The sequence below is a fragment of the Mytilus galloprovincialis genome, chromosome 7 (assembly GCF_965363235.1).
Source record: "Mytilus galloprovincialis chromosome 7, xbMytGall1.hap1.1, whole genome shotgun sequence".
Taxonomy (NCBI): Eukaryota; Metazoa; Mollusca; class Bivalvia; order Mytilida; family Mytilidae; genus Mytilus; species Mytilus galloprovincialis.
In genome coordinates, this window is record NC_134844.1 from 2,931,392 (window position 1) to 3,075,570 (window position 144,179).

Below are 144,179 nucleotides of genomic sequence, written 5' to 3' on the forward strand. Positions count from 1 at the left end.
TGCTTACCCTTCCGGAGCACCTGAGATCACCCCTAGTTTTTGTTAGGGTTCTTGTTGCTTATTCTTTAGTTTTCTATTTTGTGTCATGTATATTATTGTTTGTCTGTTTGTCCTTTTCATTTTTAGCCATGACGTTGTCAGTTTATTTTCGATTTATGCGTTTGACTGTCCCTCTGGTATGTTTCGTCCCTCGTTTGTAACAAAATGAATATTATTTCATTCTTTGGTCTATAATCGTAGCTTTTTAAACAAAGTTCATAATCATTTCCTGTAAAAATATGTTTGATCAAGATAGTTACCTAATACAATGTATGTCTGACACCTTACAAATGACTTGAAACGGCTAACACTCGTTACTGTAATTCAAACAGCAATATTCGAACTGAATAGAGAACCTCATAATTGTATCAATTACCAAAATCTTAAAATATAGTAATGTGTGTATTAAGTTCACGGTACATGTTTCTTCTCTCTCTTCTTTGTACCTTATGTTGTGTGTATTACGTCATCGGTACATGTTTCTTCTCTCTCTATAGTATTTTGTCTATTAAGTCCTCGGTACATGTGTATTACGTCATCGGTAAATGTTTTTTTTTCTTTCTTCTTTGTACCTTATGTTTTAAACGTATTTCATTGTAGTATTATATAGATACTCATTTTAAAATCTCTTTTTTGTTGAAGTTTTCTTTTTTCAATTGTGATTTACCAAAAGTGTTTATTGATATATTATACACTTTGACCAATGTGGAAAGTAAAAATTGAAAATATATCAATGTTTTAAGATGAAAAAATTCCACGTTAAGCAAAGGAACAATATTTTATTGAACTGTACAAGCCGACTTTAGATAGGAAGTGAAATTTGGTCCGTGAATATGATTCCATAATATATTCAAATTACCACTTTACGTTACTATTAGTTAACGTCATAAGTCGTTACTATTCACGATAAAAATTATGTCTGATGAACAGGAGAGGATGCGGTAAAAGCGGTAACAGAAACTATCTTCGAAAAAGAATGTTTTTTTTTGTGTTTATTTTATTTTTAAACAATATTTTCTGTACCAAAGAATTTTTATTCATCATAAAATATATACATATAAACATGCCTTTTTTTAAGAATAAAAAACGACTTCTTTTTTTGAAGACAAACCAGCTTTATGTCTCTGTAAAGAGAAAACAACGTTATTGTGATTCGACAGAAAGCAGTAGAGAAGAACCGTCATTTCACTTATTCACAGATTCAAATATAATGAATGCACAAAACAAATGTCCAAATACGTGGGTTTGTGCGCCGCGAATAAACAACAGTGAACATATAAAATACTGTATTACATTTAACCTTGACTTAACACAATGAACACGTACACAAGTTTAAATAGTTTATGTGTGTACATTTTAATTTGTCTAACGATTATAGTTTGAACTGTTGTGATTTTTATAAATGTGCTATTTAGATCAATATTATACGCCTTCAAAAATAATCTTGGTAATTTCGATTTAATGGCTTCATATACAATGGAGGTCAATTATGATCTTACCTGTCCATTTCAAAACCCTTTTTTTTTTTTATTTAAATGCATTTATTTTATTTAAAAGTTGCCTTTGTCGGCGGCTTTATTACAATATCCACTTGTTCCTTTAACTTTTTAAAAGCGGAAATTATTTGTAATTGTAATGCAAGATTATATATCAGACCTGACACAGTTAATGATTGACTGCAAGTGCCAAAAAGCCAACTATGTGGTTGGGCGTTTGCTCATTGTTGAGGGCTGTATGAAGACCATAGTTGTTAACATACAGATCATTTGGTTTCTAATGGAGAGGGTGTTTTTTTATAAATAGTGTACAAATTTGTGAAAGTCACGAAGCTATGGTGCTCTAGAAACAAAATGAGTCGGTGACTCTCAATCTTGTGTTAATTATTTTAATATGTGCATACAATTATGAAATCAATTATACAAATTTTGGTGAGAATAAAATAACCTGTTTGCACTGAATAAGCCATTTGGTCTTCACATATCGTTTCTTTTTGACAAATACCACGTTTTATTGTATTGAATGCAGTAGTGTATGCTTCATTTGTTCTATTCAAACTTCCAATGAAATTACGTTTGCATAAGAATGATTTTTGTTGTAGATTGAATCAGTCAACAAAATGATTGATTCTTTTTTTCACTTTTGATATTGACCTTCTTTTCCTATTATTAGCCGAAGATGTGAAGCCAATCTCCAGCTAAGGTGTAAGATAGAAGACCACACAAATATGGGTTGCATTATTGACCTGCAATTAATAAAAGAGAAACGATCGATACCAGACGGCACAGTCAAACTTATAAATCTTCGGCAAAACAGACTTCTTTTTACAGAAGACTATTTTGAAATACCGCCTTAACTAACACATGTAAAACAAAAATTCCCCTTTTCATTCTTTGGTCTATAATCGTAGCTTTCAGTCATACACATGAACGTCATAATCATGCACCATTCAATTTCTAAAAAGCAAGATATTAACTAAATTAAATATCTGACACTTTATAATTAACTTTAGGCAACCAAAATGAGATACTGCAACTATAACGAAAAGTTATAATTCGACTGAGTACTTCACCATTGCATTATTTACCAAAATCTTAAAATAAAGTAAATCGTATATATATCTCGGTACATGTCCGTTCCTAGTTTTCCTTGTACCTAATATTTTAAATAGATCAACCATCCTAGTTCCTTTAGTATCGAAATACCGAATAACATAATTCGTGAGGTGCAACACGTAAATAACAAATCATCGAAGCGAACAGCTACATAAAGATTAAGAGGATTGTAGTTCCCTCAAACTTCCCTGTTAATTGATATTGTCATACCAAATCACACAGGTAATACGTTTTGATTTATATAAGAATGATATAGCTATGTATTATTATTGATTGCAGTAAATATATTTTCTTCATTTTTACGTTATTCACTGTAAATGATGAAAGACATATTGTTGCATTTTATTTAATTACTTTAAACGTACATTTCTTTTTTTATCATTTGTAATATAACAAGTGTGCCTGTTTGTGTATATGCCAATGCTTCTTCAAAATACACATAGACGCATCATGTTTCAAAGACCAAACAGCCTAATGTCTTGGTGAATAATATAACGGTAATTGTTAGTGATTCGGCAGATTAGAACGTTCGAGTTGGATTATCTGCGAATTAAAATATGATGTACGCATAATCAGTATTGCTAAGAAAAACTGGGATTGATACATAGTTATTTTCTGCTAGTACTGAATAGGCTTGTTCGCTTGTTCTCGTAACAAACAATTTCCTATAGATTAATGGCACGTTTTTTTTTTCTCTTAAATAAATGTTTTTACTTCATTTTTAAATTTAAACCTCATAGAACTATTCATACTGTTTTTGTAATGTTATTCATTTATATGCCATGCATTATATTTATCAAAAACATTATTAATACTATGGTTATAATTTGATTGCATGCGTTTTGATATTATTCTTTGTTATATGTATTTAATTTCAAGAATGGTTTCTTTTTACAGAGTAAAAAAAGCGAACATGCACAAACTTTTTGATACAACTCTTATTATTTGTATTGTGTTGATGACAATTATTATGCAAGGTAAGATATGTTTTTTTGTTTTCATTATGCCTGAGTTGCCATTTTTATATGCTAAAGTTTGATATAGCAAAATACAACTGTTCATTTAATATTTTACAAGTGAATGTGTAATATGAGCACAATCGCGTGTTTGTTCTGACCAACAAGCAGAGTGTAAGCATGATTTCCAATTTGTAATTCATATATCAATATAATGGAAGAAGACATGTCGTCTTTACAGTACATCTTACTCTCACTCCAAGCTAACCGCCGTAAAGAAGTAGGTTCAGTAAGAACCCTGTTTTGACCCAAAATATAGCAGTTTTAGAAAAATGTGAAAATGAAATCTTTAAGCTATATTTTGGAAAGTCTTCTGCTACAAAAATATGAGCTGTTTTTGACAATACAATGCACAAATATTGCGTTCTAGCAACATTAAGTCATGCTAAATTATTGAAATCTTTACTGTCAAAATTTTAGCATTTGGGGTATTTTTAGACGGTTTCCGTCTAAAATGAAAGTGGCCGCATTCGTGTTCATTCATAATATTGAAATGTTAGTTGTAATTGATGATAATACAAAACATATACAAAGGTTGAGGATGAACATGGATGCGGCCACTTTCATTTTTGACAAAAACCATCTGAAAAGTGACGTTTTTTTGCATATTTGATATATTTTTCATATTTAAGCTTTATCAGAGCGTTATAATGATTAAATCAGTTAGAATCTTTCACATTAACTAATCGAATCAATTGAAATAGACACTTAAGTGTATAAAAAATTTCAAAAAACTTTCGTTAAATAAATCTGAAATGTGAGGCCAAAATCGGCCCTTACCGGACCTACTCCAAATTTTAGGAGCATGATTAGCAGAGCTGCAACAACTACTAATTTATCTTCTTTGTTCAACTCAACCTAGTGATAAACCCATACTCGAGGTGAACATACTCTCACGTAACTATCGATGTCGACATTACGGAATTATTATTGTATAGTTTCTAATCTGCGTTTGCATTATTCTTTTTCACCGGCAATGGCTTATCATTAGTTTAAACATATTTATTTATAGTGGATTTTGAAACAAGTGTTGCAACTTATATTAATCCCCTTCCTCTTTTCGGGTGCGAGTGCTGCCTTGTAGCGGCATTAGCCTGCTCTATTTCAAAATCTACAAGGGTGTATTTAACGTGCAAGAAATATGGCTCTCTCTTAACACGGGTCTACTAATCATTAATAAGACAGAACAAGGAGTTGTGTGGTTTTCTTTGTCTCCTTATAATATATTGATTTCTTTTATTGAACATTTTTACGTTAAGACATACTCAAAGTATATCAAAGAATGCGTATTTAAAAAAATCACAATAAGTGAAATGTATGTATGCAATTCGTGTATGATTAATTTTTTTTGGCTTTATAAATATGTTAATTTGAGCGTCACTGATGAGTCTTGTTTAGAAGAAACGCGCGTCTGACGTTCTTAATTATAATCCCGGCACCTTCGTTAACTAATAATGCATTATATGCGATATTCAGAATTGTAACAACTTCAGTTTATCAGTTTAAATCTGATCAATTGAAGGAAAATGAGCATTAGTTACAAAAGAATCAAGAGCGGGTGCATTCGCTTCGTCTTATTCTATACATATATATTATCCAATAAATCTATGAACTATGAGGTCCTTTTTCGAGATGAATATTCAGTGTGTTTTACGTGTATTTAGGTATAAATATTCAGAGTATACTGGGTTCACTGTTGTTTTGTGTTGTTGGTTTCCTGAATAAACATTTTATTCGACCACTTCTTTATTCAGCTGGTGGACGTTTCGTCCCCGAGGGTATCACCAGCCCAGTATTCATTTCGGTGTTGACATGAATATCAATAATGTGATCATTTTTACAAATTTCCTGTTAACGAAACTTTAAATTTATCGAAAATTTAGGGATATTCTTATCCCAGGCGTAGAGTACCTAACCCGTATTTGGCACAATTATTTCGGAATTTTGGATCCTCAATGCTCTTCAACTTTTTATTTGTTTGGCTTGAAATATGTATTTTTTTTATCTTTATATTTATTAAACCTCTATTCTATTATTTACAACAAATTTTACATATTATCACAGAAAACATTGAGTCCCTATACTACCATTCTATAGCATTCTTTCTTCTCACAACCAATAACAGTCACACAAATCCTAAACTTACTTCATTATATTAATAACACCGTATATAGATACCTTGTATTCAACAATTATTTTTAACTGTCTATTCAAAAATTCAACAATGTTCATTTGAAGCGTTTGTAGATGGATTCCATTCCTGAAAACGCATTCAACGAGGTCAAAGTTTTTCATAAAAAAGACAAAAAAATAGCTTGCAACTAAGTATATACCGCAAAATAATATAACTGAATTGAATCACTCACAGAATTATACATAACTTCACTTAAACCTGTCACACAAAAGACTTATATATATGACTACATTATAATGTCGACAATTTATTACATTTCACATAGTTAATCATCAATTGAATTGCTTCTCTCGCTTTTTCCGAATAAAATATCATCAAACTGCTTAAAAAGTAATCGCAAATAAGGTTAATATCTTGCATCCCGGTTTTCAACCGCTTCAACAGATTTTCTATTTACATTACATGTAACTATAAGGTTCTTACTAGGCATGTTACGAAAAGGTATATTCTCGATGCTGAGGTTGACAAATTACACTTTAAATTTGGGGACGGTGTCAAAACATTGACTATAGAAAAGAATTAGATGATGTGCGTCTTAAAGAATTCAAATCACAGTTATATAGAACATCATTATGTAACATCCTAATATTATGACAATTGCTTCTGTGATATTGATGCTATCATACGACATAAAAGGTGTCCGCGTGCAAGAGTGGGTGGGCTAGAAAAAGGGGGGCTGAGAGTTATACAGAGTTCATTCGATTCTAGATTGATAATATATGTACATAGTAAGCCAGCTAAATAATAGTTTTATTGTTGTATGAAAGTTCCTGAAGTTTAATGTGTCGCTCCAAAAATCCCGCACAAAGCTCTACAGTCTGATTGATTTATTCTCTCGGGTGTCTCCATCAGCTTCCAATGACTCTGAAAGTTTTGAAGCACCTTATAACGTGTTCGACATATACACGCCACTCTGATATACGCTAATTTACTTTTTTACATTTTCTTCCTTCTGCTAGTGGTTTAACTCTTAGTTGATGCCTTTTTAAAATCTAACCCTAGCCCCCTCCCTCTCCCTGAAAGGAAAATCTGGTAGGTCCAAAGAGTAATAATAGGTACACGTCTTTAAAACGCCATTATATTTTTTTTAGGAAACCCCTAGCATCGTTAGCTTAAATAGAAGAAAGACCCATCGGTCATCGGTATTAATTTGTTTTATTGTCATTTTCTTCTGAAACGGTTGCCGAATTTCAACAAAACTTTCCCAGAATTTATAAAATACAAAATATCTGCATAAGGTGGTGTTAAGGTGTAAATGCAAAGTCAATATATAAAGCTTTGGAAACTCTGCAGGAATGTTCAACTGATGAGTAGTGAGGTCATATTTTACATAAACCTCTTATCGTTCTGAACAGGCATTAAATATTTGCCACTGAACTTGATGCAACCAATAGTCAATCAGTCACAAACACTTTATTAAGAAAATACAAAATGAGCTGAAACTGTTTAAATTAGGACAAAGTTGGTTGGAAAGAAATAAAGAAAGAAAATACATGCCCTCGAAGCTATGTAACCGGGAGTTATAATTTTCTAAACTAGAATGCAACATGTTTCAAGTTAAAATTGTAAAAAAAAATTTTGTTCATGTGTTTTAAAACAAACTCCGTTAGATAAAAATTTAGGTGGCAAATAACTGGATCAAAATACATACACTTCTTTGTGTGTTTTTCAAAACTATATGAAAATGACCGGTACATATATATTTACGAGTAGGTATAAAGCAGATTATAATACTTAAGATTATGTGCAAGGTCTATCATATTTGCAAGGGCTCGCCGAAATACATAGGTAATCTCTTTTCTGTTTTGACAAAGTCCCCACATTTAAAGTGTAATTTGTCAACCTCAGCGTCGTGAATATACCTTTTCGTAACATGTCTACTAATGATATTTCCGATCAAAACACCACTTGTAAGACTTCTTTTACAAACAATTTTACCGAATTCTTCATGTTCGATTCTATAATATCTTTATTACAAACATCACTACTTTGTTCTTTCATTTCAATTTCTTTACTATGTTTACGTTTCACTATTTGTTTACGTTTTTCTTTACATTCTATTGTCTCTCCTACAGGTAAACTCCTTTCACTATTAATAACCTGTTTTACGGGTATATCAACATTATTAAATGTACATCGTTCTATATGTTTATCCACGTGTTGAATTGGAATACTATGTGTGAATGAAGAGGCTCCCATAAGGAGAATGTCTGTAATCATTGTACTTTCCTCGCATTCAACCACGGTACAAGCTTTAATGTTGATATTATCATTTACAATGCTTTAATCATCATCAACGTTCTCAACGTCTGTGTTACTTTGAATGAAATTAAATTCTTTCAAACGTTTATTGTCTCTCTTTCTTGCTGATTCTGATTTACGTTTTACCTGCATATTTTTTTGTATCAGTATTCGAGAACATAATCGAAATTCTTGTTTTGTCATTATCACCATGGAAACTATATTTTGTTTTTCCATAATTTTTTACATGCACATTCTATTGCCTTAATAAGAAACTTAGGTAATTTATTCATAACGCACAGTCAATGTTTTCATATATGAAACAAAATAAACCAACGGAGCCCTCTGTTCGATAAACAGTTTAGTCGCCAAAATAGATATTTTAAAATAGTTATTCTCTTTAAAATAGAAGAATTGACGATACACATTTCACTGCTTGGAGTTCCGAGCATAACCTTGGTAACATAATCAAATGTATCCTACTTTCAAAAGACGTGTATACACTTCAGAACACTAACGGGAACTGATTGATATATATTTTAGTCAGAGCGGCACTGATGAGTCTTATGTAGACAAAACGCGCGTCTGGCGTACTAAATTATAATCCTGGTACTTTTGATAACTGTTATTCTTATTCTACAGTATATAAAACCATTGTCAAATTAATGATGTTTATAAAAAAAAACGTTGTTTTTTTTAACAAATAGCGAAATCGCGAAACCGAATACTGTAAACCAACTTATTTTCGCGAGCGATTTATTTTTGCGAATTTCGCGAGTAGAAAAATAACGCGAAGATAAATCGTCGCGAATATGTAAACCTTGGATCTTTCCTTATTAAACTTCATCAAGTTAATTAGAAAATCGCGATATTAAATAGCCGCGAAGTGGTCAAGAAGTGATAAAACGCGAAATAAAGTATCCGCGAAAATAAGTTGGTTTACAGTATTAAGTACATAAAAACGATTCAAAAACCAACGTATAATTCCTGACTTGCTATTTTTTTCACATTAACATTCACGTAAGATTATGAGTAATGATTTTTCTTTTTTGATAGTACAAATGTAACTTTAGCACACGATACAATTTAATCCGCAGGATGCAATCATTACATCTCCACGAGTCCTGTTGCATGACTTGCGCACGACCTCAGTATTTGTTTTCTCTCTGTTATATGATGATATTTCCTCAAACTATTACCAATTATTTGAAATGGATAATACATTATTCAGAAACTGAATCACAGAATTGTTCTAATCAACATATAGAGTCATGTACCACAGCCTACTACAGTACATTAAGAGACTCAGCGGGCGACATAGGGGCAGTATGCAGGTTAGATTGTGCTTTATATATTTGATTCGTTGTAGTGATATCATATACTTTTGATTCAAGTCATACACAAATGTACACCACGTTTTCCTTATTAAATTTACTACATACTAGGTAAAGATCGTTGATGTATTTTCGAATAAGAGAACAGTCATAAGATGGTCAATTTTGTACGATCTCAGTCAGTTAAAACGATAAGAGATCACGAAACGGCTAATTTTAAATACTTCAACAGGTGTTTAATCATTTTTACACAGAAGTATGGTTTTACCATTAATATCATGTTATAAAAGAAATTTGATTTTCTTAAGCGTATCAATGTTTCGTTTTTGTACTGGTATGAAGCAGAATTCATTCAGAACCGTCTAAAAGACACAAAGAAAAAGCACATAGCGAAATTCTTTTAATTTTACTTTCCGATATATTGATGATATCCTACCATTGAATAATCCAAATGGCATCCAACACCTACACCTCATGTATTCTTTAGTATTTGTTTTTTTATTTTGAAGTGTGATGAATACCTATTCGGAATGTTTGCAAACATTGTCTGACTGCAATTCTACTGCAGTTCATGAGGCCATTGCTGATGCTAACACGACCCTATACCAGTCTGGTTGTGGTAAGTTCATTTAGTTTAATCACCCGTTGCTATATATTTACAACCATTTAAGTTTTCTATAGAACCAGGTTATTTAGAAGCCAGCTGATGGCCAAATCCAGGTGCGTGATTGTCTCTCTGCGTTGAAGACCTAATGTGGCCTTTATCTGTTGTCTGCTATTTGGTCGGGTTGTTTTCTTTTTGACTTATTCCTCATTTCTTTTTTCATCTTTATTAATCCATCATTTTCTACAAAAACTAATGCAGATGCCAAAAGTCTGCTGCTATGGGTACATCATCCTTGATAAAAGTTAAATTTTGCCTAATGCCCGAGAACATGCAACAGTAGATGTGGTATGATTGCCAATGAACAACTCTCCACAAAAGTCCAAATGACACAGAAAATAATAACTATTGGTTCCTTCAACAATGAGCAAAGCCAATTTATCATAGTAAGGTCTTTTCCTCAATCAATTATTTACTGTATTTTAGGATAAAACTGTTCAAATTATTTAACATTTTCAGTTTGCCTATTAACTGACTTATTTTCTTTTCTTTACACCCGTCGACTTGGTTGTATTCACAATCGATATTAAACATCACAAAGTCACTGAAGGTTTCTGATCAAGTCCAATAGGTCTCAACCATGTTCGACATAAGATAATGTCTGTACACGGTCAAGAATATGATAGTTGTTGTCCAATCGTTTGCAATGTTTGATGTGTTACAGATTTTAATTTCGCAATTCGATTAAGAGCTTTCTGTTTTGAACTTTTTTCGGAGTTCAAAATTGTTGTGATTATACTTTTTTCAGTTAAAACTTTTCAGTCATCTAACAAATTCGGTTCGTCTATATATTAACTAATTTAAACATATGTGTAACAGCCGTTTACTAGGCTGTATTCATAAGCGATCCTAAACATTAAGCAGTTACTAAAGGTTTCTCAAAACCAACAAATTTTCTTAATATGATTTATAAGAAATCTTCGTTTTGAATTTACTTCATTGTTATTATTCAGTAGGTTTTCAATCTGAATCAATTTTCAATTTTAACGTTATGTGGTTGAAAACCAACCAGTTTGTTTCATTTTGGAATCTTTATATAGAATAATGCTTTTTCTGTTTATCGGCAATTTGTCAAAACTGTATTTGTTTTGGTAAAGGACGTAGTAAGTAGACTATGTTTCCCCTTAAAAAACGTCCAGTATGTTTTATTGATATATTGATGTAAGCACGCCACGTTTCGTCACTGACGAGTGTTGTAATTGCCTAATCAATCGAGCAAGAATCCCTGTCCATGATATAAAAAAAATATTAGTCGGTAAGATTAAAGACAAATGTACACATATTTGTACTTATTTGCCCTTCATGTAAATAAAAAAAAACATGTTGTGGTGATTCTCACTTAGTTGATCATTTACATAATTATCATATTTTTCCTTTTAAAAAAGCAAATTTGTGACTTAAACTGGTCGTTTGTAACTATTCAATGTTAGTAAGGTATACATATGTTTTTTTATACAATTATTTGTTAACCAAAAAGATTGAAAAACACGTTTGTTTTTCATCCCGTTATATGATTATATTACCTATTATCATTCCTAATTATTTGGAATGTATAATGCTTAATTCAGAAATTGAAGCGCAGAATTGTTCTACTAAGCAAATCCTGTCCTGTACCACATCATACTACAATGCATTAAGAGAGGCATCACGTGCACGAAACAAGGAGGACATTTGCAGGTCAGATTGTACTTTTAAACTTTTTGTTTTATAGTTGTCCTCATCTATATATATTTGATTGAAGCCATGCAAAAAAAACAACACCCGTTTTTTTCTGATCATATTGACAAAACATTTTGTTAAAATTCGTTGATCTATCTAAACAAAATAATAAATAGCCGTAATAGTTGATACAATGTTAACATTCATAAATTGTGTCCCGATTTTGATAGCTTAAATACACCAACATGTCTAATCTGTGTACTGAGGCTGGTGTAATATAATTGTGTTCTTTGAGAATGATTTGATGAACTCAAATTTACTATTGACGTTACTATAAGATCAAAAATGTGTATAAGCTAATCGTATGTATGCATTAAGAAAGGAATGTTACAGTTAATGCAAAATGATGTAAAAATGGCAAAAATCTATGAAAAAAACATGGCAAAAAAGAAAGACGATAAAAAGACAAAAAGCATAATACTAAACATTATAGATAACCAATTAATGGGATATTACGTTCACCATAATCATCCAACTTTGAAATATCTATATCGGACACTGATGTAAAACTATGACATACACGATTTCCCTTTCTATCCAAAAAGCTTCTGTATAAATTTGCCGCACATAAAAAAGAACTAACAAGTCGACAAGAGGAAGAACATAGTTAATTCCCATTGACAGTATTATATAACATTTAGTTTATTATTCTTTAATATTTTTTTTTTGTATTTTGAAGTGTGATAAATACCTATATGGAATGTTTGCTAACATATTCGTCTCACTGCAATTCAAATGCAGTTCATTGGGCCATTGCTGATGCAAACACGAGTAAATACCAGTCTGGTTGTGGTGAGTACATTTAATGTAACCATACTTTCCTTAAGAAATAATTCATGGAAGCCATAGATTTGTTGGAAATTTACACATGGCCTGGGCCATGATATTGGAATTTCATCCTGAGCGTTAGCTTCCATGAGTTATTTCGATTCAAATAGGACAAATAAGTTCATTCAAATACTGAAGCGAGCGTGGGTATGCCATGTAATTAGCTGTTATATTTTACTCCTAGTTAGATAAAGCTCAAATATTCTCATAAATATTTAGCTTTCATTGATTATTTCGTTTATAACCGCTAGAAAAAATACGTTTAATTCTCAAACCCAATATTGTAGATTTTTGATTTACAGGTTTTCTCATTGTTTTTATACTGCAAGTTAAATTGAAAGCTTTTAAAATCTTAACATAAATATCAAGCTTATGTTCATCCGTTAATGAACCCCTGATTGAAGAGAAAGTGTTCCATGAGGAAATTGACATTGCACACAATATAGCTGTGTTACTATATTTAGGAAATAAACAAAACTAGTTGCAATATATCATGTATATTAATTCTTTTTAATATGCATCCGTCCTTATTCCTTCAATAAAAACTACGAAATCAAATAAAAATGCAATAATGAGAATTACATACATCCTCTGCTAAAAAAGACGCTCTTTGAAAAGTAAAACAACAACCTATTATGTCAGTTTGTTTTCTTCACACATCATTGTAAATATCATACACTTTATCCGACTTTCATACCAGTGAGAGGGTTAAGTTTGTTATAGAACCAGGTTATTTATTAGCAAGCTAAAAACCACCTCTGTTAGCGGGATGATTTTCTCTCTGTGTTGAAGACCTATTGTGGCCTTCAGCTGTTGCCTACTGTTTGGTAAGGTTGCTTTCTCTGTGACATATTCCTCATTTCTTTTCTCAGTTTTATTAATCAAACATTTTCTTCTACACATATGTATAACCAATACAGAAGCCATATTGTTATATCATCCTCGAGAACTTGAAAATCTCAATTAAAATATAATTATTGAGTGCATTATGAGGTAAAACAATTTAACATGTTCTAAGTATCTAACAGTTTAGGTTTTGACTGTTTATTTGTGTATGCTTCTATATTGAATTTTCTTGCAATTATTTGTACTGTAGTCCTGTCATGTAATGTTGTCCTTTTCGTGTTATAATTAACATTGCCACAAAAGCGTGCGGTTTGGCTAGCCACAAAAACCAGCTTCAATCCACCAGTTTTCCTAAAGTATCTGTACCAAATCAGGTAAATGGCAGATTTTATCTGATAGTTCGTTTCTGTAGGTCTTGTATTGTCTTTTGTGTTTAGTTGCACGTCAGTTTTTGCTGTTTCTTTGTTTTCTCCATACAGTTGATATATTTCCCTATGTTTAAGTTTGTAACCTGGATTGTTTTTCTCTCAATCAATTTATGACTTTCCAACAGTGGTATACCTTTTTTCGCCCATGTATTGACTAAGTTAGATTTGTTCCCAATTTCCTGAGACTATGCAACAGTAGTTGTGGTTTGATTGCCAATGGAAAACTCTAAAAAAAAAAAAAGAGACCAAATGACAAAGAAAATGACAAATATTGGTGACTTTACGCCTTCAACAACGAGCATAGCCCATATCACATAGTAAGATTTTTTCCTTAAACAATTATATAGTGTATTTTAGGATAAATTATTTGTCATTCGATTAAGGACTTTCAGTTTTGGTCTGTTTTCGGAGTAAAGAATTGTTGTGATTTTTATATGTTTTTTAGAGCATCTTTGGACTAAACTGTCAAAAAGTTTCGGTTCGCCTATGTATTGAATAATCGAAATGTGTATGCAACGTTCGTAGACCTGGCTGTATTTCCAACCAAACTTTAAACTTATGGAGTCACTAAAGGTTGTATCAAAGCCAGTATGCGACAAATTTTCTTAATATGTGCAAATTGTATTGCCCCATAATGTTTATATTCCCTTATTTACCAATAAACACTACTGATCAATTTATGTTCAATGTTTAATGTCATAGCAATTTTGTTAAATTGAAAAATCATTCTTTTGAAGAATGTATTCAATTTTTCCATATCAAATAAATTGTTTGCAAATTATTTACATGATGTATATAAAACAAGATAACCCTAACCCTATTTAATGAACTTATAGATCTTATAACAAAATAGAAATAAACAATCACAGAGCACACACATACACGTTAAAACATTATAATTAGTAATTTGCCATCCCATATTTTTTTATGGAAACAACTTTTAATTTGAAAACATACATATGTTTCCATGAACAATTAAACGTTGACAAAGGGCGTTTACTGAACTAAAACAAATGATTATTTGAGGTCTATAATAGAAAATGTCAATGCTGTTGCTATAGAAACAGGTACAATGTATCCTCGTAATTTCAGCATACTATAGAATCTACCTATTAATTATGTAAAAATTATACATTTGTAACCATGGTAACTAGGTTGAAATTGAACCAAAAAAAATGAAAAAAAGAAAAGAGAACCAAATTTAAAAGTTTTCAATCTGAAATAATTTTTCGCTTTTACGTTATGTGTCCGTAATGTGGACGTAGTTGTAAACTAACCAGCACAGTTTGTTTAATTTTGGAATTTCTCCTTTTAAAAAACGAATTTGTGACTTAAACTGATTGTGTTTAACTCTTTAAAAGTGATTGCTTGGTATGCATAGATTTTTGTTTACATACAATTAGTTGTTAACTCAAAAGATTGAAGCAATCATTTGTTTTTCACTCGGTTATATGATTATATTACCTTTTATAATTCCTTATTATTTGAAATGTATAATGCATAATTCAGATAATGAAGGGCAGAATTGCTCTACTAAACAAATCGAGTCCTGTACCAATGCCTACGTCAATGCATTAAGAGATTCACCACGAAACAAGGAGACTATGTGCAGGTCAGATTGTACTTTTAGACTTATTGGTTTATATGTGTCCTCATCAATTCGTGAGCATAGCAATGCAAAAAGATACACATTTTTTCTGATTATATTGACAGAACATTTTGTAAAATACCGTTATTTTTTTGGAAAAAAAAACAAAAAAAAACGTAATATTTTGTTCAATGTTAACATTCATAAATTCTGTCCCTATTTTGTAAGCGCAAAAAGGTATGACAACAACATGTTTAATCTGCGCACTGTGACAGCTGTTATATTATTGTGTTCATTGAAAATGATTTAACGAACCCAAATTAACTATTGACGTTACTACTATAACATGTATAAGATTAACAATTTGTATACGCTACACGTATGTAGGCTTTAAGAAAGGAATACTACAGTTTAACTTTGGTTAATGCAAAATGATTTAAAAATGGCAAAATCTGTGAAAAAGCCATGGCAAAAAATAACGACGACAAAAAGACAAACAGCATAATTAATACTAAACATTATAGACAACCAATTATAGAAATAATAAGTTCAACATAGAAATTAAACTTTGAAGTAGCTAATGAGAGAACATGTTTTGTATATCGGACACTGAGTAAAATCATGCTATTATCGTCTTTACTTTATTTGATACATCTAAAATGCTTTGATGAACCCAAATAAACTATTGACGTTACTTTAAGTTAACAAAATTGTATTATCTGAACGTATGCATGATTTGAGAAAGGAAGACTACAGTTAATTCAAATGATTTAAAAATGGCAAAAATCTGTGACAAAATCATGGCAAAAATGTACAACTACAAACAGACAGCAGAATAATAAAAATCATAGATAACCAATTAATGGGATATTATGTTCAATATAGTCATCAAATTGTGATATATTTAATGAGTGGACATCTTCTGTATATCGGACGCTGAAGTAAAACTATGACATAAACGTCTTTGCTTTCTATCCAAAAAGCTTCTGTATGAATTTGCCGCACATAAAAAACTAACAAGTTGACAAGAGGAAGAACATAGTGAACTTCCATTGAAATCCTTAAACAATATTTAGATTAATATTCTTTAATATTTGATTTTGTATTTTGAAGTGTGACAAATACCTATATGGAATGTTTGCAAACATATTCGTCACACTGCAATTCAAATACAGTTCATGAGGCCATTGCTTATGCAAACATGACTCTATACCAGTCTGGTTGTGGTAAGTTAATTTAATTTACTGATCGTTTGCTATATATTAACAACTAGTGTACTATTATTTTTAGTGAACGTATTGGATGAGTCCCACGTTGATATAAGGTACAAGCAGTCGCCTCCCCGTCTTTAACCTTCAATAAAAACTACAAATCAAATTAAAGAAGCAATAATAATAATAACAACATAGAAAGTAAGTCAAAAGTCTCCTGCTATAGATATTTTTTCCCTTTGATTTTCACCATATAAACAGGTGTTATGTTAGCTGGATTTCTTCACACATCATTGTAAATATCATGGACATTTATACGGCTGTCATATCAATGAGAGATTAAGCTTGCTATAGAACCAGGTTATTCAGGGGCCAACTGTCAACCTCCTCCTGGTGCGGGATTTTCTTTCTGCGTTAAAAAGAGCTAATATGGCCTTCAACTGTTGTCTGCTATTTGTTCGGGTTGTTTTCTGTTGTTTTTTGTTTTCCTCTTATAGTTGATATGTTTACCTATGTTTAAGTTTGTAATCTGGTATTTTTTTCCCTCAATCAGTTTATGAGTTTCTAACAGTGGTATACCTTTATTTGCCCATTGATTGACTACGTTAAATTTGTTCGTATGCCTGATATAAGATACAGTAGATGTGGTATGGTTGCCAATGGACAAATCTCCACAAGAGACCAAATGATACAGAAAAAAAATCATGTATTATTCACTTTACGCCTTCAAAGCCCATATTACATAGTACAAACAATGAGCAAAGCCCATATCACATAGTAACAACAATGAGCAAAGTATTATCACATAGTTACAGCAATGAGCAAAGCCCATATCACATAGTAACAACAATGAGCAAAGCCCTTATCACATAGTTACAGCAATGAGCAAAGCCCATATCACATAGTAACAACAATGAGCAAAGCCCTTATCACATAGTTACAGCAATGAGCAAAGCCCATATCACATAGTAACAACAATAAGCAAAGCCCTTATCACATAGTTACAGCAATGAGCAAAGCCCATATCACATAGTAACAACAATGAGCAAAATCCATATCACATAGTAAGGTTTTTTCCTTAAACAATCATTTAGTGTACTTAAAGCTAAAACTATTTGCCATTTGCCCTTCCCTTTCATGAATTTGACCTACCGAATTAGACTATTTACCGGATTTGTAATCACATAAGCAACACGACGGGTGCCGCATGTGGAGCAGGATCTGCTTACCCTTCCGGAGCACCTGAGATCACCCCTAGTTTTTGGTTGGGTTCGTGTTGTTTATTCTTCAGTTTTCTATGTTGTGTCATGTTTACTATTGTTTTTTGTTTGTCTTTTTCATTTTAAGCCATGGCGTTGTCAGTTTGTTTTAGATTTACGAGTTTGACTGTCCCTTTGGTATCTTTCGTCCATCCTTGATTAAAGCCTTTCCGTTTTGAACTGTTTTCGGAATTACAGATTGTTGTGATTTTTACTCTTTTTAGAGAATTTTCTGATAAAACTATCAAACAGCTTCGGTTCGACTAGCATTGACTCATCGAAATGTGTGTGTATCGTCCTTAGACCTGGCTGTATTCACAACCGCACTTACAAATTATGGAGTCTCTTAAGGTTTCCCAAAGCCAATATGCGACAACTTTTCTTAATATGCTCAAAAGAAATCTTGGAATTGTCTTGTCCCATAATATTAATATTCGCTAAGTTATCAATTAGCACTACTGAGCAATTTTGGTACAATGTTTTAATGTCAGAGCAATTTTGTTAAATTTAAAAATCACCCATTGGAAGAATGTATTTCACTTTTCCATGTCAAATAAATTGTGCAAAAAAATAAATGTGATATTATCAAAAAACGCGTTTATTTTAAATAAAAAAATCTTGTTTTTTAACAAGCATTTCAATAGAACAAAGCTTCAATTGAGTATTTACATGATGCATAAAACAAGATAACCCTAACCCTATTTAAGGAACTTATAGGTCTTATAACAAAATTAGAGAGCACAAACACATTAAGCCAAAAGAAAGAAAATCTTTCAATTAAAATATTAAAGTTAGTAATTTGCTATCCCATATTTTTGTAATGGAAACAAATTTTGATTTAAAAACATAAATATATTTCCATGAACAAGTAACCGTTGACCAATGGCATTTACTAAAACAAATGATTACTTGAGATCTATTAAAGCTAATGTTTTGCTGTTGCTACAGAAAAATGTACAATGTATTTTCATAATTTCAGCATACTATAAAATCTACCTATTAATCATATATAGATTTGTAACTAGGTTGAATTTGAACAAAAAGAAGAAAAAAAAAGTAAAGAGAACAAACTTTAAAAGTTTTCAATCTGAATTATTTTTTTCACTTTTACGTTATGTGTCTGTAATGTGGACGTGGTTGTAAACCAACCAGCACAGTTTGTTTAATTTTGAATCTCTCATTTGTGACTTAAAAGAGGGACGAAAGATACCAAAGGGACAGTCAAACTCATAAATCTAAAACAAACTGACAACGCCATGGCTAAAAATAAAAAAGACAAACAGAAAAACAATAGTACACACGACACAACATAGAAAACAAAGAATAAACAACACGAACCCCACCAAAAACTAGGGGTGATCTCAGGTGCTCCGGAAGGGTAAGCAGATCCTGCTCCACATGTGGCACCCGTCGTGTTGCTTAAGTGATTACAAATCCGGTAAATAGTCTAATTCGGTAGGTCATATTCATGAAAGGGAAGGGGATTGTAGTTACGACGTAAGGAACATATCCGATATCATTTGTGAAACGGTTATTCCATAACGGTCAACCAACTCGTGATGGCGTCCGTAAAATTTACGAAGGGATGATTTCAACTTCACCATTTGGAACTCTTGGTTTAATAGCTTCCTTGTGAGCAGCAAACCTCTATCAAGAAAATCATGATAGGAAATGCAAGCACGGGAATATCGTATCAATTGGGAGATATATACCCCGTATGCAGGTGCTGCTGGAATGTTGCTACTTAGAAATGGAAAGTTCACAATTGGAAAGCTGAAATCATCTCTTTTGTCGTAAAGTTTTGTTTTCAACCGACCCTCATTGTCAATTTCTAGATGTAAGTCAAGATATGAAGCCGACTTAACTATATCTGTAGTATCCTTTATCTCTAGTTCGATTGGATAGATGCGTTCCACATAGTCACCAAATTTTGAATTGTTTAGTGAAAGAACATCATCTATATAGCGGAAAGTAGAGTTAAAGGATATTGCTAACTTCTTATCTTTCTTCCTAAGAAGTTCCTGCATGAAGTCAGCCTCATAATAATAAAGAAACAAGTCGGCGAGTAGAGGGGCACAGTTTGTTCCCATTGGAATGCCGACAGTCTGTTGAAAAACACGTCCTCCGAACGTAACAAATATGTTGTCAATCAAGAAATCAAGCATCTTGATAATATCAGTTTCAGAGAATTTTTTGTTTGAATCAGAGTGATTCTTTACAAAGTAGGATTTATCCCTCCCTAAGACAAGATACTTGTATCTACGTTGGCCATTCTTTTTTATGAAGCAAAGTAATATCAACTCTTTCAATTTGTCTTTTAGTTTGGAATGTGGAATACTTGTGTGCAGGGTAGCAAAAGTCAAATGTTTTAATACTGTTACAAGATGAAAGAGAGTTAGATTGTATGTACTCTAAAAGATCTTTTGAATTTTTAAGTATCCACATCTGATTCACGCCACCTCTAGAATAGGCAGTTTCACAATAACTTTGAAGCCCGTCTTTGATTGCTGATAAAATAGATGTTAATAATTTAGAAAGAGGTTTCGTGGAGCACTTGGAAGACCCAGCAATATACCGTTGTTTGTAAGGACACTTATGTAGTTTAGGTATCCAATACAGTGATGGAAGATCCAGTTCTTCATCTTTGGTTGAAATTCCAAAGGAACATAGAACAGACCTATGATTATCCAGGATTTCCTCTTTGGTAAGTGTCGTGAGGGTATATGTTGAGTTACCAAGTGAATTGTCAATACCTAATTCGTTTATCAAGCAGTTGATGTAGTGACTTTTACACACAAAAACGATGTTATTTGGGGCTTTATCTGCAGGGACAACAACATATTTGTCATGGAGGTCGGATAGGTCTTTTGCAACATTTGGGTCTTTAAAGATTGACGTAGCATGGGCATTGATGGACCCATTCAGTTTCTTAATTCTGATTTGTATCAACGACCTCACTGCCTTAATCCATTCGGAAAGAGTGTCTACGTCTTCCTTCTCGCGCTTAGCCCATTGCCTGGCATAATCCTCGACTGAATCCATCAAAATTTTAAAGTTGTATTTCCAATTGATGGATTTAGGCTCACGATATTTGGGACCTTTCGATGACACATTTCGTAGAGAAGTGTTATTAACAATGTTAAGGTCACCGGTAATAACGTGGCCAGCAGGATTATATGTGAATTTGGAACTAGCACAAGTGCAATCAGGAGGTTTAGACTTGAAGTCGTCAATATCGAGATCCTGCAAAACGCGTTTGTAATTGAAAATTTTAGTTGCAATAGGTTTGGTATAGGTATAAGAAATTATTGGTACAGACTGGTCTTTGAAATAAGGAGGTATTTTCGATTGCACTAATTTATGATGAAGGATATTGCCTAGGTTGACGCCATCGAGACCTTTGTTGGCAAAGGAAAGATTAAGAAAAGATCTTTTCTCTTTTTCATCTTTTCCAATGCGAACTGGCTTGAAAAGTCTGTGACTTGCAATATCCGAAATTATAGCTTCAAGTTTGTATTGGTTTGAATGAGGGTTTGTAACAGTGGATTCCAAACATAAATTGAACAGAGAATGAAGTTTCGAAAGGGGTAATGAATAAAGTTTCGTGCGAATGTGATGAATACCTAACGGCTTTTGAATGAATGGCAGCAAGTCATTAATAGAGACATCATGCAGAGAAGGTGATGTATAATGACGATGACCATGACTGCGTCTACGTCGAGGAGTCGAGTTGAAAATATTCATCACATTCACCGAGTTACACGAAGGATTAGATAGAATACCTATACCATCAATTTTGTCATTGCAGCCATAAGGTGTTGCAGTTCCCAATTGTCTAATCCAGTAGTCTTCTTTTTGTCTACGGAGAGTCGTTGAAAGATTAGGATTGTTAGAGCTATGGTATATCTTTTCGATAATGCGAACTGTCATAGAAACGATGGAATGATCGGGCTGATTGAAATGCTGGTATAGAATGTCGTTAGCATTAAGGTTAATGTCTGATCTATGACCGCACATACGTTTGTTAAGCCTTCCTTTCGTTTCACCGACGTATACCAATCCGCAAAGGTTGCACTCTAATCCGTAGACGACATTTGTCGATTTACAATTCAGATCATCGTAACTTCTGGTAAAATATGACTTCTTGGTCAAATTGCTAGTGAATTCAGCATCTGTAATTAAAATAGCACAAGTTTTGCAGCCTTTGGTCTCACATTTTGAAATGCGACAGTGTTGTACTGTGTCATCAAACACCAAAATGTCTTTAAGGAGAACTGAACATGGCTGTATATGTGTAATATTGCTATTGTCACTAGGACGATGATCTGAATGAGTCGTGTTTGGGATATTTGTCATGTCTGGTGATGAGGGGACACCTGCCGTATCAGACGACACCGTGTCCATGGTGACGTCTGTTTCGGACCTTTTTATACTGGGCGACGTCCGAGCCAGTTTCCTGTTTAATCTTCGTAAGTTCATGCAATTGTAGTTTTGCTACTGGGCGGATGATGTCCTCGGGGACAAAATGTCCACCAGCAGAGACATCGACCCAGTGGTAATAAAAGAGGGACGAAAGATACCAAAGGGACAGTCAAACTCATAAATCTAAAACAAACTGACAACGCCATGGCTAAAAATAAAAAAGACAAACAGAAAAACAATAGTACACACGACACAACATAGAAAACAAAGAATAAACAACACGAACCCCACCAAAAACTAGGGGTGATCTCAGGTGCTCCGGAAGGGTAAGCAGATCCTGCTCCACATGTGGCACCCGTCGTGTTGCTTAAGTGATTACAAATCCGGTAAATAGTCTAATTCGGTAGGTCATATTCATGAAAGGGAAGGGGATTGTAGTTACGACGTAAGGAACATATCCGATATCATTTGTGAAACGGTTATTCCATAACGGTCAACCAACTCGTGATGGCGTCCGTAAAATTTACGAAGGGATGATTTCAACTTCACCATTTGGAACTCTTGGTTTAATAGCTTCCTTGTGAGCAGCAAACCTCTATCAAGAAAATCATGATAGGAAATGCAAGCACGGGAATATCGTATCAATTGGGAGATATATACCCCGTATGCAGGTGCTGCTGGAATGTTGCTACTTAGAAATGGAAAGTTCACAATTGGAAAGCTGAAATCATCTCTTTTGTCGTAAAGTTTTGTTTTCAACCGACCCTCATTGTCAATTTCTAGATGTAAGTCAAGATATGAAGCCGACTTAACTGTATCTGTAGTATCCTTTATCTCTAGTTCGATTGGATAGATGCGTTCCACATAGTCACCAAATTTTGAATTGTTTAGTGAAAGAACATCATCTATATAGCGGAAAGTAGAGTTAAAGGATATTGCTAACTTCTTATCTTCTTAAGGTAGAGTTAAAGGATATTGCTAACTTCTTATCTTCTTAAACTGATCGTATTTAACTCCAAAGGGATCGTTAGTTATGCATAGATTTGTTTTACATACAATTAGTTGTTAACTCAAAAGATTGAAGCAAACATTTGTTTTTCACTCGGTTATATGAATATATTATCTATGATCATACCTTATTATTTGAAATGCATAATTCAGATAATGAAACGCAGATTTGTTCTACTAAACAAATCAACTGTACCACAGCCTTCCGCAATGCAGTAAGAGAGTTACCACAAAACAAGAAGACTATGTGCAGGTCAGATTGTACTTTTAGACTTGTTGTTTTATAAGTGTCATTATCTTTTTTCATTACAGCCATTCAAAAAGATACAACATTTTTTTCTAATCATATTGACGGAACTATTTGTAAATATAATTGATATATTCAAATAAATGAATTTTTCGTAATATTTGATACAATGTAAACAATCATGACCTCTGTCCCGATTTCTAACATGTCTAATCTTTGTATTGGGCCAGATGTAATACTTTTTTGTTACATGGAAAATGATTTCATGGACTCAAATAAACTACTGACGTTACTATAAGTTCAAAAAGATGTAATAAATGTACGTATGTATGCTTAAGAAAGGAATACTACAGGTAAATTTTGATTAATGCAAAACTGATGTAAAAATGGCAAAATCTATAACAAAACCACGGCAAAAATGTTCGACGGTATAAAAGACAGCAGAGTTCTAAAAATCATAGATACCGACTAATGGGATAATACGTTCAACATAGTCATCCAACTTTGACATAATTATTGAGAGGACATCTTCTGTATATCAAACACTGAAGTAAAAATATATTGGAAGATGTGGTATGAGTGTCAAAGAGACAACTCTCCATCCAAATAAAACATTATAAAGGTAAATTATTATTGGTCAAGGTACGGCCTTCAAAACGGAACTCTGGCTATTACCGAACAGCAAAGTATAACGGGCCTAAAAAATAGCAATGTAAAACCATTCCAACGGGAAAACCATTCGTCTAATCTATACAAAAACGAAAAACGAGAAACTCGTATAAAAATCAAACGACAACTACATGTACTGTACCTCATATTATTGACTTATGACAGGTGCAATCATTTGCAGCGGGATTAGAAGTTTTAATGATACCAAACCTTCTCTCTTTTTCTAAATCAATTGTATAACATCACAACATAGAAAAACACACTTTAAATATTAATTGGGAGGCTTAATTAAAAAAAAAAGGAAATTAACACACAATGAACAAATTAATTAATAGATTTGATTTGCAATGCCCGAATGTAAATTCATAGTCAATAACATTTATAAGGGATAAATAATTAAGGTCAAACGTAAATAAACAGTAAAAGTAAACTGAAGTAAAAGCATGATATTAACGTCTTTCCTTTCTATCTACGAAGCTCTTGTATGAATTTGCCGCACATAAAAAAAGAACAAGTCGACAAGAGGAAGATCACAGCTTATTCCCATACAAATTATTATAAAACATTTAGTTCTTATTCTTTAACATCTGTTTTTTTGTATTTTGAAGTTTGATAAGAACCTATATCGAATGTTTGCAAACATATTCGTCTGACTGCAATTCCAATGCAGCTCAATGGACCATTGCTAATGCAAACACGACCTTTTACCAGTCTGGTTGTGGTAAGTACATTTAATTTACTCATCGTTTGCTACAAAATAGCAACCAGTGTACCTTTACTATTAGTGCACGTATTGGATACGTCCAAGGTTGACATAAGGTATAAGCAGTCGCCTTTCCGTCTTTAATCCTTCAATAAAAACTACAAATAAAAAAAAATAGCAATAATAAGAATGACTTACAAAGTCGGCTAAACGTCTCGTGCAATAGTATTTTTTTGTTTGATTTTCACAAACACAGACGCTCTTTGAAAAGTAAAACAACAACCTATTATGTCATTTTGTTTTCTTCACAAATCGTTGTAAATATCAAACTTTTATCCGAGTTTCATACTAATGAGAGGGTTAAGTTTGTTATAGAGCCAGGTTACTTAGGAGCAAGCTAAGAACCACCTCTGTTAGCGGGATTTTCTCTCTGTGTTGAAGACCTATTGTGGCCATCAGCTGTTGTCTACTGTTTTGTAAAGTTGCTTTCTCTTTGACATATTTTTCATTTCCATTCTCAGTTTTATAAATCCATCATTTTCTTCTACAAATTTTTTCTTACCAATGCAGAAGCCAAACTTTTGCTATGGTAAAATCATCCGGGAGACATTGAAAATCACATTAAAAATACCATTATTGAGTGCAATATGAGATAAAACAATTGACCATATTCGAAGTAACTAACCGTTTATGTCTGAACTGTTTAAAGAGTATGTTTCTGTCCTGAATGTTCTTGCATTTTTTTGTACTGTAATCCTGTTATGTAATGTTGTCCTTTATTGTTATATTTAACATTGTCATTACAGCGCGGTTTCACTTCAAACTTGCTTCAATCGACCTGTTTATATCATATTGTCTGTACCAAGTCAGGAAAATGGCAGTTGTTATAGTTCGTTTTGGTGTTTTGCATTGTCTTTTGATTTTCGTTGCACGTCAGTGTTTCGGCTGTTTCGTCGTTTTCCTCCTATTGTTGATGTGTTTCCCAATGTTTAAGTTTCTAACCTGGATTTGTTTTCTCTCAATCAATTTATGAATTTCAAACAGTGTTGTACCTTTTTTTTGCCTTTTCATAAACGTCATAAAGTTTTATTTGTCACTTATGCCTACGACTATGCAAAAGTAGATGTGGTCTGCTTGCCAATGGACATATCTCCTCAAGAGACAAAATGGTAAAGAAAATAACAAGGTTTCTAAAAGCCAATATATGACAACCTTATTTTAATATGCTTTGTAAGAAATCTTCGTTTTGTATTGCCCCCTCATGTTATTATTCAATAAGTTATCAATTTGAATTAGTTTTCAACTTTTACGTTATGTAGCTTTAAATCAACAAGCACAGTTTGTTTAATTTTTGACATTTTTCTGACAAACAGACAAACAATAGTACACATGACACAACATAGAAAACTAAAGGATAAACAACACGAACCCCACCAAAAACTAGTGGTGACCTCAGGTGCTCCGGATGGATAAGCAGATCCTGCTCCACATGTGGCACCCGTCGTGTTGTTTATGTAATAACAAATCCATTGAATAGTCTTATTCGGTAGGTCAAATTCATGATAGGGAAGGGGATTGTAGTTACGACGTAAGGAACATATCCGATATCATTGTGATGGCGTTTGTAAAATTTACGAAGGGATGATTTCAAATTCATATGAGCTATTGGTTCCTTGTGTTTAACTTATTCATCATTCTGGTTAAATATTACATTTACACATGTCGCTTTATTACAGACTCTTACAGGTGTCATAGCTATAATTAAAAATTCCTACCGAATAGAATTTTTTTTACAGATCCCCTAAAGCAAGACAGAAATTTGATAGTAAATGGGAATTAACTAAAACTTAGTTCACATGCGAGGAGAGATTATTCTATTTTTTACTCACTTAAGGCTTTATAATATTTTATGTAGAATTAATAATATGTTGATGCACATCAAAATTGGACAGTGATTTTTGTGCATCTCAAAAGTACTTTCTATTATCATTGATATTGGTATATATATATTGTTTTTGTTTGATTGTATTTGGATTATCTCCCCTTAACTAAGGTTGACATTTATTATGTAATCTGTCCAACATATTACATGTATCTGTTAATGATATCTGGTGTCCTCTCCTGGTACATCTCATGTTCAACATCATTGTATAGGCAGGGATGCATGTTACTAGAAGAAGAGGCTGGTGCCATCATTAACCTTATTTACATATTCAGGTATTATAATCCAGAGTGATAAAGGATGTGTATGATCGAGTAGAAATTTAGAACAATTAGGATAACTAACTTTTTTAATTTTAGACTGTTATTGAAAAATTTAACACCAATACATGTATTATGAATTAACAATATAATTATGTATTACAATACTTAGTGAATTTTCAGATGAAATTAATATAAAGTACAAAAAAAACCAAACAAAGTCTAGTGCATTTTATTGATAAATTGACGTCAGCATGCGACGTTTCGTCACTGAAAAAATGACGTCATTGCCTTATATATTCGAGCAAGAATCCTTGTCAATTATCTAAGTTATATTCTTATAAATTGGTTCTTTTAAATGAAAATTCACATTAAATATCTGCATTCCTGCATCAAATTTTGCTAACTTGATAGAAAATATGGACCTTAGATTCTCTGTTTTTTACAATCCAAGATGGCGAAAGACACCCATACCACATTAAGATCAAAGAAAAATGTACCTTTTCTTGTACTTTTTTGCCCTTCATGTTAAAATAAAAGCATGTTGTGATGATACTCACCAAGTTGTCCCTATAACCTAATTCTCCACATTTTTGCCATTTTAAAAACGAATTTGTGACTTAAAGGTGAGTTAGGTATGTATAGAATTGTTTTATATATAAAATAAGTTGTTAACCAAAAGATTGGAACACACATTTATTATTTGTTTCACTAAGTTATATGATTATATTACCTATTATCATTCTTTATAATATGAAATGTTGAATGCATAATTCAGAAAATGAAGCGCTCAATTGTTCTACTAGTCAAATCGGGTCCTGTGCCACTGTCTTCAGAAATGCATTAAGAGATTCACCACGAACCAAGGAGGCCCTTTGCAGGTCAGATTGTACTTTTAGACTTGTCGTTTTATATTTGTCGTCAACTTTATGTGATCGAAACCATGCAACAAGATTCACAATTTTTTTCTGATCATATTCACGGATAATGTCTATGATGTTGTTAAAAATCAATGATATATTTTAAAAAAAAATCCTTAATATTTGGTATAATGTAAACATTCATAAAATGATTAATTTCTTCCCGATTTTGTACGTTAAAACAGATAAACCGCCAACATGACTGATTTGTGTACTGAGGCAAGTGAAAACTATTTGATACATGGAAAATTATCTATTGAAGTTACTATAATAGTTATCAAAAGTACCAGGATAATAATGTAACACGCCAGACGTGCGTTCAGTCTATATAAGACTCATCAATGACGCTCTGATCAAAATAGCTGTTAAGCCTAACAAGTACATAGTTGAAGAGCATTGAGGACCTAAAATTCTAAAAAAGTATAAATTCAACAATTTGTATCATCTGTACGTTTGTATGCTTTTAAAAAAGATTACTACGGTTAAAACTATGGTTAATTCAAAATGAAGTAAAACAAATTAATAACTTCGATACTCGATGAATATCATTTAAAAGGGTAAGGTAACAAACAGTAAGGGTTATGTTTCCTTGTTGATACCCATTACAAGAATACGTTGTTTGATGTCATTACTTATCACATTGTTTTATCACCACGAAAAACTATGTTTAGAGGTAATTAAACCTTCATTAAACATTGTGACCATGACGGTCATGAATCTCGTGTCATCAACGAGATTTAAAAATGTTTAAACGAAAAACGATAGTTATTCAGACCTTTCGTTTTTTTTTAGTTACATTGTATACGATGGTGTGGTATTAGCGCCAATGAGAAAACTCTCAATTTAAGTCACAATCGGTAACAATGAAAACAATTATAGATCATAGTACGCTCTTCAACACGAAGCCTTGTATGTACACATTGCACTTCCATATGACATGACAATGCATTGCATTAGTTGCGATTTAATGAAAAATCATTATTATAGAAGAGGGACGAAAGATACCAAAGGAACAGTCAAATTCATAAATCGTCAAAAAACTAACAACGCCATGGCTAAAAATGAAAAAGACCAACAGACAAACAATAGTACACATGACACAACATAGAAAACTAAAGAATAAGCAACTCGAACCCCACCAAAAACTTGGGGTGATCTCAGGTGCCCCGGAAGGCTAAGCAGATCCTGGCACCCGTCGTGTTGCTTATGCGATAACAATTCCGGTAAATAGTCTAAATCGGTAGGTCACATTCATGATAGAGAAGGGATTGTAGTTACGACGTCAGGATCATATCCGATATCATTTGTGAAACGGTTATTACATAACGGTCAATCAACTCGTGATGGCGTCCGTAAATTTTCAATGATTTCAACTTCACCATTTGGAACTCTTGCCACAATAAAGACAACATTCTATCATCTAACACCATAAAGCCAACAGTAGCCAAAGATAGGTTTCAACATTTGTGTTCAGTACCAAATAATCAATATTTTTTTAAATAAGAGATCGTGTGAAATGGTTTTGAATTTTGGAAGAAAAATGCTAGAAATTGCGCCTTGTCCTATTGAAAACAATTGAAAATATTTAGAACGAAGCCATCCTCTGTATACTGGAACGTGTAACAAAATGATAATACTATCGGTTTTCGTTTTACAGTACATTTTCTATAATATATGCCTGGATTAAAAAAAAAAGTATAAGGCGGCAAGAAGAGGAACACAGTTTATTGCCATGTTAACTTTTGTTTTAAAAATCAATTTTCTATTCTATATCGATTGATGAATTTTGAACAGCGATATACTACTGTTGCTTTTCTTTATCTATCTCATTTTCTTAAATTTAAAAACAAACAGTGTATTGACTTTACATCTGGAGTGTTTGGAAACACATTTTTCTGACTGCAATTTGGAAGCAGGTCAAGTGGCCATTGACGATGCCAGAATGTCTCTAACCTTACTCGAGTGTGGTACGTATATTACATCTTAACTAATGTTTGCCTTACATTGAATCTATCGTATGTTCGTTGTAAGTTAGAGCATTGATTCCAAAACATGATTTCCAATAAAACGTTAAGATTTTAAAACCTGTGTTCCTTTTACAATGTCCAGTAGTGGGCGCATTTGGTGGGCACACCATTGGAATAATAGTATTTATAAAATGTATTCACCTTTCAAATATTTCAGGCTTAAATTCGATTAGTTATAATTTCAGGTAGTTAATGTTAGTTAGACAAACATATACCATATACTACTTAAAATTATACTTATGATATAACTGTATTGACATACATACATTGGAATTGTAATGAGTTACCGTTTTGGTTATGTCAATTTAATAATTTTTCACTTCTAATTGGTAATAACGTTTTCTGTCTTTTGTTTAACCAATTCCATGTTTAAGCGGCAGCGGACAGATGTATGGTTTTAAGGTGACTTAGCTGTGTTCTTTCCATTTGGGGGACTTAGCTGTGTTATTTCCATTGCGGATGTGATACACTTTTTCCAGTATTTACTTACAACCTCCGACTGACTCTTTGTGTGATCACTTCCTGTAACTCCCAAGGATTTCAAGCTCAAACTATATTCCAAGTTGCTAGCAACAGCTCTGTGAATATTTAAAATCTTCATTACTTTGAATGATTTTGCACTACTTCGTCCGCTCTTAGTCATATGGGGTCCGGACAAGAGATAACAAATAATCGATTTTACTTCGGTAGGTACATCTGCTCTGATTGTTTCGTTTTCAACTATTGACCAGTATCAATCTGCGCTAATCATAAAGGATATGTTGAATTTGTCCTCTGCAAATATCGGATGTGCGAGTCATCATCCATGCAAGTATTGCACTGCTTTCTATGCATTTCTCATCATCTTTTATGTTTTCACGAGTATTCGGATAATGAGGTTCTTTACAAAATAAGCATTTCTTAAGTGTCACTATTGACTGTTTTTCGTTTCTGACGTTCGTTGTTTCGGCAATACACATAGTGGTCGTTAAAATTTCCAACTCTTTATTATTTGGACATAAAGACTGTCCTGCGACCTGTAAGCATACGTCCCTTTTAATTGCTTTTCTCAATGATTCGATGTCCCAGTCGTCGTTTCCCCGGACTCAGGTTATGTTTTTTCGTACATTGGACGGCCACTGACTGTATATTATAGGCGTGAGAATGGCTCCAAATGTACTCTCGTTTGTTCCTTACGATTCTTATCACGCATGCTACACCCAATTCTGTCGGAAAAACTTTTCCAGCTGTCAGCGTTCGACCTCGGTGCAGCTAAATCAATTAATTGTTGAATATATGCGTTCATGATGTTGTGGTTCTGACCAAACCTCTCTCTCAGTATGGCTACGACTTGATAGTCATTTGCACTTGTAAGTGGTAATAATCTGGCGATACCTTGAGCGGCTATTCCCCGAATTTGATTTTGCAAATAAGTACATTTCTGCACGTCTGTTAATGTTTGGTTTTCATGTATTGTTGGTTGATACGCATTCCAGAAAGGTTGCCAGTTTAACAAATTGACATTAAAATATGGCAGATTCAATTTTGGTAGCTTGTGGTAGATGCTTGAATTTGTTGCGCTCATTGACGATCTGTATTGCATATCATTAATCTGTTTTTGATTTGGAGTATCACATGTAGATGTGCCGTCGATAAAAAAAAATCTGCTGCATTTAAATTTAAGGTCTGATTAGATTTAGGAAGATGTGGTGTGATTTAGCCCATTTAAAAAAATGAAATTGCTCTATTCAGGAAATGAAACGCAGAATTGTTCTGCTCAACATATAGAGTCATGTGCCGCTGCATACTACAGCAAATTAACAGATTCTGCTGGAGACAAGGATGCAATATGCAGGTCAGATAGTGGTTTATAGACTTATTGTGTTATAGTGTTATGATATACTTTTGATCTATGTCATGAAAAAGGTACACATCTTTAATTGATCAAACCAAAATTGCAGGAAATGTTATGTAAATGTTGTTCATATTTTTAAAATCAATTTTATCAGTAGAATTTTGTAAATTCTTTAATTGGTAAATTTTGTTTTGTGAGTAAAAATGGAAATAGATCGGATTTTGTGTATCTTGGCAATGGTAAATTTATTTGATAAAATAAAATAAAGATATTATTTTAGAAAAACAAATCATTTGACTCATAGAAGTTTGCTATGAAATCGTGACCAAAAATGAAAATAAAAATTTTACAAAACTTTAAAGAGAAAATGAGTGTTTTTATCATCTCTACGTCTACATAAAAACGGAGTACACCAGTTAAACGATTAATGATTTTGAATATCACTCTGGTATCGTTTACTCCTCTTTAAAACGCTAGAAAATAAGAAATTCAATTCTATATGTATTTCCTTGAAATTACAAGCTTTATTTCAAGACTTTCTAGGCCATGTGAATTCACAATGAAATAAAACATTGTGTGATGCCACTACAGAGTGTACTTATCACATTACGGTAGTACCAAACAAATGGGGTTTTCCGAGTATGCAAATATTAGCATTGGTGACATAATTTGACTGTGACGACATACATGTCAATTCATAAACGAAATTGTTAAGTTTGAGGCGAATATAAGTTAATTGTAATTACATGGTTTTTTCTTAATTAACATAGACTACCAGTTTATTTGGTACTGAACACTAGAACCCAACTATTAAAATATATCTTTCGCGACTGTTGTCTTTTTGATGGTGTCAAATAATAATGATTGTGCATAAAATCGTTACTAAGTAGATGTAATGTCATTTCTCTGAACTCTTCTTATATTTATATACAATCAATATTTAATACATTTGAAAAAAATCAGAGATCGTGTAAAATGTATTTGATCTTTTGAAAGATTTTGCCAAAAATTGAACATGTTTGACATATTAAAAGGTAAGACAGATACCAAAACTATATTCACACTTATAAATCTATGACAAAACCATGGCAAAAAATATAAGACGAGGAAAGACAAACATCAGATTACAATACACCACAGAGAACAAATACATGAGATAGATTCGTTTAACATATAGTCATCAAACTTAGTGTGAACACATATCCTGTATATTGGAACATGAAGTAAAATAAGAATATTGGCGTTTTTTCGCTCTATAACGAGTTTCTCTTATATTTGTCTCATTTGAAAAAAAAGTCAGCAGAAGAGGAACACAATTAATTGCCATGTTAAAGTTTGTATTTGACATTTTGTTTCTATTCTATTTCATTTTCTTTAATTTAAAACACAGAGCATTGACTTTTCATCTGGACTGTTTGCAAACACATTTTTCTGATTGCAATTTGGAAGCAGGCCAAGAGGCCATTGTTAATGCCAGAATGTCTCTGATCTACCAAGATTGTGGTACGTATATTAAATCTTAACTAATTTTTGCTATAAATCTAAAATCTATCGTATGTTCGTTATAATTTAAATCAGAAACTTGATTTAAAATCATGATTGCCAATAAAACGTTACCACTTTACAACCTGTGTACCTTTACAGTGTCCTGCAGTGTGCATATTTTATGAGCCCCACGTTGGAATAATATTATTTATAAAATGTATTCACCTTTCAAATATTTCAGGCTTTTTTACATCTAGTTATAATATTAGTTAGTTAATGTTAGTTATACAAACATATAAAGTATAATTTTAAAAATTGAACTGATTATGATGATATAATTGTATTGACATACAAGCACACATATAGACATTGTAAAGCACATCTCTGATTCCTTGGTCTGATTTGACTATACTTTTTGATATTATAATTGTTTATGACAATAGTTAACGTGCTGTAATATATTACTGTTTGTAAAAGTGGTTTTGTTCATTTCATTATATTTCTTGAATCTGTTATCTCCAACGCGTTCTCCAAAACATAATTTGATTATATTATTTCTGAATTGTTTTCCCTTTTTTTCGAAAACTTACTTGTCTTCCCACTCTCCAGTACTGGTAATTTTTTTCGCATCTCTTTTAATTATCCCCTTGACCTGTTCACCGCATGTCAACTTCAAATGAAAAGATTGTGAGTATGTGTATAATGCATAAGAGGTATCTCTTGGACTGGATCCATTTGATGTCTTAAATCGACAGAAAAATTCCTATTGAATCCATATGACCTTGCAAATTACAGGAAAAAGTTGTAAGAATAAAAGCATGAAGAAATGTATAAGACATGCAACATTTTACATGTACTGAGATTATTCCCAATGTATTGCCCGTTGAAATACTCAGTCTTTCTATTTAATATGAAAAAAAAGTTGTGGTATGATTGTCAATAAGACAACTGTCCACAAGAGACCAAAATGACACAGACATTACCAACTATAGGTCACCGTACGGTGTTCAACAATGAGCAATGCCCATACCACATATTCAGCTATAAAAGGCCCCGATAAGACAATGTCAAACAATTCAAACGAAAAAACTAACGGCCTTATTTATATAAAAGAAATGAACGAGAAACAAATATGTAACACATATATAAACAGTCGCTTCTCCGCCTTCAATCCTTCTTTAATAGCTATCAGTCGTGTGGACGATAAAATTGATATACTAGTATCATGCGAACTGCTACCATATACAATAAATTCAATGTATCGTTATATTTATTCAGTTGCATTTACATATTGTAACTTAAAATGGCATCTATTTTGGTTGATATAATCATTAACTGCTTCATATCATGTCGTTGCAACTAAAATTGACAATAGAAAATCTGAATCTTTTTGTAAAAGTTCTAGCAGAACTACGCAATTCGACAGTGCGTAGATTCAGGTCATTGATATTGGAATTAAAGTTAAATCAATACTGAAATAAAAATTAGTCATTTTGGTAATTTTTGTCAAAAAATCACTGATTTGATCTGGTTGCAATTGGTTTTCGAGCGTCATCGATGCGTCATTTATGAGGTACATGTAAAGCGTGTTTGATGTACGACATTTATAAACCTTGAGTATATTGTTGAGCCTTTAGTTGCAGATGACGGTTCAAAACGTTAAAGTAAAATGCAGAATATATACAAATTATCTCCTTTTTAGATATAAGTGATAGGCCAAGTTCAACATCCTCTGATCATTTGACAACTTCATTGTCAGCTGAAGGTAAAGCAATATTTTACTTGAATAGTCAATACTATACAATAAAGAATTCAGAAGTTAATCAACTTTAAACCGGCACGACCGAATTAATCTTATCAGCTCTTTAAATACCGAACCCAAAACATTCATAACGGAAATTCCCTTAGACAACATCTAAAGCTGAAACACATTAAACGACTGTAAATATCTGTCCTATTCATGACTTGGTACAGGAATTAGCCTGATGTACATGTATAACATCGTTATATGGTTCGCTAAACTCATTTTCCGTTTTTCATCGCCAGAACGGGTTGAAAATTACAAGCTTGTATCGTATGAGGTGTAACGCTAATTCTAAAGTCTATGCACTTTCTTAGATTTAAATGTTTCTAGATTTGTACCTTTTGAGGTTTTACACTTATTTTGAAGTTGATGCACTTTCTTAGATTTGAATGTTGACAGATTTGTATCTTTCGATTATTCAATTAACGAGATTAGAATATTCTCACCCAAATAAGGCATCTTTGTTGTTCATGTCGAATGATATAATTTGGACTAGTTTAAATCTCGGTCTATTTCTGAAATTTATTTTTTCATAATTTTGATTTTTTAACCCTGTATGCTAACGTAATATTGCCGAGGTAAATTTTAAAATTGTTTGTATGCACATTGAACGTCAAATCTATGTGACGTATAAAATGTTCTAACGTCAGACACACAAATCAAAATGTGTTTGTAGAAAGATGTGTTTGTGTTCTGTTAAATTGTTGCTTTTAAAATTGTTATACGATGATGACTGATGTACCCTAATTCTGACTATTTCATTAATTGTTTCTGTTTAATTAACGCATCAATGTAAATATAACGGAATTTGATGAGACTGTCATCAAAGTGAGAGGGTTAGCGCTATAAATCCAGGTTTAATCCATCATTTTCTACATTTGAAAATGCCTGTACCAAGTCAGGAACATGACAGTTCTTGTCAATTCGTTTTTGATGCGTTTTGTTATTTGATTTTGTCATGTGATTATGGACTTTTCGAATTGATTTTCCTCTAAGTTCAGTATTATTGTGATTTTACTTTTCATATATGCAAAGTTTATTAAAACGGTTGTTTAGTCACAAATTGAATGTTGTTTTGACATACTTTCATTATGAATTATTTGGTACGTTGTTTATTCATTGCATTGAGAAAGGAGTATTCTGAGAAAATAAACTATAAAATGCAAGGAACCATCTTTTGTGTCTGTGCATTCTAAATGTCTCTTTATGAAACTTTATCGACAATGTCTATAAAAAAACCCACCCATTATTGGATTATTTCACAGATGCGTATATTATTGATATGATCTCACACTAGGATAACATGAAATTTCATTTCAACCAATTTATTAATTGTATGTAACAAATGAACAAGAACATAACACACCTGGAAAGGAAAATGTTCTTACCATTTTAAGTTAAGAAGTTTATCTGTGTTTTGTTTGATTTTGCGATAATTGCACAGTTAGCTGATGTATTCAACTGTTATATGATGCGTCATTTGTAATGGTAAATAAAAGCAATCAATTACAATGTTGCTTTTAATTGTTTAATGAATGAAATATTAACCATTTCATCAACGGGGGTTTTATCATTTCTCACATCGAAAACATCGATTTAAAAGATACAAAAACAAAATGCAAACAAGAAGTGACGATGGACTCCATATAGAGCCAGACTGCGTGCATCCACCGATTGAATGGTTTTTATTAAACATACACCACGCGCGACAGCTTAGAAATCCAAGTTGGCATCCGATTATGTTCTATTTTTTTAGAAAATGTGTTCATGTTTATTTAGATAAAACTTTTCAGAATTCCATCACATCTTTGAATTTGATATTTATTATCTAATTAAATAATGGTAAACTCGTATTCCTTACGCCTACAGACTGAGGTGCTTTTACAATTGATATTAAACAACAAGAAGTTACCATGAATTATACTCAAACAGCTTCAATGGCGTTTTACACCAGACACTACCAACCAACGATTGATTTCGATTACATGTATATCATTAAAGAATATGATCGTTATAACGATTATATACATGTATTATAATTTTTGTATTTTTGAAAATACCATCAATCTAAATAAGTAGTAAATAGTTTTATGAACAAATTTTACTTTTGTATGTTGAAACCCGGTATTTGTTTATAAATATAACAAAAATTCATTAATGCAAAATTAATGTGTATATTTTATGTGTGTACATCCGCATTTTGATGCTCCAGATCTACTGTGTTGCATTACATTAGTGTTTTAAGAGGAAATATAAGGCATGCTGTTTGTTCTATGCTGTTTCGAATTTCATTCTTTAAACTAAAAAAACTATTTAGTTTTTAATTTTTTTAGAAGCGGAAGCACAGAATTGTGCTTTTCCTAAAATACGTTCGTGCATCTCAGCATTAGAGAGTGTAATGTATCAGGCAGGTGAAGACAAGGGGAAAAAATGCAGGTCAGATTATGTTTTATATAGAACTGGATATCTTCATTATAAACTTAAACATCGCTCTATAGATAATAATCGTTTTTATCAACATACAACATGCTATGAAATAAAATGACGAATCGAGAACAACAGTTACATTTTCAATAAATGGGGATAGCTATCGACAGAAAGGTTTTGCTAGGGAATTAGAATTTTGACGCTACTTTAGAAACTTATGATTTACAAAATAGTATAGCAATTGCACATGTTTAAAACATTAATAATTATTTTTTTTTATCGAAATTTGTTTCTATGTTTTGTCATTTTTTTCTTTATTGTTTCAACAGTGCCGGATATATCTATCTGGAATGTGTGACTAAAGTTGGAACTTACTGCAATCTGGATGTAGGTCGGGCATTAATTAATGTCAACAAGATGTTATCTCAATATGGCTGTGTTAATGATAGTGGTAAATACATGTAATCCTTATCGTAATTTGTATACATTAAAATGTTATTCTTAACCCTGTACCAAAGCTTAACACCTTTTTATAATTAGTAGTCTGTACTTCAGTTTTACGACTTAGATGTTTTCTCTGCTTGTATAATATCAGTCAAAAAGGCACGATCTCATCTTTCTAGTAATCTGTACTTTGATAATAAAATTTGGTGGCTTCCAAAGCTCTTAAAATTTCAGTCCCTTATTATATTTTTATCTTTCGGCGTAGTCTGTACGTCCATTAAAAAACTTGGTTGCTTCCCCCGCCCTTGGAATATCAGTCCTAACGGTTATCTTCTTTCTAGTCGTCAATACTGCAGTAGTACAACTTTGTTGCTGTCAATGCTTGTGGAATGTTAGTCACTAAGGTTATAATATTTCCAGTAATTCATTCAATAGTACTAGTGTGTCGCTTACCCTACAAACAGAAAGTCACTCATAATAAAAAGTTAATATCTTTCTAGTAGTCAGTACTTCGGTAGTTCAACTTGGGAGCTTCTCAAAATCTAGGAATGATAGTGACCAAGGTAGTTAGTTCTTTAGTAAAAAAAAAAACGGAGTCCATTCCATTTGTCTGTCGGTACCCAAGGTAAATAACTTGGCAGCTAATTCATTTTATCATAATTTACGGTTGATACTTTCTACGTACGTAATGCATACATAATTGTTAAATTGTGTTCGGTTTATAAAATTAGCATGGTGTAAACAAAAACTTTTTCACGAGGCATATATTTATTTCATTTTCCCCTTTGTTTTCATTTCTTTATATTGTTACTTTTTGGTTTTGGTAACGTTTATGAAGTTATTCTGCATTTGATGTAATTAAACATTATTTGTTTTCATTTTTTTTTTCAGGTAATGGTGCCGGAAGTATTTTTTTCACATTTTTTGTAATGTGTTATGGACTAACATTATATCAGCTGGTTTAGATGCAATATTTCAATAGTGTCAATATAAATAAACACAAAGATACATGAATTGTTTGACAGTACTGTCCATGAAGAAAATTCGTCGACTTAATTTAGTTCGTCTTTCCACAATTGAACTGATTTTAAAATTCAAATGAATGTGCAGACAAACTAATTCGGACACTTTTTACATTTCTGAACTTTTCGTCAACCAAAATCATTTAATTCGCTCCGTATGTTCAATAAACGCAATGATTAATTCCTGCAAGAATTGCCTAATTAATAGTATATATTTGGTATTTATAGTTATGCATAGGGCTGTCAATTTGTATATTCAGTATGCAAGCAAAAGAAACCAAGGTTCAGTGATGTGTGTTTTCGAGAAGCGTCAGCAATTCCAATTTGGTTAATCTAAACAATTAGTTTTAATATAATATATGTTGTTTGTGCTGTATTTAGATCCCTATACACATATTTTGTTTTGCCTGCACACGTATAAAAATTGCTGTTTTTATCAAACATAATCATGGGTTTAAACGTTGTTTTTTTTTCAATTCAGACCTGTTTCTATTTTGTTTTCTTTTGGGCTGGTTTATATTTTCCTTTGGGCTTAAATGATCAATTTTGACTCTTTAAAATTCAAGAGCCTATCTTTAATTGAGGTAAATTATTTGAGCTTCCAAATACCATTTCGATTCCTAACATCACTGTGACATTAATTTTCAAAATTTGATATGGTGTACAAACGTTTGCACTTAATGTTTGCGGTTTATCATCTTTTCCACAAGTTTATTGTTTTCTTTTTGGTATCAAAAAGTAAAATCACAAAAATACTGAACTGAAAATTCAAAACGGAAAGTCCCCAATCAAATGGCAAACTCAAAAGATGAAACACATCAAACGAATGGACAACAACTGTCATATACCTAACTTGCTACAGGCATTTTCTAGAAAATAGTGGATTGAACCTGGTTTTAAAGCCAGCTAAACCTCTCACTTGTATGACAGTCGCATCAAATTCTATTATTATGAATAAAGGCAACAGTAGTATACCGCTGTTCAAACTCATAAATCCAAGGACAAAAAACAAAATCGGGGTAACAAACTAAAACTGACGGAAACGCATAAATATAAGAGGAGAACAACGACACAACACTACAATGTAACTAACACACACAGAAACGGACCAAGCATCAGACAAAATCCCACGAGAATAACAAATATAACATCAAAACCAAATACATGAATTTGGGATAGACAAGTACCGTGACACGTCTTATCGCAATGTCAATTTACACTCAAAAATAAGAGAAAACAAACGACGCAACGTTAAATTGTAACACACACAGAAACGAACTATAATATAACAATGGCCATATTCCTGACTTGGTACAGGACATTTTTAAAGGAAAAAATGGTGGGTTGAACCTGGTTTTGTGGACAACGATGCAAGAACAAAACAAACAGACATATTAGGTTAAAATGTCAAAATATGGGAACAGCAGTCAACATTGTGTAATAATCTCAATCATTAAAAAAATCAGAAACAAATATGTACCAAAGAGGCACAAAATGACATAAAGACCAAGTATATTAGCAAAAAATAAAGACAAGAATACACAAATTTACTATAGTACATTGCCATAATGACGGAATTTTAAGTAACAGAGCCACGTCATATATGTATATATGTATCAAAGAATCATAAAAAAGGATAAAGACAAAGCACATAGCAAAAATGAATGAGAAGCAAACAAACATGTTTTACAATAGCGCAATAACGGGATGTATAAGTACAGAGCAACGTTATATGTATCGAAGTAACACCAAAAGGCATATAGACATTGCACATTAGCAAAAATGAAAGACAAAAATACGGAAATATCATACTAGTAAACATTACATAATGACAGGATGTACTAATACAACCAGTATCTTAATCACAATAAAATCAAACAAATATTAAACAAAGAAGCACAAAAAAGCATATACCATATCAAACAACTGTATTTATTGCTTTGACATTGACCTTGGTATATAAATGAGCGCATGACGTCAGAATGTAAACGTCACACAGGTAGAGATATAAAATAATTTTGTCGTTCTAGTATGAAATGATATATTTACAGTGCTTATATAGCGCTTATCTAAATACACATTTACTCTAAGCGCTTTACAATGCATAAAAAACAATGAAACAAGTACATATAAACAAATTTAAAAATCCAATAAAAATAGAAACCGTAAAAAAAATACGACTAAATATATGAAAATTAAAACTTTATTCATCAAAAATGATTTAAAAAATATAAGCTAATTTTGAAAAAAAAAGTATTAAAAGCAAATCAACAGGAGTGCTTCAATTTAAAAAATTGACTAATAGCTTTATGTCTAAAAATAAAATGAGTAAAGGAAATAAAAAGGAAAAAGCAGGTATGAGAAATGTCTTAAAAAATAAATAAATTAAAAGGTGTTAAGGTAATAAAAATGCAATAAAAAGTTAGTATGATACATAAAAATATAAACTGAGATCGAATAAAACTGTCCGAGTATTAATTATGTTGAAAAGCCTGTCTGAATAAATAAGTTTTTATGTTTTCTTGAAAGCATTCACAGATTCAGTGTTTCACAATTCTTTCGGCAAGTCATTCCATAAAACGGCGGCCGCTCTATCAAACCGTCTCTCTCCGTATGTTTTTGTTCTTACTATTGGTTTGACTAGAAGCATGTTGTTTTCTGACCGAAGAGTTCTTGTTGGCTTGTAAATGTTAACTAGATCTTGAAGGTACACGGGTGCTTCTTGTTTCAGAGCTTTAAACACATAAAGCAACACTTTGTATTTGCATCGATATGCTACCGGCAGCCAATGAAGAGATTTTAAAATTGGACTAACGTGTTCGTTTTTCTTCTTTCTTGTTATTAATTTTGCGGCGGTGTTTTGGACACGCTGTAATCGTTGGATTGCATTTGCGGGAAGTCCATATGACAATGCATTTCCATAGTCCAAGCGAGACGTCACTAAAGAGCAAACAAGTGTCTTTGCTGCATTCTCTGTAATGAATGGACGAATCCGACCGATATTTCTGATCTGATAGAAACAAGATTTTGAGGTTGCACTAATCTGTTTGTCCATCGCCAATGTTTTGTCAAAGTAAACACGAAGGTTCTTGACGCATGCTAAATTGCTAACGATGTCATTACCGAAAGTGAGGTGACAGTCTGAGAACTCTTTTAATCGGTGTTTCGGTGAGAAAATTATCAGCTCAGTTTTATCTTCATTCAATTTTAGCTTATTTGAACACATCCAAGAGCTTATGTCCGCCATACAGGTTTCAAGTCGAGCAGATATATTGTTCCAATTGTCAAGAGGTTTAATAACGAGATAAACCTGAGTATCATCCGCATAGCAGTGGTAACACATATTATGACGTTTACATATTTCACCTATGGGTTTCGAAAAAATGCAGTAAAGTTTCGGTCCGAGAACGGATCCTTGAGGAACACCATACTTCAGATGAATTTCGTCCGACTGAACAGAGCCGATTGCGATACGCTGAGTTCTATCAGTAAGATATGATAACAACCAATTTAGCGCGGCTCCAGATATTCCGAATGAGTATTCAAGTCGCTGTCGTAAAATGGAATGGTCGAGGACATCGAACGCTGCCGACAGGTCTAACATTAATAAAACTACACAACAGTTGTTATCAAGTGCAACAGCTACGTCGTGATGAACCCGTAGCAATGCCGTCTCCTCGGTGGAATGGTAAGCACGGTAAGCAGATTGAACACTATCAAAAAGATCGTTCGATTGAAGATGGTTCTCTAGTCGACATTCTACAACCTTTTCAAGGACCTTCGATATAAATGGAAGATTAGAAACTGGACGATAGTTCTTCAAAACTTCTTTGTCTAATCCCCGGTTTCTTCAGTAAGGGTCGTACAAATGCTTCCTTAAATGTTTTTGGAACATACGACTCTTGTAATGACTTGTTCACTATTTTCGTAATAATTGGTGCTAAGTTGTCCACACACGGTTTTAGTAAAGAAGTTGGCAACGGGTCGAGTTCGCACGATTTCGACGGAGCCTTTGAAATTATCTTCCGAACTTCATCCACGGATGCAGATGTTAAAATATTCTACAGTTTTTTAAAGCCATACCTTCTGCAGAATGTAAATTAGAAGTTTACCTTTCCTTCGTGCCACTTGTCTTTATTCGTATTGTGTATTTCTTCTAAAAGAAATGTCATGCCATTATGTGGTGTTATTTTTTTTAAACCACAAAAGGTGCACTAGCTGTGAAATTCTTGTTCACCGATTTGACTCAAATTCTCATACTTAATTTTCAACAATGTAAAACATATATACAAATAATAAGAGAGTCTAAGATAAAGAATATTCGGGCATGGTCTAGTGTGTATTTCAGTCTAGATGCGATCTAATTAACTGTCGAGCTGACAACGAAGCCTTCCGATCGCAACATAATCGATATTAACTTACATATAGTAATACATAGATATCAAATTCGGGCATGTTCAATTTCTATGTCTGTTTAATTTCATATTATAGATTAAAACTATATGTTAATCATCGTTTTTACCTGTTAAAGATTTTTTTGTGGAACGATTTTCTCATTCAAGGGATTTACCATCGTTTCACTTTCACTGATGACATTCTTTTCCTCTATAATTGTACGAACTATGTGCATGCAGTATCCATCTCTAGCTTAGGTGTTAAATTGAAGTTCACTTGAATACGGATTCAATGAGGTCTATTATTCACTTGCATCATCAATATTTTTTTAGCTTATTTTGCCAAAATGAACCATACTGGCTGCTAAAAGCGATATATTATTTCACTATTTAAACTTTCATTTAAATGACTGAACGAATAAAATATTTTTCATTTCTTATATATCTCGTATCTAGTAACCCTATAGGTGGCACGGTAGTATTTGCATTCCAGAATTTAGGTTGCTCTTTTGTGTACCCTACTTAGGTAAATGTATCTAAACAGTGTGATTGGACAAAAAATACAGTATCAACTGAACATACTTTCCCAAACTGAGGGATGAATCAGGTGTAGAAAAATATGAAATAATTTTACATACAGATGAAAATGAATTTTTGAGAATTTTTTTAAATTTTGTATTCACTGCACCATAAAAGACCTAAAATTACTAGTGGCCTTAGGTTTCTAAAAATAGCAAAAAAAGTAAACGGTCATGATACATATTCAAATTCATTTCTGAATAGTAAAATGAAAGTACTTCAGTTAAGTGTGAATGTAGATTTTTTTGCAGTGTTAGAAAGTGGTGAAAATTCTAAAAAGGCTATCATTATCCCTATGGGCCAGGAAATACTACCGTGCCACCTATAAGGTTATCTGATTGAAAGATATTGTCTTCATCATATGAAAGTATGCACAATTCCTACCGTTAAAGTTTTAGAATCCTACCTTTATAAAATATATGAGAGAAAAAAAATAACCGCATCATGCTAATTATTGGTTTTAGAATATATATGTTTATTTCCGATGCAAAAACCCGTACGACCCGTATAATATCATATAATTGTTTTCTTTTCACATAATATAAAATAAAAAATCTTTTTCAGTATAATTCACACGATTCCTTTGTGTGACAACTATGCAGCTTGCAACCAACCTCAACAACCTACATTTTATTTAATTAACAACGCAAAAAAATGTTTGCAATATAATCAGATTTTTCTGAATTGTTTTTAACATTTCCAACTACTTCCTTACTTCCTTAAGCATGTTAAGTATAATTTTAAATATGCTAAATCTACAAGAAACAAAAGAAAGAAAAAATAATGTTCCAACGATATTTATTTCCTTCTTCCTTAGAGATAAAGTGTATGGAAATATTTTTTCAAACAAAGATAGATTTACAGCACTGTCGTAAAACATTTTCCTTATTTTCTATATTACTACTTCCTGGTATCTTTCATCTCTTTTGTTTTGTAACTTACATATTCAGTAGACCAATTGATCTAGCATCTGACTACAGAGTGACATACAAACGTGGTTGGACAAAAGTTACAGGCGAAATGACAAAGCAGGCAAGTATATAAATAGAAAAAACGATAGAAAATCCTTCAAAGCTTCCATGTTACCCGTAGTACCACATATTAAGTAAACAGGAAATAATTTATAACATACCTATTACATGAAGCTATATATCGACTTATCGAAGATAAACATAAATCTTGATCGTTTTTTTTTTCGAACAATGCAAAAAGAAGTTTAAAATTAAGTCATTGTATATTTTGAAATTATAAACTCATCCTGTGAATTCAATTTTTATTATTAATTTTGTTTTACGAATTTGCTGTTTTGGTGTTTTTTCTTTCATCTATTATATGTTTATATGATATGTTTATATGTCTTGTATGCATGCACTTACAATCTAAACAGAGTACATTGTAATGATATAAATAGCACACTTCGTTACTAGTTTAACAGTTTCGTTTTCATCTATGAATCTGTTTTTGCTTTCTGGTTAAAATGTAGAAATGTCTACCTTACATCAAAACTAGTCGTGATAAGACTGTCATCAAAGTGAGAGGGTTAGCGCTATAAAACCAGGTTTAATCAACCATTTTCTAAATTTGAAAATGCCTGTACCAAGTCAGGAATATGACAGTTCTTGTCCATTCGTTTTTTATGTGTTTTGTTATTTGATTTTTGCCATGTTATTATGAATTTTCCGATTATTTGTCTATAATCTCTTGCTCGACCATCTGAATGCTGGAGAGTGAATCTGGACAAAAACAAAATATTGCTTCATTCATTATTGAGTCTCCATCGTAAACGAGCTTGACACCATCTTAACCGCTCTTGTCTGTGTCGTTGTATCAGTGTAGATCCCCTATAAGCACGTCTAGGACGAAGATTAAAAGACCGGAGTCTTCTACGGACTGTTTGTGCACTGATACATCTGCACTGAACAAAACCAGTCGATGCCCTATTAGGCATAAACCTATCCCGCAAATGCCGTATACGAATGAATATGTCATCAGCAATAGTTGTTACCCGTGGCCGCCCAGACCGAGGTCGATCCGCCGTAGATCCAGTCCCTTTGAATCTCTGCTGTAGCCGATATAATGTCAAACGTTTATAGCCAATTGCACTTGACACAGCAGTCATACCCTTGCCGGCTTGAATCATGCGTAAGACGGGTCAGTTTGAAATGTGTTCTTGAAATTTTGTGAACTTACGACTGGATACAGTAACAGGTGTTGAATAAAATCAAATTAAGTTGAATTTTACTATTTTTTCTGCACGTGCAAAATTTCCAAAATTAGAATTCAAAATCTGTGATGAACTCACCTGTTGTACAGGTAAAAAATCAATATGTATGGGACGTAGTTTTACCTAATGAACGCGTGAATTAAGTTTTTATATCTTTACTTTTTTTTTAAATATTAAAAATATAAAAGTGCATCCTTTCTTTTATCGCTTAGTATATGTGTCCTCTAGGTGTCATTTTTGTGTGTGGATTGTTTGCTTTGTCAATTGCTTTAACGTTTAACACAAAATATTTATTAAGTACTGTGATCTATGTAGACTTCAAACGTACTTAAGATTGAAGTATGCAAACCCAGGCTTTAAATAAAAATGGTCATTAAATAGCCACACAATTAAAAGAAAAAAATGTAAGTGTTGGAATAACATATACAATATATATGTGCATTGTTGTAAAATATAATTTTGATTTTACGAACTTTAGTAACTGAACAAAAAGACAGGCACACCAATCTGTTATTCTTGTAGCGAGTACAAATAAAGTGATCTTAGTTATTTCGTATAGCATTTCTTGTTAATAATAAAATCACGCGTGCTTATCTGAAAAAAAAGATGCTCACAGTGCAATGTACTACTTTTGAAACAAATTATATCAAATTATAGAGCAGTCTAACTCAAAATGTAAACCATTCTATGTTGGGTGTTGGGGTCTACCATTTAGTTTGAAAGTTTCAATCATAGAAGTTTTAAATAGTTATTTGTTATAATATAGTGTCTCGTAAGTCGTTTTTGGGCTGGATATTGTTTGTTTTATAGTGTATGTATATTGTGTATGAATAAAAAAAATCATTAAAAAAAATCTGAACTATGTGGACTGTATGTCATCGCACACAAGACAGCTGATTGGATAAATGTGATGAATTGTTACGCCTACATTAAACTGATGTCCAATCGAATGCCAGCAGACACCTGTTAGTAAAAAAAATCGCCAGCGTGAATAGGTTAGAGATTTATTTGTGTATTCAAGGATTTGTATATTTGTTTATATATATTATACAAATCCTTGGTGTATTCGATATTTGAAAAATAAGTTAGATAGCCACTATTTGGTTTCCCTTTTTGAGGTGAATTTCAATAACTGTTTTCACACTTTCTTATTTAACAGAAAGGTATATAAATATGAGCGTACCACATGTTACGGAGTTTTTACAAGCATTTAATATAGCGACTTGTGTTTTCCGGAACGTTCTTTTTTCAATATTTCACAGACTTGCTCAATAATCATCAAACTTTATTTTTTAACGAAGGCTTCTCAATCTGGTATGTAAAAAAGTTATAATAGGCTCTGATAGTATAGACACAATAAAAAATAAAGACGGAAAGTCAAATGCACAAGTCGGGCAAAAATGAACGGACAATTCCACGACAATAAACGGAAGACGACAAAAGACATACATAGTTACAGTTTTTCCCTACCTCAAATTTACTAATAACTCAAATGAAATTTATATAGGAAACATAAAAAGTTAAATGATAATACATATTAATTTCCGATATTTAAAAAAAAGGTACACCAAAAATGTAACTAAACATATTTAGATCACGTTTTCAAGTGTTTATCCCGACATTCGTAATATTTAAGGGTATACAAATGATCTGTTACGTCAAGTTGACTATTTTTTTACCACGGCACCAGTCTGTAATAGCATAAACATTTATTTGCAATCACTTGTAAACCATTAAATATAAAGTTTCAGATGCTTATATTTAATAAATAAATATTATTTCGGCAATCTGTTGATTTTTAACTCAATTCGCAGCAGTTTGTACAGCATTATGACTTTGAACTACTTATGTTTTTTAATATAAAATATGTTAAATAATTAAATAGGAAGAAGTATGAATTGGAATTGATTATTTTCTTTATTTAATTAAATGGACATGGTAGACTTTCAGTTAACATTAACCGTCTTCTTTCTTATTTTTAATTTATTCTTTAAAGAGGAGCATTCCCTGATAAACACTTGGAAAGTTTCACCCGTTTTGTGTCAAAATTATTAAAATCTGAACACGGTCTTACAACATCCTAACGTAATTTTGTATCCATAGACTGTTTTGGTCCGACACCGTCGTAACGGATCTAAACAGCTCGCTAGAAGATACAGTCTTGTTTATCTTGACATGCTTTAACGGACTGATTTACCTGATGAGACAATCGATCGGAACGGCGTCTGAACGGTCTAAAAAGTCTTGGACGTTTTTCTCTAGCGGTAAATCCAGTCAATTAAGATATGATCAGACCAACATGACCGTTTCAGACTGAAATCGTGGCACTAGTGTATAATTATTTCACATGACTCAAATGCCCATATGAGCTTTCTGACAACTTGACGTCTGTTCTTTATAGTCGTACGTCAATATGGCTGAAATAGAATATAAGGATCAAATTCAAAATGTGTCCATTATTCTAAAATCCGCTAAAAACCTAGTAACACTGACAAAATAATAGGTTAAATTTTTTATTGTCCATTTTCATCAAAACTGTTAAACGGCTTCTTGCGGGAGGTACAAGTATTAACCTATGATGACAAATTTTGCAAATTGTTTGTTTTCGGTCGATTACTTATTGGAGTTATTGCTCTTTAATGGCTGTTCAAAATTCATAAATCGATAGAGAAAAAAAACAAATCCGGGTTACACACTGAAACTGAGGGAAACGTATCAAATATAAGAGAACTACGATACATCAGAGACACAACACCGAAATGTAACACACACACACAGAAACGAACATTAATTATTACAATCAATATCAATTTCTTGCTTTTTGCCTATTATCTACAAATATACAAATATATAGACACTTTTAAAAGGCGAATATGATCAACATCTGAAGACAAGTTCTACAAAAAAGTCAAACGGACGGACTCTGTAAAGAAGTGATTTCATTTAAAGGACAATTGGTTACATTGATTGTTTTTTTTTTTTTTTTGGTGTTTTGTAGAAACAATCAGCAATAGAAAATTAACAAAAAGATTTTTTTTTTACTGAATTATATTCTAGTTGAAGATTCACATAGACCTAGGTAATCATGAACGACACATATTCTTAAGAGCCTCTAGTTGTTATTATCGTATATAATAAGGTGCATACGATTTCATGTTTTTCTTCATTTATAAAATAGAAAATGTGGGACGATGGCAAATGAGACAACTCTGAACAAAAGACCAAATAACACAGAAACTACCTAGGTCACCGAAAGGCCATCAACAATATGTTACACAAATACTGCATTGTCAGCAATACATGGCCCCAAATTGGCAAATGTAGAACTAGCGTCATGATCTATGTACAAAATAATGAAGGTAAAACATTATGATAGACATAAACCAACGACAACCATTGAATTTTAGGTTTCTGACAAGAGACAAGCACATACAGAGCGTGGGGGTTCAAACTTATTTAAAGGCGCTCCTACCCTCACGTTTCTGCTTCTAATTGTATACTTCCTTTTTATGTATGTGTGTTTATTTGTACAGGGTGGACACAAGAAGAATGCACAGACCGTCTGACATAGCTCTTATTATATGTTTTGTGTCTATTGGTATGATCATACAAGGTAAGGTATTTCTTCCCTTTCACATATGTTGTGTATTGTTTTTCATATTTATAAATGCGTAGTTATTTTAATTGATTTCAACACTGTCCATCATTAGTCATGAGCACTCATGAATTCATTCATTAATGTCTTTATTTCTTTAAAGTTGAGATATAATGATTAAATAAACAAAATTAAAAAAAGATCACACAACAATAATAATAAACGAAAAAGGAACAAGAACACAAACGTTGTTTTTTTTTTCACGTAAAGAAAAATACAGCATAAAATCTCTGATAAATTTGTATTGATGTGATTGCTTTATCTGTATTCATGGAGAATGGCATAATACTTAATTTTCTGACTGTAAAACAGAATCGTAAATTGATAATTTCTAGAGTACTCGAAACATACATCAAGAGATAACGGCATGCATACCACATCGGCTATAATCTAATATATGTAAACGATATATGAGGGGGAGGGGGTATGACAAATCGAAATGAAATAAACAAAGGGTCAAAGTTTAAATTCCGAAGAGGCTGTATTGTCTTGTGCATATTATTTGAATAGCGAAAAGTTATTCTAATGCTTTATTCCCTAGCCGTCGCCCAAGATTGTGATTCTTCAAGATTGCATTCTTGTCTAAAAGAGTTCAACAACGTATTGGTATATACGAATATACTTGACAAGCGAAAAATATGCAGGTAAGATTTTCATTATTTAATACTTGTAGTTTTATTGTTTAAAAGAGGGACGGAAGATACCAGAGTGTCAGTCAAACTCAACGATTGAAAATAAACTAACATTAATAAAAATAAAAAGATAAACAGACACAATGGCAGATCCAGAACTTCTCATAAGGGGGAGGCTGACTTACCTAATGGGGGCCGCTCCTGTCATGCTTCAGTGATTATCTATATAATCAACTTTTTCCCATGTAAAGGGACCCAGGCCCCCTAGCCGCCCCTCTCCGATTCGCATATGAGACAAATATTAGTACAGAAGACAAAACATAGAAAACATAAGACTAAACGATACAAATCCCACCAAAAAATGGGGGTGATCTCAGGTGCTCTAGAGGGGTAAGTAGATCCTGGTCTAAACGCTTACCTGGCTTGGCCTGTACGTTTTTCCTATATCAGCTCATATCTTTTTTGATATGTTGTTTGAGACATTTTGCTACTTTCATCACTTTAGAGATATTTATTATCACAATTGACTCTATTAAAGTTTTCCTAAAGTGATAATATTTTTGTTCGTCTACATCTAACATTTAAATGCACATGCAGGGTTGGAAATCATATTCACAGTTACATGAATGCCAGACAGCTGTTGAAATACATCAAATAGAATACTCATCACGATGTTTTCCTTTTTTAATATTTATGACAAAATTGGTAAAACTGATGTAGATATAAGAAGATGTGGTATGAGTGCCTGAAAGACAACTCTCCCTCCAAGTCACAGTTTGTAAAAGTAAACCAGTATAGGTCAAAGTACCGTCATCAAAACAGTAAGCTATAAAGGTCGCCAAAATGACTATTGTTAAACCATTCAATCGGGTAAACCAACGATATAAGTGTTAAAGAAACGAGAAACGAGACCCACTTATGAAACAAATCAACAAACGACAACTTTTGAACATCAGATTATGTATCTTATAAAAAATAATATTTTTTTATTGCATTTTAATGTCTATGATATTTTTTATTTAAATCCAAGTGCTGCACTTGTCCATTTGAATTGTTTGAATTCATTTGCTAACTGCGATAAGAATCTAGATAATAACATCGCCATTACCAAAAAGCTAATTTCGACCTACAATTGTGGTAGTGGTATGTATGATGTATGCAATATTATGTATATATATATATATATATATAAGTATAATTATGTCCGTCTAAAGTACAAAATCCTTATTATGATATCCTTATTTTCAAATGTTTTGAATCATTTTACAGGGATAAAAGAGGGGCGAAAGATACCAGAGGGACAGTCAAACTCATATTTCAAAAATAAGCTGACAACTCTATGGCTAAAGAAGAAAAGACACAAAGACAAATAATACAACACAACACACAGTATTAAAAACTAAATACAAAGCAACCCTAACACTGGGGATAATCTCAGGTGATCCGGAAAGGTAAGCAGATCCTGCACCACATGTGGCACCCGTCGTGTCGCACATGTTATAACGAACCCAATTAATCGTCATAGTTGTGAAAAGGAAAGTGGATTGTAGTTACGAAATAAGAAACATATCTGACCTATAATTGTTTACTTTTATAAATTGTTATTTGGATGGGGAGATGTCTCATTGGCACTCATACCACATGTTCCTATATCTGTATTCGATATCATATGTAAAACGGTTATGTAATAATTGACGGCATGTCCCGACGATTCGCTAGGTGATAAATTAATAAATTGTACTAAAATTAAGGTTTCATTGTACCATGATGCATTTACCTTCATGCTTCAAATGCAACAGTTTAATAACATTTGTTTTCTTTGCAGGAAATGGTGCCGAAAGTGTTGTTTACAATTTGCATACTTTATTTATAGGACTTGCATTTTATAAGCTTTATTAGATTTCTTCCATTTGTTATTAAACAAATATTTTATTTACAAATAATGACTTCATGATTAAGCCAATACAATTTTCAAAATGATATAAACAATTAAATACAAAATTCAACATCACGTGTTTAGATTTAGTTGTTCTATATGTCAAATTAGATAGCAAAAAATAAAGAAATATATTATAATACAAAATGTGTTCTAAAGCATTGTTTATTACCATGAGCCTTTCACTTGACATCGCACTACTAAGTATCATTATAATTATTGAAATATAGGCTATGCTTAAATTAAATTTTAAAACATCCTTTTTCGTATCTGTCATGATTTTCTTTATTCCAAATGTTTAAGTCAACTTCAAAAAAATCTTTTTGTTTTCTTGGTTTTAATGGATATAACAAATTTTAAATATGAATTATATCAACACCCATTGAATTACAGTAACAAAACTATTAGGTGGCAAAACATTCATCACACAATAGAGGAATTACTTTCATTAACTTATATCGATTTGATACCACAGACAGTCAGCTATTTTTATCAGCGAATGAAACCAACTCGTTGATCAGTGTTTCGGACGTGACTTGATTCGAATTCATAAGAAACTTTTCATACATTTTCCTCCGATAATTTTTGAAATTTTGCTTGCTATTCATTTGTTAATTTGTTATTTGTCTGGTCGTATGTGTCAAAACGCTTGTTTAGACTACACATTGTTGACATCCAATTTAACGTTACACCACTCCAAATGTAGGTCATTATAGTGCTTTGAAAGTCCACAATGAATTATTTTGACTTCATATAGTCTGATTTATTATCTCGAAGAAGTGAAAATTGATAGTTATACATGTATCAAATATTTATCAAAGCTGGTATATAGATCAGATATATATAGTCCTGAATAAGTAAACATTAAATACTGAAAAAGCATTATAAATAGCATAAACAGGTCAAAAAGAATTGAAAACAACACGTTTTATAGTTTCGTGCGATTTTTTACTGGATTTACCTTCATCAGAAACGCTCAAAGCCAAACATTTGAAATCCAAAGATGTATAAGTACCGAAACCGTTAAAGAGCTATATGTCAAAAATACCTAACAAAATAGCCCAATTCATTTAAGCCAACATTGCCTGAGGGAGTTGAAACCTTAGTTTCTAAATAATTTATAAATTTATAAACGGACAATTTTCTAAAGTTTGTTAAATCATGCCAGTACCGAAAAACTGACTACTGGGCTAATGATACCCTTGGGAACTGATATTCAACCAGCAAAGGTATCGAACCAGTGATGTAAAAAATTGAAAGCAACACGTGTTATAGTTATTTGCGTCCAAAGCGCTTTTCTGTCAAATCTCAAATTAACAAGAAATTACGATTTACGAGTACTCGCAATTTCTGACAGCTAGATAAAAGCCAACAACAATCACTAATAGAATCCATGCACCAAAGAAAGACTAAAATCAACTAAAAAACATCCAAGGGATTAAGTATTTTAACGTCATGGACAGTCCAAGAAGACATGACTTGTGTAAGGCCACAGGAAGTAGGATAGTTAGAATCACGTTGTGATTTCCGCGCATTTAGTACAATATTACATTAACATTTAGGATGAAAATTACCAATTTTTATAAGTTTTGTTCAAGTACAATTTAGTAAAAGGTGTCAGTTTAACGATGACTTTTGGTAACTGTTTACATGTTGGTGTCGAAAATATAAAGATATCATACTTATAACTTGGTAAGACAGCCGCGCGTTTCGTCTTTATAAAAGTCATCAGTGTTGCAAGACTGTATGTATTGTAATTTAACATCTTTTTTACGGCATAAAGTGACCTATAATCGCAATGTGTAAACAAATAAATACTCACGAACAATAATGATCCTCAAGTCACTTGGGACATTTTCAAAATAGAAGTAAGGGAGGTAACCATTGCATACTGCAAACAAAAGGCTGCTGAAAGTAAAAATGAAATTAAACATTTAGAAAAAAAGTTAAAATTCTTATAAAAAAATCAAGTAGTTCTCAACATTTTAGAATAAAAATAAATAATGTAGAAAACAATTAACAAAATTGATATATAAAAGAAACTAGGGGTGCACAAATCAGACCCCGACTCAGATGTGCAGAAGGAGGGGAAAAAAACACAAAATATATTTTGGGTCTTGAAAAATAAAGACAAACCAAGAAAACTATTTCCGACCTTAGAAATGACCAAGGTAATATCGTTACAGACGCATCAGATATTCTTATTCTTGGGGAAAGCTACTACCAAAATTTGTATAAAAGTACTAAACCGGACCCTTCAGAAATAAAAAAATTATATAAGTCAAACAAAGATAGATCACTCACTATCCAATAATGATAGTGAAGTATTGGGCGGCAACCTAACATTAGAAGAATGCAGAAATGCTATATCTAATATGAAACTAAAAAAATGCCCTGGACTAGATGGTCTTAGTGTAGAATTTTATCGTACATTTTGGTCATACCTAAAAGAATCTGCAGTGAAAGTATTAAATACATGTCAGGAAAAAAGAAGAAATGACAACTCTCCAAAAAATAGGTGTTATCTCCTTACTATATAAAAAAAAATGATCTATTATTATTATTAGATAACTAAAGGCCAATCACTTTATTACATGTAGACACTAAGCTTATGACCTACGTCTTAGTGCAAAGATTAAAGGTGGTGTTGTCCAAAATTATTCATAGTGATCAGAATGGATATATAAAAAATCGGTACATAGGTTTTATCATTCGCCAGATTCAAGATATGATAGACTACTCAGAAAAATTTAATATAGATGGGGTGTTATTGTTCATAGACTTTACCAAAGCCTTTGATTCTTTAGAATGGCCCTTCATGTATGAATCTCAACTAAAATTTGGAATACCACATTCCTTCTTAAAATGGGTAAAACGTTATATAATGATACTAAAGGATGCCTGTCTAATAACCGCTGGATCTCAGAAACCTATAGTCTTCACCGTGGTATAAAACAAGGATGTCCGTTAAGTTCTCTTATGTTTGTAACAGCAGTTGAAATCCTGGCATGTAGAGTAAGACCAATTCAAATATTAAAGGGTTTCAAACTAAACTTGATGAAAAAACGCATAGTTTAAAAATTTCCCATTTGGCTGATGACACGACACTCTTTCTCAGTTCAAAAAATGAAATACACCAAGCATTGAACCAATAGAAATATTTGGAACACTTTCTGGTTTAAAACTGAATAAATCTATAACAGAAGGTATACGGTTAGGTAGGCTTAAACATTGTAAAGAAAAAATTGAAACTATACACTGGAGCAAAGAACCAATTAAAAGTTTAGGTGTCTACTTTGGATTGAATAAAAGTGAATATGACAAATTAATTATTGAAAAAACAATGAGACATTCAAAACAATTAATACCTGATTGGGAAAAAAGAAATTTAACAATGATAGGTCGAATAACAGTTGTTAAGTCGCTTATTTTACCTCATCTTTTTTTTTTTAGCTTCGGTTGTTTTAATACCCCAAATGTACATAAAGATTTTAAAAAACTTATATACAACTTTATATAAAATAATAAACAAGAAAAGTTAAAACGTTCAACACTTACCAAAGATTACACAAATGGAGGTCCGAAAAAGACAGACAGGGATCACTTCTTAAATGCATTACAAATTTCATGGGTTAAACGATTAACGGCAGCGGAATTTGCTAATTGGAAAGTCATTTCAACATATTATTTCAATAAATTTGGTAATACCAACCTTATATTTCATATGATGCCAGACAACATAAAATCATTACCTAATTTAAGTAATGTACTACCCTTATTTACTTGAACATCTTAAAGAGTTGGTACAAAGCAAATATTACACCAACAAGTAATACACCAATCATAAATTTTAGAAATATTAGGCAGCAAATGTTGTGGGGTAATAAAAATATAAAATTTAAAGGAAAATGTTTAGTTTACCTAAATTGGATAAAAGATGGTATTATTTTCATTAATGATATAATTGATAAAAAAGGGCAAATCACAAAAAGTTATATTGGAGAAACTAACCTCAAAAACTAATTGGATCTTTGAAATTTTAAAATTGAAAAATTACATTCCGAAAGAATGGGTTAGTACATTAAAATCTGACAAATATTTGAAAACTTTTGTAAAAACAAAATTAAACTTGTTCTTGACTGTTAACAAAAAAACAGAATTAATTGAAAATATGTCATCCAAAGATATATATAACCATTTAAATAACAAACATGATGAGAAACCAATAGGATTCTCCAAATGGAAAAACATCTTCAATCAAGAATCAATCACTCCAATAAATAATGTGTTACAATTTGCTTTTACCTATTTGATTAATAACAATTATAAAATATTAAGATGGAAATTACTCCATTACATCCTTCCATGTAAATACTTATTACTACAATGACACATACAAGAAACAAGTATGTGTGAATTGTGTAACTTGACTGAAGATTACGAACACTTTTTTCTCAAATGTCAATTCGTTCATGAATTTTGGAAGAAAATATATGTTCTTTTTAGCAAAATCAAAATTGGGTCACATATTTTTAATTTTAAAACTTTAGTACTGGGCTATAAAATACATGATCACATGTATAATGATATAAATCTCTTCCTAACTGTCTTAACATATTCAATTCATAAAAGTACTCATATATCAAATTATAAACAAAGGGAATAGACGCTTATGCAGTTTTCAGAAATGAATTTTTAAACACATACAAAATTAACAAATATATTAATGCTAAAAACAGCAAATTTTTAAATGATGTAAAAAGATACATATGGATAGCTGGCTATAATATATTTTCATGTATAAAATTGTTTTAGCAAAAGTTGACAATATATCTGAAAAAGTAAGATCACAAAAATACTGAAAATCAATTCGAAAAGTCCATAATCACATGGCAAAATAAAAAAAACAAAACGCATCAAAAACGAAAGGACAAGAACTGTCATATTCCTGACTTGGTACAGGCATTTTCAAATGTAGAAAATGGTGGATTAAACCTGGTTTTATAGCGCTAACTCTCTCACTTTGATGACAGTTTCGTCAAATTCCGTTATATTTACATTGATTCGTGAACCAAACAGACACAATAAATAAATTTGAACACGTGGTAATAAACCAAAAAACAGCATGCTTCGTAAAAATGTACAGAATTTTGTCTCAAACACATTTATGCACACTTAATCAAATGATTTTCAATTACAATGTCGAGACTTACCACATATAATTTTCAACGTAAGTTTAAGTTGTTCGTGAGAATCAATAAAACGTATCAATTAATCTGGACAATTGATTAACCAGCTTTAACGGTTTTCATCAATAAGGTTAAGGTCAATGATCATAAAGTTTTAATCTTTAGAAACAGAACCGGACAATACTGTACACTTTCTGTAATCATGAAACAATATATTTTGCAAAATGTATGTAAAAACCATGAACTGTAAAACTAACAAACTATATATCAATATGAATTCACAGAATAAATTCCCTGGTGATCCAGTGACTAATACACAGGGATATTCGGCCAACTGCTGTAGGTCGAGTAATTTGTCACAAGAGCAAAGAACAGTGCAATAAAGATATTATTTAAAAAATAAAAAAAATAAAAAAAAAAAAAAACATTTTCGAGATCTTGCAATATATTTTCCCAAAACAAAAAAACAAAGTTGAGAATTGAAATGGGGAATGTGCCAAAGAGATAACAACCCGACCATAAAAAAAACAACAGCAGAAGGTCACCAACAGGTCTTCAATTTAGCGAGAAATTCCCGCACCTGGAGGCGTCCTTCAGCTGGCCCCTAAACAAATATATACTAGTTCAGTGATAATGAACGCCATACTAATTTCCCAAAACAAAAAAACACATATTTTCGAGATCTTGCAATATATTTTCCAAAATAAGGACACAAATTTGCAAGATCTTCCGATATATTTTCCCAAACAAGGACACACAACTGCAAGGTCTTGCAATATATTGTCATAAGCAAGGACACACAAGCAAGGACACTTATTTAAAAAGTCTTGCAATATATGATCCAAAAACAAACGACACATATAAGCAAAATAGAAGAATGTCATTTACTTTTCATAGAGTTATTATTTGTATAATAATCACTGCAGAACCAAACCAGAATTGATTTTCATCTCTTCGAACGTTATCATTTGTTTACATTAATGATTATTTATGTGTCTCTGGTGTCTCTGATATGTTCTACATGTACACAAATATTTTTCTTGATTAAGAAATAACTGGATGTGACTTAAGGATGTACACCTCTGAGGAGCAAAAAAATTCTAGAATTAAACTTTTTTTCTAAACCTGATTTTTGGGTTTATATGAATGTACAAAAATAATTGTTAAAGAAAAAAATCATATGGTGATGCACTTCTGCTTTTGCTATGGCCCTTTGAAAGTACCCAATTTTGATGATTTTCCATTTTTCATAATTTTTCACCTATTTTGGGTCTATTATCAGGAAAACAATCACAATTCCACAATTAAACTTTTTTTCATACTTTCAATAAGGATGAAGGGGAGCAATCTGAATAAATTTGAATTTAAAAATATAGGTTAGTGTTAATATAAGAAAGTTTTATCATATTTTGATCCTTTGTTTTGTCAAATTTACCATGTTGTCAATTTTTTTTAAAGGAGTAGGTTCAGTAAGACCCTTTTTTGGCCCCAAAATATAGCAGTTTTACACAATTGTGAAAATGTAATCGTTTAGCTTTTTATTGGAAAATAGAATGCTTCTGCTACATAAATGAGGACTGTTTTTGACAATACAATGCACGTATATAAGGTATTAGCATTATTAAGTCATGCTAAATCACTGAAATCTTCACAATTTTAGCATTTTAGTTAAATTTTAGATGTTTTCCGTCTTAAATGAAAGTGGCAGCAGTCGTGTTCATTCATTATATTGAAATATAAGTTGCATTTGATGATAAAACATAACATATATAAAGTTTGAGGATGAACACGGATGCGGCCACATTCATTTTTGACAAAAACTATCTGAATAGTAGCGTTTTTTGGCATATTTGAAAGATTTTTAATATTTAAGCTTGAATCGGAGCGTTTTTAATGAGTAAATCAGTTAAAATCTTTCACATAAACTAATCGAATCAGTTGAAATAGACACTTAAGTGTTTTAAAAGTGTTCAAACTCTTTCATTAGATGAACCAGAAATTTGAGGCCAAAATCGGCCCTTACCGGACCTACTCCTTTGTGATTTTTCTCTGTTTTAAGTACAAATTCCATATTTTTTCAACTTCTTTGTTATAAATGATTGAAAAAATACATATCTAAGAAATTTGAAAAAAAGGGATGTGGGATGTACATGTTTCTGGGAAAATCACTGTTTGTATCCCTCACCCATTTTCTCAAAAAAAATTCTACAAAGACTGACTCCATTGGAAATAAAATTTGAAAAATTCCTTGGAAATACCCAATTTTTCACAGAGTTTAGTTTGATTATTACATTTTAAAATTCATTGAAATTTTCCACTTTTATCACATATTTTAGAAATAATTCTAGAACGAGATTTCAACCAGACTGAAACGTCAGAAGAATACATCCTTTACAGCATAATTTCACTTGCATACCTTTCATTTGTTGCGTTCGTTGATATAGTAGGGCATAGGTATAGTCGGGTTTTACTGACTTCCCTCTTTTTTAATTTACTTGGAAATTCTGTACTTTATTTGATATTTTTCAAGTTATTTTTACACGTGTCAACCTGTTGATATTGTCATTAAGAAACTCGTAAATCATATGAATATGAACAAATTACGCAAACCAACATATGTTACAAATCGTTGTTACAAACCATGTGCATCCATATATCATTTGCATAAGATCTAAAATCTTAGACGCCGCATCATTTTCATAGCCAAAGGTTTGCTTTCATACATCGTGGTAAGTGTACATATACTATTTATATTTAAAAAAAAAAAAAAATCTGTTTAGTATTAAATTTATATTAAGATCCATTTTGTTACATCTTGTGATCAATTTTATTTGGCAATCGCCAATGGCAGTCAGCAGTGTTAAAGAACATTAGTTGTTCGACCTGTTAGTCAAATGCGTTTTGTTTAAATATACTTTTTCACTCTTTTGGTCTTTTGGAAAATGTTGTTTGTGCTGTTTTACACCCTTCTACAACGAAATTTGTTTTACATGCACACGTATAAAAATTGTGGTTTTTATCCAACGCAATCAAAAGGTTTGAACTTAGTTTTCAATTTAGACTCGTTCATATACTTTCCTATATATAGACGTTGCATACTGTATCATATCGGGTACAATCTAGTTGTTGTTTTAAAGTCATAAACATAGGCCGTGTCCACATTGACCTAAACTCGGTGTTGTGTTAGTGTAACTCACACATGAACTAAACATAATTACGTTCCTATTGATAAAACTCAATGTTTACATGTAGTTTAAATCATGTTTTGTCTAAATGCAGTTGATAGTCGATGTAGGCCTTGTGTAGGTTAAGTGTACACAAAACTAGGCATTCAGAACTTAAATTTTCCCATGCATATTTAAAAAAAAAGATGTTTATATAAAATTGATACTTATGTCACTTATTAATAAAGTTCTTTACAGAAATATTGTCTAAACTTGATATATTTATTTGTTATAAAAACCACTTTACGTAGCCTTATTAACCCGTAATCAAATGACGTCATTTTTTTGTCATTTTTTACAATTTCAAATATGACGTCACTTGGCGTTGAGGTTTTAACTTATTCGGATGTGTCTATTTTTTGTGCTGCTATTTGTCGGGTTATGTAATGTATTTCGGTTGTTTCCTGTAATTAGTTAATACTTTAGTTTTATCATGTGTATCTTTTGTATAGTCATTTTATAAAATTTACTGTTTGCAAAAGTATAAATTATTCTAAAAAACAGGGATGTTCTGGTACCTAACAGAAAACCCTGGCCGTTTTTGGCACAATTGTTTTGAACTTTTGGTCCTCGATGTTGTTCAACTTTTCCCTAAACAAAAAACACACATTTGCAAGATCTTGCAATATATTCTCCCAAAACAAAGATACCCATTTTCGAGATCTTGCAATATATTTTCCCTAAACAAAAACACGCATTTTCGAGATCTTGCAATATGTTTTCGCAAATAAGGACACACACTTGCAAGGTCTTGCAACATATTTTCCCAAAACAAAGACACACATTTTCGAGATCTTGCAATATATTTTCCCAAATCAAAAACCACACCTTTTCGAGATCTTGCAATATATTTTCCCAAAACAAAGACACATATTTGCAAGATCTTGCAGTATATTTTCCCAAAACAAAGACACACATTTTCGAGATCTTGCAATATATTTTCCCAAAACAAAAAACACACCTTTTCAAGATCTTGCAATATATTTTCCCCAAAACAAAGACACATATTTGCAAGATCTTGCAGTATATTTGCCAAAAACAAACACACATTTGCAAGATCTTGCAATATATTTTTCCAAAACAAAGACACACATTTTCGAGATCTTGCAATATATTTTCCCAAATAAGGACACACATTTTCGAGATCTTGCAATATATTTTCCCAAATAAGGACACACACTTACAAGATCATGAAATATATTTTCCAAAACCAAAGACACACATTTTCGAGATCTTGCAATATATTTTCCCAAAACAAAAAACACTCATTTGTAAGATCTTGCAGTATATTTGCCAAAAATAAAGACACACATTTGCAAGATCTTGCAATATATTTTCCCTAAACAAAGACACACATTTTTGAGATCTTGCAATATATTTCCCAAATATGGACACACACTTTTAAGATCTTGCAATATCTTTTCCCAAACTAAAGACACACATTTTCGAGATCTTGAAATATTTATGTTTTGTCTACATGCAGTCGATAGTCGATGAATGCCGTGTGTAGGTTAAGTGTACACAAAACTAGGCATTCATACCTTTAATTTCCCCATGTATATTTAAAAAAGGAACAATTTTTATATTTTCCCAAAACAAAAAACACACATTTTCGAGATTTTGCAATATATTTTTCCCAAATAAGGACACAAATTTGCAAGATCTTGCAGTATATTTTCCCAAACAAGGACACACAATTGCAAGGTCTTGCAATATATTGTTCTAAGCAAGGACACTTATCTAAAATGTCTTGCAATATATAATCCAAAAAACAAACGACACATATAGGCAAAATTGAAGAATATCATATACTTTCCTTAGATTTATTATTTGTATAATAATCACTGACGAACCAAACCAGAATTGATTTTCATCTCATGATTTGTTTACATTTTATGATTATTTTTGTGTCTCTGATGTCTCTGATATATCCTTTATGTGCACAGGTATTTTTTCTTGATTAAGAAATAACTGGATGTGACTTAAGGATGTACACCTCTGAGGAGCCAAATATTTCTAGAATTAAACTTTTTTTCTAAACCTGATTTTTGGGTTTATATGACTGTAAAAAAATAATTGGTGAGGAAAAAAATCATATGGTGGCGCACTTCTGCTTTTGCTACGGCCCTTTGAAAGTACCATATTTTGATGATTTACCCAATTTTCCTCAATTTGTACCTATTTTTTGGCTATTATCAGGAAAAAAATCACAATTCCACAATTAAACTTTTTTTCATACTTTCAATAAGGATGAAGGGGAGCAATCTGAATAAATTTGAATTTAAAAATATAGGTTAGTGTTAATATAAGAAAGTTTTATCATATTTTGATCCTTTTTTGTGTCAAATTTACCATGTTGGCAGTTTTTTAATTTTGTTATTTTTCTCTGTTTTAAGTACAGTTTCCATATTTTTTCAACTTCTTTGTTATAAATAATTGAAAAAAATACATATCTAAGAAATTTAAAAAGAAAAAGGGATGTGGGATGTACATGTTTCTGGAAAAATCATTTTTTGTATCCCTCACCCATTTTCTCAAAAACAAATTTAAAAGACTGACTTCATTGGAAATAAAATTTTACAAATTGATTACTCACAAACATTGTCATTGGAAATACCCAATTTTTCACAGAGTTTAGTTTGATTATAAAATTTTAAAATTCGTTGAAATTTTCCACTTTTATCACATATTTTGGAAATAATTCTAGAACGAGATTTCAACCAGACTGAAACGTCAGAAGAATACATCCTTTACAGCATAATTTCACTTGCATACCTTTCCTTCGTTGCGTTCGTTGATATAGTAGGGCATAGGTATATTCGTGTTTTTCTGAATTCCCTTTTTTTTTTTAATTTCCTTAGAAATTTTGTACTTTATTTGATATTTTTCAAGTTATTTTTACACGTGTCAACCTGTTGATATTCTCATTAAGAAACTCGTAAATCATATGAATATGAACAAATTACGCAAAACAACATGCTACAAATCGTTGTTACAAACCATGTGCCTCCATATATCATTTGAATAAGATCTATAATCTGAGACGCCACATCATTTTCATAGCCAAAGGTTTGCTTTCATACATCGTGGTAAGTGTTCATATACTTTCTTATATATAGACGTTGCATACTGTATCATATCGGGTAAAATCTAGTTGTTGTTTTAAAGTCATATACATACACTTACAACATTAATTTACACAGTGAAAGCTTTATCATTTTTTTATTGATATTAAGACGTTACTAACATTAACCTCCTTCATAACTAATACTAGGATTTTGTGAGTCTTTGTTTACTCCTTGGTTTTGATTGTTATTGTCTTTTCATACTGATTATTCACGTTTACAGTTATATGACTGTAAAAAAATAATTGATAAAGAAAAATCATATGGTGGTGTAATTCTGTTTTAGCTATGGCCCTTTGAAAGTACCCAATTTTGATGATTTTCCCATTTTTCATCAATTTGTACCTATTTTTTGGCTATTATCAGGAACAAAATCACAATTCAACAATTAAACTTTTTGTCATCCTTTCATTAAGGATGAAGGAGACCAATCTGAAGAAATTTGAATTAAAACAAAACTATAGATAAGTGTTAATATAAGAACGTTTTATCATATTTTGATCCTTTTTTTGTATCAAATTTACCATGTTGTCAATTTTTGAAAGGAGTAGGTTCAGTCAGACCCCTTGTTGGCCCCAAAATATAGCAGTTTGACACAATTGTGAGAATGTAATCTTTTATCTAATCATTGGATAGTAGAATACTTCTGCTACATAAATGAGGACTGTTTTTGACAATACAATGCACGTATATCGGGTACTAGCATCATTAAATCATGCTAAATCACTGAAATCGTCACAATTTTTAGCATTTTAGTTAAATTTTAGATGTTTTCCGTCTTAAATGTAAGTGGCCTCAGTCGTGTTCATTCATTATATTGAAATAAAAGTTATATTTGATGATAAAACATAACATATATAAAGGTTGAGGATAAACACGGATGCGGCCACATTCATCTTTGACAAAAACTATCTGAAAAGTGACATTTTTTGGCATATTTGAAAGTTTTTAAATATTAAAGCTTGAATCGGAGCTTTTTAATGACTAAATCAGTTAAAATCTTTCACATAAACTAATCGAATCAGTTGAAATAGACACTTAAGTGTTTTAAAATTGTTCAAAATCTTTCGTTAGATGAACCTGAAATTTGAGACCAAAATCGGCCCTTACCGGACCTACTCCTTTGTGATTTTTCTCTGTTTTAAGTACATATTCCTTATTTTTCAACTCCTTTGTTATAAATGATTGAAAAAATACATAACTAAGAAATTTGAAAAGAAAAGGGGATGTGGGATGTACATGTTTCTGGAAAAATCATTTTTTGTATCCCTCACCCATTTCCTCAAAAAAGAATCTAAAAGACTTTATTGGAAATAAAATTTTACAAATTGATTACTCAAAAACTGTCATTGGAAATACCCAATTTTTCACAGAGTTTAGTTTGATTATAACATTTTAAAATTCATTGAAATTTTCCACTTTTATCACATATTTTAGAAATAATTATAGAACGAGATTCCTCAACGAGACTGAAACGTCAGAAGAATACATCCTTTACAGCAAAATTTCACTTGCATACCTTTCATTTGTTGCGTTCGTTGATATAGTAGGGCATAGGTATAGTCGGGTTTTTCTGACTTCCCCCTTTTTAATTTACTTGGAAATTCTGTACTTTATTTGATATTTTTCAAGTTATTTTTACACGTGTCAACCTGTTGTAATTCTCATTAAGAAACTCGTAAATCATATGAATATGAACAAATTACGCAAAACAACATGTTACAAATCGTTGTTACAAACCATGTGCCTCCATATATCATTTGAATAAGATCTAAAATCTGAGAAGCCACATCATTTTCATAGCCAAAGGTTTGCTTTCATACATCGTGGTAAGTGTTCATATATTTTCTTATATATAGACGTTGCATACTGTATCATATCGGGTAAAATCTAGTTGTTGTTTTAAAGTCATATACATGCACTTACAACATTAATTTACACAATGAAAGCTTGATCATTTTTTTTTGTATTAAGACGTTACTAACATTAACCTCCTTCATTACTAATACTAGGACTTTGTGAGTCTTTGTTTACTCCTTGGTTTTGATTGTTATTGTCTTTTCATACTGATTATTCACGTTTACAGTTATATGACTGTAAAGACATAATTGATAAAGAAAAAATCATATGGTGGTGCACTTCTGCCTTTGCTATGGCCCTTTGAAAGTACCCAATTTTGATGATTTTCCTATTTTTCATCAATTTGTACCTATTTTCGGGTTATTAACAGGAACAAAATCACAATTTAACAATTAAACGTTTTGTCATACTTTCAATAAGGATGAAGGGGACCAATCTGAATATATTTGAATTAAAAAAAGCTATAGATAAGTGTTAATATAAGAAAGTTTTATCATATTTGATCCTTTTTTGTGTCAAATTTACCATGTTGTCAATTTATGAAAGGAGTAGGTTCAGTAAGACCCCTTGTTGGCCCCAAAATATAGCAGTTTTACACAATTGTGAAAATGTAATCTTTTATCTATGTATGGATAGTAGAATGCTTCTGTTACATGAATGAGGACTGCTTTTGACAGTACAATGCACGTATATCTGGTACTAGCATCATTAAGTCATGCGAAATCACTGAAATCGTAACAATTTTTCGCATTTTAGTTAAATTTTAGATGTTTTCCGTCTTAAATGAATGTGGCCTCAGTCGTGTTCATTCATTATATTGAAATAAAAGTTGCATTTGATGATACAACATAACATATATAAAGGTTGAGGATAAACACGGATGCGGCCACATTCATCTTTGACAAAAACTATCTGAAATGTGACGTTTTTTTTGGCATATTTGAAAGTTTTTAAATATTTAAGCTTGAATCGGAGCGTTCTAATGACTTAATCAGTTAAAATCTTTCAAATAAACTAATCGAATCAGTTGAAATAGACACTTAAGTGTTTTAAAATTGTTCAAAATCTTTCGTTAGATGAACCTGAAATTTGAGACCAAAATCGGCCCTTACCGGACCTACTCCTTTGCGATTTTTCTCTGTTTTAAGTACAAATTCCATATTTTTTCAACTTCTTTGTTATAAATGATTAAAAAAATACATATCTAAGAAATTTGAAAAAAATGATGTGGGATGTACATGCTTCTTGGAAAATCACTTTTTGTATCCTTCACCCATTTTCTCAAAAAAAATTCTAAAAGGACTGATTTCATTGGAAATAAAATTTGAAAAATTCCTTACTCAAAAACTTCATTGGAAATACCCAATTTTTCGCAGAGTTTAGTTTGATTATAACATTTTAAAATTAATTGAAATTTTCCACTTGTATCACATATTTTGAAAATAATTATAGAACGAGATTCCTTAACGAGACTGAAACGTCAGAAGAATACATCCTTTACAGTGTTCAATTTTTGTTTGGAATCCACTGTTACAAACCCTCATTCAAACCAATACAAAATTACAGCTATAATTTCGGATATTGCAAGTCACAGACTTTTCAAGCCAGTCCGCATTGGCAAAGATGAAAAAGAGAAAAGATCTTTCCTTAATATTTCCTTTGCCAACAAAGGTATCGATGGCGTCAACTTCGGAAATATCCTTCATCATAAATTAGTTCAATCGAAAATACCTCCTTATTTCAAAGACCAGTATGTACCAATCATTTCTTATACCTATACCAAACCTATTGCAACTAAAATTTTCAATTACAAACACGTTTTGCAGGATCTCGATATTGACGACTTCAAGTCTAAACCTCCTGATTGCACTTGTGCTAGTTCCCAATATACATATAATCCTGCTGGCCACGTTATTACCGGTGACCTCAACATTGTTAATAACACTTCTCTACGAAATGTGTTATCGAAAGGTCTAAAATATCGTGAGCCTAAATCCATCAATTGGAAATACAACTTTAAAATTTTGATGGATTCAGTTGAGGATTATGCCAGGCAATGGGCTAAGCGCGAGAAGGAAGACGTAGACACTCTTTCCGAATGGATTAAGGCAGTGAGGTCGTTGATACAAATCAGAATTAGGAAACTGTATGGGTCTATCAATGCCCATGCTACGTCAATCTTTAACGACCCAAATGTTGCAAAACACCTATCCTACCTCCATGACAAATATGTTGTTGTCCCCGCAGATAAAGCCCCAAACAACATCGTTTTTGAGAGTAAAATTCATTACATTAACTGCTTGATAAACAAATTAGGTATTGACAATTCACTTGGAAACTCAACATATACCCTCATGACACTTACCAAAGAGGAAATCCTGGATAATCATAGGTCTGTTCTGTGTTCCTTTGGAATTTCAACCAAAGATGAAGAACTGGATCTGCCATCACTATATTGGATACTTAAACTACATAAGTGTCCTTACAAACAACGGTATATTGCTGGATCTTCCAAGTGCTCCATGAAACCTCTTTCGAAATTACTAACATCTTTTTTATCAGCAATCAAAGACGGGCTTCAAAGTTTTTGTTTAACTGTTTTTTCTAGAGGGGACGTGAATCAGATGTGGATACTTAAAAATTCCAAAGATCTTTTAGAGTACATACAATCTAACTCTCTTTCATCTTGTAACAGTATAAAAACATTTGACTTTTCTACTATTTACATTAGTATTCCACATTCCAAACTAAAAGACAAATTGAAAGAGTTGGTATTGCTTTGCTTCGTAAAAAAGAATGGCCAACGTAGATACAAGTATCTTGTCTTAGGAACGGATAAATCCTACTTTGTAAAGGATCACTCTGATTCGAACAAAAAATTCTCTGAAACTGATATTATCAAGATGCTTGATTTCTTGATTGACAACATATTTGTTACGTTCGGAGGACGTGTTTTTCAACAGACTGTCGGCATTCCAATGGGAACAAACTGTGCCCCTCTACTTGCCGATTTGTTTCTTTATTATTATGAGGCTGACTTCATGCAGGAACTTCTGAGGAAGAAAAATAAGAAGTAAGCAATATCCTTTAACTCTACTTTTCGCTACATAGATGATGTTCTTTCACTAAATAATTCAAAATTTGTTGACTATTTGGAACGTATCTATACAATCGAGCTAGAGATAAAGGATACTACATATACCGTTAAGTCGGCCTCATATCTTGACTTACATCTAGAAATTGATAATTAGGGTCAGTTGAAAACAAATCTTTACGACAAAAGAGATGATTTCAGCTTTCCAATTGTGAACTTTCCATTTCTAAGTAGAAACATTTCAGCAGCACCTGCATACGGGGTATATATCTCCCAATTGATAAGATATTCCCGTGTTTGCATTTCCTATCATGATTTTCTTGATAGAGGGTTTCTGCTCACAAGGAAGCTATTAAACCAAAAATTCCAAATGGTGAAGTTGAAATCATCCCTTCGTAAATTTTTTGGACGCCATCACGAGTTGGTTGACCGTTATGGAATAACCGTTTTACAAATGATATCGGATATTTTCCTTACTTCGTAACTACAATCCCCTTCCCTTTCATGAATGTGACCCACCGAATTAGACTATTGACCGGATTTGTTATAACATAAGCAACACGACGGGTGCCACATGTGGAGCAGGATTTGCTTACCCTTCCAGAGCACATAAGATAACCCCTAGTTTTTTGGTGGGGTTCGTGTTGTTTATTTTTTAGTTTTCTATGTTTTGTCGTGTGTGCTGTTGTTTGTTTGTCCTTTTCATTTTTAAATATGGCGTTGTCAGTTTGTTTTAGAATGATGAGTTTGATCTTTCGTCCCTCTTTTATAGCAAAATTTCACTTGCATACCTTTCATTCGATGCGTTCGATTATATAGTAGGGCATAGGTATAGTCGGGTTTTACTGACTTCCCTTTTTTTTTAAATTTACTTTGAAATTCTGTACTTTTATTTAATATTTTTCAAGTTATTTTTACACGTGTCAACCTGTTGATATTCTCATTAAGAAACTCGTAAATCATATGAATATGAACAAATTACGCAAAACAACATATGTTACAAATCGTTGTTACAAACCATGTGCCTCCATATATCATTTGAATAAAATCTTAAATCTGAGACGCCACATCATTTTCATAGCCAAAGGTTTGCTTTCATACATCGTGGTAAGTGTACATATACTTTCTTATATATAGACGTTGCATACTGTATCATATCGGGTAAAATCTAGTTGTTGTTTTAAAGTCATATACATACACTTACAACATCAATTTACACAGTGAAAGCTTGGTCATTTTTTTTTATATCAAGACGTTACTAACATTTAACGATATAATTTCAAAACCTCCGATATCTCCGAATGAATATATCATGTTTTTTAACAACTTGACATGCCAAGATTTGACGATTTATATTAATTAAATGTTGTTCACAAATTTTGATTTTCTAACAAAAGCGAAATTTTCACAGATTTAGAAGGTCAACACCGAAGAAATAGTGATTTAATCGGAATACATAAATTGTTTAATCAATTAATTACATGTATAAATGTAGATGTTCTAAATCATGTTATATGAATAATGTAAATATTATACTGTATTCCATATTAATACTGTAAATATTATACTGTATGCCATATTTATAAGGTAAATATTCTACACGTTAAATAAAATATGTAAATGTTCCAGGACCATGTTTAACTGTTTGTACGCCACTCTGATTGCGCTCATCATATACCATGAGGCGGATGCAGGAAGTAAGCGACATTTTATATAGCCAGTCAGGTTTAGTTTGTAACCCGGATCAATCGATTTATGACTTTCAAACAGCGGTATACTACTGTTGCCTTTATTTATATGAATGAATAAACTGTCAAAAGGGATCACTGTAAATATAAATAACAAACTGATATTCAGATTTTTAATGAATAGAAAAAAACGGCCAAAAGCTTTAAAAGAGGAACAAAAGATACCAGAGGGACAGTCAAACTGACAACGCCATGGCAAAAATGAAAAAGAAAAACAGACAATAGTACTTATGCCACAACATAAAAAACTAAAGAATTAGTACCACGAACCACACCAAAAACTAGGGTTGATCTCAGGTGCTCCAGTAGGGTAAGAAGATCTTGCTCCACATGTGTCAGCCGTCGTGTTGCTCATGTTAAAACAAATCCGATAAATAGTCTAAATAGTCTTAGATGCATGATGTTTTTTATTAGTTGTTAGTGGCTTTGAACTAGCTGTCAGATAACTGCAAGAACTCTCAGATCTGTTCCTAGTGTATTTTTGTTGTCCAGATGTACAAGTACACGGCCACGTCCACTTGTATTTTTGTCAATCTGATGAGTTAAGTCTTTTCCCACTGATTTCGTTTTAATGTTTTACTGTTATACCACTGTCCCATGTCAAGGGGAATTTGGATCCCGCTAACATGTTTTAGTCCATCTACATAATTTATGTATATGCCTGTCCCAAGTCTGGAGCCAGTAATTCAGTGGTTGTCGTTTGTTTATATGTAACATAATTGTTTTTTGTTCATTTTTTTATATAAATATAGCTGTTAGTTTTCTCGTTTGAATTGCTTTACATTGTCATATCGGAAACCTTTTATAGCTGACTATGCGGTATAGCCTTTGCTCATTGTTGACGTACAGTGACCTTAAGATAGTTGTTAATGTCTGTGTCATTTTGGTCTCTTGTGGACAGTTGTGTCATTGGCAATCATACAACATATCCTTTTTTATAATTCTGTAATTCTGTAGGTCATATTAGCTATAGGGGATTGTAGTTACGACGTTAGAAACATATCCGATATCATTTGTGAAACGGTTAATCCATAACGGTCAACCAACACGTGATGGCGTCCGTAAAATTTACGTAGGGATGATTTCAACTGTACCATTTGGAACTATTGGTTTAATAGCTTTCTTCCAGATGCTTTAGAAAATAAGGCTGTTCCTGCTTAAGACCACGTGATCCTAATGAATGTAACCCGATGCTCAAGTGCATTGTTGATTGTGTTGAATTCACGATATGTATGTGGTAAATATATCACACGAAAGCAAACCATAATGTTTAAGTTCATTTTCAATGCCGTTATCATTTTAATTTTGATCTAGGAGTTGGACTGTCCCTTTGGTATCTTTCGCCCCTCTTTTAAAAATAATTAATGCAAAGAATTGCAGTCGAATATTTGTCAGGCTAAATATATTTCAAATAATTTTCATTTAAATGCTTGTAATGGAGTTATATCATTTTGATTTATTTAAAGAATATAATGAATTTACACTATCAAATTTGAATGAAATAGTTAATCAATTTTCTTCATCTCTTTTGATTGCAAAAGATAAAGTTTAATTTAAGTATCAATTTTAGAAACAATTGTATTCCCGTTACCCTTGCCACCTTTAACCTAATCTTTTAATAACACATAAATTACTGTTCAAATTTCCAAAGACGCAGATGTAGAGAAATTTTAAAACAAAAGATCTTAAATTTTTAGAGCTTACTCGTCAATGTATAGCCTCACAAGGTAGATGCGGCCAAACAAAAGATTCCACTTGTGAGAGTAGTTTTGGTTCAGGATGGAAAGAGTCAGGCAAATGCTGTAACAGAAAGCCGTGTTGCGTATGTAAGTATACAACCAGTCTTCGTGAACTTACATACTTTTTTGCATTTTATTGCGTAAATATAAGCTAGATCATTTAAAAGGTGAACTTAGCTATAATAAGCAGAAAAATATTTTGTCCTACTTCAATGTTCCGTCGAGTGTATTAATTTTACTAATTCTATAAAGATGCAATATATCTGTATTATATATCTAACAACTCCAGATTTAAATGATGACGAAAGGAACAAGGCCCCTCGAAAAGTGAATTATTTCATTCAGTCTAGGTGAGCGAGTTGTATAGAACAGTGGACACAGTGCATTCGGTGTTGTCTCGATATCAAAAATAGCATGACTTCAAATCCCTGCAAGGTGATAACAAACATTTCCTTCTGCAAATTTACAGGTGTTTTTCTTAAATCCTGAAACTTTGTTAAAAGTAAATTGGTTCACAAGACTGTTGTAAATATTAAGAGCATTTTTATGTAAAACAGATTTGTATTTTGGTTCATTTAATATGGGCCTTTGGTTTATCTATTGAAATAATAAAAAAAAATCGGTGTGTCTATCAAAAGGATAGAAATCTCCAAAACTGTTTGAAGTGTTGACCCCTTATATCTCTGAAAGTATCACATAAAGGTATTTTCAGAGGCGGATTAAGGGGGGCCCGTGCCCCCGCCTTTTGGGGAAAAAAATTGGTTGCTTATATAGGGATTCATTGAAGCGTGACTAGAGCTGGTCCCCTCTTAGGTCAGTCAGTGGGCCCCCATTTATGAAAATTTTTGGATCCACCACTGATTTCTTTATTACATATTTGAATTGCTTAGATTAAAATTCATCAAAGGATCGACACGTTATCGTATGCCCTCATGCGTTTGAATTCATCATTGATACCAGAATTAGAATTTTTACTCAAGACTCGACGTTTGTCTATACAATACAATACGAGCTGCTACAAATCAATCTACTGAACATATACATGTAGATGTGTTAGACCATTCTCACACCAAACGCTATGTATAGTAAACATGTTTACATTTATACAATTAGTTTAATGTACTATTCACGTTATATTTGTTCACATCTATACACTTAGCTTTGTTTAATTACCTGTACACAAGATTTGTTCACATCTATACACCTTGTTTAATTACCTGTACATCAGATGTGTTCACATCTATACACCTTTAAATAATTACCTGTACATAAGATTTGTTCACATCTACACAACTTGTTTAATTACCTGTACATAAGATTTGCTCACATCTATACAACTTGTTCGAAAAGAATTCTGACAATAACCCAACTTCCAACCTCTTCATTTTTTGAAGTTAAGAGGTTGCTCCTTTATAAAAACCATTTTGATAATTTGCAGGAGTTTTAAGATATTAAATATGTCTTGATTACGTATCAGAAAACGTATTTTACATCAGCGTGCTTACAGATGAAGAAAAGGAAATGTTCTGAATGTTGAGTTGTGTGTACACTTAACCCACACAACCTCTACCTTTATTATCGACTGCATGTAGACAAAACATGAGTTAAACTATATGTTAACATTGTTATCAATGGAAGCGTACTTTTGTTTAGTTTTTGTGTGAGTTATACTAACACAACACCACCAAGTATAGGTCAATGTGAACACGGCTTTATACATTGATTCATTTAAGAAAACTCAAATACAAAAGCTTGTCTGTTTTGTACCATTGATAACTTATCAATTTTCTAGCAGTTGCAGACTTGTTGTAGAGATTTGTTAGTCCGAGAAAAATAACATATTCAATAAATTTCTAATGCACTAAATTGATTTTTATACGATACAGCCCATATATCGATATGCCTCCCCCAGTTTAGCAATTTCTTTTGACATTTGAAAACAAGACCAACGAAGGGAGAAAGAAACATTTACCATCATTCATCTATTTTGTATTTTTTTTTATTAAACAACAGCTCAGTGTATTCCAATCGACAGTCTAAAAAATGGTTCTGTAACAGTAGCAAGAAGTAATGATGGCTTAACGGCACATTTTGCATGTGATGCAGGATTTGTACTTGCTGGAAACGAATCTCTCTCATGTAAATCATCAGTATGGCATTGGGATATTCTACAATGTGGTAAGAACAATTACTAACATCTATTTCCTAAGTTCGAGACGAGGTGTGTCAGTGTGACGTCAGAACTCGTCCCATATCAAAAGGTTGATATTTTTCCATCCATTGATGCACTATTTCGTTGGGCCTCTCTGCCGACAGACATCATTGGATCTAGGTAAATCGGCCCTTTTTCATTTTGTTTATCTTTGCATTTATGTACATTTGTACGTTTCCCCATTTTTATAGTTACCCATCTAATATTCGAGCTCTTATGTCCCACAGCCCAAGTCAGAGTATTCAAGGACTACTGTTTCCTTTGATTGTTGTGTTATATGTAGCAAATAGAAAGTATCATGGATAATCTATATCAACAATATACAATGCTAATTTTGTAACATTGATTATTGATTAAGACGTAAACACGAGATCATTTTGCCAATTAAGTGGGAAGATATTCTATTCGAGCGGATACTAAATGAAATGATAACTGAACCAGAAAGACACGTCGGCGCTGGTGTACTTTATCTGGCCTTTTTAACCTTTTTAATCAAGCGTCTGATGCAAATACAAAGCTTCAAATATTGGCATTTATCATGAGTTTATGAACTTGTAACATAAGAATGGAGCCCGAACCAACGATTTTTATCGATGTGAGTAAACGGAATAACACACGGCTGTATTTAACATCATTGGAAAGGAAAGAACTAGCCTCAAAATATTGATGTCGTCGTTAAATTTGACCAAAGGTCAAAGCTAAAACTTCCAGAAAATCAGAGTGTAACGTTAAGACAGCTGGTCTCTTCGATATATACGAGTTTAAAAATAAATAAGAATTTATTAAGGATTATAACTATGGTTTCTATATTTAGGACTTATTTAACTTAAGCTTGCATGGATAAAGGCAACAGTAGTATACCGCTGTTCGAAATTCATAAATCGATTGAGCAAAAATAAAACAAATCCGGGTTACAAACTAAAGCTGAGGGGAATATAAGAGGAGAACAACGACACAACAGACACACAACATCAAAATGTAACACGCGCCGAAACGAACTATTATATAAGAATGGCGATTGTCCTTACTTGGTATAGGACATTTTGATAAAAGAAATGGTGAGTTGAACCTGGTTTTGTGGCATGCCAAACCGCCTGCTTTTATGGCGATGTTTAATATAACATTGACATGACAACATTACCTGATAGAACTTTAATACAAAAAAAAATGGGAGAACATATAGAACTGAGAAACACACTAATAATAGCTAACAAAAGGTGCCAGGTTTAGAATTTAATACGCCAGACGCGCGTTTCCAGCACAAGACTAACCAGTCACGCTCTGATGAAAAAAAAACTAACAAAGTTGAAGAGCATATAGGACAAAGGATCATCATTGATGACATCAAGAAAGGTGTACGAAATAATGATTTTATTCGGAATAATACAAAAAACATAAATTTTACAAATATTCCGAAACGACGTATTCAAGAAGTGGTGTAAATCAGATGTGGATACTGAAAAATTCAAAATAGTTATTGGTGAATTTACAATCTCAATCATTAAAACATTGTACCAACATTAAAATTCAACTCTTTATGCCAATATTCCACATACTAAACTTAAAGGTCGACTGAAAGACCTCGTCAGGTTATGTTTCTTTAACAAAAAAGGCACTAGACGTTTTGAATATCTAGTTATAGGCAGGGATTCAGATTACTTTGTGGAAAATCAAACAGAGTCAAGCAAAAAATACACCAAAGAGGATATCACTGCCACGTTTGACATTTTTGTTGAATTTGTAGGTTTGGTCTTCCAACAGACTATTGGAATCCCAATGGGTACCCATTGCGCTCTCCTACTTGCAGATTTGTTTTTGTATTCTTATGAAGCAGAATTTATCCAAGAGCTTGTACAGAAAGGGGAAAAGAAATTAGCGCAGTCTTTTAATTTCACCCTTCGGTATATTGATGATGCACTTTCTCTAAATAATAATAGATTCAGTGATCACTTACATTAAATATATATAAGTTAAATTGATATTAAAGATACTACCGACACAGATACATCTGTTTCATATTTAGACCTTTTTCTCAAATGACTATTGATGGTAGGTTAAATACCAAAATTTACGACAAACACGATGATTTTAATTTTCCTATAGTCAACTTTCCATTTTTGTGTAGCAACATCCAAGCGGCACGAGCATATGAAGTATATGTGTCTCAACTAAAACGTTACAATAGAGCTTGCTCAAAGTACGTTGATTTTGTTGAACGAGGAATACTGCTTTTTCAAAAGGGCTATGAATCAATCAAATTAAGGTCATCACTCAAGACATTTTACGGTCGCCATCTTGAGCTGATTGGCCATTATGACAAAAGTGGGCCAGAATTCATATATGATATTCTTCCTCAGTCATAATACCCTTCCATCATTACCGAACTGAACAAAGAAATAACACGACGGGCGACATATACGGTGCAGGAAATGGTTTCACTCCCGGGTTTTATTGGATTTCGTGTTGTTTTTTTATTTATTATTTGTAACTGTTGACGTAAATGTCTTTTGGTTTTGTGAGTCTTTTGGTTTACTCCTTGGTTTTGATTGTTATTGTCTTTTAAGAACCACAGTCATTGTGTCTGAACATAAAAACAGGAAATATTAATTTTGATATCTTTATAACTTTAGTATCACCGGCATGTCCTGACACGGTGGCCTACTTTCGTGGGTATAAGTACAAATTCGTTTGTTCAAACACCCCTTATTCTGACGCGAAGGTAAGCAATTTAATATCTTGAAATACTATTTGATCGTTTTAATCATTACATGTTTTAATTTTCTATTAGTCAATTCTTTATTAATTGCAATTAATACAAATAGCAATAAATTTATGAATTTGCATAACGGTAAAATTATAAGGCTGGAAAATTAAAATCAAGCAGGAAAATTACGCTCCGTGATTTCAATGTTAACTCGTTTCTGGATATCTCTCAAAATAAATGTCCCCGTGTTATTTGTTTCACACTAAATTAGTTTTCATTAAGATATTTTGAAATCAACCATAACCAAATATCATTGAGGAATATAACAGACACATCACAGATTCTGCACGAAAAATAAACGATGATGAAAATTTTAAAACACATCTGTCATTTTTAAAATCTCGCAAAATCACTTTTTTCAACCGATGATGGACGTATTTGCAATAACAATAAACTGTTTTGAAAATTTTCCGTCAGATATGTGTTTTAATATTCTGAATCGAGTTGTTAGGTATTACTTTTATTTACGGAATTTGTGAATTTGAAGAAAAATAAGATATGGTGTCGCTAGATTTAAAATTGAGTCAACGGGGAAATAAGGAGCACAATAAACGTTTTTGAACGAATCTCCAGAGAGATATTGAAACAAAAATGAAACTGTCAGCACCAACATTTAAAAAAGATAGAAACGGGTCAGGTTAATCAGCACCAAAGTCACGTGATGTTTATTTAGTTGGATATGACTTACCAGTGTACGCTTCGTACTTTATTTTCAACAAATCCGATTCACTGACGCGTCTTTATTAACATAAACGAGTATCTTGTGTATAGAATAAAAACCATAGTTGTTTTATTGTTGTAGGCTATCTGCAGGTCTCAAGGTGGACATTTGACCAGTATTGAAAGTGAAGACGAAAACAATTTTATATTAGTTGTAGCTACACTAATAACAGAAATGCCCAATGCCCGGGAAAAACGTAATAAGTGTTAGCTAATGTGTCTGATTATTTTGTTCACGTATCGTTGTCAATATAATGTAATGTCATGAGACGGTCAAACAAAGGAGAGGTTTAGCTAGCTGTACCACCACTTTTACTCATACATTAGAAAATGTATCTTGTAATGACGTACAAACACAAGTAAAAATGATATTCACTGAAACTTAACTGCACAAAATTAAACAGTCCTAAATATAATTACAACATGCAAATGAATACAAATAGTAAACACTTAAAGAGTTATTTAGTATATATTGAAACAAATCAGCAAAATGTTTTATCACAGCTACATGTACCACTATAGACGCTCTCTCTGTGGTCAAGATCTGGGACGTTGCTTAGAACCTCAATTGTTCTCAAATTGAAATAATCTAACCTTTTACGTGTTTAAACTTTTCATTTTTTAATATTGTATTGCATATCATTAATAACAATAATACGATGTATGGCTCACTCTATATTTTCTTCGTTAAATATTGCACTAATTGCACAGATTAATACTGATATGCCACTTCTGGAAAATCAAACACATTAAGTTCCGGTAAAACTGACCACACCTTCTATATACGCAAATTACATAACTTCTGCCACATAACATAATATTGGCCATCGTATGAAACATTAAACTCAATTGGTATTTGGGACGTTTTCAGTCAATAAATTGAACGTACATGTACGTTGTCTAACCATATCAACGCTATTGCTCCAAAACTGAGCACATAATTGCATGGACAAACTTCTGGGCAAATTCATCATATTGTCTGTGTCCTTGTGATATCACTAAATATATCTGAACTGCAGCAGACTTAATGTCTGTTCGCCTCGAAATCTAGGTTTGTTTTGCCTAACCACTTTACCTGTATGACAAACTACGTGCTTCCTGTCACATGATAGTCACCTGACGTGTAAATGCATGAGTATGGTGGAAATCAGGTTGCAATGGATACATACCTTTTTTAGCCATGCATATAAGATAGTGAACTGACTTTCATAAATAACAATTTATGAATAATAAGCAAATATTTGATAAAAGATAAAATCACAAAATAAATTTCGTCACACCTAAACCAAGTCTGAAATATGACAGTTTTTATCAATTCATTCAAATGTGTATGAGCTTTTGATTTGGAAAATAGCCTAGGGATTTTCCTTCTATGCTTTATCTCCGAGTTTGGTATTTCTGATTTTTTACATGTTCTTACACTAAGGTGTACTAGTTGTTGTCACACCGTGTGTGTATTATATGAAAATGCGTGAATCCATATAGATCCATATAGATCCATATATATATATATATATATATATATATATATATATATATATATATATATATATATATATATATATATATTTATATATATATATATATATATATATAACGATATAGAATATCATAAGCATTCAATTCTGATAATGATATGTGTTTGTTATCATCAAAAATACCATTTTATGTCTGTAGATTTACATTGTCATTGGGTAAATTAACGAGAATTCTAATTGCATAGTGTCAATTATAAATCGTTGAAATTGCATGCATATCGAAACTGTGCTGTTAATGAAATCATATTAATAATTTTTCAAAAGAAATGCATACAATTTGTAGCTCTGATGCTCGGTTTTGTTTTACAATTCAACACACCATATGTATTTATCATGTTGGAACTATCATTTCAAGTACAATACTGGATTGGCCTAGTATATGATGACAATGACCAGTCATTTAAATGGGAGTCTGGTGTACCTTTTAACTACAGTGATTGGTCACCACAGCAACCTGATAAAGTAGATAGCCAAGGTAATCCAGGCCCACTCGTTAAGTGTGTTGTGCTAGACTCTAACTATGCTAATAAATGGCACGACGAAAATTGTTCAGCTCATAGGAGATATATCTGCAAAACTAAGTAAGTAGCATTGCACCAACATTTAATTTGTTAAAATTTTTTAGAAATATGCGGTTTTTTTAAAAGTTGCTCAAGGACCTGTGTAATTGTCTATGTATATGGCATAGTCTACAACATAGTTGTTTCATATCTATGAATGATAATGCGATACGAACGAAAAAAGATTCGGGCATTATTCTATAATACAAGGTATACAAAGTATTAAGTTAAATTCTCGCAATTCGTGTGTTTTTTTGTTTTTTTTAAACTGTATTAAAAGCATATGTGGATGTGTCTCTTTTCATTAAAAGAATGTAACACTTAAATATTCAAAAACCGTATTAACGAGTAATTTTATTTTCTTTAAATGCTTTAATTTTCAATTGTTATGAACGTAAACAACCGTAGTTTGGAATGTAACCAATAATGGTTTACTTTAACAAATTGTGACGTCGACTTGGATTGAGATTTGTCTCATTGGCACCCATACCAGATTTCCTTATATCTATTTGTGTGTCTTATATGTTCCTGGCTGAATTGACGATACATCGTTATAAGGCTCTCTTTATTTTTTCATATATGTCAAAACGAGATATTAACGGTGAGATATTGCTAACATCAACATATTAACTTATCCAAAAATGGTTTGCTACCTAAAAATAAATTCAAACATTATATATAATATTTAATATTCTTCATTTTATAGATTGACCTGAATATTGCCGGTTTTGTGAGAGCGATTTGAATTATCTGAGGGAGACATGCTATTTAATAACTTAGGAGCCAAACATGGAATATATTGCATTTCTAATAAAATATTGAGAGACTAAATACAAAACATTTTTTGGTTTCTAGTTCTTGGTGATATTTATATAATGAATTCTATCGATACATGTAGAACCGTAAAATTGGAAAGTCATGGATGAATAAATATGTTAGCATGTATTGGAAAATATAACAAGACAACAATGACCATACATATGCTAAAGAGAAGAAGCAAAGATAATCCAAATTTCTGAATCAAACTTTATGTCATCACCTGGCCATTATAAAGTAATAAGTTATTGTTCGTATGTTGTGCTGTGAAACCATTGACCCGCTACTTTTCTATGTGTGCAAGAACCAAGTCAGTAGCCTTTCAAATCAATGGTTGTCGTTAATTGCTTTATAACATTTCTTGGATTTGTTTCGTTGTTTGGTAAATCAATCAGGTCGTTACTTTTCTTGTTAGTTTTTTTTTCACATGATGTTTTCGATCCTATATGTGTAAATTCTATTTATTTACTCTCTTATAAACTTTGTCTCATTGGCAAATATTCCTCACCTTCTTATCCAATATATGTCATGTCAGTTCATGTACCGGATGTTGATAAGTGGTATAAAGATAACCTCGAGATCTAACAGTCCAACAGCAGGGGTATCGACCAAGTGCTCATATCAAAATAACACTTTCGATACATAAATATCGTGTTCCTTATATGGTGCTTGTCAGATAAATCTCAACCAGGAACACTAAAATCATAACTGACAACTATTACTAATGTTATTTCAACTGATCGGGCAGAGCTTATGTTTTAATTTGCATAAGGACAGTCTATTTGAAGATGTGTGTGATAGGGATGATTGTCGTTATAATTTTAATTGAATCATACTCACCCATCAGTGGCACCGACGCATATATAAACGAACTGAGTGTATGATATGGGACGAATAACTGGACACTTCATTGATGAGTTTATCCCAAAACCCCTGTCTATTGATGGACTAATCTTAAATACGCGAACTTCTTAAACTCCGTCCAATGAGACAACTTTCCATAATAATAATTTAGAAAAAAAACCTATCATAAGTCAAGGTACGGTCTTCAACACGGACCCAAAGCTATAAAGTGCCTTAAACATTTTACATTAACATACGACAACCAATATGCATCATGTATATTTATATTGGGTTATGTCTTCTTGAAAATGTTGAAGTGTTTTGAATTTCGGATCAAAATTGTTCTCTAACTGCATTTTAGAATGTTCGATAATGGATTTTGTAAATGCAAAAGATAGCACATCCTCATTTTTACGGAAATATTGTTAACCGTGCCCGGAAATATATAAATGATCCATGTAAACTTGTCGCTCCTTTAAATAAACTAATTCTAAAAGGTTACCTATTAAAAACTGTAATAAGATCATTGAATATTGTTTTTATTGGTATAAATATTGATTTTGTTATCGGTAAATTAAAAGCTAACTAAATATTACTAGTATCTTATATACATATACATATTCATGGATCTACAATATGTCGATACCTGTAACTTGGCATTGCACAATTTTTAAGGGATGTTTTTCTCTGGCTGTTTATGACGTCTTTAGACTAACTCCATTGGATGTTGGATGTGTACGGATTGATAGTTTAGTCTTAGATGCATGATTTTTTATTAGTTGTAAGTGGCTTTGAACTAGCTGTCAGTTAACTGCGAGTACTCTCAGATCTGTTCATTGTGTCTTTTTGTGTCGGGATGTATAAGTACCCGGCCACGTCCACTTGTATTGTTGTCCATCAGTCACCTCAGACAAAAAAGGCTTAAAAAAAACTTATTTCAGCAAAGATGAAGATTTGAAAGTTCAACATTTAGTCGAGAAAATACTATCTTTTTTTTAAATTCCAAACAAACCAACACAAAAACAACAAACAAAAAAGGCCTAAATTTGGCAAATTATTGCTCACCAGACCAGTGCCACTATCCGTTGCCTAGTTTTCAATTGCTCGAAAGCAAAATTGGTGTATTTTTTTTTTTAAACAGCTACTTTTTACTCATCCCAAGTAAATAATCACAAAGCACAAATAAAGAATAAACATATATAAATACATACACGTCCCATGCAAATTAAGATTTCAGCTGCGAGTGTTTCACAAAAGTGTTCCTAACCATAGGTGAGGGAGAGGACAGGGAGAAAGGGGGTAGGAGAAAGGAGAAAGGTGGTGGGAGAAAGGAGAAAGGGGGTAGGAGAAAGGAGAGGAAGGCTGGGAGAAAGGAGAAAAAATAAAATATCTCTCCTTTTAAAATTTTTTCTAATATTTCCAGAAAAAATATCTCAAAAGGAGATGTTTTATTCTAATGGGAGAAAGGAGAACGGGGGTATGAGAAAGGAGAAGAGGGTGGGAGAAGGGAGAAGGGTACCCCCCTGTCCTCCCCCTCATAGGTACAAAAGAACATGTTCTTGGATTAATTTGCACTTCTCATAAGTGCAAATTGGAACCACACTTTTTTTTGTCGTAGAATCATCAAATTTGGCAATAATGTACCTCTGTGGATAAATAACACAAAACAAAAATAATTTTGATATGGCTCGCCCGGTTCGGCAACTGGAGCGAAAATAGTGACAAAATCCTGTAGGATATTTTTTTCTCCCATAGGATTTTTAAAAATCCTACAGGATTTTGAGAAATCCTATAGGATAAAGTCATAATCCCGTAGGATATTTTAAATATCCTATGGGATATATAAATCCTATCGGATTTATTTATCCTATAGGAAAATTTATCTCCTATGGGATTAAATTAATATCCTATGGGATTTAAAATCCTGTAGGATTTTCAAAAAAAGTGTTAAATCCGATAGGATTTTTTTTATCCTATAGGATTATCATGAAAGACTTTTTGACAGAAACTAATGTCCCTTAGGATATTTTTTTCTCCTAAGGGATTTATTTTGTCCTGTGGGATGTTTTTTCTCCCATGGGATATTTTTTTCTCCTACCGGATTTTTTTCTCTCCCTTAGGATAAATTTTGTCCTGTAAGATATTTTGTTTTCCCTTAGGATTAACTTTGTCCTATAGGATTATTTTTTCTCCCATAGGATTAAATTTTGATACGTTTTGTCATATAAGATGGATTCGTCAGTTTTGTTGGTATCTTACAAACGTTAACAATTGTTGCTACATAGATATTGATCACTACGTAGCTACTACGATATTGAACTCAACCTTTGTATTTAGCCTAGCTGCTACATAGATATTGATACCAGGGATCAGTTCAATATCGTAGCAGCTACGTAGCGACTATGTAGCTGCTATCAAAATCTAAGTAATAACTAGTCTATAGCTACACGTTCAATAGTCAATATCTACGTAGCACTACGTAGCTGCTACGATATTGAACGCGTCCCAGGGTTGGGTTCAATATCGTAGCAGCTACGTAGCGGCTACGTAGCTGCTATCAATATTTATGTAACAACTAGTCTATAGCTACACATTCAATAGTCAAAATCTACGTAGCACTTCGTAGCTGCTACGATATTGAACTCGACCCATCTACGTAACCGCTACGATATTGAACACGACCTTGGGTTGTGTTCAATATCTTATCGGCTATATAGGGCTATGCAGATTTATGACTTTTGAACGGGTGGCTAGCCTAGCTGCTACATAGATATTAATAGCAGCTAAGCTAGCTTCTCGTTCAATAGTCATAAATTTACGTCGCACTACGTAGCTGCTACGATATTGAACGCAACCCTGAAAAGGGTCGTTATAGTTTCAATAATTATCGAAACGGATACATGGAAATATTACTTTATAGGATTGTGCAAATCTTGCCTTCGTATATGGTTTTCATGATATTAATTATTAATGAGTCTGTTTAATAAATGTTGTTTGTTTTACGTCCTGTGGCAAATATTACATGTATGTTCATAACGAGAACACAATAGGTAGGCTTTTCATAGCAAATAAAAAAGGTCGACTGAGAGAATGGACATGGAACTTGGAATGGTAATGCAAAATGAGGATATATTGAATAAAAAACAGAGCTGCCTCAATTAATTGTGCAAGAGTACCAAATGTGCAGAAGTCTTCCGTGCATGAAATCTATGCTTAAATCGACCATCGTTTTTCAAGTACAGTTTTTAATAATATCAACTGGTTAAATGCATTTTGATGGCTTAAATAAAAGGGAGAGTTCTTCTAGATTGAATTATTTATAGCACTTTAGTTTTTTTTTTGGTATGATACTATATTTCAGATTTCCCTTGGTTATGTTTTTGCACTTAGTGCGGGAAATCGTGGGTTTAAATCCCGGCCTGGTCAATCCAAATACGTCAACATTTAAAATTGCTGTTCCTCCGCTAAGCAAGTGGAATTAATAATTTAATTACACCTCTCCTCCATTACATGATATATCTGTAAAAAAAGACTGGTATGCTCGAGTGGCTAAATGATGTCCAAATGCGGAGTGTTACCTTGTGAACTAGCACGTTAAAAATCTTTCTCGACACTATCAGTCTAGAACAGGGTTCATATTCAGTATAACATTTGGAACTTGATTTTGTCTCTGGACAGGTCTGGATATAAGGCATATTCAACGTTCATTATATATCTACTAAATCGTTAATAAATAGAGAAGTATTTTCCTTGTACTGATTTTTATTTCATGTACTTGGTTTGATTTCCACGAATTGATATTATAAAAATGGTATGGTTAAACTTTTCACAAAATATGTATGTGCCTTTTGTGATATTTTTAATGACAGGTAATATGAAATTAGCTCCTTACTTTATTTATACATGGAACGTTTTTGTTTGGCTTGATAATGTGTATAGGGATCTCTCTATAATAAAAAAAAAACCAAAAGACTGTAAAAAAAACTTTCAATATCTTGATTGTCTGTGTTGTTGGGTTGTTGTCTCATCAATATTTACTCTTAATCCCTTTTTTCGAACCCAAAGGGTAGACTTGAGCACAGAAATATTGACTTCATCAGCTCGACTTTCGACTTAACCTTGCTGAAAAAGTAAAGCCCCCCCCCCTATTCCTACCAACGTGAAAATTAGTTAACAGACTAAGATGGCCACTACGATGCTTTATGCTGTTGTTTTTTAATCGCTGCCTATTGCAGCTATCATTCCCGGTTTTGGACAGAATAAAAAGTAGATGTGGTTCGATTGTGAATGAGACAACTTCAAACTATTGCTTTCCACCAAGGTCCACATGAAGCTGATGAACGCAAATTTATATAAAAAAAAGAAGATGTGGTATGATTGCCAAAGAGACGAATGACATAGAAATTAACAACTATACATGTAGTTCACCTTACGGCTTTCCACAATGAGCAAAGCTTTTGTATCTAATTTTATTTTATATGATTAATGTATTGCCTTGTGTCGTTTCTTTTGTTTACTAGTATATTGAATGTCTCTGGTGGTATGAATCTTACTTCATGAAATCTAAAATTATACCCTTTTTCAATAATAGGCTACCGCAATAAAGATATAAGCTTAATAAAATAATTATTTCAGATTTTCACTCGTTCAGGAAATGTCATACGGGACAAGAATGAGTTTTAATGGCGAAAAATATTGTTTTAAACAAATGTGCATGTGTAAGCTATTTTGTGATGTTCTATTCTATCAGGAGTTTCAGAAAAGGGGGAATAAAAACAATTATGCCAAAAAACAGTTTAACTTGCGAAGCTTTCTTTGGTATTCAATGTTACAAAAATAGTTATTCTTTTGTAGATTTAGTACTTTGAACACAATTAAAAAAATGTCTATTGAAATTGGTAGATGGCAAAATAGTTAAAGAGAACATTTTATTTATTATATATACTTTATGTAAAATTAGGTGAAATTGAGGACGAGTTTCATTATAAAGTTGAAACAAAACGAAAAGTGTATTTAACGTTTTTTGTAAATAGCTTCTCAAATATTGAATTGATTTTATCAAAACAAAAAGTATAAGATCAAAAATTAAATTTTCTATCAAGATTCTTTATTTCTTATAAAACCAAGTTTAATGGTACAAGGAACGATATTTTTACATATAATAACATACAGATTTTGCGCATGACAAGTTTGCACAAAACGAGCAACAAGAATGAGAGATTGGGGATCAACCTGGAGAACATACGTCTATATTGATATTTCTAATTAATTTACACAAATTTTTCAATACACGAATATTTTTTGAAATAAATAAAGTGCCGAATGCATATCTATACCACATCTTCCTATATCTCACACTCACACCACATCTTCCTATATCTATAACTTGCCTTGGGTATACTTTTTATGTCCCTATTCGTACAGGAAGTCCTGTGTTGTTATTTAGACGTACCGGTCCACAATATCTGACACACATTTGCAAAACAGGTCATTTGTAATATAAGCTGGAAAAATTTCATAGTTTTAGAATAAAGCGGAGCATCGCAATTGCGTTAAAAATTAATATTTAATTTCCTACCAAAAGATATTGGTTTTTGTTTTCAATTCTTTCTCAAATTTAGATATAAAGTTGACACTGCAATGTTTTGTATCAGGTTTATTCCACTCAGGAACTATAGAAGGAATAAACGATTCAGGGAAAGCCTGCAAAATGGAACCACAATTCAAAATTTTTGTGTTTACTTTGCCTTTGTTTTATTTTGTTTCTAAGGAAATTGCTATGTAAGCTTCTTTGTTTATTTAAAGAAGCCAATTTTGAGATACAAAGTGAGAAACAAAGCTTTTGCGATTTCATTTCCTTATTTACAACACTAGAGTTTACAAACTATCATTATACCTTGAGAGACATATGAGAGTATGTGGCGTCCGTGGGGTTCTTCAAATTCGATTACAGAAGTAATATAGAAAAACTCCAAGGGGTAAATACTATATTACGTTTTTAAAAGAGAATATAAATCATAACTGTCTTCTATGAACGATAACTTTAAAACTGATGTCAATGCTTTTTTTTTAACAATTCATCTTTATTCAACAATTGAAGATGAATACCATTTTATTGTATAATGTAATAAGCAGTGATGTAAGAAATATAATTCACAATGTGCATGGGAGAACTAAATAATTTAGTTAACTTAATCATATGACTCTAAAGCCCGTTCTGTCATTATTAAGAGACGCTAAAGAACTGGACAACTGTGGAAATATAAGATTTTAAGATTTGGAAATATTGTATTTGATTTTTTTTTATAAATATATATGATGCTCTTATACACAATTATTAATGGTTGTTTTACTTCGCTTAGTTATAGCATTTAACAAATAAGTCTTCGTATTCTTATTTTCGGCTTCAAATAAAATTTATAATGGAATATTTTTTAAAAGACAAGGAAAATGAAAAAAAATATATACAACAAAAATAAGCAAAAGGAGATGTGGTATGGCTGTCAATGAAACACCTATCCACAAACGTTGAAATTGAAGTAGCTGTAAGAAATAAATAAGTCATATTTACAGTCTAAAAATGTGTTTAGCCGGGGCCTGAACATCAAATTACACATATCTGTACTTGTAATGCATTTGTAAACAAGTTCGTACCCTAAATATGTTCCTCTCCTAAACATGTCGAGGAAAGTGTTTAACCCTATAGGTATTTAACCTGACCACATGTTAAAGATAAACATGTTTGGTACTGCCTCTTATAAATAAGTGAAACATTCTCAGTAAATCACATCAGAACTTAGATCAGACTAAAACCTCACTTAAACTGAATATATTTGTTTTTGTAGAACAGGAGTTTAGTATCCCATAAAACATAAATCATTATATAGAGACCTAGGCAGCAAAGATAGTCATTAGAATCTTTTTGCATTTGCCTGTGTTCTATCCTTTTAAAAACCTTGCGGTGAGGCATGGTTTCTGACATCAGAAAAAAAAGTGAAGTATAGGCCACTGGACGTTAAGCAACCAAGTATTAAACCTCACCTTTCCGTGAAATGTTTACAATTATTTGTATTTAAAAAAAAAAAAAGGATAAACATTTCCCAATACTGAAAATATTTGAGAAGACGCTATTACCTTAGAAGTAAAAAATTTACCAGACAGAATAAACACGGCAGAAACAAACAAACGAACAAAAACCAAGAGAACAATTTGAAATACCATATACATGTTAAAATCGGTATATACAAGCGGATTTTGTACGACTTTGCCCCCCGCAGAGCTATAGAAAAACAGTACATTAACGGGTGTTACACGGACTCTTTTTAGACGATACACGGACTCTTTTTAGTTGTTACACGGACACTTTTTATGAATAGAATCACTCGTGCATGATCAGTGAGTTCATGGGCACTTTATCTTTCAATTAGATTTGAACTTTTTGGTTCACCGACTTATTTCCCGTCTTTTTATTGAACAACATCAATATCTTTTTTTTCAAACATTTCCAGTTAATTACTATTCACATCAGTACACTAAGGGATTAGACATTTAACTTCAATAGTGGGGGGTATTTTCTCCTAAAATAGATATTTTGGTCCCAAATTATATGAGAAAAAAATTATTATGGTCAAGCAGATGACAAATTAATGTTTTGAATGATTCCTGATTTTCCAAATACCGTTAATAGTGCTCATTGGCGGATCCGGGGGTTGGAACCCCCCTTTTTTGTTGGCCGATCAATGCATTTGAATGGGGACATATAGTTGGAACCCCCCTTTTTAAAATGACTGGATCCGCCCCTGGTGCTAATTTAAACAAAAACATTTGGGTGATGGCGTTGAAAAGTAAATAGTTAATATACTCAAAAAAGAACATACCGCCCCCTTTATGAAGCAAAATATTCGGTCAATAAATGTTTTCTTAAATATATGGACATGAATAGTATTTTGGACAATGCTGAAAGTAAAGAAAGGATGATACTGACGTGAACATTTCAATAAAAAATAAGACAGGAAATAAATAAATAAAAATCAAATCTAATATCAAAAGATAAAATACCTATCAACTCACCAATGCACGATTGATCCTATAAACAAAAAGTGTTCATGTAATACACGTCCAAATAAGCAGCAAACCTAGAAGAAAATCATTCAACTTGTCATCAATTTTGGGCGGTAAGCTGCGATTGGATCATATGGTAACACGTGTTTAATCCCGATCAACACTTGCAGATCTAGAGACGAGCATGAATTAAAAAAAAAATCAAAGTATATTCCTGAATATAAATAATATTAAGATAAAATCCATTTTTTTCATAAATATTTCATTCACTAATGAAGTAGGAAATTCATTCTTTTGATACCTTTATATTGTTATCGGATTTATATCAGTGGCGGATCCATGTCTAAATCCAGAACAAAACAGGGGGGGGGGGGGGTCCAACTTTATGTCCCCATTTAAATTTTAAATGCATTGATCTTCAAAAAAAAGGGTTGTTCCAACCCGCGGGACCCCCACCACTTCATATTAAATTCATGTATTTGGCAACAAACGCGCGATTTTTACGATTTTTTTAAGGGGGAATGGCGAGATTTAATGGCTCATCCTGCATTTTTTCATCAAATATAAAGATCACAGCCTGTGTATTTTAAAATGAATTAGCCCCCCTCCCCCTCCCCGCTTTCCGTTTTATTCATAAAAATCAAACATTATCTTACTTACCACTAAAATATTCCTTAATATATTACTTTTTTACGAAGTTGCATTTTAAAAAGTCTTAAATGTGTACAACATTTATATTTTACTTGAAATGGTTCTTTTTTTTTTTTTATCAAATTATTAGATTCCTGATTTTTTTTCTTGAAAAAAAATCTCGGTTGAAGGGAAATGAAAAAAAAATGTGTTTATACTATAACTTACATTTACTGCTTTATGGCTATCAAAGATTCTCAAATGTTTAGTCTTGCTTAACGTATTATTACTTGAAACGTCGTACAAGTCAGATAAAAAACAAAAGTAACAAAAGAAACAGGCCGGTAACAACCAGCCGAATAGTTTTTCTGCACTTGTAGTCAGGTCAAGGTCCTCGGCTATCGCCTCGGACCTTGACCTGACTACTCGTGCAGAAAAACTATCCGGCAACGGTTGTTACCGGCCTGTTTCTTTGTTACCTTTGTATTTTATCTAATACATAAACGGGACAGGGTTGAGCGAACATGAATTTCTACTGATTACACTAAAGGTGGCAATCAACCGATTGAAGCACGTGTCGAGAAAATATTAGATAACTTTCTAATTAAAAATGACATAATTATAAAATTTGATTTTATGATTTTTTACAAAGTCTTTTTCTAGATGCCATATTCGTTGTGATAGTATCTTTCCATCAGGTCATTAGTGTACAATTTTGTTCTTAGTGCACTAAGGAGGTCCTTTGTAGTATTTCTACGAATCCCATGATTTACATGTATGCTGAGGGAAAAGTCGCACATGTTTTTATAAGTAGGACGAAAGTCACAAAAATGTAATCAAAGTGTACACGTTGGGAAAAAGTCTGTGAGAAAGGTTTAAATAATTTTATTTAACATCTTCATATTTTTTTCTGCGAAATCATAACTTTGCTAGCCGTTAAGACGGAACGATATTCCATACCGCAGATACCATTTAATGATAGACTTTGTAAATTTTGTAGTTCGAACTGTGTGGAAAACGAAATACATGTTTTAATGGGTCTGTCTTTTATATACAGACTTCCGATATGAACTTTTTAAAACATCACGTGAACATATTAACTTTGACAGAATGAACACAGAGAAAAGATGTATTGCTCATATGAACTGTAAATACAAACAAAAGTTTTTAGCTCGTACAATAAATAGTTTTTTTATTAGAAGAAAAAAGTTTTTATGAAATTATGATTTACAAACAATATATCTTCAGTATTATTTTTGTCTTTCTTTGTGCATATTTGTTTCTTACATAAAGGTTACTGTGGTGTGTTTCAAATAAAATCCCAAGTTTATATACCTTTATTTTCTTTTGCAAAGATAATTTCAATTGACAATTTTATTATAATATCCATCATCAGAATATTAGCATTTTAATAAAGATTTTATTCGTTTATTTTGTTACTTATATCAGGGACATATAATACATATGTATTATATGTCTCTGCTTATATCAAATGTGGATATTATTTTAATTTCATCAAAGATTTACTAAACAAATCCTGGATTTCATTGATAAAGATGTGTGTGTACCTATACAAATCATTGTTGTAACTAATTCATAATTGTATATATTTTAATTAATTTTATTGTAAATTTAGTGTCTCGTAATTTTATGAAGGCTGGCTATCGATCTTTGTTATAACTGTAAGACCAATGTGCGACACTATAATGAAATAATCATTATATTCATCTTTTATATTTAATCTCAATTACCAGATTAAAATTTCACACCTAATTGAACATTGCAGATGTACGCTGACCACTATGTGTATATACCAAAAAACTGCTAGGTGTGAAAATAAGATGTGTCAATTGTATGAGGACCTGTACGGGGGTCCTTAATTCTATAATTGTTCAGTCTTTTTCTGTGTTCTTTATATATATAAGCAGAGACATATAATACAGTATTATATGTCTCTGATATAAGCACTTCGTCATTCTCTATTCCTTATCTTTTCTCTATGTTTCTGTAGTCATTATTTATTTTCCTTTATTCGGCACTTTTAACCCATTATTCACTATTCATCGACCCCATCCTGACCCTCTTTTTTAATGAACCGTTAGCAAATACGTCTCGAAGGTGGCAGCATACATCACAGTCCACGACATTATAAACTAGTAAGGCACACATACTGCTGGTGATCAACCTTTGATTTATAAACTAGAATAAATATACAAATTTTTTTTAAAGATAATATATATTTTTTACAATTTCGTTCGTCCGTTTTTTTATCGACAAATGGTTCAGTTTTTTTTTTTTCGCAGTTTTAAGTAACGTTATAATATATATATTTTATAAAATAGCTTAAAAGCAGATACATATCTTTATTTCGTGTCAAACCATTTCTTGGAACTTGTGAAGCTTTTTATGATAAATGGAATATTTTTTTCCCGATTGGCCTATTGATATCCATAATTTGTTTTATAAACCAATTGAAATACCAAACACACGACGAAAAAACTGTCGCCGAAAAAACATATTCATAGTCAAACTGTTTGTACACACGTGCGTGATTAGCGGTCCATGGTTGAATGATCATGAATTTCAATCGATTACACAGATTGCAATCAATTTTGAACGTGGCATGTGTCGATAAAACATTAAATTTTGTAATTCTTAAAGAAGTTATTAATATAAAATATTGAATTATTTATTTTGAAATAGTTTACTTCTATAATTCATTCCCTAGTGCCAATTATATCATATCGTCTGGTCCCTTGTACTTGCATCACTTTTTATTAAAATTGTCACAAGAATCTTTCGACAATTTCGATCACACAGATGAAGCTTTAAAAAGTTGAAAAATATTTTCACGAGTCCAACAGTTGACGTGCTTTCTTTATCATGTTTAAGCATGCGAAAATGTATTCTTAAAAAATCTAAGAGACACAGAAAACGTAATACTACTAGTATACGAAATCATTCAATTTTGCATACAGATGATAACTCTAACTTTAAAAAAAAACGTTCAGAAATATGAAAAGGAAAAGATGGACTTCTTTCTTGACCAAAATACAAAACTAGTAAACGGTGAATGTATATGTACTACTGTAGACTTTGTTATGATGACCTTTAACTTAATAAATATTTATTTTTTATTATTTCAATCAACAGGTATACCTTAATTAAATTTTTTCCTGAATAGTAATTTCTTTTTCTGGAAAAGTAATACCAATTTGCGGAAACGTAAAAACGCCGCTACTTATTTCGGAAAAGTAATGCACGAAAATGCGGAAACGTGAAATTGGACTTTTGGAAAAAAAAAATAACTACTAAAGGACATGTTAGCGCCGACATGAGTTGTAAGAAAAGATTTCCAAAACAACCATATCATTAAGAAGGAATGTTTACATGCTATACTCTCGTACTAGTATTACAGGGTTCTTGTGGCGTTCACCTTAGACACACATCTTTTTAACGATGTTTAACAAGAAAATCCCTATTTAGCGGACAAGCAATTTTTTTTTCTGTTATTGAATATCGAGAAAGAAAATAAATCCCGAAATTAATTTGGAACTTTGATACTCAATAGTTTCCCATCAAAATATTCACAATTAGTGTTCGTCCAGTGGCATACATAACAATCTTATTTCTATATGCAATCAACAATGAGCAAAACCCTAACCTTGTAGTCATTTATAAAAGACCCGAAATGATAAATGTAAAAACAATTCAAACGAGAAAACTAACGGCCTGATTTATGTACAAAATGTGAAAATTCCTTGATAACCTGAATTTTCTTAATTATTTGCCTTCAATATATAAGTCACTGTTTAAGAAAAATAAAAAATAAAATTCTGGGACTATTATATTAACGTTAGTATAATAGTCCAAGAATTAAAGTGTTGATAAAATAAGAGCCTCACATTTGAAAGTTTTAAAACATTTCGAAGATAAAAAAAAAAAGTAAAAAAGTAAAAAAATATACAAAACAGACTTTTTCGTTCATTTTGTAACATGAATGAGGCAGTTAGTTTTCTCGACTGAATTGTTTTACATTGTCATTTCGGGGCCTTGTAAAACAGACTATGCGGTATGGACTTTGCTCATTGTTGAAGGCCGTACAGTGACCTATAGTTGTTTATTTTTGTGACAATTTGGTCTCTTGTGAAATGTGGTCTCATTGGCAATCATACCACAACTTTTTTATATATTTAAATCATTTTACAAGACATCAAATTGTTATTTTGTGTTACTGTTGCAGACAATTCTTTTCAAATATTAAAAATTATTTTAATTAAATGGAATTTTGCATTTGCACCCGCTTGAAAAAAATAAAAACATATAAAGAAGCAACATCGAAATTCTCTGTACTTTAAGCGGCATTTTCACATGAGTAAAATATAAGGTCAACGTTTGAAACTTTTTCAGTCTTGTTCCGTCTTGTTCCATAACTTTCAGTCTTGTTCCGTCTTGTTCCGTATTTTTCAGTCTTGTTCCGTAACTTTCTACCCAGTCGTATAAACGAATCGTCGACAAGTGCGTACATTTTTTGGAACAACGTCAAAATCGTTGTTTTATTAGGAACGTCGTGTAACGCTAAGTGGCACCAATACCGTGCGTAACGTCAATATAAATCTGTGATTTTACTAAGTCCACAACTTCGATGAACCAAAGCAAGTTAAACATCGACCTGTATCTCAATCAAATTGGTTCTCTTCTTCTTCTTCGTCTTCTTCTTTTGGTATACAATAGTCTATCGACATTCGATGATTACATACTGTTGGCATACGTGGACTAGTCTATTTACAAAACTTTTACCCCAATTTATTCAAAATATATGTTTTTTTCTTATGTTTAATGTATACATGTATATATTTTAAATTGCGCTATAGTTCCGTAACTTTCTACCCAGTCGTATAGACGAATCATCGACAAGTGCGTACATTTGTTTAAATCAATATTTCTGGTATGTTCCAATCTGTCCTTCACTATTGACATCGAGTATATATTACATTTTCCCAAAGTCCACCTTGGAAAAAATATTTAAATAGATTGTAATTTCATCAAATCTTATTTTTTGGGTATTATTTATATTTTAATTTTACACCAGAAATGTTATTTATAAACAAGCGTATGAGTTTAGTTATGACAAGTAAGACAGAGTTGTATATTATACATCTGATAGTTCAAAATGGAAAGTTATAAGTTATCGGCCGTGTACACTGAATATCACCTGCAGAAGTGAAACGATGCATGAACTTGCAAGTCCGACAGGAAATCGCTTGAATACCTGGAAGTGTCACCTCACACCCCTTACAATACCTTTGGAAGTAATACCTTAAGCCATGCTGGTGATCAGATGAGGGAAGATCAGAATTTATTTGAAAAAAGTTTATTACTTTAAAGAATTATGAACAAATTATATTTTCGAAAACAATTTTCACGGAACACTTATTCATGATTTCAACTTCGACTCTTTACTTAATTCCAATATTAACAGTTTAAAAACAACAGACCATGGTAATTTAAAAAAAATGCAAAAATTTTCCGTATAAAGTTAGTTAGTAGAATAAAACGGTAAACGGACAGAAAGTCACAGGACAAAAAGTCACAGGACATAAAGTCACAAATTTGGTAGGACAAAAAGTCACAAATAATTTGTTGACAATTGTTTGAATATATAAGAGAAATATCTTGAAATATTTACTTTTTAATACATATATTCAAATTAAAGTTTAGGAAATGTGTCATTATACTTGAAAAATCAAGATTTATTTAATTTTAATCATGCAAAAGATATATTTCTTGGCACCATGGAGCCATTTAAGTGCCAAGCCACTTTGACATTTTGTTTTTTTTAAGAATTATTTGATTATCTTTCATATATTTTTGATAAATTTTGTTTACAAAGTTGGTATATATACAATAGTTCAAGAAAAATACAAAAATATTTTTGTAGAAATAAGCTGTTTTTCTTTAAAGAAAATAATCAGAAAAAATGAATTGTGACTTTTTGTCCTGTGACTTTTTGTCCGTGACTTTTTGTCTGTGACTTTTTGTCCTGTGACTTTCTGTCCTACATTCGAATAAAATAACAGTACGATTGACAAGATATCGACACGCAATTACGACTACATCCTTATTCTTTCAAAAAGAGATTCCCAGGCAACCTCAGAATATAAAGTTTCAGGTTTTGTAAATATTAGTAGACCTGTTACTATTCTTGCGGCCTCTAATTGCAAATTTTCTAATTTCCAAGGATCCGTGTTGAAGGCTGTTCTTTAACCTATTCAATTTTTAAATAAAATATGTTTAAACTAAACGCAGCCTTGGCTATAAAAAGCCTCAAATGTTGAAGGCTATTCTTTGACCTATTAAATTTTTAATAGTCTTCAAATTTCAACAAAATTCCGCGTAAGGGACCACAACTTGGAAATGGAGATAGGTTTTTATAAAAAAAAATCAAAGAGAACACAGAGTGTGTAAAGTTTTAAAATTTTTGATGGATACGAACATTTTTCTCCATTGCCAAATCAACTGTAATATTAGCACTCATACCACTAATTATATTTATATCTATTTTCAGCATAGAATATCTCAGTTTGTTATTGTCGACATTTCTATTACATTTTCTTAATAAAACTTTTTAATACATGTATAAACATTTTAACAAGCTCACCATATTCTAATTTAAGAGTTGGCGCCCATCAAAGCCATGCACACGAAAATATTTATAGGAAGAGAAATAAAACAAAAGCAAAATGATTTGTCCTTTTAATCTCTGAAATTATCAGCAATAATGATTTTTTTTAAAAGTTTAAGTTACGAATGATATTCTAGCCTAACGCGTTGATGTGTCTGTTGTCAGAGATGCACATAGACCTAGGTGAACAATACTGTCTTTAGTTACATCTAGTGTTTAGTTCCATAAAATTTCAGTTATTATCAAATTTTGTTGAAGAATTTATTGGTGAAAGTTAATGTAAATGTTCAGTTGCAAATACTACATGCATATTGAAAACACAATAGAAGAAGTATGGTTACTGGCAAATCTATCCAGGCATCTCCACAATAAAAATATCTTCACGGAAAGCAAGCTATACTAAATAAAAAAATAAAAAAATAAAAAACACTTATGTACGATTTTCAAAGTTGTTTAAGTAATTGTAGTGTATTGGATATACCCGTTGGACGCATGTTTCTGTCTTGTCATTACTTTCAATGAAAAGCTGGTGGTATTCTTAGCCCCAACACCATGTGTTGTTTTAAAATTGCTTCTGATTTTATTCACAGTTTTTGTTCAGATGGTGTCACAGTCATGTCTCAGTACCCAACAAGTCGGTTGAGTACAGGAACCCTGATGAGTTCAAAATGATGAGTCCTCTATGCAGAAAGAAAATTCCGCACATAGAGGCGGGCCTCTTTTGGTCACTAAACAATAATGAATAATAGTTCAGAGAAATGGTTGCTACACTAAACACTAAAATGCACTTTTGAACTTAAATTGAAAAAAAGCACATGAGATTACCAAAGGATAAAGGTTTCTGCTTTGAGACAGGCGATGGATGTATACTCATGACTTTTGATATCTCAACCGGCCCCTATTCCTTTAGCAAATGAGGAATAAACAACCACAATGCATTAAACAAGAGAAAACTCGATTTAAAAGAAGCCAGAGTCAAATGTAGAAATAGGTAACAGAAGAAACTACGCAAATGGCAATAATAAACATAAAATAACAAACGGACCAGTAGCAGTAACTCAATGCAAGCTCCATGTTTGAAGTACACTTATCGGTAATTTGTGTCATTGGTAGAAAAATTAACAATTCTTAAACAATAATATCTGGGAATATTTGGTCTGCTCCAATAAAATAATATCCTTACCTACTACAAAAACATATAAAACTATTCTCTGTTCTTTGGTTGAGTTCCCAAATAGATTTTTCTCTAAGATATTTCATTCTCCCATAGGATATTTGTTTCTCCTATAGGATATTTATTTCTCCTATAGGATATTTATTTCTCCCATAGGATTTTTTTCTCTCTTATGAGTTGCTTTGATCTCCCATAGGATTTTTAATCTCCCTTAGGATTTTTAATCTCCCTTAGGATTTATTTATTACCCTTAGGATTTATTTATTACCCTTAGGATTCTTTTTTATCCCACAGGATATTTTTTCTGTTATGAAATCCCTTAGGATATTTATTAATCCTATCGAATATTTTTAATCCCATGGGATTATTTTATTAGACTAATATCCTGTAGGATAAAAAAATATCCTATAGGAAATGCTTTTATTTTTCCCAAGGGATTTTTTTAATCCTAAGGGCGAAACTATATCCTATAGGATATTTTTATTCTCCTAAGGGATTATAAATCCCTTAGGATTTAAATATCCTGTAGGATATAAAAAATATCCTATGGGATTATGACTTTATCCTATAGGATTTTTCAAAATCCTGTAGGATTTTTAAAAATCCTATGGGAGAAAAAAATATCCTACAGGATTTTGTCACTATTTTCACTCCAGTTGCCGAACCGGGCGAGCCACACCATTTTTTTTTGTATTGTGTTATTTATCCCCAGAGGTACATTATTGCCAAATTTGATGATTCTACGACAAAAAAAAGTGTGGTTCCAATTTGCACTTATGAGAAGTGCAAATTAATCCAAGAACATGTTAAAGGATAGTGTATTTAATGTAAACATAGTATACTGAATACACTATAAAGTTAGGGTAGACTGTAATGTTGCTATATATTATACTTTAAAAGACAATATCATCTTCTATCTTTGATCGTAACCTGTAACGTAAACTTATAAAGAAGAAAAGGGTGCTCTCTAACACGACCGCGTTTATGTCTAAAAATAGAAACAATAAACCTGGAAGAAAATTATCATCTCAGCATTAAATCATATGTTGATCATCATTCTTTTTTTGGTATGGTGAATAGATGTACATATTTTTATTTGCTTTACGTTCATTTTCAGGGGAGGGGGATTGTATATTTTTTATTTTCATATTTTTTCTTTGCGGGGAAAAATGGGGGAGGGGCTATTAGACAGCAACCATTTGATTTTCGGGGGGGGGGGGGGGGGGCTATGGATATAAAAAAATAATGCTAAAATTGAAAGAAAAAAATTGTTTTCGACTTGTCCCCCAAAAATAGATTGTTTTTCGCTGAAAAAAGTTTGTTCTGAAAAAAATCCATAGCCCCCCTCCCCCCTCCCGAAAATCAAATGGTTGCTGCTTTAAGAAAAAAACTTGTCGGTTTTAAATATTGTTGAAGAATAATAAAATCATTTAAAAAAACCGACATTCATTGAAAGTTATCATAAATGTATTCCAAATAGTTATGACGTCTTGAAAGGCTATTTTTTTTGTGACGCATTCCTTCAAGACGACATAACTATTTAGACTAAATGTAATGTATAACAGGGGACTACTGGAAAGAAAACGTTAATTCATAGTTGGACGTGATGCTGGCACACACAATTAAAGGTAATATATATATGTGGTTAGGTTCTTGATAATATGCATGAGTACTATGACGACAGGGAAACATATTCGTTTGGTTATTAAATGTCGATTTAAGACAAAATAGATATTATGAAATAAATTCTAATATTCTTCTCAGGAACACAATGTTCTAGTTCTCCGAGCTAAAATTTGACAGTTTAATAACTGATCTCCCTTAATGACTGAAATTGTCTGAATCTTGGTTTATATGTCGTTAATAGCTGAAACCACAAGTATTTGGGGGATGGTTTTTTTTTTTAAATACACGGTTAGATTTGGCATATTTTTATAAGAACCCCGGAAAATCATTTTTGTATGAATCCAAATGAAGTTTAATTTGGGATCCATCGGTCCTCAATGTAGACCGGCGCTTTAAAAACGCATTTGAATATACAGTTTAGCATATTAAAAATAAAAAGAATCCACGACTCTGTTGAAAATAGCCAAGAAATGAGAAATTTATACAAAGTATAGGTAAATGTACATGTCCCGTTTTGGTCTCTTTATTATTCCTCATGGTAAGGGCCATAATCTCAAAAACCAATGCCCCTTATTCATACAAAAATAAAGAGACAAGGGAATGATTGCCAAAGAGACAACTGTACACCTAAGTTAAAATTAGGTGGATGTTAGCAATTATAGGCCAAAAACAAAACACTTTTGTGTAAGAAATCCTGTTTCTTATTGCGTGCTTGCCAAAATTTGAACAATTTTATATCTGAAAAATATTTTCGGTCAAAAGTAAAAGGAACTTCTCTTTACCTTTTGCAAGTTTCATTTTAATCTTTCTACGACTTTATATTCTGTGCTGTAAATAGATATGTATCAACGTCATGGCGGGAAGGTTTACGTTAAATTCAATGCCTCATGCAGACGAATGTCACTATATCAGCTGCACATTAAAGAATCACTGAAATATCTCCTTGTGGTGTGAAAGATCATGAGCCTGTTGCAAGGCAAGATTCCTACATAATTCATTAAAGCCTCTTTCAAAAGAGCCAGTTTATATTTGTGCTTACAATTCTTAAAGACTTGGCATATTTTGTTTTTGTCCTGAATATGCATGAAATACTCCAATTACATGTGTATTCAACAGGAATGATTCTTTTGCAATTGTGTTTTCGGAATAAAGTATTTATGACAAGCAGGATTTCTGTTAAAAAAAAACAATTTATTTTAATAGTCTTCTAGATGCATGATTTGTAATGGTCTCGCCTTGGCAGGGTAAAAAAAGTGAGACATAGTTATGCTGTTCTGGGCGTCGGCGTCAATTTCTCATTTTACATTTAAGGTAGATCATAAGTAAATCTTTTTTGAGACAGAATTTTCTTATACTTAGCCAGAATGAAGATTTTAATATGCTCTTTTCAAAAATATAATAAAAAGTAGGGGTCACCGTGCTATTTTTCAAGCTATGAGTCGTTGAAAATTGCCTAAATTTGGTTAGATTGTTAATGGAAAAACACAATTGTGTGCATAAAAAATAATCTATGAGATAGAATTTTGAAATAAATTGTGAAAAGATAGGTTTTGTAATATGTTTTCAGAAAATAAAAAGAAAAAATGGTGTCACCGAACTTGTTTTCTTGATACAAGTAAAAAGAAAAAAATTCCCTATCTGTCCAGTATAAATTTTTTACTAAAAGAGTTATCTTCCCTTAAATGGCTCATTTGAAAAAAATGATCCAAACAGCAAAAAAAATTGATATTTGTTTAATTATTTTGAATTATACAATAAATTGCCAAGTTTTCTTTATATTATTAAACAGTCTAACCATCAAATTGCAAATCTGTCTCCAAATTTGCAGATTTAGGCAAATAACTAGACCGATTTTTTACTGTGATTGTTCAATCCAAGATGGTGGTATACCATGAATCTACCTTAATATTTCGGGGCCTTTTATAGCTGACTATGTGGTATGGAGTTTGTTCATTGTTGAAGAACGTATGGTGACATATAGCTGTTAACTTATGTGTCATTTGGTCTCTTGTGGAAAGTTGTATACCTCATCTTCTTTTTATATTTACTTAATGTATATACTAGTATATTATGGAAAATATTCATTGGCTTCCTTTCATCCAACTAAAAGTCAATTATAGCTATAAGTTTAAAACAAAAAGGTGTCAGGACATCTGTTTTAATTGGGGTAATATACAAGAGCAATAGCGAAATTAATATTAGTTGGATCTGCTACTACTATCTACATACCCGGTATTTGGTATCAAAAAACGTGTTAAATTTAAAATAAATGTTATACGTTGGTCAAAATCAACAACGGCAAAGTAAAATATCATAGTTTTTTAGAACCTAGAAGTATAGATTTGTTTCAAATCTTAACCTTAATTAGAACAAAACAGATATTGGGTACAGAGTTGAAGCACTTATTTTATACCTCACAGTAACGCGAACCTGATAGAACGCATGGCAACGGGTAATTACATTGAAACTATGGATTCATAATAATATGTACAACTCTAAATCTATCACTGGTACCTGTATAGTCTGTATATTAAATGCGTGCAATTGTACGGAACAACTACCACTATATATTGATAAAGTATTGTTTTCTTAATTTCTGGACTTATAATCGCAATGTGCGATTTAAAGAATAGCGTACTTGGAAGCCGGACACTGCTTTCAATGTCAATAAAAATAACACGGATCTATAGATTGACATATAAAAAAGAAGATGTGGTATGATTGCCAATGAGACAGCTATCCACAAAAGACCAAAATGACACAAACATTAACAACTATAGGTCACCGTACGGTCTTCAACAATGAGCAAAGCCCATACAGCATAGTCAGCTATAAAAGGCCCCGCTAAGACAATGTAAAACAATTCAAACGAGAAAACTAACGGCCTTATTTATGTAAAAAAATGAACGAAAAACAAATATGTAACACATAAACAAACGACAACCACTGAATTACAGGCTCCTGACTTCGGACAGGCACATACATAAATAATGTGGCGGGGTTAAACATGTTAGCGGGATCTCAACCCTCCCCCTAACCTGGGACAGTGGTATAACAGTACAACATAAGAACGAACTATAAAAATCAGTTGAAAAACTTTAAGGATTAACTCATCAGATAGACAAAAAATACAAGTGGATGTATATCTTATATGTATTTTGAGTTGTTGATTTCATAATTAGCAGATAAAACACCACAACTTGGCACAAGTGGGTGTTTACTGTGTCCGATATACGATTGAAGTAAAGTGAAGGTTTTTTACGGAGGTGGGGGGAGGGGGTGAAAATTTACACCAAGATCAAATTGTCATGGGGTTCACATTACCATTTATGAAATATATTTAGGTGGAAAAGTTATAAACAATGAATTATCTGAAACTTAAAAAATCTCAATTAAAAAAAAACCATTGTAAATCAATATCAATGCCGTGTTTATCCAAATTGAATGACTAAAACTTCACCAGCCTAAAAGTACCAACTACATTTATCCAGCGGATAGGACATTTTATCCACATGATACATTCTGAGCTATAGAAATAATCCTTTAAAAAAACTCAATCCTGAACTCCAAAAGAGTTAAAGATAAATGATTAAACTGAAAAAACAGTTATAATACTTGTATACATTGAGAATAGGAAATAGTCTGTTAAGTTGATGGGATTAATTTCTCCCCGAAATTCTCGCGGTTTTTTAACAATAGGATTTAGAATATTGAAAATAAGTTGTTGTGCTGCTTTTTTGAAAATTTTAACCCTTGGTTAAATATTTAACCCTACCCCTAAATGTGGGTTAAATATATCTGCTTTAACCAAGGATTTAACAGAGGGTTTAATTTAACCACAGGATGAACAACAGAAAATAACCAAGGGTTAAAATTTAACCAAATGTTATGATATTTAACCCTTGGTTAAAATTTAACCGAGAGATGAACAACTGGGTCCAGATTTCAAAATAATGTGGAGGGTTAAACATGAAAGCGGGATCCCAACCCTCCCCCTAACCTGGACAGTGGTATAACAGTACAACATAAGAACTAACTATAAAAAAACAAATGAAAAAGGCTTAACTCATCAGATGACAAAAACATATGAGTGGACGTGGCAGGGTACTTATACATCCCGACAACAAAAAGACATCAGGAACAGTTTTGAAAGTCCTAGGCCTCGCAGTTATCTGACAGCTTTTTTAAAGCCACTAGCAAACTAATAAAAAAATCATGCATCTAAAACAAGCCGACCAAATAGCAAAAAATAGCTGAAGGCCACCATTGGGTCTTCATCACAGCGATAAAATCCCGCATCCAGAGTTAGTCGTGATGAAAAATATAATCAACAGTATGTTGCGATAATAGTTCCCATGAATTATATTTCAACATAAACAACTGTTGTAAACATACAAAAATCACCTGAAATCCAAAGATAATAGTTAGCTTATTAATAAATGTTTTTAATTCTTTTTTCGATTATATAGAATATCAATAAATATTTTGAAAATAAAACTTTTACTCCACCTTTGTGTAGTTAAAGACACACAAATATTTGTTTTGTCATGCATCCTATTTCACTTTGATAGTGCTCATGTCGGGAGCCTAGCTATAATCCGTTACCCCTAAATTCCGACAGTACAGTAGTCCGATAATCCGACAGTGAGTCCGTTAATCCGACAGTCCGATGGTCCGAAACGAAGCTCTTCTGCTGAAGGGGAGGGGAGGCTCGATCTTCTGCTTCATAGAATATGGATATCGTACTATATGTATAAACTTATTAATATACTATTGAAACGCAAGCAGTTTGTAAAATTTAAAAAATGGAATCAAGGGTAGTTCAATTGGATAAAAAATTATATCCTATACCATGTATACTGTTTGAACAAATTGATAATGTCATCATGGACGTACCTGAGCGGTGTTCGCCCAGAAGATATAAAAGCAACTACATCAGATTGAATGGCATACAAGTTATATAAAAAAGAAGATGTGGTATGATTGCCAATGAGACAGCTATCCACAAAAGACCAAAATGACACAAACATTAACAACTATAGGTCACCGTACGGTCTTCAACAATGAGCAAAGCCCATACCGCATGGTCAGCTATAAAAGGCCCCGCTAAGACAATGTAAAACAATTCAAACGAGAAAAACTAACGGCCTTATTTATGTAAAAAAATGAACGAAAACAAATATGTAACACATAAACAAACGACAACCACTGAATCACAGGCTCCTGACTTGGGACAGGCACATACATAAATAATGTGGCGGGGTTAAACATGTTAGCGGGATCCCAACCCTCCCCCTAACCTGGGACAGTGTATAACAGTACAACATAAGAACGAACTATAAAAATCAGTTGAAAAAGGCTTAACTCATCAGATAGACAAAAAATACAAGTGGACGTGGCCGGGTACTTATACATCCCGACACAAAAAGACACAATGAACAGATCTGAGAGTACTCGCAGTTATCTGACAGCTAGTTCAAAGCCACTAACAACTAATAAAAAAATCATGCCTCTAAGACTAACACATCCAACATACAATGGATTTAGTGTAAAGACGTCATAAACAGCCAGAGAAAAACATGACCTTGTGCAATGCCAAGTTACAGGTATCGACAGATTGTAGATCCATGAAAATGTATATGTAAATAACATACTAGTAATATTTAGTTAGCTTTTAATCTACTGATAACAAAATCAATATTTATACCAATGAAAACAATATTCAATGATCTTATTACAGTGTTGAATAGGTAACCTTTTAGAATAAGTTTATTTAAAGGAGCAACAAGTTTACATGGAACATTTCTAAATTTCCGGGCACGGTTAACAACATTTCCGTAAAAATGAGGATGTGCTATCCCGTTTGAAATAAGTTTTCTACAGGTACAACCAAACCTCAAAACCAAATCTATATATCTATAGAAAAATTTAGTAAAGGTTTTAAGAAATTTATGGTAACGATATCCCTGATTTTATAATTTACCAGTAATACATAGGTTGCGTTCGTTAAAATCAAAAACGTCACAACAGACACGGGCATAGCGAACAAGTTGTGAAATATAAACACCGTAAGATGGTGCCAAAGGAACATCACCATCTAAAAATGGAAAATTAACAATAGGGAACGAAAAATCGTCTCTTTTGTCGTAAATTTTAGTGTGTAGTTTCCCGTTTAAAACCGAAATATCTAAATCCAGGAAAGAACAGTTATTACCGAATACATTTGATTTATTTAAAGTATGTTCCTTGGGGTAAATGTCAGCGGTATATTGAGAAAATTCTTGATTATTTAACGAAAAAATATCATCAAGATAACGGTAAGTGTTGTTGAATTTATCAATTAAATGCAATTTCGACGGGTCTTTACTGAGTTTAGTCATAAACTGTGATTCGTAACAGTACAAAAACAAGTCTGCTATTAAAGAGACACAATTAGTTCCCATGGGGATACCTACAACCTGTCGATAAACTTTGTTGCCGAAACGTACGTAAATATTATCAAGGAGAAAATTAACAGCTTCAATCATCTCATCACACCTCCAGTAAGTATATCTAGCATATTTACCGTTCTCATTAGAGAAGAAGGCTTTAAATGAGTTGCAGCAAATATATCTACATTCAGCTTTACCAAATGACCATTAATTAAATAGGAAAACTTTTGTTTAATAAGATAGTGTGGAAGTGTAGTGTAAAGAGTAGAAAAATCAAAACTATTAACAGAATCAAAAGGACCACCAAAAGCCCGTAATTTATCTAAAACATCCAAAGAATTTTTTACACTCCAAAAATGGTTTATACCACTATGTTCATATATTTTATTACAATAGTTTATGATAAGCTCTTTAATAGAAGTTAATGAACTAGTTAAGAGCACTGACAGATTAGTTGTAGAACACTTACTAGAGGCCGAGATGAAACGATATTTAAATGGTTTTTTGTGTAGTTTAGGTAGCCAATACATAGTAGGGACCTTCAAATGTTCAGAAGAAGCCTTAAGCTTTGATGTGGTTGTGATATGCTTGTTTACTATATGACTCTCTGTGAAACGGATGGACTTGAATGTAGATGAATTTAAAAGTTCATTCTTAAGAACGTCCGTGTAGTATTTTCGTCATACCACAACCACATTGTTGGCTGCTTTGTCGGCCGGTACAAACACAAACCGCTTTGAAAGTATTTGAAGTTTATTTCTTATTCTGGAAATAGGTGTATAATGTACTCTTTTATTTACTTCTAAATTATTTTCAAAATGTGATATTCTCTTATCTACCACAGTCATACATTTATTTAAATAAGAATCAAGAGATTTTTTATCAGATTTTTCCCGTTTACACCATTTTTTTACAAAATGACGACACTCTGTCCAATCTATTTTAGATGGAGGACGATATTTTGGTCCTTTTTTCAAAAAGTTTTTAACCTCTCTGTCCTGGACGATATTGAGGTCCCCTGTATTAACATAAACTGTTTTTTTGTCTCTTCTCGGTGTTAGGGCCGTTCGCCCCCTAGGTCCGTTCGCACCCATTGTTTATTCAAATTCCAATAGAATTGATCAATGAGTAAAACAATGAAGATTGTCAATGAAAAACATCAATCCCAGCCTTCTTTAAGTGGTTTCAATCCTTGTGATTAAATTTCATAGATTTCTATTCACTTACACTAAACTTTTTGTCCAGAAACCAAGTTTCTTCGGAGAACGCTGACGACGACAACGTGACAACCAAATTGCGGTCGTATAAAAACCAAGACCAAACAAAAAAAAAAAAAAAACTGAACACTAAGCAATGTGCAATGAGGTCAAGGTTAAAAAAACCTGCAGAGACTGACATATAAAAAAGAAGATGTGGTATGATTGCCAATGAGACAACTATCCACAAAAGACCTAAATGACATGTCCATTTTAAATAATTCCATACACTTTATGAAATAGACATATTGCATAACGTTATAGGAAAAAGACAAAAACTCAAAAAATGAACCATAGAAATTATGTTAAGGTCAGATGACAACTGCCACTTGTACATCCACACCTTACAATCCTCATCAACTTTACTAGACCTATTGCTTATAGTATCTGAGATATGGACTTGTTAATTAACGTTTTTTGATTGAATTAATCCTTCCAATTGATATTTTATCGTGTTTTTGTGTTTATGTTGTGATGTTATACTATTGTTTCAGAAAAGGGGAGAAGGTTTGGTACCATTCAAACGTGTAATTCCGCTGCAAATATTTGCACCTGTCCTAAGTCAGGAACCTGATGTACAGTAGTTGTGGTTTGTTTATGTAATTTATACGTGTTTCTCGTTTTTTTTATAAAGATTACACCGTTTCCCGTTTGAATGGTTTTACACTAGTTATTTTGGGGCCCTTTATAGCTTGTTCGGTGTGAACCAATGCTCCGTGTTGAAGGACGTACATTGACCTATAATGGTTTACTTTACATTTATAAATTGTCATTTGGATGGAGAGTTGTCTCATTGGAACTCACACCACATCTTCCTATATCTAATGACTATTGACCACCTGAAAACTTAATCTTGCTCACTGGTCTATCAAATGAGATCAAGGTCACGTGAAAACTGTCAGACGGGAATGATGACCTTGTTAAGAACACGCATACCAAATAAAGTTGTCCTATTACTCATAATAAGAGAGAAATTAACATTACAATAAATCTTGATTCACTGAATCATGAAAAATCAGTTCAAAATGCAATGGTCATGTGACAGATGGAAACTTCGTTACATAAAATATCTATATACAAAGTATGACAAGATTTAAGAGTAGGCAACCAACTGAAAACGTACCCATTATGGTGTTAATGATGATTTTCAAATAACTTGCTCTGGATTGAATGTTGTTATACAAGGAAGGCAATAAAAAAAGTTTTACATTTGCAATTAGGTTAGTAAGATCCGTTATGAATTATTTGTGGCTAGGTACCATAAACACAAGGACAGCTCGGTGTTACCGCTCACTCTATTTCACTGACATTTTCTTTGACCTATGATATTACGGACCTCAAAATACTTTTTTTTTTCTATATCCTCGCGCAACATCTGTGTTAGTGTCATCTAAAAAAAGGGGGGAAATTGAAGTTATGCTGATGAAACAAAATGCTTATCTAAAAAAAACCAATCTAAATATACATATTAAGTTCCAAGAAAATTATAGCTTTAACGGTGTCTCAAAAATTGCTGCGGAAAACAAATCCATGGATGGCTAGATAGGGAGATGTATAGATATGGGGCAATTGAAAACTATCAGACTTTAACAAAAAGAGGGTTACAAAACAACTATTAGATTAAAAATCATCTGAAGAACTACATAAAATTTTGTTTGAATACGATCGGATATGATGTGAATCCATACCATCGAAGGACATTGTATCATTAAAACTGGCACAAACTAAAAAATACCAAGGTTTTATTATCTTCTCTTGAAGTACTATGCTGACAGAAACATAAAACAAAGTAAAGTTGTAATGTTAAACAATTATATGTCCATCTAACTTTTGCCGGACATCACACTATATGCTTCTGTGGCCTAGAATGTGACAACACAATGACAAACAGCTTCCCAGTAGTCTATCAAATTTCTTGTTTCATTCATATACTCTTGTTTTAATCTTTGCAGCCTATTTTCCATTTACCCTCCACTTTCTCCTTCTTTTTTGGAGGGTTATCTCCCCTATTTGCAGCGTCAATAGAAGTCTCCGCTGATCCCTGTTGATCTTTCATGCAACGTATAAACGTCCATAATGATGGGTGGCGTACAGCAACACTTGTATTCCATTGGCGATGAAAGCCTAAGAAAGATAAGTAACATCATATTTTAGATCAGATATTATTTCTCGAAATTTAGACTTCTTAAATTAATATCTCTTTTTAGATATATCAATAACAATTTGTAAAACTAAAAATCACTAGTAAAGTAAAGATTGTGATAAAAGCTTAGTTATTTCAATTTAATTAATTACCCATATGATAAAATAACATGCATGGTTAGCTCGTACCGGACCGTACGCGTATACTCATACGGTCCGACGTACGGTCCAAATACGCATATGGTCTGGAACATAACCAATACGACATCTAATAGACCTTTTCAACAACTCTCGATACCGACTAGTGACACCTACAGTTTTCAGGTAAAATGGAGGGGTCGTCTCATAGACAAAAACGTCTGATTATCATTACGATATATAAATTCGGTTTGGTGGTTATATATAGCTACAGAAGATATAAAAAATATAAAATGTAAATACAAATATTTCTCTATCATACAATATTCTTATTACATGTATTTACACGACATCTCACGTTTAATTGATTAAAAAATAACTGCAATCATTCCGCATCCTGATCAGCTTTCTCTTCAAATTGATGATTATGCCGCATTCCAAAAAAAAACAAATGTATATCTGTAAAAGTTTTTATGAAAATTTCTGAGAATTTCTGAAACATTATTACTGGACTGTCTGTCCGTCTGTTATCACACTTGTAAACACGGTCGAGACTTTTTTTAAACGATCTAAACCTTACCCGATGTACATATTCAATTTTGGGAGGGGTAAAAACATATTGATTTCAAAGTTCCAAGAAAAAGATCGAGATACCTTGTTAAAATTGGTATATTTCCTTTTTGAATAAGGGGGGATGTATCAACATTTAAGCAGTACATACCTGTGTATGGAATTTATAATTCAACATACTAGTTACTATAGAGCTTTGTCATTGTAAATTCTTTTTGGATAGTGCTAAGCAGGGGTTGGGAGTCCAATGACTTATTGTTTCCCCTCATTTAATTATATGGTCGTCCTCACGAACTGATTCTCCAATATAATTGCACGTGTTCCGATAAAACAACAGACGTTGTCCTTTTCATCGTAGATCTATTCCACTGTTCTCGAAAATGACCTCTGAGTTTCTTGCAAGAAGCGGGAATTGCTTAGCAATAGAGTTTAATGGGGTCCGTGTTAATCAAGTATCGTTGGTTTTATATGTTACACTGTCATTGCTGTATTTTAGTTTGTTGTCAACGGGTCAGACATTATTTCGCTGTTTCTTTTTTCCTTGACAAATCTTTGCCGGTTTTATAATCTTTTAATTTTTTTTTGTACTTATGATTCTTTTTAAATTTCTTCTATGACCATGCAGAAGAGTTTTTTTTATGTAATTAGATTAGTAAACCCCGTCGCATGTTTTGTGAGCCAGAACCAAGTCCTGAAAATGTTGATACTGTGTACGGCCTTCACACGTTGGATATTATGCTTCGACTCCATATTTGATTCCTTTTAAGTCGATCAGAGATCGCTTTTTTGGGTTTTTTTTTTTATCTGTTTTTTTCTTCTGTTTTTTTTTTTTACCGTACAGAAAATGAGTTGATCACTGTTTTTTCCTTCTAAATTTAAAAATCCATGCCATTTTAATTTGTTGGAAAGTTATATCATTGTCAATCAAATAAATTTCAAGCATTAAATCTCTTAGTGATCATGTATAGTATTATTTTCAGTTTTTATTATTGAGACGACCCCTCACATCTTACCTGTCGTAGTCGTGCTCAGCTGTATGTGTAGCATGTGTTGAAAAGGTCTATTAACACACTGATCTTTTCTGCATATAAAATTATTAAAAGGTTTGACTAAATTAGGTTTAATTTCATGTAAATTATTATCATCTTTTTTACTCCATTCATTTTTCAATATATTAAAAACATATTCTCTAATATTAGATTTAAAATCAGTATATGGTATATCACAGTCAGATAAAGGGTCAACCAGGGCACTCTTTGCCTCAAGGTCTACCGCTGTGTTTCCAAGGATTCCAACATGACTCGGAACCCATAGAAATATTATTTCTTTTAGAAGAATTTTTAAATTCCTCATTACATATAAAATTGTGATAATTGTTGGGTTTTTAATTTTAGTATTTTGTATAGCGTGTAAGCATTAAAGTGAATCAGAACATATAATAAATTTGGATTTATCTGAAGAAGCAATAAATTTCAAAGCCAAAAATAATTGCTTCTGTTTCAGCAGTAAAGATGAATGCATCAGATGGAAAACGGAGAGTTGCAGCTCTATCCCTAGAGACAGCAGCAGATGCAACTCTGTCACCATCTTTTGATCCATCAGTATAGACAGTTCAAAAATCTAGATAATCGGCTCTAATTTCAGCATAGTGTTGCTGAATTAAAAGAGGATTTGTTTTATTTTTATTGTGTTCACGGAGATCAAATATCATTTTTGGTTTGGGAAGTTCCCATGGAGGACCTTTACAAGTTTTAACTTGAGCAGCAGATTTTAAATCAAAAGAAGCTAAATGTGGTTTTAAACGTATACCTAACGGAGGAATTTTATTTTCATGTTTGCAAAAGTATCTTCATAAATCGGATTAAAAACACAGCTGTAGGCAGGATTATCTGAATAGGCTTTGAGTTTGACAGCATATTGAAGTCCAAGCTTCAAACGTCTCTTAGAGAATGAGTGCTCATCAGCCTCTACATACAGACTCTCAACTGGTGAGGTTTTGAATGCGCCAAGACAGAGACGCAAATTCTGGTGATGCACAGCATCGAGAATCTGTATGTACAATGTAGGACTTCCTTGCAGAGCCATACACTATAGAGCCATAATCTAGTTTAGATCTAACTAGAGATCTATATAAATTAAGTAAAATGTTGCGATCAGCACCCCAGTCAGTACTGCCGACAACTTTTAAAATATCTAATGCTTTTAAACATCTCGATTTTAACATTTTGATATGTGGTAGAAAGGTTAACTTTTTATCGAAAATTAACCCAAGAAATGTGGTTTCATCAACCATTTTAATTGGGTTGCCGTAAAAAGTGAGTTCTGGATCAAGATGCAATTTCCTTTTGTTACAAAAATGCATCCCGACCGTTTTTGACGTGGAATATCTAAAACCATTTTCCGAGGCCCATTTTTCAATTCCTCCAAGACATAATTGTAATTGTCTTTCTATGTTATTCATATTTTTGGCTCTGTAACATATTAAAAAATCATCAACGTACAATGAACCTTCAATATTACTTTTTAAAACTTCAACAAGGCTGTTGATTTTAAGACTAAATAATGTAACAGATAAAATACTGCCCTGAGGGACACCAATCTCTTGATCATACAGATCAGACATGGTCGAATTCACTCTAACATTAAATTGTCTGTTAGAGAGAAAATTAGAAATAAAATTTGGCATATTGCCTTTCAACCCCATATCAAATAGATCTTTTAAAATACCATATCTCCATGCAGTATCATAGGCCTTCTCAAGGTCGAAAAAGACCGACACCACATGTTCATTTTTCGCAAAACCATTACGGACAAATGATTCGAATCGAACAAGATGATCAAGAGTACTGCGGCCCTGTCGGAATCCACACTGGATATTGGCTAATAGCCCAGTTGATTCCAAGAACCAAACAAGGCGATCATTGACCATCCGTTCGAGTGTTTTACAGACACAACTGGTAAGAGCAATTGGTCGATAATTAATAGGATCCGTATGATCTTTACTTGGTTTTGGAATAGGCACGACAGTTGCAAGCTTCCAGATTGATGGTAAATCACCAGATTCCCAGATGTTATTCATGAGCTGCAAGAGAGCTTCCAGCGAGAAATCTGACAAGTGTTTTAAGAGTTGGTAGTGAATATTATCAGGCCCACAAGCTGTATCATGGGCTTTTGACAGAGATGTTTTAAGTTCTTCAAGAGAAAATAGTTTATTATAATTTTCACCATTATTTTATTTAGAGTTTAATTTAATTTTTTCTTTTTGTTTTTTAACTTTTTTAAAATCTTCCCTGTAGTTGTTGCAAGAAGAAGATTTCGCAAAAGTTTCACCAAGCTTGTTGGCAATATCCTTTTCAGATGTTAATAAATCATTGCCGTCTTTCAAATGTTTAACGGTGGCTTTGGAATTTTTGCCTTTTATTTGTTGTACCATATTCCAAACTTTTGTCATCGGAGTGCGAGAGGTTATCCCCGAGACAAATTTTTTCCAGGATGTTCGTCGGGCTTGCCTACAAGTCCGCCGTGCCTTAGCGCGAAAAATACGGAAATTACTCAAGTTTTCCGTCGTTGGTTGTTGATTGAACCGTCTTTTAGATTTTTTACGGTCACCTATGGCTTGATCTCAAGCGTCATCAAACCATGGTTTGCTGGGATGTTTCGGATTTGTCGAGATCTTAGGAATAGTTCTGTCAGCAATTGACGTTAAAACTGTATTAAAAGTTAAAATTGGATATTGTACAGTCTCAAACCTCTTTGATTGAAGTTCCGCTTGACAGAGATTCTCAAACAAGGACCAGTCCGCCTTGTCAAGTTTCCAACGTGGTACTCTATGTTGGGCAGAAGTAAAAAGATGTTCAAGTTCTTTTGGAAAGTGATCACTTCCACATAGATCATCATGAAACTGCCATGAATAATTCAGAAGAAGAGAGGGATCGCAAATAGTGATATCAATAGAAGAATAAGACCCGTTTCAAGGATGAAGATAAGTATAAGATCCATCATTAAAAATGCATGATCCTTCTTGAGAGACAAAGTCCTCGATGATCTTACCTTTGGCATTATGATTCTTGCTACCCCATAATGGATTGTGGGCATTGAAGTCGCCCATAAGTATAAATGGTGCGGGTAATTGATCAGTGAGGTTTTTGAGTTTTGCTTTATCTATAATTGAATTGGGTGTAATATATATCGAACATAATGTAATTGTGTTGTCTAATGATAAACGAATTGCAACTGTCTGCAGGTCCGTGGTGAGTTGGACTGTGCTATGAATGACGTTGTCCTTCACAAAAATGGATGATCCGTCTGCAGCACGTTCATCTACCTTAGAAAAGTGCTATACATGTTGTATCCTTTTTAAGATACATTGTCACTTTCTTTTAGATGAGTTTCTTGAAGACAAAATGCAATAGGTAAAAATGACTGAACTAGAAGTGTTAACTCGAGAAGATTTATTTTAAGACCTCGGCAATTCCATTGGATGATATTAGTCATTATTTGATAATAGAAGGGCGAATGCTGTCGAGTTTGCCAGCATTCGTATTTCGCTCACCCGGAGATTGTAATCTTTCGGGTGGCGGAACACTTTCGATTTCCATTTCAGTTTCGTCGATAAGTGTTGAAAATCTGTTGTGTGAGGAGAGTCGTCGATCTCCAGGACCACACGCAGCTGGTTTTACTCCGCCTCGACCCTTACCCCGCGACCCCGAATCAGAAGACCTCTGAGAATTTGCTAAAAAGAAACTTTGACAAGCTCAGAGGCAGCCAATAATAGATATAAACTGTATTATGAAATAATGGACTCATATACTTCAAATCAGAAGCTCTTTTACAAACTAACTTATTAATATACAAAAAACCGGGCAAGTTAAGAAACTGCCTAAATTAGTTATTGATGGCATAAATCTTGAGTCCTCAGAAGAAATAAGGGATGGCTGGGCCTCGTATTTCGAAAAATTAAGTACTTTATCTACAAGTTCATCATTTTGTGATCATCAGCATCAAATTGTGAAGCGTAATATACAAAATATTTTGACACTACAAAATTCAGGGAATAAGGGAATGCAATATGCAACTTCAGATGAATTTACAGCAGCTATAGGCAAAAGGAAAAATGGAAAGTCACCTGACGAATTTAATCTAATGAGTGAAAATTTGAAATGTGGTGGACAAATAGTACCTATAATATTAAAAGCTCTTTTTGATCGTGTTTTACAAGAAAGAGATACACCTGAAATTTTTCAGTCTGGAATTATTACACCAATACACAAGAGTCATGGTAAACACTTCAAAATAAATTGCAACGTGGTTTTAGTAAACGGGTATCTCCAACAAATGCAACTTTATTACTTACTGAGGCGCAAGCTGACGCAAAGGATCGTAAAAAGAAAGTAGCCTTTATTGATGCCTCTAAAGCATTTGATGTTGTGTGGCATGACTCTTTAATGTTAAAACTTTTTCAGTCTGAAATTAAGGGTGAGGATTGGTTTGTAGTATATAAATGGTATCAGCAAATGAGATCAAAGGTTAAGTGGGATTGACATTTCTCAAGAGCTTTTAATGAGCAACAGGGAGTTAGACAAGGTGGTATTTTGTCTCCTACTCTGTATAAACTTTAAATTGATCCATTATTAGATTGGTATCAAAACAAGCATTTGGGGTTCCGTATTGGAACGATACATATTGCCTCACCAGCATGCGCAGATGATATTGTATTATTAGCGGAAGATGCTATTTCGTTACACACAATGTTAAATTTACAAGAAACTTTTGTAAATAAAGATAGATATTTTATTAGTGAAGCTAAAAGTAAAATTATGACTTTCAAGAGTAGAAGAAATGAAAAATGTGTGTATGAATTATGTACATGAAAAACCTGTAGAACATGTTGTTTCATATACTCATGTAGGAATTAATCGAAATTCAGTAGAAACATGTTTGGTATCAGAAAGAATTAAATTAGCTAGACGAACCTGCTATTCGCTAATGGGTGCAGGTATGCACGGATATAATGGAGTCAAACCAAATATAGTCATTAAATTATGGAATACATATGTTCGCCCACGATTAATTTTTGGACTAGACTGTGTAACACTTAGCAGAAAGGAATTGGATGAATTGAATTTTTTTTTAGAAATCACAACTTAAAATTCTGCAAAACTTGCCAGAACGAACCGCTCATGCAGCAATATATATTCTGTCTGGCTAGATGCCAATAGAAGCGTTTTTACATAGACAAATTTTAGTGAACTTTGGCAACATTGTGCGAAACAACGATATAGAGAAGGAATCTTGTATTAGACAACTTGTGATGAAGGATAACACCTCTCATAGCTGGTTTATATATGTGAACGATATACTCTCATTGTATGAATTTGAATCTATTTTTGACATCTTAAATTCGATTCCAAATAGAGAAAGCAGGAAAATCTATGTGAAATAGAGAATAGAAACATTCTGGAGACAGAAGATAACGAATATGGCAGAAGGAAAGTCTACTCTTCGCTTTTTGCACCTATGTCAATGAATTGTGGAACTGTTCATAACTTTTGGGCCAACACAGGACTTGACTCTATTTCTATAATGAAAGCTAATCTAAAAGCTAGATTACTTACAGGAGTGTATACACTGCAATCAAATCGTAGTAGATTTAACAAGTATGAAGTAAGTGCGATATGTCCGTTGTGTATGGATGAGATCGAAGATACTGAACATTTCTTGCTACAATTCGCTAGTACAGATACTGTGAGGAATCAATTTATTCCAAAGCTAAGAACTCTGCTTTATGACTTTAATCATGAAATAGGAAATTTAGTCTTCTCAAACAATTCAGTGCTATTGAGAGTGATTTTGGATGTTTCTAGTCCACAAGTTCCAATATTAATTCAGACTTTCTTATTTATGGAGAAAATTGAGGCCGTAACAAGAGGAATGGTATATGCCTTACACCATAAAAGATGTTCTATACTGGATTTAGTTGGCAGCTAGGATGGCAATGTCATTTAAAATCATTTTTAAATAGTTTACAATAAAATAAAGCAATTTATTAAGTTACTATTAATCAAAAGTGTAAGGTTTAATATGTCAATTAATGTTAAGTATAAGCCTTGTGCTCTTTTTGGCAATACTTATATTTCAGTTTGTAAGGAAATTTAAGGGTTGATATAAATGGCTAAGTTGTTCTCAGATAATAAAATATATGTCCCAAATAAGTGATAAAGTAACTATTGTGTATTGTAAAGCTACTGATTTTCTCCCTAACTTAACTTGTGTGTTTTTTTAGTGAAGTAGGAGATATACGGCTACTGGTGCAGTGTAAGGAGACCTAAGCGAAGTACCAATAAGGATGTGCATATTGGTTTAATATAGACTGATCAATAGAAAGTTGAGTTATATGCTGAGTTACAAACTGTCACAGTAACATTGATAATTTGATGGTACATGAAGTGATTTTAGATTTTAGTATATGCCCCAGTGCATGAACTTTTAAAGTAATATACATTGATTAGTGTATAATTGACATAACATGTGTGCCTTAAATGGAGTACAAATGTATATAATATGGTGATGGAACAGTTACCTGAACGTGTACAAAAGTGATTTGACATTAAGTTATTTTAATACACTCAAGTTTTATGTTTAAATTGAGCACCCAGCTGGGATCGCAGCCTTGGCTCATTTTGGATAAGACCAACTGCCGTTGCGTGGTAAATTGGTGGTGGGTACGCCAGGCTGTGTTGATATCCTTTACACCAGTATCTTGAACAATATATTTTAGGCGAAATAATACTGGTTTATGCACCGATCATATTCACTGTACAATATTCCTGCACAGGCACACAGTTGCTTACAGTATCAATCAGTTGCTTTTCCGTGCTACACTACAAAAGTAGTGGTACTCCAGATAGTGGAGGAAAGAATAAAGAAGAAGAAGATGGCGCTCGGGTTCTTCTTCGGTGTATAAGCCTCTTGTAAGTAGGAGTACCGCCATATGGAATATATACCAAAGGACTTTAAATCTATAACAGCGCATACATTTAATAGATAACAAATAGATAAATACATTGTTTGTTGTATATGGCATGTATAACAGGGACTCGGTTTTATATTGAGGTAACCTCGTATAAACATGTTTGTTTAATGTACTGGTCACTCGTGAAACCTGCAGTGAGACCCTATGTCACTTCCTTTATGAAGGTATATAGATGTGTCGCTGGAACGGGCTTCCTTATCAACTTCGCAAATATATTACTGTCACTTGGCAAGAAATTTCTAATTAATATTTACCCGGGTCAAAACAAGACTAAAAACATGAAATATAAGACGGTGCTGGAAAAATACTAATATTGTCCTGGGCCCGCGAATTTTAGACTCAATGTATAATGGCAGAAATGGTTTGACAACCATCATTCATTAATCCCAAAATCTCAACATTAAAATTTCAGAAAAGAATATAATTATCTAATGATATGTTTTTATACATGAAACAAATGGACGAACAGTCTTTATTTATTTGGCTCCTGAGTAATGAACATAAATCAGGAATCTGATGTACAGTAGTTGTCGTTTGTTTATATAGTTTATACGTGTTTCTCGTTTCTTGTTTTTCATTTAGATTAGACTGTTGGTTTTTCCCGTTTGAATGGCCCTTTGCAGCCTGTTGCTCGGTGTGAGCCAAGGCTCCGTGTTGAAGGCCGTATCTTGACCTATAATGGGTTACTTTTATAAATTGTTATTTGGATGGAGAATTGTCTCATTGGCGCTCATACCACATCTTCCTATATCTATACAAATGTTTAATGATGTCATATAAGTACTTTGCAAAACAAACTGAATGAAAAAATATTTTAAATGAGTCACTTAGTTAATTAATGTAGAATATATATCAAAACTGTGTTGAATATGCACTATTTTGTAATAAAATCTAAAGGAACCAAAAAACTAATCGAGGCCCTAAAATTTGAGATATTGTCAACCGGAATGTGAGAAAACCGCATATATTTAAATGTTCAGGTCAATAATGGGATATCATATCGTCAATAGTAAGGGACCAGTTCACATCTACAAACACCAATAAGCTTGAAAGAATATACCGACAACCGGCGAGATTTATAACAGGAGAGTACACATCCAGAGAAGTTGGTTGCGTCTCAAGCACGCTCACCAAACTGAAACTACAAGACATACAAACAAAACGCTCAAGTCAGAAGCTAATATTTCTGTACGAGGTGGTCGCAGTGATTTAGAACCAGATAATTTAACAAAAAAAGCTCGTCCAAAAAGAACACTTAATTGCTACCAAGGGCCCAATTTAACAATTATCAGTCAAGAAATGTTGAGAACAAACATGCAGATAAAAAACTACACGAGGTGTTTTGAGATCTCAACGAGTAAAATACAACAATAATCTAACTCATTTTTTCCAAAAAATGTATTCGAATAGAACCACATTGAAGAAGCGTAGTGCGTACACCGAGCGTTGACAGCCGTTCAGAAACTACTCTCGTGCATCGTCAATACATCGACGGTGCTCTCTCTACCGTGGTATTAAAGCCGGTATCTATATCCACAACGTTCTCCTACAGATACAGATCTAAATTGATCATGGTACTAGATCGAAATATACTAGGAGGTGTCCCCTCTATATATTTTTAATGACCATGATCGTTAAACTATGAAACTGTTTATTTTTTACTACACGCGTCACCTACATTAATTTGAGAATGGAGATGGGGAATGTGTCAAAGAGACAACAACCCGACCATAGAGCAGACAACAAACGAAGGCCACCAATGGGTCTTCAATGCAACGAGAAACTCCCGCACCCGGAGGAGTCCTTCAGCTGGCCCCTAAACAAATATGTATACTAGTTCTGTGATACCGGACGTCATACTGAACTCCGAATTATACGCAAGAAACAAAATTTTAAATAAAAATCATCTAATAAAATTGAGAAAGGAAATGGTGAATATGTCAAAGCGACAACCACCCGACCATAGAGCAAACAACAGCCGAAGGCAACCAATGGGTCTTCAATGTAGCGAGAATTCCCGCACCCGTAGGTGTCCTTCAGCTGGCCCCTAAAATATGCATAATAGTACAGTGATAATGGACGTCATACTAAACTCCGAATTATACACAAGAAACTAAAATTTAAAATCATACAAGACTAACAAAGGCCAGAGGCTCCTGACTTGGGACAGGCGCAAAATTGCGGCGGGGTTAAACATGTTTATGAGATCTCAACCCTCCCCCTATACCTCTAGCCAATGTAGAAAAGTAAAAGAATAACAATACGCACATTAAAATTCAGTTCAAGAGAAGTCCGAGTCTGATGTCAAAAGATGTAACACAAGAAAATAAATAAAATGACAATAATACATAAATAACAACAGACTACTAGCAGTTAACTGACATGCCAGCTCCAGACCTCAATTAAACTGATTGAAAGATTATGTCTTCATCATATGAATATCAGGTACAATCCCTCCCGTTAGGGGTTTAGTATCATACTATCATAAAATATATGAGAAGAACATAACCCGTGTCATGCCAACAACTGTTTTTTTAGAAATAAATGTGTTTAGTTCCGATGCAAAGACCCTATCAGTGAATCAATGTTAAAGCCAAAATATGCAATCAAACAAAGTCTAGTGTTTTTTTTGAAATTTCAACCCCCCTTTCCTAATACTCCCACTTTTAAACAAATTGACGCCCTCTCCCTCTGACTTGTGAGAGAAAAGATCTTGCTATATCGCCATTTGCATGAAAGAGGCAATTATCTCTTATATGCTTACACTAATTATACCCCACGCAACGAAGTTGCGGAGGGTGTAATGTTTTGACCTGTCTGTCCGTCCGTCCGTCCGTCCGTCTGTCTGTCTGTCTGCCTGTCCGTCCGAAAATCAGTCCGTCGGTCATGTTTCTTGTCATCGCAACACCTCTCAAACCACACAACAGAATTTCATGATAATAAGGACATGCTAAGTAGATTTGCATATCGACAAGAACTTACAATTCAATTTTTTTTCTAATAGTTACGCCCCTTTGAACTTATGTGCTTCGATATACCTCTGCAACAATTTATCCTCACAACTCCTCTGAAAACACACCGCAGAATTTCATGAAACCTTGTAGGTAATAAGGACATACTATTTAGATGTGTATATCGACAGGAAATTATGATTAATTTTTTTTCGTATAGACGTTACTCTAGATGTTCGTGCCTATAAGCGTAACAGACGTTATCGCTAAAATCGGACGTTTTTCATGGTTTAGACGCTACAAAAATACTTCTAGAATAAGTAAAGTTAATGTACCTGTCTGGTTAGGGTGAAGGTTGGGATCCCGCTAACATGTTTAACACCGCCACATTATGTATGCATTTGCCTGTCCCAAGTCAGGAGTCCGTAATTATGTGGTTGTTGTTTGTTTATGTGTTACATATTTGTTTTTCGTTCATTTTAAAATAAATACGGCTCTTAGTTTTCCCGTTTGAATTGTTTTACATTGTCATTGCGGGGCCTTTTATAGTTGAGTATGCGGTATGGGCTTTACTCATTGTTGAAGGCTGAACAGTGACCTTTAGTTGTTAATTTCTGTGTTATTTTGGTCTCTTGTGGAGAGTTAATTGTCTCATTGGCAATCATATCACATCTTCTGCGGGACCCCAATTGCGGTTTCATTTGTTTTCGACAACTGTCGGTATGGTCGCGTTATACTTTAAATGGAATTGTTCATACAGTCATTGTAAATACCAATCAAATAGTTTTCACAAGAATAACATGACAGGCACCTAAATGTCAAATAAGCATCGTCCAAAGAAGAAAAAAAACTTGATAGATACTTTAATATTAGGAACGATTTAAAGGACAATTGTGTCACGATCTACATGACTGTCTTCTCTCGACATATCTAAATATTCGGCGCTTACAATACAGTAACTTAGTATCGTTCAAATGTTTCCCACAATAGTTTTTTAAAAATCTGCCGCAGATTGTATTATTTCGTTCCCGCGAAAAGAAAACTTGATTCTTTAAAAAGCCCCCGGCTGCGTCCTAAGGTCCCTTTCACGAAGTTTCGATATAATTTCGAATGAAAATTTGATATCCGTGTTTGAAACAAATGTCGGTTTAGTAACATTCAAAAAAAATGTCGTGACTTATACTGAACCGATAATATAAGGTGATAATACATGAAATATACGGTAAACTTTCTTCTTCGTCTACCTCTAATTTCGATAAATAACGGACACATAGATAAATACCTCGCTGCGCAGAAAATAAGTTCAAATTTTTCTTTGCAACCGTACTTTTCGGAATAGTCATGCATTATAATACAGTGCTTAGTAGTAGGGTGCCCAGTATCGAAAAAGACAGTGCTTAGTATGGATAATAAGTTTTCTTTCAAACCTTTAAGTTGTGCATTTTGCCACTATGCACGGAACTGATGTCCAGCGAATTTGTCTTAAAGTTTTCTAAAGTACTTTAACATATTATCCGGTTTAGTGCATTTTCTGACAAAGTGTAAGTTTTTTCTTAATTGTCACAGTAATATATTCGTATCGTCTCAAAGATACATAATAAATAAATAAATAAATATATAATTAAAAACCAATTGTTCAGAGAACAATTGAAGGTCTTTCCACCAGTAAATATCTATTTTGATATTAAAATATTAAAAATCAGTCTAAAATGTCAGTTCCTATGGCTTTATGATGTATAGATATGAATTTGAAGCAAAGGTCATAATCTAGAACGTCAAATTTACCTCTGACCTTGACCTCAATTTCAAGGTCACAAACTGAGGATCTCAAATCAAAAGACCCTAGGTCTCTAATATGTATGGTAAATAATTTATATCACTTTACGCATAATTTTAGATATGATAGGGGCTAAAACTCCTGTTTATTGACTGCGCACCCTTTCAACCAAAATTATTAAGTAACGACATGTCGCAACTAACAATTTAGTAAGAATAATTTGTTGATATCTTATAAGGTTAATGAAAATTAGTGAAAATAAGCCAAAATCAAAAAATTTAGAATATGACCTTGACCTTTGGCCTTGACTTAATTTTCATTTTTTTGGACCAATGATCTCTAATCGAAAGACCCTAGGTCTCTAATATATATGGTTAATAAGTTATATCACTTTACGCATAATTTTAGATGTGATAGGGGCTAAAACTCCCATTTATTGTCAACGCACCCTTTCAACCAAAATTATTATGTTACGACATGTCACAACTAACAATTTAGTAAAAATAATTTGTCGATATCTTATAAGGTTAATGAAAATGAGTGAAAATAGGCCAAAATCAAAATTTAGAATATGACCTTGACCTTTGACCTTGACCTAATTTTCATTTTTTTGGACCAAGGATCTCAAATCAAAAGACCCTAGGTCTCTATCACTTATGGTTTTCCAGTTTAAAATACATTTCAAAATTTCAAATACAAAAGGGGAACTAACTCTCATATGGAATCTCTATACGGCTTCGGTCAAAATGAAACAGAACATCCTGAGGATATAACGAGCAATTTGGTAAAATAAATTTGTCGTAATCTTTTACGGTTGCGAAGGAGAAGTGGCCACAAGAAAAACAGTGTTCGGGGAGATAACTCTTATATGGGAAAGTATTCAGTTAAGCAGAGTTGGTTTCAAAAGCGTATTACCTGTTCGATATCATATTCCAAATATCAAAGCGACATCTTGCGAAACAAAAAAACAGCGAAGGAAAAAAATTAGGCGGAAGAAAAAAAAAATAATAATAATAATCAGAAGAAATCCAATAGGTCTTTCCACGGAAAAGTGGAAAGACCTAATAAATAAGCTTTAGTTGGCAAGGTATATAAACGTAGACAAACATAAGCTCTAATGAGCTTTTAACCGACATTGGGAGCATCATCCGAAAAATATTTTGTCCGTAAATTTTAAAGAAGCCTCTTTAGTGCTATAAGATAGAAACGCAAAAGAAATGCTCGTACAATTACGCACCCAAGTTTTACTCGTTTTAAAAACTTTGCAAGTTCTGCACTTAATTTAAAATTTGCGAATAAAAATAAAACATGCAATCTGTTCCGGGTTGAGGGCAACACTTATCAATATCACGGAATAACAAAAAGAATCCGGAAAATCAGTAAAATATAGATAAATCAAATCGTAGTTTCAAAAGTCTCTCTATATATATGTAGTTCTCAAATACATGCAATCGATTAATATAAGTTGTACGCTTGTTCTGTGTGTTTTTATTGCACTGCGTGTTTTGTTGTTTTGGCTATTCGAAACGACGTCAAGTTGCCGCCGTCAGAAATTTAATGCGTCTGACATCTTTTTCACCAATTTTCAAACATTTTTTTCTCGGACAGTTCGAATGCTATGGAGATCAATATATATATATATTTTGAAAAGATTAGAAAAATAACATGTCTATATAAGAATTTCATTGTCGACAATCAAGTGCAAAAACTTAACATAGTTTACTTTAGTTTAATTACGATTGTACGCAACGTTTTTGCAAAAAATGAACGTGTGACATTTCATTCACCAAATTTAAAAATTTTGGATCTTTTTTGTTTTTGTGTTTGACCGATTTTGCGTTTGAAATTTATTAATTACAGAAAAACAACATTAAACTAGCTATATCATTTTCTCACCTGATGACATCATTTATCCGTATTTTTTAACTGTTTTCGTTAGAGCAGTTTCGAAAATGGAGATGGGACACAATGAAATCTTGCAGATTTGCCTGGCGTGACAGAAAAAGACGCAATTAGCCGTCAAACAAATATATCATAATGGGTTGCCATTTCATGGCAATTTGCGGCAAAAAAAATAATGAAAATATGCCGAAAAAAGTCGTAAAGAAGTCTTATACTTCAGTTTTCATCGTCAAATGTTACCCGGGACAGCCCATTATTATTCCAAAATCCATAATCAAATGCATAACAACTCGACCAAATGCGTTTTATATTGTTTTAATGGAGATAATTGAACAAAGACATTTATATCCAGCACAATAGTATCTGAGGTTTAATAAAAAAATACGTTTTTTCTGCACCTGTAGCTCAGTTTTAAGGGCATACGATATAGTTTTGATCCTGTATTTACAAGTTCGTGAAAATTTGCATATAGGCTATGTTTTACCTGCTTAAATTAAATATGTAATAAAAAATATACCTGCATGTGCTACTTTTTGAGGAAAATGAGGTCGAAATTTTGTAAATTTGCGCAAAATTCAGATTTGTGGCCGTAATTTCTTTTTCGAACGAAAGACATAACTTTTTTGTTTTGTTTAGATTTAAATACATGCACTGTTAAAATGGTTATACATATAAATACATCACCAAAGATCAAACTCATGTTTTCCTCATATACTAGTATATGTTGGATTACCTCCCTTACTACTATCAAAGAACTGGTTATTAACTTTTGTAATAAAGCTTATGAAAATAATGGTATTAATTATTTTTGGAGTGTTAAAAATTCTTTAGAGGTTTTAGATAAAATACATGCTTTCAATGGTCCTTACAATTCTGTTGACAGCTATGATTTTTCTACTCTGTACACTACACTTCCACACAATCTTATAAAGAAAAAGTTTTTGTATTTGATAAAATGGTCTTTCGAAAAATCTCATTGTAATTTTATTTGCTGTAACTCGTTTATATAAAATTGAGAATGGAAATGGGGAATGTGTCAAAGAGACAACAACCCGACCATAGAAAAAAAAAACCAGCAGAAGGTCATCAACAGGTCTTCAATGTAGCGAGAAAAAGCCTTTTTCTGTAACGAAAAAGAAAAGTATGCTGGATACACTTACTGGAAATGTGAGGATATGATTGAAGCTTTAAATTTCTGCTAGATAACATTTATGTACGTTTCGGCGATAAAGTGTATCATCAGGTAGTAGGTATTCCTATGGGCACCAACTGTGCCCCTTTAATAGCAGATTTATTTCTATATTGCTATGAATCTCAGTTTATGACTAAACTCAGTAAAGACCCATCATTGTTATATTTGGTTGGTACATTCAAAAATACCTACCGTTATCTGGATGATATTTTTTCGTTGAATAATCCAGAGTTCTCTAAATATACTTCAGAAATTTACCCAAAAGAACTTACTTAACTAAATCTTACATAAACAGCAGCAGTTGTCCTTTTCTAGATTTAGACATTTCAATTTCAAACGGGAAACTTTATACTAAAATTTACGACAAAAGAGACGATTTTTCATTTCCTATTGTTAATTTTCCTTTTTAGACGGCGATGTGCCTTTGGCTCCATCATACGGTGTTTATATATCCCAACTCGTTCGGTTTGCCCGTGTGTGTTCTGATGTCATAGATTTTAACGAACGTAATCAATGCATCACTGAGAAATTGTTGTGTCAGGGATTTCGATATCATAAATTACTTAAAACTTTTACTAAATTCTTTCATAGATACAAAGATTTGATTAGTAAATTTGGCTATACCTGTAGAAAACTTATTACAAATGGTATTTCACATCCTAAATTTAATGGTAATATTGTACTTAAAGCGAGGAAATCACTATGTGATCCTTGAAAACTCATCGAACCTCATCATTTGTATTGCAATCTTAATTGTTCATATATATATCCCAACTCGATCGCTAAGATTACGTCTGAAGTGATGATTTGAGTGTAACCGTATTGCTTGTATTATCGAGACAAGGATTCCGTGCGCTGACTTATTTCAAATAGGATAGCACATCCTAATTTTTACGGTGATGTTGTTTACTGAGCCAAAAAATTAAGATGCGACCCAAGTAAACTTGTCGGTCTTTTACATCTACTTATTCTCAAAAATTATCAATTCATCTCTGTAATTATATCATTTAATATTGTTTTTATCAACACAAATTATGATTTTGTTATCAGTAAATTTAGATATTAAAGTAATTGATTGATGCTTACTTTTTATATTCGAATGACAAATTGTTTTTCGCATAATCAGGAAAAGTAACTGTTGATACAAAAACACATGTTCGACCTTGCTCCCGAAAAACAAGAATTTTACGACGTTGGTTAAATATTTTGCCTTGAAATAGGCCGTGCACTTATGGACTCCGTAAATAATTGCTGCAAATCGTTTGTATGTGTCAGACCACCAATTTCTCCCTCCAATTTAGAACGTATGTAAAAGTAGCCCTGCACCGACAAAAAATAGCGCTTTTGATGTCCTTGTTTACTTAAACTAATCATAAAATTTGCAGAAATGAAATTTTTAATGAAAGAAAAATATATTTAGATTAATTTGAGACAAAATTTACTTGTCTATGAGTATGCATGAAAGATTGAGGATTGATGCACTCCATAATTATATAAGATTTCAAATAAACCAGGGTCAGTTTTTTACTTAGAGTGCTTTAAAGATATGTTAACAATTAGCATGCAGAAAGCTGATACATGTACAATTCAGGATATACCTTGTTTCTATGAAGTTAAACTAAAGGTGAAATATTTAGAAAGCTGTTAAATTTGCAAAATTTGGTTGAACAGATATGGATATCTAATTGGTGGTCTGCCACCTTTAAACGTGTATAAAGTGTGGTTCTCCGGATCCAATTTCTGAACGTACATGGCTGTGTATTCATACATAATTAACAACCACGGCTTACTATAAGACCGTAGAAAGCCAAGGTTTTCTATGTTTTGCGAGAGTCTGCTGTGCGAAATAACGTTATTGAATATTGAGAATTTCCGGAAATGAGGATGTAGGGATTTAAGATAAGAATAACTATACAATTGTGAACTGCATTGTGCTAACTTATTATATGATATATATATATATATATATATATATATATATATATAGTTAAGTCAAGTACCACCAAAGTGGATATTCTTTAATTGTTCTAATAAGTTCTACTCTGAAATTCTGAGAACCTTTTATTTTCTCTTCCCCAACAATAAAAGCGTAACATTAAGAGGAGATTGAAAAATCATGGATTTAAAAATCAGTTCAAGGTGAATTGGGGTGAGATTCACTAAATCAGAAACTAAACGAGAACAAATACTAAAATCTGAATAGAAATAAATGTACAGTATATGTCTATACAAGATTTCAGGCCTTATTATATATCAGTCTGTAAAAGATTGGTATGTATTGCACTTTTAAAACTTTCAAACAAGTTTAAGCTTTTCTAAAATATTTATTTAAATTGTTATAGTACCATATATATGTAATGAAGGCCTCGCTGTGATTTATATCAACTTAGCTTGCAATTAAATTGCTTGATTCGAATGTTACTGATTAGCCTATTGAACACAAAACGCGCAAAAAATCTAACTTAAGGCTCATTTGCAATTTTTTTGTTTGAATCGGGCGTCACTGATGAGTCTTTTGAACACAAAATAGGCACAAATTTTAAAATGAGGCTTATTGGCAATAACCTTGCTTGATTCTAGCGTCATTAATGAACTTGTTGTAGGCAACACACATACAAAAGTTTTAACTTGAGGCTCATTGGCCATTAACTTACTTGATTTGAGCGTCACTAATGAGCTTATTGTAGGCAAAACACATACAAAGTTATGAAGTTAATAGAAGTAATGGTGATTTTAATATTTTATCTGATGACGATAAGTTCAAATATCTTTTAAAAAATACTGCTTTAACATTTTAAGTAGAAGAAATAGTTTTTTATATGTTTGATTGATGGTTATGTTTTTATAAACTCGAAATATTGTATAGACATGACGATTGTAGTTGTATGGTTCTACATAACAGACATGCTTTTATAGACATGATAAATATATAGTTGTATTATAATTTATAAAATTTATAAAATCATTGTTTTATTCAATGTATATATTTTGATGGATGTATTATATGTATTACAAGTGGTGAGAATCTAATAAAATATTGAATCTTGAATCTACAAAATATTTAACTTGAGGCTCATTGGCAATTGACCGTCACCGATGAGCCTATTGTACACGAAACGAGCACAAAATTGCCTGTAAAAAGTCAGGAATATAACAGTTGTAATCCATTCGTTTGATTTGTTTAAGCTTTTGGTTTTGTCATTTGATTAGAGAGTTTTTGTTTTGAATTTTCTTTGGAGTTCAGTATTTTTGTGATTTTACTTTTTACTATTGGGATAGTTTTAATTTTTCCCGTGGCAATGTTTGCATAAATAAAACATGTAAAAAATATCGGAAATTATAGTAGGTAACAAAATAGGTAACCTTCCTTGTAAAATGCTTCTGTTATTTGGTTTCGAATGAAAAGTTTTCTCATGGGCAGTCAAACCACATCATCTCATTTTTTGAATATGACTTTTTCTTGACATATCAACAACGTCATAAGTAAAGAAAAGCAAGTAACATACATTTTAAGCCGTGATATATCAAACAATATATATAACTAGTTGTAATGCAAGCAACGTAATAACCAACTCTTTTACATGTACCATATGCATGACTCAAAAATTATTTGAATCAAAAAGCAATATATTAAAATAATTGTGTAGTGCTTTTTGATACCCAAATGCCAAATATCTTATGCATATCAGAACAAAAAAAACTAGCATCGATACAAAAAACAGGTTTCACCTGGCCACTTGAAAATAAGGGTTTTCGGACATTGATCGAATATGTTGCATTGATTCAGGCCATGCACATTCAGACTTTTTAGATAGTTCTTTAACGTGCAGAGAGCGTGGTACTCCTATTTATAACCGGAGATGGCTGTGTTTTGTAACAACTGTATCAACATAACGGAAGTCCAATTCAAACCAAAGTTTACTATCGAGCCGTAGAAATCCAATGATGACTTTGAATATACCATTGTCGTAACAACAAATCCAATCACGAGCCTATGATGCCCAAAATTTTACAAAGATTCGTCTTACAGTTCAAGAAAGAATTGGATACAAAAATAACTTTGAAGGACAATTAGACACTTAAATAGGTATATGCATGTACAAAAATTACTGACTGGTAGGGTAGGGGTACACTAAAGTAAAACACTGATAATAACATCGAAATACATTGAGCTCTTTTGATTGAATTTTAATCGAGAATACTTCCAGCACCGCTTACTGCGAAAAAAAAAACAAGTTAGGTTAAGACATTTTGGAACATGTTCATCTTGGAAAATATATTTAAAAAAAACTGTCATACAAGTAGAGCGATATAAAACCAGGTTCAATCCAACATTTTACTACATTTGAGAATGCCTGTACCAAATCTGGAAAATGACAGTTGTTATTCATTCGTTTGATTTGTTTAGGCATTTGATTTTGCCATTTGATTTTGCCATTTGATTATGACATTTCACAGCAAAAATGATAACCACTGAATTACAAATTCCTGACTTGGGCCAGGGACACACAGAATGTGGCGGGGTTAAACTAGTAGAAAATGCTACCATACCCTGCCCCAAACCTGAGATACAGTGGGGAAACAGTACAAAATAAGAATACTTACATTTTTGCGCCTGTCCCAAGTCAGGAGCCTCTGGCCTTTGTTAGTCTTGTGTTATTTTAATTTTAGTTTCTTGTGTATAATTTGGAAATTAGTATGGCGTTCATTATCACTGAACTAGTATATATTTGTTTAGGAGCCAGATGAAAGACGCCTCTGGGTGCGGGAATTTCTCGCTACACTGAAGACCTGTTGGTGACCTTCTGCTGTTGTTTTTTTTCTATGGTCGGGTTGTTGTCTCTTTGGCACATTCCCCATTTCCATTCTCAATTTTATTATAATAAAAGATAAGGAAATAAAGTCGAGTTACAAAATATATCACCAGAGAACATTTTTTAAGCAGATTTCCACGTATTTTCGTGTCATGTGTATAACAATGGTCCGGACTTCCCGATAAAACAATGAGCAACATAACGAGACTGGAAAAAATTAGTGTGATGCCAATTTGATGGAGTGTCCTTAGAATTGTCGAAACATCTGTTATAACTGCGATGGGTTTTGTTTCAATTTAAAGTGTCTTCAATCGTCTGTTTTTGTATGGTCGAATTCCAAATTGTTCTACTTTAAAAGCAAATTTAGAGTTATGATAAATGTAGTCCTATATATTTTTTTATGTTCAATCTTCTTAGATAAACAATGTAAAACATAAAGTAGCCAACAATATCCAGCCCCAAAGAAAATTCAAAACGGAAAATCAACCAAATGGCACACAAAAACAAAAGCACAAATAAACTCATCATATATAGTTTTTTATTTAAGATCTAGATATATTGTCAGAAAAGCACCATGTACTTTGATGAAAACATTTTTTCTCTGGACTATGATAGTATGATTGTAGCGAAAGTGAATCATGCAGTGAAACAGAAAACATTATGTTGTTTATATAATGTGTGAAAAAACAACTGTCTTACATAATCATTTAAGACTCCTTTTCACAATTACACGGAGTAAACTAACAAAACATTTCGAAATTCTACTGTCGGCTGAAAGTCATACTGTCAGTATCAAAGATCATCATCAATTTCACGGTTCAGTGAAGCTTCAATAAATAAATCAAATACAGTTTAGGTACCGTATTCCGATATGAAATTGTACTCTGTAGAACTGCTATTATTTATGACTTTTGTAATAAATACAACTAACTTTATAGATATACTTATTGAATATTTTTCTCTAAATATTCAATGACTAATTTAAGGGATACTTAATTGAAGCTGTAGATTGAGTAAATTGTTAACAGCAAAAGTGCAATAAAACTTTGATCAATTAATTAAAAAAGAAAGAAACATAAAACTCCAATGTTTAGAGTTGACGGTATAAGGAAGTGTCCTTATTGATCTTACGGGGGACAGCCTACTTGTTTCGTACGTATCTGGTTGTTAAGGTGCCAAATCTACATTAATAATACGAGTTAACACAACAGCTCACAATTTTAATCGAGTTTTATTTTGTTGTAAAAATAAATATGAAATTTAACTAAAGTTTTTATTGTTGTATAATATACATGAAAACGTTGACGGGTAGACTCCATGATACAGGTCTCCAAAAACACAAATACCAACAAACAACACATAAATGCACGAATGCACGTATAAAAAGAAAATGTGGTATGATTGCCAATGAAACAACTATCCACAAAAGACCAAACTGACACAGAAATTAACAACTAGAGGTCACCGTACGGCCTTCAACAATGAGCAAAGCCCATACCGCAGAGTCAGCTATAAAAGGCCCCGATAAGACAATGTAAAACAATTCAAACGAGAAAACTAACGGCCTTATTTATGTAAAAAAAAATGAACGAAAAACAAATATGTAACACATAAACAAACGACAAACGTAGCATATATGTTAATTATCAGTGTTTTATTGTTTTATTTTTTTAGCAAGTTGCCCTGTACAAAGTAGTAGATAGTGTAATATTTCTAGCTTTTAGCGGTTCTGCAGCACATGCAAAGAAGAATAAATAAAAAATATATTGTGTTGTTTATTTGTTTTTGCAGCGGTAAAAATAAACAGTCGCAAAGCGAAATGTACTCCTAAATACTAAACAAAATCGACCTATAACTAGAAGATCTATGTCGTTTTGTAATTTATCATTCATATTTTCTTCAATATATCATATTTTTAGACTACCATTACCCCTTGACATCTTTCTTTCTTTTGTTTTGTATCATACATTTTAGATTGATGAATCAATAATACATTATCCAATTGTTACATTGTAAACTAAGTATGGCACAAATCTTGAAACTTGATTGGACACTAGTAAAAAAGTGGGTGGATAAAGTTATGGGAAATTAACAAGTGGCCAAGTATATATAGATTACAATAATAACTCATCAAATAGTTTATTTTCGTGATTTCTATAGGCTATGAAGTAACAGACAATAGCAACAGATATTTAAACCAAACAGGTATATTTCATTAAATATTCGGAATAATGGGGCTATTTGTGGGTCTATGGTGGGTTTTTTTTCTGAAACAAAATGATTTCTTTGTGCATTAGAGATGTTTAAATTAAAACACGGAAATTATTCATGACCTCTTCTCTATTTGTTTATTAACTTGATGTTTAAAATCAAAGTATTTCACTAAGAATATGATTCCTCTCACGACAAGAGGTGATTATAACTTTTAACCTTTCGTTTCCTGTAAATTATCTGTACGAGTCTTTTTTCTCCAAAACATGAATGTGTGTTTCATTTTGTAATTTAAAATTGTCAATGAGTTGTTATATTCACTACAAAAGTCAAAAAGTCTGAAAAGACCAGTTTTTGTCTGAATTAGCATGAATTTTTACTCGACATTCTTAATTTGCCTGAATAACTTTTAAAAATTCTTGACATAGTATGAATTTGTCTAATAAGGTTCTTGATTTTTCTTGACAAGTGTCTTGACAGTATGAAAATTGTCTTAACATTTCTTGACACTTCCTGTATCATCTTATAAGAGTCTGGATTAGTCTCGACCAATTCTTGACTGTCTTAAATGTGTCTCGATATGTCTTGACATATTCTTGACATTCTTAATAATGTCTGAATATGTCTTGACATATTCTTGACATTCTAAATAATGTCTGAATATGTCTCGACACATTCTTGACATTCTTAAATATGTCTTGACACTATCTCAACAGGATAAATTTCGCCTGAAATGTGAACAGACTTATTATTCCTGTAGTGGAAGATATTAGCAGGCAAAATCGAGGGAATTGTGCAAATGATGATACAAGCATGAAAATTACCACAAAGCATCATTATTATATACTTTTAAACAAACAACTGCTGGCCATTAAAAAAAATCATTTTTTCAAGATGGCCACCGCCGTTTTCTAAAATGGCTGTTTTTTCAGTTTGAAAATACTGATTTTTTCTGGAAAACTTTTCGTTTACCTTCTTTTAGTGAAAAACTACTGTCAGGTTTGGTAGCTACCTTCCTCACATGTGAATAATTCACTAGACATGAATATTTGACACATACAGGGTTTGCGCATGCGCGAAAATGTTACAAAATTCATTTAAAAATATTTCAACTATTTAATATAAAATAAGTCATTTGGGATTTCCAATGATATTATGATCTGGTTTGATAACATTTTTCAAGGTTATGACACATATGATTTAACAATTTTGCGCATGCGCAAACTATTTATAGACATAATGAGTGATTTGTATGCACTACCAGGGCAAACTGGTATAAATCGTAGTTCATCTCATTACTCTAAAAAGCAAGTAAGTGTAAAATCTATGATGCCACTGTTTAAAAACAAGCCCATTCAGTTGCAATAATCAGGTATTTGATGGATAAGACGGAAAATGTGGTAAAAACGAGAAAAATCTCGATAGTAACGGCAGATCACCCACTTTTGGTAATGGATATTCAGTGGGAATTGCCTGATTTGTACAGAGGATTGTAAGGTGGATTTCACATTGAAATGACTTGTTCTGGGTGATTTATAACGTGAAGGTAGATGGACACATGTGTCATGTGTCCTCACTAAAACCAGCATTGCAACACATAGAACGGCATATTCTTGTATGTATGTTCAAATGTACCTAGGACTAGACACGCGCATCAGATAACTCTATGTATTTTAGCTTGAAAGGTATATATCGGCTTATTAAAGCTAAAAACAGAAATTATAATCATGTCATGACTCTGTGACGTTCAATGATTTGATAGACTGGCGTAAGAAAATATAGTCATCTCTACCACAGTTCAATTCCTGGCGTTAAATTATAAAATAACAACTTCTTGTGAATTTGGTAGTATGCTCATTTCATGAGTCAGATTTTGTACAAACAGTCCATATAAAGCATGATACTGTATTCATTTAGGTCTTGATCGTGTAACATATTCTCGATCGCGACCGACCTTCTCCGACATATGGCTTTCCTTATCTTAAGTCACCCACAGGTGGCAATTGATTTTGAAAATGATAATTTTATTGTACGTAAGACCAGAAAATATTTTTTCTTATAACACAATTGATCAGACAAAAACAGAATAATGCAATTGTAAAGGGCGATGTGTTGTCAAAGGTTTAACCGAAGCCCTCATTTAGACGTATTGATGATAGCTAGACCAGAAGTCAGTAGACTATCAGATGAATTTGCAAGATCTAGTAGTTTGAGGCATTCTATAATAGATGAACGACTTGATGAACACAAAAGGATTTCTTTAAAAAGATCAAAGGCAAATAATTTGTAGATCGTTTGAAGCAAATACAAAACGAAGGAGAACCGGTTTCTTATAAACAGATCAAAAAGAACAACTTCCTATTATGTCGGTAAAATAAAACTGTAAACGTTTTTGTAAAAAACAAAGCTAGAGAACCTTAGATATCTTTTCTAGACTTTTATTTCTTGTCGCAGTGGACAAATTGATTTGGAATATTTCTTAATCTATAAAGACAAACTGCTCCTCCGTTTTTGTCTTCGGATGTCATTTTAAACAGTGGTATTAAATCGGTGCAAATGGATAAACTTGAAACATTTTGCAATTTGCAGATCCAAATTCTGACGCATTTATCGTTGATAAAGCAGCAATGGATAATTCCAGGCCACCTTGTAGGGAACACTATTGGATGATTTTGCAATTGTGTTATACGGCCTTAAATAAAATATTGCATCGATAAGTATTCAAGAGTAGATATTGTGTTACATGTAGATTTACTAAATGGATCATTGAAAGGCTAGATGTGAGAAGACAAAAGTTGGGTTTTGGAGTAGTTTTCTCTATGAAGATGACAATGAAACGAAGTGTCTTGCCGACAGAAATGCTTCTGTAGAGACTAATAAGGATACTTTCCATCTATTCCTTGTAAGCATGGAGAAGCAGATATACGAATGTTTGTCCATGTTCGGCCTGATTATGAAAATTGTTGTAGGACGGTAATTTAAGGTAGCACCGACACAGATGTAGTAGTATTAAAAATTGCAGCACTCCAAAAATATGGTGGAACAAACTGTGAATAGGTTTTGGTAGGAATGAAGACTTTTGATGGCTTCCTGTACGTGATATATCAAATGCGTTTGGTCCTCGTGTAGCTACTCTTCCTTTCATTCATACATTCAGTGCATGTGACACTAAGGGAATAGGTAAGTTTGGATGACATGGGAAGTATTTCAACATGTAAGGGACGTACTTATTTCTTTGCTGAAGTATAAAGACACATACAAGGACACAAAATAAGCATTTGTTTGCATCATGTATGACAGAACAACATCACTATTTGCTGTTAACGAGGCACGATGTAAATTTTTACCAAGGAAGCAGCGGCATTGTGATGTAGTTCCGCCTACAAGAGTTTTTTTTTCGGAGGACATCCAAAGAGCAGCGTATCAAGGAGGATAAGTTTGGGCTCAGCCTGATTTATGTACCAATTCATGAACACTGGGGTTGGATGAAAGAAACAAATCGAGGACTTCTTCGGCTGCCGTTAAAGTTGCATCCTCCGGAAACTTTTGAAATGAGGAGGCGAAATATCCTATTGTGTTGGTGACTGTAAATGCTACCGTTCTGTCCTTTCTTGTACGAGTTTTGTTATTGGCTACTGTCCGATAATTTTAAGATACCGAACCTGTCTTTCTAACAAAACTAGGCATTTAATCTTAACAAAGAATGTGATATCACTTGTTAAGTTTAATGATGAAAATTATAAAAAAAAAATACGTTTTCCAAAATTTTGCCGCCATTTTGAAACCGGAAATCACTCTTTTTTGTCATTTATGTGTTGTTTTTTGTACTTTAAGAACTGTAATTTAAAGCTTAATAAAACCTTACATTGGATTATACCTATAACACAACTTTCAAAGATTTACTTCTGGCAAGGATTTGTATATCACTATACAAATCCTTGCTTCTGGATATGACGCCATTTGCAAAATGATCGGTGGCCATCTTGAAAAAATGGAAATTTTTTATGGCCAGCACACTTATTTCTTTTAATTATCGTTTAGTCCACCTGTATACCAAATTTCATGCTTGTATTTCATGCTTGTGTTATTACTTGTTAAGTTGATGAAAATTATTAAAATATTTTTTAAGTATTTGCCTCTAATTTGGAACCGGAAACCACTATTTTTTTTCTTTTATGTGTTGTTTTGCCGTACTAAGAAGCTGTTTTTAACGTTTTATAATATCTTACATTGGATTATACATGACACACCTTTCAAGGATTAAAATCCCTTGTAAAATTGCTTGAAAGTAAAAAAAAATCGAAATTTTTGACTCGTTAGCCGACATTTTGAAACCGGAAATCACCTAAAGTTTCATTAATGTATTGTCTAGTCGTAATTTATGAACTGTCATTTTCTTTTTATCAAATTTAACAATGGATTTTACATATAACACACCTTTCAAAGGATTAACAAATAATGGCTAATTTATTATTACGCCATTTTCAAAATGTGTGGTGGCCATCTTGAAAAAATGATTTTTTTTTCTGGCCAGCAGCGGATTTTTTATAAGTATCATTTAGTTAACCTTTATACCAAATTTCATGCTTGTATCACGATTTGCACAATTATGTCCATAATATCTCCCACTACTGGAGTAGATGATAATTTATTTTTAATCTTTGGGAATTATTCAATTTGTTTTTATGTTAAAATAATTAACTTCATAATTTTGATGGAGAAAATTCATTTTAATTCAATTTTTCATCATCAAAATGATGATTTTCATTTTCATCTATCAACAAACTTTTTAAATTGTACTGGCATGGTCAGTCAACTGATAAGTTGTATGGCTGATTACAGGTAAATCAGTTATTTCTATTTGACAGTTGCGTGTACTCTGGGGTGTGGAATACCTCAATTTTATGGGGAACATCCTGTCCATGTGTATTCCAACAGGTGACAGTACACAAATTGTTCTTTTATTAAATGAATGATTTGTATATTATCATGATTTGCTATTTATATAAACCACATTTTGGTACAATAATTATTTACCATATAAACGTTGAGTTTTGTGAATGTTTAATGAAATATGTCTACAGTATGATTGGTTTTCATCATTTAATTTATAAGATTTAGGAATCAAAATTTGTAATTATTTAAAAACCCACATTTAAATTATTTCATACTTTAGATTTCATAGCTATATTTGCATTTGTAAAAATATTTATATGTCCAAATTTTCAATTATTTTACATGCCCAACTTTTATTTTTGTTGAAAGAAGTGTAACTTGAAACAACAGTATATCATATAAAGAGAAATAAAATAAAGATAAAGTTATATCATGTATATTGGTCATGATTTGTAGAGCTCAGAGCTGTCAAGTAAATTTTAGACACAATTCAAAATGTTCAGAATATGTCAAGCCATACTGATAAAAAATAAGAATGTCAAGAATATGTCGTGAAATTTCAAGACAGTATTCAAATGTCAAGAATTTGTCAAGAAATTTTAAGACAATATTCAGAATGTCGAGAATATGTCGAGTAAATTTAATACAAATTTAATATAAATGAGAATTTGTCAAGAAAAATTAAGACACAAGTCATACTTTTGGAGAATGTTGAGTAAAAGTTCATGCAAATTAAGACAAAAATTGGTCTTTTCAGACTTTTCGACTTTTGTAGTGATTGTAAATAATTTGATTCTTATTGATATATCAGGCTAATACTTATTGTTGATATCATATTTAATTAAACGGCGGGCGTTATTTGTCATATCTAATATAATACCTTTTTTCTTTGTACAGAGTTAAAACTACGAGAATGTTCGCCCTGTCTGTCATTGGTCTCGGTATTAGTCTTGTATTTATAAGTATCATCACGCAAAGTAAGATATATTGATCGATTTATCTGTTCAAATGTATACTTTATATTTTGATGTCTTCTATTTTGTTTCTATCTGTTAAAGTACTTCCTTGTTGCTTAAAGATTAGAACATGTCAATTTTCACATGTTTTATGTTCTTGTCAATATATTTTTGAGTGGTCCGATTATAGACATTATTACATAGATAGAAATGAAATACCATGATATTCAAGTAATTTGAATTAGACCATTTTTTTACCTGTGAAGTAAATCAGTTGATATCAAGCCTCTGAATTTATCAAACATCGAGAGTTGCTAAGAATTGTGGATAATGTTACATCAAAAAATGGTTTCCTGGATTTTCTACTTTATTTCCATTTAAAACGACCATGCTGAATGCAATAAAAAGAATATGTCATCCAATAATTCACATATAAAAAATGCTTAATACGTGACCGATCAACATAGATAAGTATACATTAAAAACTAACAATGTATAAAATTTTAATTTTTATATATTTTGTCGTTTTGGGATCGTTCATACCTTTAACCAGGCAATTTGTGTTAGAATAGTTAAAGATAAAAACTTAAAAAAAAAGGAAAAAAATAAATTCGTGATTTAATGTTTTGTTTCTTGGTATTTGTGTTGGAAACCTGTAAGATCAAGTCTACCGATCAATTTTTAAATTTATTTTATACGACAATCAAAATCTAGTTAAATTTCATTTTTGGGGTAAAATAAAATAGAACTTATCTAAAATTGTGACCTGTAATTGGTGTTTACTTATATCATCAATGTAGAGTTTGCGCGTTAACAACAAGATACGCAAGAAACAAGCATGAAATCCCCTTTTATTAAGTTGAATAAGGAAACTTCATTATACCGTCAATTCTGATCATTAGAGTTTTTCAGTTCTACTGTATTATTCAGTTTTGCTCGAGGCGAACTATCAAAGTCTAAAATACATGGTATTTCTTAAGATAATAAGATAAGATAATAACTATTTTTCTAATGTGTCACGTATTGATCTTACAGATAGATATACAAATTCAATCTACAAAACAGTTGAAACAAAGATCACTACCCAGCCTACATAAACTTGCGAGACACTAAATTTACAATTAAACACATTAAACATTGTTAAAAGTGTATCATTTATACAATATTTACAAGCATATTTTTTTAAATGATATAAAAATTATGTTCACTTTTGACAGTAATTAAAAAAAATTAATTAGATTAACAAACCAAATCTTTATTAAAATGCTAATGTTCTGATAATATAGTAATAAGAGTGTATATCTCTATTAGAGGCCCAATATATTCAATTTGTTATTTGGTAAAATCAGTGGTTTCGATAGTAACATGCACGATGACATTAAGCCGTTCAATAAAAAGAGGAAAATATTAGATTTGCAGACTTAAGCTTATTGGAATATCATCATTATAAATACAGCTTTATTAATTATATTTGATAATACATTATTCAGAAACTGAAGCGCAGAATTGTTCTGACACAAACGTACAGTTCTGTCTCTTAGCTTACAATAGCGTGAAATCACAGGCAGTCCAAGACAAGAACACAATTTGCAGGTCAGATCTAGTGTTATATAGAACTTGTTTTGTTATTTGCGCAATTAATAATAATTGTTTTCATCCATTAAATACAACACGCTATAAATAAAAACGAGGTATTTATGAAAACAGTTACACTTTTGATAAATGATAGTAGATATTTTTAGAAAATCAATTAAGAAATAAAAAAATATTATTTTCAGAAAACAGTAATGTTGTTATCAACATACAATTTTTATATAAAAACTCGTTTCTTTGCTATTTCATTGTTTTGTTTATTTTAAAAACAGTGCAGGAAACATCTATCTGCAATGTTTGAATAAGGTTTCTCCTGACTGTGATGTCGATGAGACCATAACTGAAGCCAGAAAGGAACTATCCCAGAACGGTTGTGGTTAGTTTTTTTTTTATCAGAAACAGTAACCACACTGTAGCTAATTCATATTTTCACATTTTCCAAAACACTATTAGAAGAATTGATAACGGATTTTTCTCCGTAAATTTCACGACACAGTGTCTGTAACATCTTTAAGTATGTTGACAAGATTTTAGATGAAGTTATGTTTATCTATGAAGTAATTATAGAAAATAGAAATGTATTAAATGGCTATGTATAAAATAAAATAAGTTTTACTGTATATTCTCCCTTGATATTCAGTTATATTGTGTGTAACAGGGATACTTGGTGGAGTACTGTACATTGAGTAATTTGTTAAAACAACAAAGAGTGCAATTAAGAATTTATGAATGTTAAAAAACAACTTTGTTAAATCTTTATTTCCCCTTATTACATTGACGTGAAACTAGTAAAGCGCTTCCTATTGCTGTGTATTTTTTAACTTGCGTGTTGTGTACCAAGTAAACGTCTGATACAAATGTACATTTGAAAAGTTCTTTCTCAGTTTTCATTTTCGTAAATGATAACGGTGTATTTTCGATTGTCCCGTTTTTTAAAATAATAGATAAATAATAATATATTGGAAAATCTGAAAGACTTTGTGGGACAATTGGAAAGATTGAATGATCTAAAATCGGTAATGGTTTTGAAAGTAATTTGTGGAAGAGTGTATACGATAATTAATCGTATGTAGACAAAACGCGCGACTGGCGTATCGACTTATAAGTCAAGTACCTTTGATAACTATTTACTGATTATTAATGAATTTAATTTATATTAATCAGAATTAAACAGATCAGTTGTTTTTACATATTTTATTTTGTTTTAATATGATTGTAACATTAAGATAGTAAATAGATTTTTTCTTTACATCAGTTTCCAAACCATTCAGCCTTGCTCGTAAAAGTAAAAAGAAGAAAAAGAAGAAGGATGGGGATGATGATGACGACGACGGAGATGATAACAATTGTATGTGTTAAATTAAGATAAAAAAAATATAATTATAAGAAAATGACTCCGGATAGTGGTAGTTTCCCTCATCTTGCTATTTGTTTTATTAATAAACCATGCATTATAGATATTTTAGCTTTCTTTTATCAAAAGTCCATTTTGACTGAATATTTATTCCACAATTCAAATTAACATTTATATCAATGTTGATATGTTTGTGCAATAACTAATTTTGGTTTGATGTTGCTATACAAACAACACATTAAGATTAAGAGTGTGACACGGTTTTGACGGCTGTACTCTTATATTACATTTTACCAATTATGAGGGGGAAGGACCTATCCTGGATTTTTATTCGAATTTTAGGATGTCGGGATTTCAATTTCTTTAAATTCGGGACCTCGGGATTCTATGTTTTTAAGCCCGGGATTTCGGGATCGGGAATCTTCCGCACCCCCCCCCCCCCCCTTAAAATATGTCTGTTGGTTTGTCCACACATTGCTGTCAATTAAATGGAATTTAATGCGACTTTTCATACTAGTGGGAAGTAAATCTATCTATAATACCTGATTTAATTCACCATGTTCTACATAGAAAAATGGATGTACCGAATCAGAAATGTGACGTTTGTTATCCATTCAATTGATTGGTTTGGTATCAGATCCTGGTATATATGAGGATTTTGTTTTAATAATCACTAGGTCTATGCCACTGCTGGAAGAGTTTTTTCGTCGAGCGTATCACCAGCCCAGTTGTAAGAACTTCTGTGTTGACATGAATTATCATTGATATTGTCATAACTGAAAACAGCTGTTTACAAAACTTTAAAATTTTAAAATACTAAGGTTTTTTCTACCTCAGGAATAGATTACCTTAACTGTATTTGGCAAAACTTTTAGGAATGTTTAGTCCTTAATTCTCTTTAACTTCGTTCTTTATTTCTTTATTTTGATTATTTTACTGCTTAGTCTTTGAAACGAAACGCGCATCTGGCGCAAATTCAAAATTGCAATCCGGTAGCTTATGATGAGTATATTGAGCTTTTTTTTTTATTTCTGCCATTAGATAAACTTTCATTTTGAATTTTCTGCGGGGCTGTGTATATTTGCTACTTTTACATTGGAAATTTTGGAAGATTTAACATATAAAAGTATGAGACTATCAGAACTCTAAATTTGCTTTTAAATTTGATCAATTTGGAACTCCCTCATAATGATAGAAATAATTGAGGACAGGTAAAGTGTAAAACACAGTATAAAGTGAACAAAAAATATCAAAGGTAATACACAGGTTTTGCCAATTTAAGTGACACTCCATTTAATTGGCACCACTTTATGTTAAATGAAAAGTCGGTAATTTTGACAAATTTAAAAAAAAATTTAAACTTAATGTCCCAGTATTGCAATGTTGCTCATTATATTTCAAAAGAAATGTCTTTCCTTTTTTTCTACCATATTATCAACAAAATGTTACCATGCATTTAAATTTTGCGCAGCTTTCCTTTGCAATAAATTGATGATTATTGCATTACATATTACGAATTTATCATATTTGACATTCGTGGAACACGATATCAATCTTCAATCAGTTTATCTGATACTTTCTGTCTATTTAAAGTAAAAAGATAAAAAAAAAGCAGATATTTATCTTATTTGAACGTTTTTCAGAAATCCATTAGTTATCATTTCCGTTATTTTATGTTGAACACTTAAGAATTCTGGAATTCCGGACCATTGTGAAACACATAAGGGGAAAATACGTGACAAT

The 144,179-nt window shown here is 32.3% G+C and overlaps 3 protein-coding genes and 2 long non-coding RNA genes across 5 annotated transcripts in view; all 5 read left to right on the plus strand.

The window, feature by feature from the left end:
* Positions 1-3,553: 3,553 nt before the first annotated feature.
* Positions 3,554-39,792, plus strand: LOC143082130 (uncharacterized). Its single transcript, XM_076257685.1, has 17 exons — positions 3,554-3,628; positions 9,334-9,436; positions 9,946-10,055; positions 11,669-11,777; positions 12,499-12,611; positions 15,431-15,533; positions 16,623-16,735; positions 23,563-23,662; positions 24,934-25,046; positions 28,009-28,111; positions 30,005-30,117; positions 31,909-32,011; positions 33,402-33,514; positions 35,199-35,261; positions 37,634-37,736; positions 38,057-38,178; positions 39,063-39,792. The coding sequence occupies exons 1-17, from the start codon at positions 3,565-3,567 to the stop codon at positions 39,134-39,136; spliced, it is 1,722 nt and encodes a 573-aa protein (XP_076113800.1). The 5' UTR covers positions 3,554-3,564; the 3' UTR covers positions 39,137-39,792.
* A 3,641-nt stretch (positions 39,793-43,433) lies between these two features.
* LOC143084352 (uncharacterized) lies at positions 43,434-52,747 on the plus strand. Its single transcript, XR_012981020.1, has 5 exons — positions 43,434-45,198; positions 49,924-50,003; positions 50,587-50,689; positions 51,708-51,820; positions 52,503-52,747. It is a non-coding gene; the product is annotated as an uncharacterized LOC143084352 (long non-coding RNA).
* A 17,372-nt stretch (positions 52,748-70,119) lies between these two features.
* LOC143084353 (uncharacterized) lies at positions 70,120-74,764 on the plus strand. Its single transcript, XR_012981021.1, has 4 exons — positions 70,120-70,212; positions 70,735-70,802; positions 72,551-72,679; positions 74,606-74,764. It is a non-coding gene; the product is annotated as an uncharacterized LOC143084353 (long non-coding RNA).
* A 3,612-nt stretch (positions 74,765-78,376) lies between these two features.
* Positions 78,377-81,193, plus strand: LOC143084354 (perlucin-like). Its single transcript, XM_076260760.1, has 3 exons — positions 78,377-78,485; positions 80,182-80,407; positions 81,093-81,193. Exons 1-3 carry the CDS (start codon positions 78,464-78,466, stop codon positions 81,100-81,102), a joined length of 258 nt encoding a protein of 85 aa, XP_076116875.1. The 5' UTR covers positions 78,377-78,463; the 3' UTR covers positions 81,103-81,193.
* Positions 81,194-133,558: 52,365 nt separating this feature from the next.
* The window catches only part of LOC143082131 (uncharacterized), an 11,674-nt gene continuing 1,053 nt past the window's right edge, over positions 133,559-144,179 (plus strand). The window contains exons 1-5 of the mRNA XM_076257686.1: positions 133,559-133,631; positions 139,431-139,510; positions 140,980-141,082; positions 141,355-141,458; positions 142,338-142,430. Coding sequence (XP_076113801.1) covers positions 139,447-139,510; positions 140,980-141,082; positions 141,355-141,458; positions 142,338-142,430 — 364 coding nt within the window. The 5' untranslated portion in view covers positions 133,559-133,631; positions 139,431-139,446. The remainder of the gene's footprint in view (positions 133,632-139,430; positions 139,511-140,979; positions 141,083-141,354; positions 141,459-142,337; positions 142,431-144,179) is intronic.

What these genes read in the sequence shown, in the direction of transcription:
- LOC143082130 (XM_076257685.1), top strand. Translation starts at nt 3,565, where the DNA reads ATGCACAAACTTTTTGATACAACTCTTATTATTTGTATTGTGTTGATG. An exon ending in AACAAGGAGGACATTTGCAG is followed by an intron (nt 11,778 to 12,498) that starts GTCAGATTGTAC and finishes TGTATTTTGAAG; the next exon opens with TGTGATAAATACCTATATGG. An exon ending in AACAAGAAGACTATGTGCAG is followed by an intron (nt 23,663 to 24,933) that starts GTCAGATTGTAC and finishes TGTATTTTGAAG; the next exon opens with TTTGATAAGAACCTATATCG.
- LOC143084354 (XM_076260760.1), top strand. Translation starts at nt 78,464, where the DNA reads ATGCCCAATGCCCGGGAAAAAC. An exon ending in GCCCAATGCCCGGGAAAAAC is followed by an intron (nt 78,486 to 80,181) that starts GTAATAAGTGTT and finishes TATCATTTCAAG; the next exon opens with TACAATACTGGATTGGCCTA.